This window comes from Canis aureus, chromosome 29 (genome assembly GCF_053574225.1).
Source record: "Canis aureus isolate CA01 chromosome 29, VMU_Caureus_v.1.0, whole genome shotgun sequence".
Classification (NCBI taxonomy): domain Eukaryota; kingdom Metazoa; phylum Chordata; class Mammalia; order Carnivora; family Canidae; genus Canis; species Canis aureus.
The window spans coordinates 28,304,616-28,430,711 of NC_135639.1; the positions used below are offsets into that span (position 1 = coordinate 28,304,616).

General features: G+C 37.9%; 3 protein-coding genes, 1 long non-coding RNA gene, 1 other non-coding gene and 1 pseudogene across 16 annotated transcripts; 5 read left to right on the top strand and 1 right to left on the bottom strand.

Annotated features, from left to right (window-relative positions):
* The first annotated feature begins 4,500 nt into the window (after positions 1-4,500).
* CWF19L1 (CWF19 like cell cycle control factor 1) lies at positions 4,501-33,861 on the top strand. Of its 5 annotated transcripts, none has more exons than XM_077878002.1 (14): positions 4,501-4,656; positions 6,709-6,793; positions 7,620-7,698; positions 8,452-8,553; positions 11,052-11,266; positions 12,690-12,808; positions 19,755-19,839; positions 21,466-21,606; positions 23,079-23,190; positions 23,900-23,979; positions 28,488-28,697; positions 29,511-29,630; positions 30,072-30,169; positions 33,433-33,861. In XM_077878002.1, exons 1-14 carry the CDS (start codon positions 4,634-4,636, stop codon positions 33,575-33,577), a joined length of 1,614 nt encoding a protein of 537 aa, XP_077734128.1. In that variant the 5' UTR covers positions 4,501-4,633; the 3' UTR covers positions 33,578-33,861. The 5 variants fall into 5 exon arrangements, with proteins under 5 accessions (XP_077734128.1, XP_077734130.1, XP_077734131.1 ...); XM_077878005.1 differs by having other exon boundaries at positions 4,594-4,656; positions 7,636-7,698; XM_077878003.1 differs by lacking the exon at positions 4,501-4,656 and adding an exon at positions 5,987-6,525.
* On the top strand, positions 29,160-29,307 carry LOC144301526 (small nucleolar RNA SNORA12). The gene has a single exon (XR_013368336.1). It is a non-coding gene; the product is annotated as a small nucleolar RNA SNORA12 (small nucleolar RNA).
* A 2,394-nt stretch (positions 33,862-36,255) lies between the features above and the next one.
* On the top strand, positions 36,256-73,160 carry CHUK (component of inhibitor of nuclear factor kappa B kinase complex). 6 transcript variants are annotated; one of them, XR_013368070.1, is made up of 22 exons: positions 36,256-36,437; positions 42,917-43,011; positions 45,498-45,612; positions 46,288-46,357; positions 47,634-47,722; positions 48,896-48,985; positions 49,115-49,239; positions 49,426-49,533; positions 50,105-50,240; positions 55,127-55,321; positions 56,506-56,608; positions 57,382-57,505; positions 57,914-58,065; positions 59,941-60,002; positions 60,945-61,054; positions 61,846-61,895; positions 67,822-67,918; positions 68,214-68,361; positions 68,916-69,049; positions 69,662-69,899; positions 71,098-71,197; positions 71,928-71,963. XR_013368070.1 is itself a non-coding variant. In XM_077877999.1 (21 exons), the coding sequence occupies exons 1-20, from the start codon at positions 36,333-36,335 to the stop codon at positions 71,164-71,166; spliced, it is 2,160 nt and encodes a 719-aa protein (XP_077734125.1). In that variant the 5' UTR covers positions 36,256-36,332; the 3' UTR covers positions 71,167-71,197; positions 71,928-73,160. The 6 variants fall into 6 exon arrangements, 4 of the variants coding, with proteins under 4 accessions (XP_077734125.1, XP_077734124.1, XP_077734123.1 ...); XR_013368071.1 differs by having other exon boundaries at positions 68,916-69,032; XM_077877999.1 differs by lacking the exon at positions 69,662-69,899 and having other exon boundaries at positions 68,916-69,032; positions 71,928-73,160.
* LOC144301261 (uncharacterized) lies at positions 69,666-75,852 on the bottom strand. 2 transcript variants are annotated; one of them, XR_013368074.1, is made up of 2 exons: positions 75,741-75,852; positions 69,666-73,517 (listed from the first exon to the last, which is right to left on the bottom strand). It is a non-coding gene; the product is annotated as an uncharacterized LOC144301261 (long non-coding RNA). The 2 variants fall into 2 exon arrangements; XR_013368073.1 differs by having other exon boundaries at positions 75,672-75,852.
* ERLIN1 (ER lipid raft associated 1) lies at positions 75,835-113,118 on the top strand. Of its 2 annotated transcripts, XM_077878010.1 has the most exons (12): positions 75,835-75,992; positions 76,275-76,398; positions 78,285-78,366; positions 82,246-82,292; positions 84,427-84,488; positions 88,302-88,427; positions 90,866-90,939; positions 97,878-97,936; positions 99,752-99,843; positions 107,246-107,335; positions 108,369-108,448; positions 110,820-113,118. In XM_077878010.1, exons 2-12 carry the CDS (start codon positions 76,286-76,288, stop codon positions 111,039-111,041), a joined length of 1,047 nt encoding a protein of 348 aa, XP_077734136.1. In that variant the 5' UTR covers positions 75,835-75,992; positions 76,275-76,285; the 3' UTR covers positions 111,042-113,118. The 2 variants fall into 2 exon arrangements, with proteins under 2 accessions (XP_077734136.1, XP_077734137.1); XM_077878011.1 differs by lacking the exons at positions 75,835-75,992; positions 78,285-78,366.
* Positions 113,119-119,146: 6,028 nt separating this feature from the next.
* LOC144301256 (histone deacetylase 2 pseudogene) lies at positions 119,147-120,772 on the top strand (annotated as a pseudogene).
* Positions 120,773-126,096: the final 5,324 nt, after the last annotated feature.

Sequence of the window (126,096 nt, forward strand, 5' to 3'; positions counted from 1 at the left end):
TTTTTGTTTGATGTAGTCCCACTTTTTAATGCTTGTTTTTGTTTCTTGTGCTTTTGGTGTCATACCCAAAAAATTTTTGCCAAGACCAATGTCAAAATGCTTCTTGTTTCTTTTAGGAGTTTTACAGTCTCAGGTCTTATATTTAAAACTTTAACCCATTTTGAATTAATGCTTATGAGTGGTGTAAGATAGGGGTCCAGTTTCATTCTTTTACATGTGAATATCCAGTTTCCCAATACCATTTATTGAAGAGACTATCCTTTCCCCATTAAGTATTCTTGGCTCCTTTGTCAAATATTAGCTGACTGTATATGCTAGGTTCATTTCTGTGCTCTTGATTCTGCTCCATTGGTCTATGTAACTGTTTTTAGGTCAGTACTATACTGTTTTGATTACTATCACTTTGTAACATAGTTTAAAATCAGGAAGTGTGATACTTCAAGCTTTGTTCTACTTTCTCAAGACTGCTTTCGCTATTCAGGGTCTTTTGTGGTTCTGTACAAATTTTAGGATTTTTTTTTCTATTTCCGTGAAAAATGCCGTTGGATTTTGATGGGGATTCCATTGAATCTATATATGGCTTTGGGTAGTATGGACATTTTAACTATTAATTCTTCTCATCCGCAAGCACAAAATATCTTTCCACTTATTTGTATCTTCTTCAATTTCTTTCATCAGTATCTTATGGTTTTCAGTATACGGATCTTTCACCTTTTTGGTTAAATGTGTTCCTAAGTATATTACTGTTTTTGATCCTATTACAAATGAGGTTGTTTTCTTTATTTCTTTTTCAGATAGCTTGTTATTAGTGTATACAAACACAACTGATTTTTGTATGTTGATTTTGTATCCTGCAACGTTACTGAATTCATTGATTAGTTCTGTTTTTTTTTCTGAGTATTTAGGATTGTTTATATATAAGATGATGTTATCTGCAAACAGAGACAGTTTTACTTCTTCCTTTCCAATTTGGATGCCTTTTATTTCTTTGTCCTGCCTAATTGTTCTGGCTAGAACTTCTGGTACTATGTTGAATAGAAGTGGTAAGAGTGGGCACCCTTGTCTTGTTCCTGATCTTAGAGGAAAAGCCTTCACCCTTTCACTATTGAGTATGTTGTTAGCTGTGGGCTTGTCATATTATTGCCTTTTTATTTTGAGGTACATGCCTTCTGTGCATAATTTTGCTGGGAGTTTGTTTTTTGTTTTTGTTTTTTTTTAAATCCTGAGAGGATGTTGAATTTTGTCACCTGCTTCTACATCTTTTGAGATGATCATATGATTTTTATTTTTCATTCTATAAATGAGGTTTACTGAATTTATTGATTTCAATATGTTGAACCATCCTTACATCCCAGGGACAAGTCCCACTTGGTCACGGTGTATGATCCCTTTAAGATGCTGTGGAATTCATTTTGCCAGTATTTTGTTGAGAATTATATATCTATATTCATCAGGGATATTGGCATGTAGTTTTCTTACAGTATCCTTATCTGGCTGACTTTGGTATGGGCTAACGCTGACCTCGTATAATGAGTCTGGGAGTGTTCCTTTCTCTTTAATTTTTTGGAAGAGTTTGAGAAAGACTGGCATTAATTCTTTAAATGTTTGGTAGAATTCATGAAATAATCTGGTCCTGGATTTTCTTTGCTGGGAGTTTTTTATTACTGATTCAGACTCCTTACTCATTGGTCTGTTCAGATTTTCTATTTCTTGATTCCGTCTTTTAAGTTTTACATTTGTAGAAATCTATCCATTTCTTGGTTGTCCAATTTATTGGTATATAATTGTTCATAGTGGTCTGTTGTAATCTTTATATTTCTGTGGTATCAGTTGAAATGTCTCCTTTTTCACTGATAATTTTATTTACTTGAGTCCCTTTTTCTTGATTAGTTTATTTTTATTTATTTTTTAAAAGATTTGATTTATTTATTCATGAGAGACACAGAGAGAGGCAGAGACATAGGCAGAGGGATAAAGAAGCAGGCTCTCTGCAGGAGCCTGACATGGAACTCGATCCCAGGACCCCGGGATCATAACCTGAGCCAAAGGCAGACGCTCAACCACTGAGCCACCCAGGTGCCCCTTTTTGATTAGTTTAGCTAAAAGTTTGTCAATTTTATCTTTTTCAAAAACTAACTCTTAGTTTCATTGAAATTTTCTATTGTTTTCCTATTCTCTGTATCATTTATTTATGCTGTAATCTTTGTAATTTCCTGCCTCCTGCTTACTTTGGGCTCAGTTTATTTTCCTTTTTCTAGTTCTTTGATGTGTAATGTTAACTTGTTTATCAGAGACACTTCTTTTTTCTTAATATAGATATTAACAGTTATCAACTTTCCTCTTAGAACTTTTTGTTGCAGTCCATAAGTTTTGGTCTGTTGTGTTTCCATTTTCATTTGTCTCAAGATATATATTTTTTTTCTTTTAAAGATTTTATTAATTTATTCATGAGAGACAGAGAGACAGAGACACAGGCAGAGGGAGAAGCAGGCTCCATGCAAGGAGCCTGATGTGGGACTCGATCCTGGATCTCAGGATCATGCCCTGAGCCAAAGGACGCTCAACCACTGAGCCGCCCAGGCATCCCTATTTTTTATTTTTCTTTGTGATTTCTTCTTTGGTCTATTAGTTGTTTAGGAGTGTGTTGTTTAATTTCTATGTATTTTTTAGCTTTCTAATTTTGTTCCTTATTTCTTACTGAACTCTAGTTTCATATTGTGGTTGAAAAGATGTTTGATGTAATTTCTACGTACTTGAATTTGTTGAGGCTTTTTTAATGGCCTAACATATCTATCCTGGAGGAATTTTCCATGCACTTGAGAAGAATGTGTATTCTAAAGCCAGACTTCTTAGCATGCATCAAAACCCCTGTTTCTTTCATTTGTTTTCAATTTCATTTACTCTGACACACTGTATTCAGCTGTCTTGAGCTAGCTTAACTTCCTGTGGATGAGCTTCCTATCCATAAACTTTATATTTCAGAGTAGATTTAAATTTGCAAGAGGTGGGGGCACCTGGGTGGCTTAGTGCTTGAGCCTCTGCCTTTGGCTCAGGTGGTGATCCTGGGTTCCTGGGATGGAGTCCACATCAGGCTCCCAATAGAGAACCTGGTTTTCCCTCTGCCTAGGTCTCTGCTTCTCTATGTCTCTCATGAGTAAATAAACCTTAAAAAAAATTTTTTTTTTTTGCAAGAGGTATAAAGGTAATATAGAATTCCCCTGATGAGTTTTCATATCTTACTGTTGTTTCTTCTGCCTGAAGTTATTACTCTGTGCATGTTTGGCACATTCCTACTCTTCTAGATTCAGTCTTGATTTCTACTCCTGGGCTATGCTGGATTGCCCCCAAAGTAGTAAAGACACATGCTTAGTGTGCCATCAAAGTAGGGGCATCAATAGTTAATGAGACAGGGAATTTAGTATTTCCCTCCAAAGTAAGGAAAACCAGAGCTTTGTGGTTCTTCCTTAAACTTATTATCTATGTTTTAATTTTTTAATTACTTAGCTGACCTTAGTGAATTTCTCCTGCCCCTCTGTTGTCAGAAACCCATTTGTTTCCATTTCCTTATATACTGTTGTCTCCTACAACAAACTGGACAGAACTCCCACAAAAGGTCAGTGTCGGGATCCCTGGGTGGCTCAGCGGTTGAGCGCTTGCCTTCGGCCCAGGGTGTGATCCTGGAGTCCCGGGATCGATTTCTGCATCCGGCTCCCTGCATGGAGCTTGCTTTTCCTTTTGCCTAGGTCTCTGCGCCTCTCTCTTTCTGTGTGTCTCTCATGAATAAATAAAAAATCTTTAAAAAGCCAATGTCATGGAGGCAAAACCAAAAAGGTCCGTGGGCCATTGATTTAAGCAGACTAGAGAGGGAACTGAATACAAGATAGAAACTTAATTGTATTCTGAATTAAAACAAGTCCCAGATATTAAAGAGATTGGGGGAGGGACACACAAATGGGGTACTTTAAATACGGATGTATTAATCATATGGATGATATTATTGAATTACTTCTCTTGGGTGTGTTAATGGTATTTTGGTGATGGAGGGGATGTCCTTTTCTTAGGAAATGCATGCTGAGGTAATCTTGATGTCTGCAATTTACTTTCAAATGATAAAGCGAGAAGTGCTGTGCACCTTGAAGGAAAGGGAAAGGGAGGAAGAAAATGTGGCAACCTGTTGACACTTTCTGTGTCAAGGTGATCACCATTATTCTTTTAACTTTAGTATGGGTTAAAAACTGACCAAATAAACGTGTGCACAGGGAGTCTGACTGTCTTGCCCGCTGGACTGATACGATTAGCTTCGGTTAGGGCCCAACGTTGTATCGAAAACTTTCTCGTGGCTCGATAACTTCAATTGCTCTGTAATAATCATAACTGGAATCCTTTTTTTATCATCGCCCCTCCCTCTCGCCCTCCCTCTCCCTCTCCCGCTCGCGCTCCCCTTCCTGGGTTGGTCTTGAGCGCCAAGCCACCGCAGAGAGGCTTCTGTCCCTCGGCGCTCTCCGTAGGTCAGCGAACCCTCATTGGCTGGGTGCCCTCGCGACGTCAGCGCAGTGCTGCCGCGTTTTTCAGAGGAGTGTGGTTTCAGCGTCTCAATTTTTGGTGGTCGTGCTGGTCCAGGCTGTTGGAACAAATGGCTCAGAAACCGCTGCGCCTGTGAGTGACCGGAGCCCAGCGGCGCGCGCCCGTGTGCGAGTGCGAGTGCGAGTGCGCGCGCGCGCGGACCTGCTGGCCGGGGGCTTTCTCGCGCCTGGATGGGAGGAGGGCAAGGCGGGGGTGGGAGCGTGGGAGCGGCTGGTGAGCCCAGGCCGGGTCTTTGCCTGGCCGGAGCAGGTCTGTCTTCGCTTCCCAGAGGGGGCCCTCTGCGACACACGCTGGAAGAGGCGGAAGCTCCCAACGTCAGGCCTCCTCCGTCTCAGGCCTCTGACACATTTCCCCTTCCCGTCTCCGCACCCCCCGTTTATTTATTGACGACAATTCCTAGCCGTGGGCTCCGCTGGTGGGCCCTGGTCAGTTGTGAACAGACTTGATAGATAGGGCTCCTGCCCAGGCGCACTTTTTTGGGGAGGAGGAGGCGCTGGAGTGAAGAGACTCCATCCACCTATTGAATATTTATTAAACAATCGCAGTGTGCCAGGCACTGTGCTAGACATTGCACAGATGGAGTTCCTGCCTTCACGGAGCTTAGAGTCTTGAGCAGATACCAATCAAAGAATCCAGATGAATGCAAAATTATGGTGGTGATAAACGTCAGGAAGAAAAGCTTCAGGGTTCTGGGAGGGGATAAAATAGGGGTATTGAGCTTATTGTGAGAAACAGGAGAGGGAGGATTGAGCCCTGGTTAATATTTTTGTCTTTATTCTAAAGTCCTTGAAATGCCAAAGAACTCCGTGGCAGGATCAAATTTTTTTTTTTTGTTTTGGAAAGCGATTCTGGCTGCGGTGTGAGCACAAATCAGAGCCAAAGAAGAGGGCAGCTAGGATTAGGTAGAGTGATGGTAGAAGAAAAGTGCAGGGATTCAAGGCTTATAGTAAGGAGTTGAAATTAACAAGGCTTGGAGATGGTTTAGTTTGAGAAGGAGTTGGCACTGTGGGATCCTAGATTTCTGCCCTTCAGTGGGATAGGAAACACTGGGAAAGGTCCTAGTTGGGGAGGTGAACTTTGAGATGGATATACTGGGTGCTGGCTCTCCGAGAAACAATTTTAATTCCATGTGACAACTACTACGAGAGAGGAAGTGCAGGCTCCTGTGGGAGCACCGGTAATTAGTGACTGGTAGGGACTCGAGGGCGTCCTAGAAGAGGTGGTGCTCAGAAGGTAAATAAAAACACGTAGTAGTTTGTTACAGAGCTTGCTCTGAGATGCTGTATGGGTTTCTGAAGTTTGAGAAGAAAGTGACTTTCTGAGCCAGTCAAGAAGGCTTTAGAGATGTGTTGGGCCTTGAAGGGTGGGAAAAATTTAGATTCAGAGTGGGTAGGGTGGGGCTTTTAGGAAAGGTAACTTAGGGAATGGCAGAGACAGAGTGATCAAACTGACCATAGGGGAGATTTCTGCTATGGAAACTCGAAGGATCAAAGACTTGTAGAAGCTCTTACTACTTTTTATGTCTCTGCCCCTTAACACTTAACACTTTACACATACCTCTTATTGTAGCCTTCTTCATATAAGTTTGTATCAGAGTGTCTCCCCTTCCCTGATTGTCAGCTTTTTGAGGTTTGAACTAAATCTTTCTCCTTTTTACTCCTAATGTGTTCTTCGCATAGTACCAGGCATAGTGCCTTAGCATATTGTAGGTGTCCATACATGGTTGTCAAATGGATGACTGATAGTGGCATTGGAAAGGAAAAGGGTGGAATGAATGTGAAAGATGTTTGGAAAATGGGATTGATGAGACTTGATGACTGGATGGGGGATTTTTGACTCTTGAAGACCAACTTGGCAAAACAGCCATCCACAAACCTTGGGAAGTGAGGAGAAGAAGTTGGTTCCATTTTGGAGGAAATGATAAACTAACTTTTAGATGTGGTGAGTTGAAAGTTTTGGTGACCTTTAGGTGGAGCTGCCCCAAGATCACATGTGCTGAACCTCTCCAGTACCTCAGAGGAACTGAGTCCCATACCTACCTTATCCCGGAAGACTAATATGTACCAAGCCCGGCAGGCCATTCATGTTTCCTGGACTCCCTTAACATTTATCTCTTGTTTGCAGCTTGGCATGTGGAGATGTTGAAGGAAAATTTGATGTTTTATTCAATAGAGTTCGAGCAATTCAGAAGAAAAGTGGAAACTTTGATGTAAGACATTTCCTGTTACTGAATCTAATTTTACTGTTATACTCAAACATGCTGAAATAAAGCTTGGACTTTATTCCTTTCTCAGTTGAACGCATACTTTCCCTTTTTGTTAGACTGAGTTCCTTTTGTGATCGTAGGAACTTAGTAGCTGTGGAATGGTAGGGAAAGGGAGACCTCTGTACTTTTTTATACTTTTTGAATTTGAATGTTACTTTCTTACTGTGCACAAAACTGAAAACAGTTGAGCAAAACCTCCCCAGGTGATTCTAGCCCCTGGGTTTGGGAACCTCATGTGTATTTCATGAGTGTGTGGTATGGATTAAGTCTGATAACATGTGCAAATGCTTCACAAACTGAAGAGCCTTATATAAATGTTATGTAGGGTTGCCAACTAGAATGTAAGCCCCCAGGAAACAGAAGAGTATTCTAGGTATGGGGACAAGCTGTTCATGGGTTAAAAAATGGAGTAAAGACAACAGTCAGGAATGTGGTTTTTTTCCCTGTGTCTCTCAGGGTATTTAGTACTTAAAGTTTTGTGTTTCAAGACAGATTCTTGGAAGTAGATTTCTCCATCTTTCCCTGACTCCCTCCTCCCCATCCCAGCTTGAGTTTAATAGCCAGCGAGCCAAAATTTAGTAATTTATAGAATCAGATCAACTACTGTAGTTGCTGCTGAAGAATTATATATTAAGATTCTGTAAATGATTAAGGAAAAAAAACCTACTTTGAGGCTGTTAAGTAGGCTATTTAGCTGGATTATGTTAATATCAATTATGTACTATTTAATTTAAAAAAATCTCATATCTGTTTAAAAAACTCATTTTAGCTGCTGTTGTGTGTAGGAAATTTCTTTGGCTCCACTCCAGATGCTGAATGGGAGAAGTATAAAACTGGCATCAAGAAAGGTATAGAAATTATTTTTATTTAACAAATGGTTTCTAACAAGGTTTTAAGGTTACATAATTCTTGCTGGGTTGTTTTTCATACATATTAATTATTTAAGAATTTCCCTTTGAGCTCCACCTGGAGCTGGGAAGGATGCTTATATGCATCTAAATGTTCATGTTTTGATTTGGTTGGATTTGGTTTAGAAAAATAATTCTCAGGATGCCTGGATGGCTCAGTAGGTTGAGTGTCCAACTCTTGATTTTAACTCAGGTCATGATCTCAGGGTTGTGGGATTGAGCTCCACTTTAAGCTCTGTGCTCAGTGGGGAGTTTGCTTGAGATTCTCTCTCTCCCTCTGCCCCTTCCCTCGTTCATGCTCGTGCATGCTCTGTCTCTTTCAAATAAATAAATAAATCTTAAAAAAAAAAAAAGAAAAATCATTCTCTTCTAAGTAGGCAGGAATTGAAGAAATGCAACCATATGTGTCCTTTCCTTTTTCCAGTTTGAGTGGCTTTTTTATGAAGCTCTTTAGGGTCTATGTTTCTCTTATTATACAGTAACCATCTTCTTTAAGATGTCACTTCATCAGCCAACGATAACTATTAGTCAGGCCACAGGTTGGATAGGATATCCCAAGTGCTCAGCATGTTCCACAAATAGGATTGCAGGTTCATTGCTTTTACGATGATTATTTTTCCTATGGGGAAATATTTCTCAAATTCCAAAGCAGATCTGGTAACTGTATGGTGTCATGTCTGTTTCTTTCACTAGCTCCCATTCAGACATATGTGCTGGGTGCTAATAACCAGGAAACAGTAAAATACTTCCAAGATGCTGATGGGTGTGAGTTAGCTGAAAACATTACTTATCTGGGTAAGTTGATATTTTTTTGTGTTTGTAACCAACATAATAAAATGTCTTCAGGAATTAGTCTCCTGGGAAATTTGTGGCTGGATTCTTCTGCCATTACTGCCCAGAGAATGGGGTTCTTTCCCAAAGTCTGTGTCTCTACCCTTGAGACTCTAGCATTTTTTCCTCTGTATTCTCTCCCTCCTTTTCCCAATCTCCTTGTACTCCCACAACCCAATATATACTCCTGCAGCCAACCACGGAATAAACTATTTGTGGTATACGGAGTACTTAAGGTATAAATTATGTTGAAAAAAATTCCATGTTTGTGGTCTCACCATGTAACATTGCTAGATATATACATCTTTTTAGATTCCTAACTAGCTATATAGCTCTATGTCTCACTAAGCTTTTGGAAATTCAAGTGGTTAGTCCTGATTCTCACATTTTTCACTCCCTTTGTCCTTCTTAGGTTCTGGTCCACTTTTTAATTTCAGGTTAAAGTTGTTCCCTTTTTACACCCAAATCTCTTTTAGTGGTTCTTTTTAGTATCTGGCCATTTAAAAAAGCACTGTCAGATTTTGTTTTTGTTTTTGCCTTATCTGCCGCCTGGCTATGGCTTCTTGGATTATTCGACTCATTTTTTTCTACAATGACTCCACTGTTCTTCACATTTCCTCTTTCTTGGTCTCTGACTTCTCTGGAAAGCTTCTACAATTTCTTTACTGGCCTTTATTCTCTACATCTGGCTGTGGCCCTTATGTAAGCAATCTTATCTCGCTTCAATCATATGGGGCTCCTTCAGGCAAAAAATTGAGGGACAGATTTTTGTTTGTTGTTTTTAACCATTGCTGTGAGATAGACATATTGAAATCCTTTTGTTGTAGATGTTAACATAGGCCTGACTTACGCCAGTTCTTGCAGTAGTTATTAGATTGGATTAAGATTGCCACTGTAGGGATCCCTGGGTGGCGCAGCGGTTTGGCGCCTGCCTTTGGCCCAGGGCGCGATCCTGGAGACCCGGGATCAAATCCCACGTCGGGCTCCCGGTGCATGGAGCCTGCTTCTCCCTCTGCCTATGTCTCTGCCTCTCTCTCTCTCTCTCTCTCTCTCTCTCTGTGACTATCATAAATAATAAATAAAAATTAAAAAAAAAAAAAGATTGCCACTGTAGATATTTATGGTGGCCATTTTACCATATGACTTTAGTGCCAGTAGTGGAAAGAGCAAAGAGGTATTTGGATTATTTCTGTGAAAGAGATTTTTTGAGATCCAGTAGGAGGAGCAAACAATGAACTTGATAGTGAACATGTGATAGTGAGCTTGAAGTGTTGGGAGATCATCCAACATATAGTTGGAAGCGATCTTTCTAGAGTATATAAGCAAGGTCAGTGTGGAGGAATAGGCTTTGGGGAGTTGGTCCCAAAAAGATGAAAAACAAAGTGAGAAGGATCATATGGTTTCAGAGGAAATATAATGAGAAGGAAAGCACAGCTCTGTGGTGGGGGTGTATATCTTCATCCAGGCGTAGGCAAAGAGTGATTAGAGCAGTATTGGGGGGAGGTAAAGATCTTATCAAATTCATAGACTCTAAATGAAGAGAGAGTGGTTTCAGAAACCAGGAGAGACTTGTCAGTTATAGGGCGATTCACGACCTTTATGAGAATTGTAGGAGAGGGAAACCACAGTGCAGTGGGTTCAGGAGATAAGAAGTGAAGCCCTTAATGCATGGACTGCATTTTTGAGAAATTGGAAACAGAAGAAAAGGCGGTTTCTCTTTCAGTTAGTGTATGTGTTCCCTTTATCAGTTGATCTGTGTGTTAATTGGCATGGTTCTTTATTGCTTAGTATGCCCATTAGTATGTTTAGTACTCTGTTCTTCTCTGAGTGGAAAGAGCTCACTGAGAAGAGTCTCTGTAGGTGAAAGGAAGGTAAAAGTTGATGGAGCTAGGTCTTAAAGGCAACAGGAAGAAGTAGGTTTAATGGCTCAAGCCAGGAATATATTTAAAAGAGGGTAGAGTCTCTAGTTTTGCCCAGTTGCTCTTTCCACATGTTTGCCGTCTGTCATAGACTGCTGCCTGCTTGAAGAGCATATGCATTCTAAACTGTATTTTTCTCAGAACTGCTGCTCGTTTTTCCTCACTGCCTCTCCCTGAGTCCGGGTGTCTGGGTTTCTTTTAACCCGTGTAGAGTCTTCTCTAGAAGGCAGGAAGGCTTTTTCTAATCAGTGTTTCCCAACTTTTTTCATTTGTAAGGTACCTGGGGTAAACAGACCAGCCTGTGGGTTCCAGCATCCTTCACATAAGGGCTATTCTCCCTGAATGGGAACACAGTTGTAGCCATCCACCACTGAGTCCCTGCAGGCAGAAGAGAGGCTCTAGAAGAGTCTGTGCTCATTTAGACATGCTGAATGGCAGGGAGGTGGGGGCTTACGGCATGGGGAGAGAGATTTATCACTATAATACTCTGTTCTGCAATTTTGACTAAAACTTGTCCTTTTTTTTTTTTTTTTTTGAACCCAGGTCGTAAAGGTATCTTCACTGGAAGCTCGGGGCTGCAGATTGTGTACCTCAGTGGGACAGAGTCCTTAAATGAGCCGGTCCCCGGTTACAGTTTTAGTCCCAAGGATGTATCTTCCCTGAGGACAATGCTGTGTTCAACATCCCAGTTTAAGGGGGTTGATATCTTGCTCACATCCCCATGGCCCAAGTATGTGGGGAACTTTGGGAATTCTTCTGTGAGTAGTGCTTGTTCAGTTGGAATTTCTATAAGCAAATTGTACTAACTTAATTTGGGACTTTTTTTTCTTTTAATTTAAGATCTTATTTACTTATTTGAGAGAGACAGCACAGAGTGAGAGAGAGAGAGCACAAGCAGGGGAAGGGGCAGGGGGAGGAACAGATTTCCTGCTGAGCAGGGGGCCCAACGCAACTGGGGGCTTGATCCCAGATGCTGGAATCATGACCTGAGCCAAAGGCAAATGCTTACCTGATAGAGCCACCCAGGTGCCCCTTTTTGCTCTTTATATTGAGTATTTCAGCTCTTAGTACCTTTCAGTAGAAATTTTATGTAAATTACTTCAGGATACTTAAAACTATATCAATTGACCAAAGCAAAAACTTTAAAACTGGTTGATCTTATGAAAGCACAATTCACAGATGGGCTTGCTGAAATCTTAATTATAAATGAATGATTCTTTAAATTATTTTCCCTGCTTCAAATGTCTTCTTTCAGGCTTCCTCATAATATGTTTTGAGGGTTCACTAATTTTTAGTGAAAAGATTTACAGCTAGTGGCAGCTTTACAGTTATATTTCTCTTACCTTCCATTCCACATTGTAGCATTTTTGGCTTTCAAAATACATTTTTTTAATGGAATTATTATGGGATAAGGGATAGTGATATAAAGATCTAACCTTGAGGCCAATTCCCTGCACTTCGGCAGAAACCTAAAGGAAGCAAGCATAGGACATAAGAAATTCTTGCTTTATTTGGTATAAAACTAATTTTGCTAACTTCTTTTTTTTTGCTAACTTCTTTATCTCCAGCTAATACCTTCTCTTAAGTTCTTAATATAATATTATGGGTGAGAGGTCACATAATTTGTTGTTAATAAAAGCTAGGGGTGGATGAGGAATAAACCTAGTATTTTTGACAAATTTTATGTTACAAACTTTAACAAGGGCATGGTTGCATCCTTCTACAAACTACACCTTTCAAACTACACCTTTCTTGGCTGAGGCAAAATGAAGGATTGCAGGCTTATGTCATGAAGTCTGTGAATGTCCCATTCCAAATAATCTCTGGATCCTAGGGGCCCTGAAAGCTAGCTCTTAATTTTTATTGTTTGCATTGACTAGGACTGTCTGTATTGTCAGAACTATAGGTACACAACAAAGCAAATTATAGAAGCATAGTCTGTGGGCTTCAGAGAGACATATCACTTCCCAAAAAAGATCATAGTAAATCCTATTTTGGATATTAGTGTGGAGGGCTTACCTTACCTTTTAACCCCTGGCTGTCCAGCAGTGGTTCCCATCTCTGCATTTATAATAGCCTAGTTCCTCTTCTGTGTTTGAGATTTCTGATTGCCACAAGCATGGAAAAAAGTAGAAAAAAAACTTTTAGGTTCGTTATGATGACTGAATTTCTATTTACTAGGGAGAAGTGGATACCAAAAAATGTGGCTCTGCTTTGGTCTCCAGTCTGGCCACAGACTTGAAACCAAGATACCATTTTGCTGCTTTGGAAAAGACCTATTATGAGAGGCTGCCCTATCGGTGAGTAGCATTGCATTATTTTGGCTTTTTGGAGAATTTGCCTTGGATCTTCTTTTTTTTTTTTTTTTAAGATTCTATTTATTTATTCATGAGAGAAAGAGAAAGACAGGCAGCCAGAGACATAGGCAGAGGGAGAAGCAGGTTCCATGCAGGGAGCCTGATGTGGGACTCCATCTGGGGACTCCAGGATCATGCCCTGAGCTGAAGGCAGATGTTCAACCGCTGAGCCACCCAGGTGTCCCTTGACTTGGATCTTCTTTGTGAACTTCTCTTCATCTTAGCCATGTAACATCTTCATTCCTTTCGTTTACTCAGGCACAGAAGTGAGTGGCTCTCAAATTATTTAACTCTTCTCAGTTTGTTTCCTAATTTGAAATTTAGGGGATTGGACTGTATACAGTCCCTGAAAGATTTGCAGATCTGAAGGAACTATACTGTTTCATCCTCACAGCTTCCTGTAACATAGTATGTCCTGTTGCCTGTTTAATCAGGTCAAACCAGTACTCTTGGTATAGTCATGAAAACTCTTGTCTCAGCCTAATCAATTCAGAAGTATTTCAACTTGATAATTAAGAACTTATATCATCTTTTTTTTTTTTTTTTACTTTTTTCTTAGTTTGAGTTTGGAGGTGGAGTTATTAAAGCACGTCTTGCAGAGACAATAAAACCAGTGTTTCATAAGTGATAAAATTAAGTTAACTCTGAATTATCTTCACGGGTAAAGAGCATGGATAATTTCTAAAATAATCTATAAAAACTTTTTTAGCTTTTAAGGATCAGAATACACATTTCCCTAAAGAACACATACCAGTGGCCAATAGGCACATGAAAAGATGCTTATGTCATTAGCGATTAGGGTAATCCAAGTCCAGCCCACAATGAGACACAACTTGATACCCACTAAGAGGCTACAATCAGAAAGTATAAGTGTATAAGTGTTGGTGAGGATGTGGAGGAATCAGAACCCTCATACATTGCTGGCGGCAGTGTAAAATGGTGCAGATGCTTTACAAAACTGTTGGCAGTTCCTCAAAAGATTAAATATAGAGTTACTATCTGACCCAGCAATTCCACTCTGTTCCAAGTGAAGTAAAAACATGACCCATGCAAAAACTTGTACACAAATGATCATAACAGCATTATTTACAGTAGAAAAAAGTGGGAAACAACCCAAATGTCTGTCATCTGATGAATGGGTAAAGAAAAAGGGATATATCTGTACTTTGGAATGTTATTCAAGAAAAAGGAAAGGAGAACTGATAAATGCTACAAGGGTGAATATTGAAAACATTATGCCAGGGGATCCCTGGGTGGCGCAGCGGTTTGGCGCCTGCTTTTGGCCCAGGGCGCGATCCTGGAGACCCGGGATCGAATCCCACATTGGGCTCCCGGTGCATGGAGCCTGCTTCTCCCTCTGCCTATGTCTCTGCCTCTCTCTCTGTGTGTGACTATCATAAATAAATAAAAAAAAAAAAAATTAAAAAAAAAAAAAAAGCAAAACAAAAAAAAAAAACAACATTATGCCAAATCAAAGAAGCTAAGCACAAGAGACCATATATTGTATGGTTGGATTTATACAAAATATCAAGAACATTAAAAAAGTCAAGAATAGGCAAATTCATAGAGATAGAAAGTAGAGCCGTGGTTGCCAAGCCTAGTTGGAGGGGAAATGTGGAGTGACTGCAAATAATGTGAATATGCTAAAAACTATCAAGTATTTTACTTTAGATGGGTGAATTGTTTAATATTTGAATTGGAGCTTTCATTTTTGGAGGCTCTGAGGGAGAATCTGTTTTCTTGCCTTTGAAAGTTTCTAGAGGGCAGCCCTGGTGGCTCAGCGGTTTAGCGCCACCTTCAGTCCAGGGCCTGATCCCTGCAGACCCAGGATTGAGTCCCACATTGGGCTCCCTGCATGGAGCCTGCTTCTCCCTCTGCCTGTGTCTCTGCCTCTCTCTCTCTTTCTCTCTCATGAATAAATAAAATCTTTTTTTTTTTAAAAAAAAAGAAAGTTTCTAGAGGTCAGCTAACGTTCCATGGTTCATGGCCCTCTTGCCCCATCTCAAAGCCAGTAATTCTGGTTGAATCTTGCCACTTTTACTTTCTTCTGTACTCACTTTTCCCTCTGGCACTTCAACTTCCCCCTTCCACTTTTTTTTTTTTTAATTCCAGTAAAATTAACATACAGTGTTATATTAGTTTTAGGTGTATCATATAGTGATACAGCAGTTCTATACATCACTCAGTGCTCATTGCAGTACGTATAAGCTTAAGCCCCATCACTGCTTTTACCCATCCCCCACCCACCTCCCCTCTGGCAATCACCAGTTTGTTCTTTATAGTTTTGAGTCTCTCTCTTTTTTTTGTGTTTGTTTTGTTCCCTAAATTCCAACATATGGGTGAAATCATTTGGTATTTGTTTTCTCTGACTGACTTATTCCATTTAGCATTATATCCTTTAGCTCCATCCATATTGTTGCAAATGGCAAGACTTCATTCTTTTTAATGGTTAGGTGCTATTCCATTGTATACATATATCACACCTTCTTTGTGCATTCATTTATCAGTGGATTCTTGGATTGCTTTCATATTTTGGCTATTGTAAATAATGCTGCAGTAAACATAGAAGTGCATATATCTTTTCAAATTAATATTTTCATATTCTTTGGGTAAATACCTATTAGTGGAATTACTGGAACATATGGTAATTCTATTTTAAGTTTTTTGAGGAACGTTCATACTAGTTTTCCACACTTCCACATTTGTCCCAGCTTCCAATGCCACCAACATTGCACAAGGGTTCTTTTCTCTCTGCATCCTTACCAACACTTCTTGTTTCTTGTGTTTTTGATTTTAGCCCTTCTGACAAGTGTGAGGTAGGCATGAATGATAATGAGTGATGTTGAGCATCTTTTCATGTGTCTTTTGGTCATCTGTATGTCTTTGGAGAAATGTCTGTTCATATATTCTGCCCTTTTTAAAATTGGATTATGTTTTTGGTGTTGAGTTGTATAAGTTCTTTATATATTTTGGATATACATCATTTACAAATATCTTCTCCTACTTGGTAGGTTGTCTTTTTGTTGACTGTTTCCTTTGCTGTGCAGGAACTTTTTATTTTGATGTATTCCCAATAGTTTATTTTGTTTTTTGTTTCCTTTGCCTTAGGAGACATATCTAGAAAAATGAGTATGACACTGCTACAGCCAGTGTCAGAGAAAGTACTGCCTGTGTTCTCTTCTAGGATTTTTATGATTTCAGGTCTCACATTTATGTCTTTAATCCATTTTAAATTTATTTTTGTGTATGGTATAGGAAAGTGGTCCAGTTTCATTCTTTTGCATGTAACTGTCCAGTTTTCCCAATACCCTTTGTTAAACAGTCTTTTTCCCATTGCATATTCTTGCCTCCATTGTCAAAGATTGATTGAACATACAATCGTGCATTTATTTCTAGGCTCTCTCTTCTGGTCTATTGATCTGTCTCTATTTTTGTGCCAGTAGCATATTGTTTTGATTAATATAGCTTTGTAGTGTGTCTTGAAATCTGGGATTGTGGTACCTCCAGTTTTTTCTTTTTTAAGATTCCTTTGGCTATTTGAGGTCTTTTGTGGTTTCATACCAATTTTAGGATTGTTTGTTGTAGTTCTGTGAAAAATGCTATCGGTATTTGATAGGGATTGCATTAAATCTGTAGATTACATTAAATCTGTAGTATGGACATTTTAACAATATTTGTCCTCCCAATCCATGAGCATGGCATATGTTTCCATTTGTTTGCATCATCTTCAGTTTCTTTAATCAGTGTTTTATAGTTTTTAGGGTACAGGTCTTTCACCTCCTTGGTTATTTTTATTCCTAGGTATTTTATTATCTTTGGTGCAATTGTAAATGAGATTGTTTTCTTAATTTTTCTTTCTTAACTTGTACTTCATTACTAGTGTATAGAAATGCAACAGATCTCTTGCAACTTTCCTGAATTCATTTATTAGTTCTGGTAGTTTTTTCATGGGGTCTTTAGGGTTTTCTTTGTATGGTGTCATGTCATCTGCAAATAGTGAAAGTTTTACTTTCTCCTTACCAATTTGTATGCCTTTTATTTCTTTTTGTGGTCTGATTACTGTGGCTAGGACTTCCAGTGCTATGTTGAATAAAAGTGGTGAAATTGGACATCCTTGTCTTGTTCCTGACCTTAGGGGAAAAGCTCTCAGTTTTTCCCCATTGAATATGATGTTTGCCATGGGTTTTTTATATATGACCTTTATTATGTTGAAGTATGTTCCCTTTAAACCTACTTTATTGAGGGTATTTATCATAAATGGGTATTAAACTTTGTTGAATGCTTTTTCTGTATTCATTGAAATGATCCAGTGGCTTTGTCTTTTCTCTTGTTGATGTGATGTGTCACATTGATTGATTTGTGAATATTGAACCACTCCCTGCATCACAGGAATAAATTCTTCTTGATCGTGGTGAGTGGTTTTTTTTTAATTGTATTGTTGGTTTGATTTGGTAATATTCTGTTGAGAAATTTTGCATCTATGTCCATCAGAGTTATTGGCCTGTAGTTTTCTTTTTTGTAGTGTCTTTACCTGGTTATGGTATCAGAGTAATGCTGGCCTCATATAATGAATTGAAGCTTTCTTTCATCTTCTGTTTTTTGGAATAGTTTGAGAAGAATAGGTATTAATTCTTGTAGAATTTACCTGTGAAGCCTTGGTCCTAGACTTTTGTTTGTTGGGAGTTTTTTTGATCACTGATTTAATTTCATTGCTGGTAATCAGTCTATTCAGATTTTGTATTTCTTCTTGACTCAGTTTCAGGAGGCTTTGTGTTTCTAGGAATTTATCGATTTCTCCTACATTGTCTAATTTTTTGGTAGATAGTTTCTCTTTTATTTTAAAAGATTTTATTTATTTATCTATTTATTTGAGAAAGAGAGTGAGCAAATGAGCAGGTGCACATGTGAGGCAGGGCGAGGGGCAGAGAGAAAGGAGAGAGAAAATCTCAAGCAGACTCCAGCAGATCAGGAAGCCTGATGCGGGGCTCGATTTCATGACCCTGAGATTATGACCTAAACTGAAATGAAGAATCGGATGCTTAACTGACTGAACCATCCAAGTGCTCTGGCAGATAGTTTTTCATGATATTCTCTTTTAATCCTTTGTATTTCTGTAATGTTGGTTATTTCTCTTCTTTCATTTCTGATTTTGCTTGTTTGAGTCTTTTTTTTTGGATGAATCTGGCTAAAGGTTTATCAGTTTTTTTGATCTTTTCAAAGAATCAGCTTCTGGTTTCATTGATTTGTCCTTAGGTTCTCCTCGTTAGTATAGTGGTGTGTATACCCACTTGTCATTGATCTGTTCTTGTTCCCTTTTTTTTTTTTTTTTTTTTTTTAGTGTCTATTTTGTTTATTTCTGCTCTAATCTTTATTATTTCCTTCCTGTTACTGGTTTGGGGTTTTGTTTGTTCTACTTTTTCTAGCTCGTTCAGGTATAAGGGTGGGTTATTTATTTGTGATTTTTCTTCTTGAGGTAGGCTTGTGTTTCCCTTTTCCACTTTTAAGGACCCTTGTGATTATGTCGAATCTACCCAGATAATCCAAGATCATCTCCCTATCTTAAAGTCAGTTGATTAGCAACTGATTAATTCCATTTGTCACCTTATTCCCCTTTGCTGTGTAAGCTAACATTCACAGGTTATGGGGATCAGGACGTGGACATTTTTGGGGAGCTATTTTGCCTACCACACCTGGGTAGCCTAACAGTGGGAAATATTAGCAGTTCTTGAGGCCACCGCTCTAGTCACTACTTAAACTAAAGAAAGACATTTCTGTCAGGTATTCGGCTGTTTTTCCTTAATGTATTCATGTACTGTTAGATCTTCTATTTAATAATGAGTAAACTTGTTTCAATCATTTTAAAAGTTGCATATGAAAGAACATGACTTTTACCTTGTACTGACATTTACCATTTACCAACATGTCCCATTTACCAACTATAAATGTACTTCCTCTCTTTTAAGAAACAGGTTATAACAGATAAACTGAATTTTGGCTTATTTCCTTTCAGTAATGTGAATATAAAACAAGTATTTGTGTATTTGTTTATATAAAATGGTATTATGCTAGATTTTAAAAATAAAATTATATTTTGTGACAGATTCAGGAAATTTTTGTATCTTAAGGAAAGAGCTCCAAGGGTTGGTATCTGTATTAACAGTCAGCTCACTAAAAATAAAAATAATATATATAATTCCATAACTTTTTTCTTTTAATTATAAATAAGTTGCTCAATGTAGAATACTTGTAAAACATAGAAAAGCTCAAAAAAGTGTTTTGGCATATTCATTTATCATATTTTTTATTTTTCCTAGAAAAATGAATTCATGCTATAAATTACTATTTGAGGCATATTTTTTCCTCTTAAGATTTATTTCTATTTGGTTTGCATTATTATAGCTTTTTTTTTTTTTTTTTTTTTTTAGAAAGAACATTCAAGGAGCAGGGGGCAGAGGAAAAGAGAGAGAGAATCTTAAGCAGGCTCCATGCCCATCACTGAAATTAAGAGTTAGATACTTGCTGAGCCACCCTATTGTAGCCCCTATTACAGCTTTTTATTACACACACAAAAAAAGAGCATAGTATAATGAACCCTCCTGTACCCACCCCCGACTACATTCAACAATAATCGTCATTTTGCCAATTTTGCAACTCTTTTAACACCAAATGTTGGGGTTTTTGTGCTTTTCAGATATATGATCTCATTTTTTCCTAACAATATCCCTGTGAAGTAGGGATGATTATCCTACTGGATTTATAGGTGACACCTGAGATTATATTACTGATGGTGATGGGCTTAGCTCTCTCATGGTCCCATGGAGTCCACATATTTCATAATTGTAAATAAAGATTAAAGTTTTTTGGTGACCTGTTGTCAAATATTTTATAGAAACCACATCGTTCTACAGGAAAATGCACAGCATGCCACCAGGTTCATAGCTCTGGCGAATGTTGGAAATCCAGAAAAGAAAAAGGTAAAGATTTGAGTGTTTGGTGGTAGGTTAATATTCACTGTCTGCCTGATAAATGTTTCTTTTGCCAATTTAGCATTCAGATATTTTCTCCAAGGTCCTAACTCTTCAGTGACTCCTTTGTGAAGATATGGTAATGAAAGGTTAGGTTTCCTTGATTCCTTTGTAGGAGATTTTAAAGAGGGGTTTGAAAACAATAGGCCCAGTGGAACCAAGGCAAAATTTCAAATGAGTGATGTTCCTTTCTTCCCATACCTGTGTGGCTGTCTTTGTAGGTATTCATGAGTTTGCCCTCAGATGGTACTTTTGCTTTGCTTCTTTTAGCACCTTCGTTTAGTGGAAATAATAGCCTTTATAGGATTCATGTAACCCCTCCTTGGCTTTGAGAAATCTTAGTGATACCTGGAATCTATCTTTGTACAGGAAAACCGTACAGATGAATGAAAGAGAATATACCAGAAAAGTATGTTATTTTTCTCATATCCCTGTGAGCATTTCTGATTCTCCAGGACCAAAAGCAGGATGCTATAGATTGAGACAGCCACAGACAGAACAATCAAGCCAGGGAAGAATAGAGAGATAAATTATGTGAAGATTATTCTGTAACATGTCATAAACAATGTGCAGAGAAAAGATAACAAATACATACTTTGTTTTTTCCATTATATCTTAAGTTTTGAAGCCCAATGTGTTCTTAGCAAGTTTAGATTTGCGAGTTTTTTACTGCCCTTTCAAGACCCTGTAGTACTCACAATATTTTCACTATAGAAATATTTTATTATTGCTTTACTCTCAGGGGCATGTTAGCTTCAGCCCTATGCAATTCATACTACAGTAAAAAAATATGGACATTTTAAATTTTGGCAAGCATTATTAAATTCATCTCAGAGTTTTGTTCTGTATTACATCCCTTCCAACAGTGTAAGTTTGTTTGTTTGTTTGTTTTTTAATTTCTGTCTGTATTCTCATGGGGTAGTGTCAAATTTTTATTAAAGTTTTTTGCCAGTGATATGGATGAAAGATTGTGTATCACTATTAATTGTTGCATTTCTCTGATCAGCACTGAGATTAAATATCTATTTATATCTCTTCTAAAGTTTTCATTATCTGTTCCATTAGTGTGAGAATCTAGATAATCTATATGAATATTTACTTCTTTGCTACTAGTCCCTAAGAAAACTCATCAGCATATGCAGAAGAAATTGCATAATATCAGAGGGAAACATTAAGGTGTCCAATTTAGTTTTCATTACAGAAAAAGAATGGCAGTGCCACAGTTCTGTTGACAAAATACACAAAGATAAAGGACTGGAGATAGAAGCATTTTGTCTTCAAGGGTTATGGAACAAGTCTCTCCTGGGGCTTGTAATGACAGTTGTTTTGTGTAAAAGCTGATTTTTGTAAGGGCTAGGGTTTTGATTCATTGCTTGTGACTTTATCAGCCCTTGGTTAGCCTCTGCAGAGATCACTAAATTGATATTTGGTTTACTGTGTGTTCTCTGAGTCACAAACAGGCCAGTTGCTATTCTTTAACTCAGTTTCTGAAGCTTCTGTGAATAAAATATGTGATTACATTTGGATAAACAGGATTTCTCCTAATGTTATGTTTGGGGTTTTTATTCTTCACAGTATCTTTATGCATTCAGTATTGTTCCCATGAAACTAATGGAGACAGCAGAGCTGGTAAAACAGCCTCCAGATGTTACTGAAAACCCTTACAGAAAATCTGGGAAGGAAGCATCCATGGGAAAGCAAATTTCTGCTCCTGAGGTGTGTTCTGTTTCAGAGGTGGCATTTTCTGGGCAGGATTGCCCATTAAATGTACACTTTTCCTGGTTATAGTTTGGCTCATAAGACCAATTTAATCCCTAGAATCTAAATCTTTTTCTCCTTGGGAAATCATGATGGTGTTTAGAAAGCCTTAGTAGATTTCAAGTAAGCTCAGCATTTTTTTATTTCAATTTAGTTTTCAGTTTCATATTTTGTCTTTCTTTGTCTACACTTCGCTTATGTGATGGAGTTATACATGTTAAAAGTCTTTATCTAAAGTTGAGTATTTTTAACTTTTTTTTTTTCTTTTAAGATTTATTTATTGGGATGCCTGGGTGGCTCAGTGATTGAGCGTCTGCCTTTGGCTTAGGGCATGATCCCGGAGTCCCAGGATCGGGTCTCCAATTGGGCTTCCTGCATGGAGCCTGCTTCTCCCCCTGCCTATGTCTCTGCCCTCTCTCTGTGTGTCTCTCTTGAATAAATAAATAAAATCTTTAAAAAAAAAGATTTATTTATTTTAGAGAGGGAAAGTGGGAGAGAGAAAAAGAGAATGAGTGGGGAAGGGACAGAGGGAGAGGGAGAGAGAGAATCTCAAGCAGATTTCCTGCTGAGCTCAGAGCCTGATGTGGGACTCAGTCCCAGGACCTGAGCCTAAATCAAGAGTTAAACACTTAACCAACTGAGCCCCCAGGTACCCCTGTTTTTAACTTTCCAGGCAAGGATCCAACTGCTTTGTAGCAATGTAATTTGTGATTTTATAATGAGTGCTAGCAAGTAAATAGGACTCACTGTGAAGAAATTTCTTTTTTTTTTTTCTTTTTTTTTTTTTAATTTTTATTTATTTATGATAGTCACACACAGAGAGAGAGAGGCAGAGACATAGACAGAGGGAGAAGCAGACTCCATGCACCGGGAGCCTGACGTGGGATTCGACCCCGGATCTCCAGGATCGCGCCCTGGGCCAAAGGCAGGCGCCAAACCGCTGCGCCACCCAAGGATCCCCAAGAAATTTCTTAATAGCAAACTTTTCTGAAACTAATTTTTCCCTCACTAAAACGAGTGTCAAGTTCCCTTACTGGTATGCATGGTTTGCTTTCTTAGAGTTTTTTCTTGTTGAACAATCTCCTCATCTTTTTAATTAAGTTAGACTTATGTGACCTGGGAAATTGTAGGACTACACTAAGACCCTATTGAGAGAGAAAGGAAAAGGCAAGAATTACTCTATAACTTGAATTTTAACTCGCTTTTATAAAAAGATAGATTTGGTAGTATTTTAGGTAAGTATTGAGAAGTATGACTGAGTGCAGGCATCAGGATTAGAAAGATATTTTGCTTATCTAGAATAGGTAGAAAGGACTGGGAGGAAAGATAGATAATGACATGGCAGGAATGTTCCCTTGTATGTGAATGGTTGGCTTCTTGTCTAAAGATTAGTTTAATAACATTTGCTCTTTTGCCTTTGGCCATTCCAGGAAGAATCAGCCTGTCAATTTTTCTTTGATTTAAATGAAAAGCAGGGAAGGAAGCGTTCGTCTACAGGCAGAGATAACAAGTCTCCTCATCCAAAGCAGCCTCGCAAACCTCGTAAGTACCTCGGTTCCTGAGGTCTCCTATGTGAGTAATAACTTATTTCAGATGTTGTGTGGGACATGACATTGCTAAGGGAGCCTCTTCTGGAAAAGGAAAACAGTACAATGGTCATTAAAACCAAAAATAAAATACTACTGAGATTGCTTGATTTTGAGGATATCTGAGGCTATTCCTGAAAGAACTATGAAGAAAGCCCGTGTCTATAAAACATATGAGGTAAAGAGCCTACAAAACCAGTAAGGTTCATGAAGTAATAGTGTAATCAAACTGGTAAAAACAAATTTAAAGTTATTTCATTGATATCTCCTTTTTCTTCCCCTTGTTTCAAAGTTGAAGAAGCTGACCTTGGTGGCATAAACTTATTATCCGGAGCCATATGGCTGGCTAGTGGCATAGTTGGGGCTAGAATTGGGACTCCTGACATCTAGCTCATTGTTGCCATTTAGATGCTACTTTAATCAGTATGTGGTCATCGCTTGTGGTTATCCACCCGTGAATTGGTTGCAAATTCAGAGGTCAGTTTCATTAATAGTAGTCATGCGGGTGGGGGGCCATGGTAGAAGCACAACAGAGCCAGCCCTTTGTGGCAGTGCTGTATACCAATCTTTGCAAGGTATGAAGATCAGATAAGACTGAGTTCTGTAGGGTGATTATATGCTGGAGTGCTTGGACCACAGTAACATCTGCTTTCTTCCATATGAAGCTCAGCCTCCAGGACCCTGTTGGTTTTGCCTTGCGAGCCCTGAAGTGGAAAAGCATTTGGTGGTCAACATCGGCACACATGTGAGTTACTTCTGTGGACCTTTTACAGAGAATGACACCCTTATTTATTTGTTTTTCATTAACTTAATAAAGTTAGAATTTACATTTCATAAAATTTATCCACTTTAAGTGTACAATTTGTCAGTTTTCAGTAAGGTTACCAAGTTGTGCAGCCATCACATAGCACGGTTTTAGAACGTGTCCTTCATTCATGCCCATTTACTGTGAATCCCTGTCCCCATCCTGAGCCCCAAGGGACTACTAGTCCACTTTCAGTCCCCATAGGTTTGCTTTTTCTGCACATTTCATACAAATGGAGTCATAAAACATGTGGTCTTTGTGTTTGGCTCTTTGTATTCAGCATAATATTTTTTTTTTTAAAGATTTTATTTATTTATTCATGAGAGACACAGAGAGAGAGAGGCAGAGACACAGGCAGAGGGAGAAGCAGGTTCCTGACGCGGGACTCGATCCTGAGACTCCAGGATCACATCCTAGGCCGAAGGTGGCACTAAACCACCAAGCCACCCAGGCTGCCCTCAGCATAATATTTTAGAGGCTCATTCACGTAGCATGCATCAACACCTCATTCCTTTTTATATATTCTACATATTTATCAGTTGATGAGCTTTGGAGTTGTTCCCACTTTATGGTTATTAGGAATAATGCAGCTATGTGAACATTGGCACGCATGTCTTTGTGTAGATACGTGTTTTCATTTCTTGTGGATAGATACCTACCAATGGAATTGCTAGAAAATTTATGCTTAATATTTTAAGAAGCTGCCAAACTATTTTCCAAAATGGTTGTACCATCTTATATCCCCACTAGCAATGTAGGAGTGTTTTCCTATATTTCCAACATTTGTTATTGTCTGTGTTTTTTATTATTGTAATTCTCCTAAGGTTTCATTGTGCCAGTTTCACAAGAGTGCCCCTTCCTTTCCTACCTCTCTAACAAATAGGTGTATCTCCTAGGGTGATGCCTTCATATACTTCTTGACCTTTTTTAGTTCATACAAATTAGAGGTGATGAGTTGCTTTCATTAATTACTCACTATTTAAAAAAGGATTTTCTTTGTACTAAAAAGGGAGTCCTCTGTTGCCTATATACTCACATTGGGTGAAAACTGATGATATTCTTTTTTTCTGTATTCAGATTCAGAAACCTGAGTTTATTAATTTTTATCTATAATGTTGAGGACTAATTCATATTAAATAATTATATGAAAGACTAAAGTGATAAATTCTCAATTTTGCCTAGTAATAGAGGATATAGCATCCCAAGACAAGAATATCCATATCTACATTCTTAGTGTGGGTAACTGGGAACTCAGGATAATAATTGAAAGGTTGCTTGGTAAGCACTGAATCAAAGAACTGGATGATCCTGAGGATGATTTTATTCAGGCTGTGGAAAACTGATGAATTATATGTGTCTCACAGTAAAGTCCCATTTCAGAGTTCTCTGGATGCTTTTCCTTGGGCAGGACTTGTTTAGGTATTGAATAACACTGATCTTTGACTCTCATTTTCCTGGGATCTAGATAGATCATTATCCTTTTCATTCACTTGGAAATGAAGAAAGCTTAATTTTCAGGGATACAGTTGCCCTGTAGTCACCTGTGAATTGGCTGTTTCCCATGGCTCTTGATGGAAATATTTATAGACCGGTTTCTCAGTGTATAGTGCTTCTGCAAATAGATACTTTAATCTCTTTTTCATTGATTTATTCTAATTTTGGTTTCTGAGGGTGAGCATTTCCTCAACTTATCCTCACAATCATAGAGCCCCTTATTGTGGCCTCCCATAGACCGACCAGAGCCTGAGTTTCATCATTGTACCCTTTTTAAGTCACATCCCTTTCTGCCTTTATAGTTTCAGACTGAAGAGTCCCAGATTTCTACATTTAAATTTTTATGTCTTGATTATTGGCACACCCCTGTCCCTCGGGGGAGCAGTAATGGGGGTCAAGGCCTGTGACCTAATTGGGCCATGGAGTCTATGGATGAACTCTTCAGTAGGAAGAAGAGCAAACTTGAAAAGTTTTTGGTTTTATAAGAATGTCCTTCTTAGATTATCTCTCTTGGACCTTGTTTTCCTCTTTAGATTAGTTTATGCCATTCTTTTCTCCCACACAGCATGTATGATAGGCAGGCTTTGGATTGCCTTCTGTTGGGGAAGCTTCAGTAGTTCAAAATGGCACACAGGGGAAGACAGGTTTGGAATAGGTGACTTAGCTCAGGGCTGCTCGAGGCCTCAGGGAGAAATAACCTTTACTTGCCATTCACCTTTTAATTGCCTGGGGTTATCTAGCCCAGGGTATGAGACTAGAGGATGATAAAGGAAACCTATTTCCTTCTCTTCTAGACCTGAAGCTACAGGGGCAAAAAATATCTTAGGTCTGGTCTGTAGCCCAGCCCAACACCCCAAGTAGGAGGCCACATGAAAATTTTAGCGTAGGGGCCTACCTAGTATTCAAGTCTACACTTACCTACATTATCCTTTGTCTGGTAGAAACCTCTTAGAAACCCCTGGGACCTTTGGGTATCTGGTAGAGGGTTTATTTATTTATTTATTTTTAAAGATTTTATTTATTTATTCATAGAGACAGAGAGAGAGAGAGGCAGGCAGAGGCACAGGCAGAGGGAGAAGCAGGCTCCATGTAGGGAGCCTGACATGGGACTCGATCCAGGGTCCCCAGGATCAAACACCGGGCAGCGCTAAACTGCTGCGCCACCAGGGCTGCCCTGGTAGAGAGTTTAGAATCCCATCCCTGCAACCATTCCTTTTCATCTGCTTTCACTACTTTTTTGTCTTGGCTTTCTCTGTCTTGGCACTGCCTTCCTCAAGGGATATACAAGGAACTATGCTAATGGCCCATGGCCACAAACTGGTAAAAGGAGAGAAAGGCTGCTAAGAATCCAAAATAATTGTTGCAAAATTCATACATTTTACTTACGGAAGAAACATTCATTTGGGTCTTTTATTTCTACATTTTTAGAGGTAATTCAAATATAAAACCCTAGAAGATGAGAAATTGAAAGGGAAGGAGGATATTGGGCAAGTGTGAAACTGTTCCCAAGAACTGGGAACAGGTACTGCATTGGGTACTGCTTTGGGGTTGAGGGGAGGTACTGCATTGGGGTTGAGGGGTGCTCTTTAGTGTGCACTAGAAACCTTCAATAACCTCACTGAACATTATAATATAAAAACTGATATTTATGGCAGTGACCCTTTGACATAAAGAAAAGGTTAAAAGACTGAGGCTTCAAGAGTAACATTTTAAAAACATACAATCAAAAATAGTTATTGTAGGGGATCCCTGGGTGGCTCAGTGGTTTAGCGCCTGCCTTCGGCCCAGGGCGTGATCCTGGAGACCCGGGATTGAGTCCCACATCAGCCTCCCGGCATGGAGCCTGCTTCTCCCTCTGCCTATGTCTTTGCCTCTCTCTCTTTCTCTCTGTGTCTCTCATGAATAAATAAATAAAATCTTAAAAAAAAATAGTTATTGTAAAAATTAAGAAAATGTTTTAGTGTTTATGAGGTTTTGATGAACTTCAGTCATCTGGCAGATTAAGTTGGTAGATGTGCTCTGTCCTTTATGTCAAGTAAATCAAGGCTGATCATGCTTTAGATTGTTTTAGATACCTCTTCTGTCGTTCTGTTGGATGGTTTTAGTGTTGATGATAAATGACTCCTTCCTTCAGTCTTGACTTTGAACTCACAACACTAAAAGGAAATGTTGGATTTTTTCCAAAGCTCTAGTATCTTCATTTGCCTGCGTTGATATTCACTGTCCATTTCTCTACTCATAGTGTTTTCCCTTCAAAGAGTGTCTGAGTGTAGAGCCATCTTGCATGTGTTGGTTTTGACAGAAATATTTTTAGTTCCTTTTAGCTGCTGACCTTGACCATTGAGAGCCATAGTTTTCTACTTCTTTGGGTATGTCTGAGTTTGAGGTTTTTCCTTCTTCTTTGATCCCATTAGGTGATATGTTTGCTTTCATTTTGTATGGGTTAGGGAGCAGCTTAAGGCTGCAGGGATGCTGAATGCTAATTATGACATATTTGCCTTTTTTGTGAGTCCAGAGTGTGTATTCAGGGGTGGGGTGTGGGATTCGATGTTATCATAGGGAAAGTGGTCATTTTGAAATCAAGTGGGATCTTACTGTGGCTGAAGGAAATAGTAACTGAAAAATTGTTTCCAAGTTTGGAGCCTGGGAGGGAAAAACCAACTATTTGTTTTTCCTGTCTTCTTCAGCTTTGGCGTGTCTGAAGCCAAGAGCCTTATGGCGTGCCATTCATTTGCTCCCAGTTCATTTAATAGAAATTTGTTGCATCTAATTTTATTCTTCATCGGGTTCTTATTATAACCTCTAAAACCAGGTTTTTTAAGGTCCGAGAATTTCTGTTGATAGCCTCTCGAGCACTTTTTCACACCTTCATGCTCACTCTTTGTATAGACTTTTCTCCCTCAAGAATCATACATGTGGCATTGATGTCTGGATTCTGTGTGCTTCTTCTCTAGTGCTACCTTGCCCTGGCCAAAGGAGGCTTATCTGATGACCATGTCCTCATCCTACCAATTGGGCACTACCAGTCAGTGGTGGAGCTTTCAACAGAGGTGGTAGAAGAGGTGGAGAAGTACAAGGTGACACTGAGGCGGTTCTTTAAGAGTCGAGGAAAACGGTGTGTTCTATTTGAGAGAAATTATAAGAGTCATCACCTCCAGCTACAGGTAGGTGGTCTTTACCCAGGAACTTGGAAGGACCCTGTGGGGACCTAGATATTGACAAGTATTTAAATAATATCAATAATATTTAAATATATAATTCCAATCTAAAATTAAATATTTGAATTTTAAATATTTAAAGTACTCAATACCAATTTTCCCATTAATGTTTGAATAATGTTTACTCTAAAGGTTTAAGAGTCCCTGGTGATAAATCCAGAGATTGCACAGGGAAGTACATGGTCGGTATGAATGGGCTAGCACAGATAGTAAGGAATTGGGTACTTGAGGGTTTCAAGAAGGATTTGGGCCTTGATAGATGGAGGTGGAAGAGAGTGGGTATTTATGTGATGAGTGGGTATTATTTCACCAGCACGAGTGAAGTCTTAGAGATGAGAAATTGTCCCAGAGCCTTGATGGAGCTATCTGCTCAGAAATTTGGAGATTGTTTATGGATAATTGGTTTGTAGTTGTGGTGGTTTTCTTTCTGGCACATTTGTTAAATTTTCAAATGGGCCTGACTCTGCCACATATATTACATAGGAGCTGGCAAAGGCTTGATGACACAGATATCTCTCTCTAGCCTTTCCTGCATTAGGCATTGGCTCTCACATGTGGCAAGCGATCTCATAAGTTTAAGTCCTTACAGACAGGCTAACAAACCTGGCTGGCCTGAGGAGAATCTTTGCTGAGGGGTATTTCTCCACCCCTGTGATGAATTTGCTGCTTCTCAGGGACCATGCAGGAGGCATGACCTCCTAAGGACCTGTACAAAGAAAGACTTTCTCCTATCTGCCCACCTCTCCTCCCACCCCTCAGGTCATTCCTGTGCCACTCAGCTGCTGCACTACAGATGACATTAAAGATGCCTTCGTTACCCAGGCAGAGCAGCAACAGATTGAGCTGTTGGAAATCCCAGAGCACTCTGACATCAAGCAGGTGAAATAGGAGGAGAAGGATGTTCAGGGAAAAGTAAAAATGGTTTCTGACATATTGAGCCTGAGGTACTAGCAAAGCATCCCAAAAATGTTAAATAGGCAGGTGGACCTTTTGGACCCAGAGCATGGAGTACTGATTAGACTGGAGATGGGGATGATACTACAGCAATGCCTCAGTGCATTCCTGGGAAGAGCAAAAAAATGAGAAATTTCCCAAGGCAGGAACTTTGAAGGATGGGTGCCACTGGGAGGATCTTTGTGCTATCTGGTAGTTTGGCTTTTTAACTGTATTCCATTAAGTGGCTTGGGATCTGTACTGCTCACATCCTTTTTCTTGTGCTTCTAGACTGAATTCTTTGCCAAATAAAAGCCTATAAGAGATGAACTAGGTTTTAGATTTTTAAAGCATTATGATATGTCCTCATACAACTCTTTACTTTAGATTGCACAGCCAGGAGCAGCATATTTTTATGTTGAACTTGACACGGGAGAGAAACTTTTCCATAGAATTAAGAAGAATTTTCCTTTGCAGTTTGGAAGGTTTGTATATTTTTCTTATTTTGTGTACTTTCACTAGGCCTAGTATGAACAGATTAATGGGCTGCATAGACCATTGACAATTGAATAAAAAGACAAGTAGGAAGCAGTCTTTGCCCCAAGGAACCTATGGTTTTAGGGCAAGTCGGATATTTGCATATGTGATAGTATGCAATGCAGAATGTGAAAAGTACCATAAAAAAGTTTTGAGGAAGAGTGGACTTTAGAAATTCAGAAAAGGGGGCACCTTGGTGGCTCAGTGGTTGAGTGTCTGCCTTTGGCTCAGGTCATGATTCTGGGGTCCTGGGATCAAATGCCGCATCAGGTTCTCCACAGAAGCCTGCTTCTCCCTCTGCCTGTGTTTCTGCTTCTTTCTCTGTGTCTCTCATGAATAAATAAATAAAAATCTTAAAAAAAAAAAAAATTCAGGAAAGGGATAGCTTATTTCTACTTTGTTGTAAAAGGCTTCAAGGAAAGGTTGACATTGAGCCAGAGAGAGATTTAGAGGGCAAATGTTAGGGTGTGGGCCTTCTAGGCCAAAGGAGTGAAGTGCTACCATTAATTGAGCATATGCTCTATGCCTGCCACTGTGCCAAAAGCTTTACATGCATGCTTCATTTAATCTTCCCAATTATGTAAGATATCTGTATTGTCATCTCAGTTTACCCTAGTGGAAAGTGAGGCTTCAGAGCTGTGCCCAGTAGAACTTGCCAGGATGGAAATGCTCTATAAATCTACACTGTCCTATACAGTAATCACTAGCCACATGTGGCTCCTGAGTACTTGACATGTGGTTAATGTGACGGAGGAACTAAATTTCTAATTTAATTAAATTAGGATTAAAATTTAAATAACTAGATCTGGCTAGTGGCTCCTATAAGTGTGTATAGCATGGCTCTAGGAGGGTTAGATAGCTTGTTCATGGCACACATGGTAGGTTCCAATCCAGATATGTTGAACTCTAAAATATGAGGTTTTGGGCAGCCCGGGTGGCTCAGCAGTTTAGCACCACCTTCAGCCCAGGGTCTGGTCCTGGAGGCCTGGGATCGAGTCCCACGTCAGGCTTCCTGTGTGGAGCCTGCTTCTCCCTTTGCCTGTGTCTCTGCCTCTCTCTCTCTCTCTCTCATGAATAAATAAAAATCTTTTTTAAAAGATTTTAAAAGGTTTTAAAACCCCTGGGTGGCGCAGCGGTTTGGCGCCTGCCTTTGGCCCAGGGCGCGATCCTGGAGACCCAGGATCGAATCCCACATCGGGCTCCCGGTGCATGGAGCCTGCTTCTCCCTCTGCCTGTGTCTCTGCCTCTCTCTCTCTCTGTAACTATCATAAATAAATAAAAATTAAAAAAAAATATTAAAAAAAAAATGAGGTTTTAATCTCATTATTGAATAGTGTCCTATGGCCTAGATGAGGCTTCATTTATGCTCCTCATATTAGACAGAACATGATTGTAAAATTGTATAGGGAGTGTTTTTAACTAGGCAGACTGAAAATAGGAAGTTGCTGGCAAGAAATAGAGTATGGAGGGAGGGCAGTAGAAGATGTATGAAACAGATTATCCAACGCTGGTGTCTGATTTGCAGTTGTTTTTTCCCCTGGTTAGAACTGAGCTTTGAGTCAACTTTGAACCCTTCTTGGACTTACTTGGGAAACCTCCAAGAGATTGCTACTATTGGATAAGTTCCGGAAATATGGTTGTTCACTTTTTCAAAAAGATAATTGATAAGTGAGAATAGATATGATTAGGGACTTTAAACATCTGACATTATTTTTTGTTGTTGCCGTAGCAACAGATGCAGATGCAGACATTGATGACGTATGCACATAATTGCAGATACACACAGGCACATAAGCCCACAAGACAGATTTTCTGAATGATTTTGTGGTCATGATAGTCTGTTATATTTTCAACATTGACTGTTTTTCAAAATACTAATAGTTACATAGCATTTTATAATTAACAAAATACTTGAAAAGATATTTTTCCCCACTGTACAAGAAAGGTGGTTCTGTCTTCATTTTATAAATGAAGAAGTAGGCTTACAAGGCTTGCCTGAGGAGCTAGAACTTGAGCTCAGATCCTATGACTTAGAAAACTCATGTGATTCGTTTTTAATTCTTCTACTTATTATAGCTCAAAGTGGAAAATGAACCATAAAGATGCACAAAATAGAATTCTTTTTTTTTTTTTTAAGATTTTATTTATGTTATCTCTACACTCAGTGTGTGGTTTAAACTCACAACCCCAAGATTAAGAGTCGCATGCTCTACTCTATGAACCAGCCAGGTGTCCAAAGTAGAATTACTTCTAATGTATCAAAATGAGTATAAAAATAAGTAAAAATGTAAAACAGTGACAATTAGAAGGTAGCCTGTATGTGAGTGTGTCAGTAGGTATTTTTTAGTTCTGGGAGCCAAGATAAATTATTTTGTTAACATTTTCCTGTGCTGTTGTGCCTATGTAGGCCTGAGTCCTCTATGAGAGGCAGAAAGTTAGTGGTGTATGATACTAGGCCTGATCTGTACCAGGCCCTCAGCAAATTCATGATCTAATTGGGATGACAAAACCAGACTTTAAGACAAGATGTATTCACTGGTTTGGTGCTTGGATTGTGTTATCTCCATATCTCACAAAACCCTTATTGCATTTTATAGGTGAGGAAATCAAGACTCAGCAATGAAGTAGTATTGAAGTCAGAGACAGCAGTAGTTAAACTAGGAATGGAATTGAGCCTCTGACCTTTCTTTTTTTAAAGACTTTTCATTTTGGAGGTAGAGAGCGCAGGCAGGGGGAGAGGAAGAGGAAGAGGAAGAGAAAAGCAGACTCCCCGCTGAGCCCTGAGCACACAGCCCCATGTCATGTCCCTGAGATCATGACCTGAGCCAAAACCAAGAGTTGGACACTTAACCAACTGAGCCACCAGGCGCCCCAAGCCTGTGATCTTTCTAATACTAGGGCCCACCGTCTCTTTAGTGTGTCAGTATTGCTTCTCTATGTACCAGTAATGTTGTTCCAGCTTGTTCAAGAGAGAAATAACTGGGTGTGAAGGTTTAGGAAAGAGGTAGGACCTCAGCCAGTCACTTAACACGAATGTGATTTTGATAGAATGGCAGAGATGGTACTCTGGGCAAGAGAAAATGATATGAACAGTCAGAGGAATTTGCATACCTTCTTTGGGTGATGCTGAGGAGAGCTCTATAGCTGGAGAAGAATAGAGAGAGGAGAGGGCTTCAGACTGATACTGTCCATTTTTACTTTTTTCCCGCAGGGAGGTACTGGCCAGTGAAGCCATCCTTAATATTCCTGACAAGTCTGACTGGAGGCAATGTCAGCTCAGCAAGGAAGAGGAAGAGATGCTGGCTCGCCGCTTCCGGAAAGACTTTGAGCCCTTTGACTTCACTCTGGATGACTAAGTAAAGGGAAAGGCACTTTATGAACTTGACAGGAAGTATTAGTAGCTTGTTTTTTTTAAGAAACTACAGTCTCCCATGGGGACTGTTACTCTGCCTCTTTTTTGTGCATTCCTATGGAACCTGCCTGCAGCAAGAGGCTTGAAATTATTTTTTGGAAAATAATTGTAGGATGAAAATCCTGTTAAAATTAGCATGTCTGTCATCCAGCTCCAAGTACAGCTTATGTTAATCAAAATTTTCAGAAACATTAAACTCTCAAATAAAATCCAAATGCTTTTCCATGATTGGGAAGTATCTTATGTACATGTTACTTATACCATTAAATGAAGCAGTGCGTGTGTGTGTGTGTGTGTGTGTGTGTGTGTAATAGGGTCCAGGGCTTTAGGCCTAGCTGTTATTCTAGGATCTCACAGCTGGCTTCTTCCTGAACAATCTAGGGTAAAGAAGAGACCTAAAGCCTTCACCATTTTTCTCTTACAGCACTCATCTGATTCATATAAAAGAGCTCTTACAGCCCTTTAGCAAATACTTAATCCTATGTGCCAGGCATTTTTCTGGACTCCAGGAGTATGGCCATGTCCCAACATGGTCCCTGTTATCCCAGATTTTATAGTCTAATTGGAAAGAGAAGGGGCAGATTTTAAAAGAAATCTTAAACTTTAAAAGAAAGTTCAGTTCTGCTCTGGATATGTTGAGTTGTAGTATGCTGTTGGGTAGTTCTAAACTCATGGACACCTGGGTTGGTAATAGCGCTTTGGGGATCAAGGTATAGACCATAGCTGAAATTATGAGAATGGATGAAAATAAGATAGGATGAATATAGTCCTAAACTGCAGATGAATATCTAAGAAGCATCAATCTTTAAGGAGTCCTTGGAAATAGAGTGGTCCACAAGTACATGAAAAAGAGAGGGAAAGATCACAGAATGCTATATCTTGGAAGCCAAGAGAAAAATAATTGTTCCTTTATATTGGGCATTTATGGCCCAGTTTCACTTAATCCTTACAGAACCTCTGAGGTAAGCATTATTGCTTCCATTTTATATGTGAAAAAACAGACTCTCAAACTTGAAGATTGTGAAACCTAAGGTTGACTGTTCCAGGATTTAAAAACAAGCTATGCAGCATCCCTGAGAATGGGGATGTGAAGAGTCAACTATGGCAAACAACCTGGTTCCTGCAACTATGACCACTTCAGGGTCAGCGCACTCATCAGTATCCCTCCCTAGCTCTTCCAAGTGAGCGTTACAAGAATATGGCTCCAACTGTGGAGATCAAACATACTCTAGTGCTAGCTATGCAGTACACCTAGCAGACAAAGGGCTTTATATGTTAGGGGCAATTGGTACCACAATCATCTGTGCAGTCTGCCCAACTCTAGCAGATGTGTTTGGGAAGTACCATTTGCCATCACCTCCAAGTCTGATACTCCAGCTCCATAGCAACCAAGCACATGTAGGAATCCATCATCTGCTACCACACATTACTGAGGCCTAACACGGCTTGTACATGCCATGCTCAACATTTTGGTTGTACCATTCAGGGATTCTGAATCAATAGATGCATGTTCTCTGCCAGAAGCCAATTCAATGCTTTCAAAGCAGCCAGCAACACTGCTGTGATGCACATGCTGTATTCATCTTTAGGCTTCTCAACATGTTAATCTGTGGGTCACAAAGTGTTGGTTGGAATTTAAGTACTGAGATCACAGGTGGGACTGTGCAAACGATGGCCCAAGTGCACATGATGTCAAGGGGTGTTCAAATGACTACTTTATGGAAGCAGTAACTGATATATTTCTTCAGAGAACTGGATGCCATAGTAATTTTTATACCCAGTTCTGGATATACTGACTGGATCCCCAAGTTCTGTGAGGCTGAGGCATATGACCAACTTAAAGTGAAAATGGGAGGTTGGTTCTTCCATGCTAAGGCTATCTGCCAATGGCAAATGCTTCTAGTTGCACCAACAGCATTCCTGAAGCTTGCCTCTGCAGCGCTGCATCACGAATCAGACACAGTTCCCTCAGTGAGGAACCACTGCACTGGCAAACCCATTAATGGAAGACCGACCACTGGACTGCAACCTCCATGAGGCACTTCGGGGAAAATTCCCCAAATCAGGAGGAACATTCTTTACTCCACAACAGTGTCACATCCTTGAGTCCTTTGTGATTACAGGCGAGATCCTGGTACAGGTGTACAGGAAGTCAAGCAAAAGATCTGAGCCTGATTTTATGGAAGATGATTAATCATTAAAAAAAAAAAAAAACTATAAAGTGTAATGCATCGGTAGACGTGTTAGCGCAGGATTCTTTATAGTTTTTCGGATTCCGCAATATTTGAATCACTGGTGGCTTCTGCCAGTGCCACTTCAGCGAGCGGCGGAGTTGGAGGATAGATGGTAGAGGTCTGAAGAAAAGGTGAAATGCAGACAGGGTGGAGACGATGTGTACTTTAGAACATGGCTTGAATGGAGAGCTTATAGTTTGGAAGCCTGGGAAATCCTATGTGGGTTCTCTCAGCCAGGAGAATGCCCAGGAGACTTAGCGGACTGGAAGCGAGGTGCCCTCATCCCGACCCTTTCTCTGGCCAGGTTCCTGTGTGCCCCCGGGAGCAGCTAGGGAAGGGCTTTTCCTGTGGCGGTTACCGGAAGTGACGCACACATCTCGCGAGAAGAAAGACGCGCGAGTCTCGGCGGCCCGGAACCGGCCTGGGAAGAGTAGCTGAACTTCAGGCCGCCAGCCCTCCCGCCCCATGGAGCGGCCCCCGGGGCTGCGGCCGGGCGCGGGCGGGCCTTGGGAGATGCGGGAGCGGCTGGGCACTGGCGGCTTTGGGAACGTCTGTCTGTACCAGCATCGGGTGAGGTGGGGCGCGAGAGGGAGCGGCGGTGGGTGTTTGTCAGAGCGTTTATGGAACACAGCGACTGTCAGTACGTGAGACATTGTCGGTGAGACTTGGGGCAGCACCGTGGGCCGGTGAGCCTGTGTGAGTGAGTGTGTGTTACTGTGCTTGTCGGTCTGGTGACTGAGTCCGAAGCTGTATCTGAGGTCCTGGGTCAGTGTGTGAAATAGAGCTCTTGTGGGGGAACTTTTGGTACGAACGTCAAGAAGTGACAAACTGTTTACCGAGTGTGACACTGCGATTGTGTCTCCGAGTGTAGAGGGTGTCGGGATGTGGGAGGCAGAGCCACATTAGAGTGTGTATTGTGAGCATGAATGGGTGAGAAAACGGGACTGAAGAAGGGGGTTGTCTGTTGGAATGTGTGTTCAAGTGTGTGCTTGGAGGCTCTGTGATATTTGTAGGGGCTGGAAGAGACAAGGAAGGTTTCGGAAGCATCCAGTAGGCTTCAGATCTTGGAATGCGTTCTGAGTAGGGAACAGTGTGAGGATCAGCTTGGTGAAATGATCATGGCTTCCTAAGGGAAGGAAGTAGATTGGGCGTGAGGTGGAAGACAGCTAACATCGGAGTCAGGAATTTTGCTTCAATTTAATTGAAAATGTTTAAGCATTTAGCAGCAGTTAATAATCATGTTTGAGCCATGCATCTTTCAGTATACCAATAAAAGCTATGAAACCTTTCCCCAGCAAAATGCACAGTTGCACATCCCCACCACCTTAGGTGCTGCCATTTGAGGGGGCTCATGCTCTCCTGAAGGATGTTCACAAACCTTTTAGAGGTATTAACCCTTGACTGATAATCTTTGCAGTGTTGCCTTTGTTTTTGTCATCTGTATTTTGTGTAAGATAGTTATATACATCATAGGTCTGTTTGAAAGTTAAAGAAGTTAATATGGGTAAAGCTAAGTACAATACCTGGCCTAAGTTAAGCCCTCAAGTGTTAGTTCCTGCTGCTGTTGTGTTGTTGCTATTGTCATCTTCTTTACCATTATTTTGTTTTCTTCTTTACCATTATTAATTAAACTTAAAAAAGGATACGTCAAGATAAAAGTGGCGCCCTTGGAGGACTGTTTTGTAAAAGATAAATCTGAGTGAAAAACACGGGACAAGATGAACAATTACAATATTATTCAAATACATGCAATTGGCTTGTAAAGGGAATAAATGAATTCAAGATTTGCTTGAATCTTAAGGAATAGGGGTATGGGTAGAGAGCCCATAATATAGGATGGGAGGTAGGGGCATGGGAGTATACCTGGGAAAAATAGGTATGTTTGTGTGGCAGTCACAATGACAAATGTCAGTGATGGAGCTGAAGAAATGTTGTGAAGCAGCTTTCTAGATAGAGCATGGGAGGACATCTTGAAGAGAGGGAGAATGGGAGGTGAAGGACTAAGGCATTAAGTACTCTGACAGCTAAACAAGTAGTAAATTTAATAATTCTCACCATCAGAGAGTACATAAGGCACTTAAAGAGAAAAGAAGGAGCCAAGTACTTCCAGTGAAATGTTGCCTTTGGTGTTGTTATCTAAGCCTGTTCATTAGCCTGGTCATAAAAAAATATATGCTTGGTAGCTTGCTTTGTGACTGCTTTTCTTGGTCACTGGTTGGAAATAGATCAACACATCATTTTTTAAAAAAATTGTGATAAGGTATATATAATGTGAAATTTACAATCTTAACCATTTTTAAGTGTACAGTTCAGTGGCATTAAGTACATTGACATTGATATGCAACCATTACTACCATCTATTTCTAGAACTTTTTCACTTTACCAGTCTGAAACTGTATTCATTAAACAATAACTCCCCATTTCCTCCTCCCCCTGCCCCCTGGCAACCACCTTTCTACTTTCTGTCTCCATGGAATTAATTACTTATTAAATGGAAGAGATTTGGGTTCCTCTAGAATCCTAGAAATCTCTCAGGAACTTTCCAGGTATCTAGACTGGTTCTTTCCTCAAATTGGAACATTTGACAACGGGGCTTGTAGTGGAAAGAGAAGAAATACTCTGTTCTAAGACTTGGAAATAGTTTCATTACTTTTCCAAGCCTGACTTTGGATTTGCCCTTAACAGTTTTCAAGATCTTTGTGTTTTGGTGGAAGCCACGTCCCCAGTATTTTATCTATATCTCTTAAATCACAATGAGGAAGAGAAAAGGATGTGAGATGGTTTATTTATCAGATTATTATGCTGGGATGGGTGCTGATGGTATCCCAGTCAACAAAAATCGTATTTTCTGCCCTCAAGGAGATTTCAAGTCTAGTGGGAGAGGTAGACACAAAAACACTTTAAGTACAGCGTGGTAACCTATATAACAAATATATTTATAAATTTTTTTTTTAATTTTTATTTATTTATGATAGTCTCACAGAGAGAGAGAGAGAGAGAGAGAGGCAGAGACACAGGCAGAGGGAGAAGCAGGCTCCATGCACCGGGAGCCCGATGTGGGATTCGATCCTGGGTCTCCAGGATCGCGCCCTGGGCCAAAGGCAGGCGCCAAACCGCTGCTATGATAGAGTGGCAAAAATAACCAAAGAATTCTTCCTAGGGAATAATGTAGCACTTCTCAAAGTGTGTTTGGGAAAATTAGTCCTGTGAAATGCTTTGAAAAAAGGATACTGTAGTCAAATACATTGGGTAAATTCTGTATGTAATATTGTTTCACTTGGAGAGTGATATTAGCATATTAGAAGTGATATTAGCATATTAAAAGCTCTGAGAAGTTCTTTAGTAAAGAAACTAATTTAACTTTGTATTTTCCAGTTTTTTTATTTTGGTAAAATAGATAGTATTTACCATTTTTAAGTGTAGGGTTCTGTGGTTATTAAGTACATTCACATTGTTGACAACAATCACCACCATCTGTCTCTGGAATATTCCCATTTTTTAGAGCTTATTGTTTGTGGTTGTACCACATTGTCTCCATGGTGGTAAAAGCTTACATGGGACCTAACTACAGCCAGGTACCTGCTCAAAACGGAAGAAAGGTTGAAGGGAGTTAGGACTATATTTAAGCTAGATTGTAGTGTGTTCTAATTCCTTTCTTCTTTCTTTGTATATGGACTGTCTTATTATCTCTTTTTCCCCTTCATCATCCTTCTGTTCTCATTTAGAATTTCCTACACAAATTAATGTCTTGCTTCTTCATCTATATACTATATTGTTTTTTCTTCCTCTTTGGGCCTAACTGCTCTTCCTGGGCTGCATTATTACTGTTGCCAGAATGTGATGAATCTGGCTATTTCTGTAATGTGCATCAGGTTGGATTTAATTTCGGTCAGAATTGGCTAAATTACCAGAGCTATTAAGTTCATTTTATAGATATGGAAATAGAAATATGGCCATTGTTAGGATTTTTTAAATGTCATTTGAAACGTAAAGATTAGGAACACATTTTGGAGTTTTTTGTTGTTGTTGGTTTGGTTATATTGAAGCTATTTCTTGCTAGTGAGGCCAGGTAGCCCTGAATTATCATCTTCATTCTAGTTACACTGAAGGCTGGGGTCCTTGTTAGCTGTCTTCATTAAGCTTAAAAAGGGGTTTGTTGGGGAGACTGGTCTTTGTATTTTTCTAGCTCTGTGTGGGAGACAGTTTTCTGAAGAGACCTGTAATGGGATCAGGCTCAGTTACTTTCTGCTTGTGTGCTTTGATATGTTTGAACTTTGATTGATTGTTTCTTCTCAAGCCAACCTGGAACCTGAGAGTCTCACTTTTCATAACTTACAGCTTTTCTTAGTATTTCTAAACAAAAATTGTTAGTTACCTATGAACCAGGGTGACAGTGATTTAGTGATTTCTTTAAATCACTAAAAAAAGTAAAAGGGATTTGGTTCATTCTATAAAGAAGTGTTCATTTAAGTATTACTAAAAATCCTCAGCTCTAAATATATTAATACAAGAGGTCTTTTATTTTATTTCCTCTGAGAGAAAAAAATGTGTCTGTCTGATCTTGGGCATTTGACTGTCAAGATTTTTTCCCTCTCTTTCTTTTTTCTTTTTTGTTATTGCTTTTTATTTTAATTCCGGTAAACATACAGTGTTATATTAGCTTCAGGTGTACAATATAGTGATTCAAAAATTTTGTATATTTTGTATTATACTTATATTGTATATTACTCAATATTTTATTGTATAAAATTTTGTATATTACTCATTATTATAAGTGTACACTTTAATACCCATCATCTATTTCACCCATCTCCCCACCTACCTCCCTTTCTGGTAACCATTGGTTTGTTCACTGTAGTTAAGAGTCTGTTTCTTGCTTTGTCTGTCTGTCTGTCTCTTTCTTTGCTTGTTTGTTTTGTTTTTTAAATTCCACATACAAGTGAGATCTTGGTATTTGTTTTTCTCTGGCTGACTTATTTAGCATTATACTCTAGCTCCATCTGTGTTGTAGCAAACGGCAAGGTTTCATTCCTTTTTATGGCTGAATAACATTCCATTTTATACTACATCTTTATCCATTCATCTATTGATGGACACTTGGGGTTGCTTCCATAATTTTGCTATTGTAAATAATGCTGCAGTAAACGTAGAGATTTCTGTGTCCCTTTGAATTAGTGTTTTTGTAGTTTTGGGGTAAATACCCAGTAGTGTGATTACTTCACCATAGGGTAGTTCTGTTTTTTAACTTTTCACAGTACCTCTATACTGTTTCCCACAGTGGCTGCACCAGTTGCATTCCTACCAACAGTGCACAAGGTTTTTCTCCACATCCTCATCAAACTTGTTGTTTATTGCGTTTATTTTAGCCATTCTGACGAGTGTGAGATGATATTTCATTGTAGTTTTGATTTGCATTTCCCTGATGATGAATGATGTTGAGCAACTTTTCATGTTATCTGTTGGCCATCTATGTATCTTCTTTGGGAAACTGTCTATTCATGTCTTCTTTCCATTTTTTAGTTGGATTACTTGTTTTTTGGATTTTGAATTATATCAGTTTTTACACTAACCTTTTACCAGATACGTCATTTCCAAATATCTTCTTCCATTCAGTGGTTGCCTTTTAGTTTGCTGATTGTTTCCTTTGCTGTGCAGAAGCTTTTTTTTTTTTTAAAGATTTTATTTATTTATTCATGAGAGACACAGAGAAAGAGATGCAGAGACATAGGCAAAAGGAGAAGCCGGCTCCCTGCAGGGAGCCCAGTGCGGGACTAGATTCCAGGACCCCAGGATCACGCCCTGAGCCAAAGGCAGACTCTCAACCACTGAGCCACCCCGCTGCCCCTGTGCAGAAGCTTTTAATTTTGATGTAGTCCCAATGGTGTATTTCTGCTTTTATTTCCCTTTCCTCAGAAGACATATCTAGAAAAATGTTGCTATGGCTAATATCAGAGAAATTACTGCCTGTGTTCTTTTCTGGATTTTTATGGTTTCAGATCTCATATTGATGTCTTGAATCTATCTATCTATCTATCTATCTATCTATCTATCTATCTATCATACATGCATGAGCAGGGGAAGGGGGTGGATGGGAAGGTCAGAGGAAGAGAGAGAATTTTAAGCAGGCTTCATGCCCAACATGGAGCCCAAAAAAGAGCTTGATCTCACAACCCTTGAGATCATGACCTGAGGCAAAATCAAAGAATCAGATGCTCAGTTGACTGGTGGGCGCTGACCTCCCTGTATTTAACCCCTTTTGAGTTAATTTTTGTGTATAGTGTAGGAAAGTGATCCAGTTTTATTCTTTGCATGTAGCTGTCCAGTTTTCCCAACATCATTTGTTGAAGAGACTATCTGTTTCCCATTGCATATTCTTGCCTCCTTTGTCATAGATTAGTTGAACATATAATTGTGTTTTTTTTTTTTTTTTCTGGGCTCTCTCTTCTGTTCTATTGATCTATTTGTCTACTTTTGTGCCACCATACTGTTCTGATTACTACAGCTTTGATGTAACTTGAAGTCTGGAATTGTGATATCTCCAGTTTTATTTTTCTTTTTCAAGATTGCTTCAGATATTCGAGGTCTTTTTTTGTGGAATCTTTAGGATTTTCTACGTATAGTATCATGTCATCTATAAATATTGAAAAGTTTAACTTCTTCCTTACTAATTTGGATTCCTTTTATTTCTTTTTGTGGTTTGATTGCTGTGGCTAGGGCTTCCAGTACTATGTTGAATAAAAGTGAGAGTGGACATCTTTGTTTTATTCCTGATCTTGGGGTAAAACTCTCAAGTTTTTCCCCATTGAGTATGATATTTGCTGTGGATTTTTCGTATTATGGAAGCTGGGGTGAAGATCACTTTTGAAGCATTACTTTAATAGTCTTAATGATTTACCCAGCAAAAGCACGTCTCAGGAGAGTGGTGGATACATTTGTTTAGTTAGTAAAGTTAAGAGTTTTGCTTCCTCAGGTTGACATTTCTTTTATAGCAAGTAAATCTGCACAAGAACCTCATTAATATATTTTTCTCTGTTTTTCTATTTTGGCAGGAACTTGATGTTAAAATAGCAATTAAATCATGTCGCCTAGAACTAAGTACCAAAAACAGAGAACGGTGGTGTCATGAAATCCAGATCATGAAGAAGTAAGTGTATTTGATGACTTATATTTCCCCAGTTCTGCAGCCCAGGCAGATGTCATCATAAGAAAGGAGGGGAGGAATCTGTTCTTCTCAGGATATTTGGGGAACATGTTTTTTTCTTTCTTATCAAATATATATATGTTCTATTTTAAATAATAACATCACATTATGATTAGGTTTAATTTTAAAAGTCAGTTAAGGGGACATCTGGGTGGCTCAGCAGTTGAGCATCTGCCTTTGGCTCAGGGCATGATCCCAGAGTTCTGGGATCAAGTCCCACATGGGGCTCCCTGCGGGAAGCCTGCTTCTCACTCTACCTATGTCTCTGCCTGTCTCTGTGTGTTTCTTGTGAATCAATAAATAAAATCTTTAAAAAAAAAAAAAAAACAGCTAAGGGGGCACTTGGGTGGCTCAGTCAGTTAAGCAGCTGCCTTCAGCTTAGGTCATGATCTCAGGGTCCTGGGATTGAGCCCTGCATCAAGCTCCCTGCTCAGTGGGGAGTCTGCTTCTCCCTCTGGACCTCCCCCAACTCATGCTCACTCTTTCTCTCAAATAAATAAACTCTTTTTTTAAAAAAAGCCGGCTAGATATTCTCAAACTCAGCTCTCTGTGGACAGAATCTTTTTCTTATGGATATTGGGCAATGTTCATCAGTTATACTTTCTTTTTTTTTTTTTTAAAGATTTTATTTATTTATTCATGAGACACACACACACACACACACACACACACACACACACAGAGGCAGAGGCAGAGGCAGAGGGAGAAGTAGGCTCCATGCAGGGAGTCTGATGTGGGACTCGATCCCTGGACTCCAGGATCACACCTTGGGCTGAAGGCAGCGCTAAACCGCTGAGCCACCCAGACTGCCCTCCATTATACTTTCTAGTTAAATATAACCACTATTCTCATTTCTTTACTCCTACCTACTTTTGTTGAATAGTGTATGTGTTGCTTCATACAAAATTACCCCAAAACTTAGTGGCTTAAAACAACTACCATTTAGGGGCACCTGGCTGGCTCATTCAGAACAGCATGTGACTCTTGATCTTGGAGTTGTGAATTCAAGCCCCATGTTAGGTGTAAAGATAACTTAAATAAATTTAAAAACAACAACAACAAACATTTAGTATCTCACAATTTCTGTGGCTTAGGAATTTGGGAGTGACCTAGCTTAGTGATTCTGATGCAGGAGATCTGTCTTGAAATACCCCAAAATGTTGAGTGGAGCTGCAGTCATCCAAAGACTTGAATGGGGCTGGAGTATCTATTTCCAAGCTCATTTATATGGCTGTTGGCTAGAGGTATCAGTTGCTAATCATATGGGCCTCTGTGTAGGGAAGCTTGGATATTTTCATGACGTGGCAGCTAGCTTTCCCCAAAGTGAATGATCTGAGAGAGAGAGAGCAAAGTGAAAATAGAGTCATACAACTGCTAGCTAATAGAGTCTGGATTTGAAATAAGTACTTTCTGACTCTACGGTCTTTTTTCAATTCACTATTAAAGTACTCAAACTTGGCTATGTGACAGAATCACCAGGAAGCCTTGCTAACTGTATAAATACTCAGGCCCTACACATGGAGAGTCTGTTTCCTTAGGTCCCTTAGGACTGGGTAATCTATTCCAGTTTTGAGATCCATTGCATTGATGATGATGATGGTGAGATGATGATATGATGATGATGATAGTGGCTGGGATGATGTATCATTAAGTTAAAAAAAAGATGTTAGAAAATGTAGTTAGTATGTAGTTAGATATAACATTTATTTAAAAATGTGTTTAAGTACAGATTAAAGCTAGAAGGAAATACGCCCAAATTTTAATACATTATCTCTGGGTGACATTGTAAGTGATTGTGGGAGAACCAGTATGATATAGACTTTGGAGCCACACTGTCAGATTTGAATCCTTACTTGACCACCTCCTTGCTGTGTGATCCTATATTACTTAACCAATTTGTGCTTCAGTTTTCTGAAGTGTGTTGAGACTATTAATGAATTTACCTATAGTAGGATTATTGTGACTAGTAAATGAGTTAAAGTATGTAAAGTAGGTACTGCTTGGCACATAGAAACGTAATAGTAGTGATAGTGATAGTGTTTTTATCTATATTTATCTATATTTTTATCTATTTTATTTATTTTTAAAGATTTCTTTATTTTAGAGGGAGTGGGCAGAGGCTAGAGAGAGAATCCCAAGCAGATTCCCCGCTAAGCCTGATGCGGGACTTGATCCTCTAACCCCAAGATCATAACCTGAGCCAAAACCAAGAAGCAGACGCTTAACTGACCAAGCCACTCAGGTGCCCTTATCTATATTTTATTTTTGAAAATTATTAATTCTTAATTATAAATGAGAATGAGAAATTAGAATATTATAAATAATGCCAGCCGTTCTCCGCACTCTGCCCCCCAATTAACTACCATTTCAAACCCAGGATCTTTTCATTAGAAAAAAAATGTTTGATTATGATGTTCCCCTTCTTTTAGGTTGAACCACGCCAATGTTGTAAAGGCCTGTGATGTACCTGAGGAATTGAATTTTTTAATTAATGATGTACCTCTTCTAGCAATGGAATACTGTTCTGGAGGAGATCTCCGGAAGGTAGTGTGGATGCGTTGAGATGATGAGATAGTAAATCATGAACCTTAGCAATGCTTGAATCATATTTAATATGATGATCTAGAATAAAATTCAGTAAACTGTGGCCTGTAACCTGTTCTTACGACTGTTTTTTTACTACAACATCAGAGTTGAGTAATTATGACAGAGACTTGTGTCCTGCAAAGCCTAAAGTATTTACTGTATGGCCCTTTACTGGGAACATTTGCTACCCCTGATTTAGAATATGCATTTTTTGGTAGGTGATAGTGTTTGCAGGATGGGAGTGGATTGATGGTGTTAGACCAAAATATCCATGTCTAAGATGTTGATAAAGAAGTTGTGTTTTTTAAAAAAAACAATTTTTTTTTTCTAGCACAAATCTTTCTCATGTCATTTTAAATCTGCTGTAGGGCTGTTTTTAAATATGTGAGGTTTTCAACCTTTTTCACTTTCACATACTTTCCCCTTTTATCTCTACCTGTGTAAGTCTTGTCATGAAATTAATTTATTCTCAGTATGGTTTTGGTGATTTTTCCCTTCTTACATTTTCTTAATTGTGACTTATTTCTTATTTGAATATTCTCTTAGTGTATATAGTGATTAATGTGTTGCTACTGCTGCCCAGCAGTATTAGCAGTATACATTTTTAGATTTCTTTGTTTTTTTTTTCTTCAGCTACTCAATAAACCAGAAAATTGCTGTGGACTTAAAGAAAGCCAGATACTTTCTTTACTGAGTGATATAGGTATGTAATCAGTTTGAAAATACCATCATAATTTAGTGCCCCTTTGGTTTATAAAAGGATCTATATACTACTTGGGAATTAAGAATTTTTGATGTACTATACAAAGCATACACTTTTACCATCTATAAGAAATTATCAGAAAAATTTAACTCTTGTTGATGCTAAAACTAGGATATTTTATTTTTTTGTTTTTCGCCAGGAGACCATTTTTTGACTAATGGATGCTCTAAGTGCTAAGAAAGAATGGTGTGAAATGACCTTATTCAATTTTGCTCCCCCTTCTTCTCTGCCTAGCATAGTAATTTTATTTACCAGTGACGTTGCATCTTTTGGTTATAGGTTCTCAAGTCAACTTGTAGGATAAAATTCCTTTTTTTTTTTTTTTTTTTAAATTCCTTTTTAATAAGAATTAATCTGGGACACCTGGGTGGCTCAGTAGTTAAATGTCTACCCTTGGTTCAGGTTGTGATCCCAGGGTCCTGGGATCAAGTCCTTCATCGGGCTCCCTATAGGGAGCCTGCTTCTCCCTCTGCTTATGTCTCTGCCTCTCTCCATGTGTCTCTCATGAATAAATAAATAAAATCTTTTAAGAAAAAAAAAATTACTCCTGAAAAATCCTTAATTAGGCCCTTGGAAGTTCAGAAGCCAAGAATATGTTTCCCTATATATTTTTTCTTTTTTTTTTTTTAAAGATTTTATTTATTTATTCGTGAGAGACACAGAGAGAGAGAAGCAGAGACACAGGCAGAGGGAGAAGCAAGCTCCATGCAGACAGCCTGATGTGGGACTTGATCCCAGGACCCCAGGATCACACCCTGAGCTAAATAAAGGCAGACACTAACCACTAGCCACCCAGGCCTTCCTCCCTATATATTTTTATTTTGTTTCTTTTTCTAGGTCATGGAGGTCAAGTCTAATTGAAGAGGATGATTTAGGTGGGAGGGAAAACTAGGGGGACTTATGTAATTCTACAGTATTTGTTTAATATTAACTGGATTTTCTGTGGAGAGACTATTAACTGGTATAATACCATTAATCATATAATTATGATGGTCTGTGTAAATAGGAGCATCAGAGGGGTGCCTGGCTGGCTCAGTTGGAGGAGCATGCAACGCTTGGTTTTGGGGTTGTGAATTCAAGCCCTACATTGGGTGTAGAGATTACTTAAATAAAAAAAGAGTTTGAACATCAGAGAAGATCTGTACAAAATGTGAGATGAATTTATTTTTAATTCAGTGTTTCTGTTACCTCAAAATACATTTTAAACTTTATTCAGGGTCTGGGATCCGATATTTGCATGAAAACAAAATAATACATCGTGATCTAAAACCTGAAAACATAGTTCTTCAGGATGTTGGTGGAAAGGTAGGTAAAACCTGAAGAACTGTTACATGCCAATTGAATATAGATTCCCTGGTATAATTAGTCTTTGAAATCTGGTGCCTTTCCATAGCATTTTATACTTTTTCTTCCCCAGCCTTCATTTCACTGAACTGTGGTTTTGTGTTTAGATGTTTGTCTCCTCTTCTAACACAGTGTTTCCATTAGAGAAGGAACTGTCCCTATCTTGGGCACTTCTGGTTTTGAATACAGTATCTAGTAGAGATAATAGACAATGAATAAAAATAATTTGTTAATCCCTTACAAAGCACATCCAACACACACACACACACACACACACACACACACACTGGATTTGGTTAAGTATATTTACTTAACTATGTTTCTTATTTAAGAAAGAACAACCTCATTCTCTTCCCTCAAATTCTAAGTGCTATATATAAGTAAAATTCAAAACCTTGGTTTCTCAGATTCTTAAATGAGTCATCTTGAGAAGAACCAGAAATTATGCATTGACTCCTGGAATACTTGTATTTATCAGAATAATTTGAGCAGTTTTCTTGTGACTAGCACCCAAGTTCCATTCCAATAAAGATGTAAAGCCAAGAGTCTGAACCTTGAATTGGATTGTGTGGTCTTTAGTTAGTGATGATGGTGGTCAGTTGAGGTGATAAAACTGATGGTGCTTCTTAAGAGCCTTTCATGTATGCTTGGCACCAACTATTTCTGCTTCGTTTGTATCCAAAGTCTTCAGGATATTCCTGAAGTTAGATAGGTCTTTACTCACTTAGTGGTATGATTCTTTCTCAACTTTGGAAGTCATCCTTACCTTTCCCTTTTGGTTTAATGGATCAGTCTTATTCTGAATATGCCAAAATAAAAATTAATAGTCTATACTTAATTTTGTTAACATTTTTTACCATGCATCAAAGGAACTATGTTATTCTTTTCTTTCATTATTTCATTGAATCCTAATAATAATTTTGTGAAGTAAAGATCATTAGTAATATCATTATGTAGGAAACTGAGAGAAGTTAAGTAACTTGATCAAGATCATATAAGTGGGCAGCTCAGGCTTGAAGTATGTTTGTGATATTCCAGAGCTCAAGCTCTTCCCCACCACCTTCTCCAGAGCCTTTTAAGGATATTGTTGCCTTTCCTTTTCAAATTTCTCATTTAATACTTCTTGTTTTGCAGATTATGCATAAAATAATTGATCTAGGATATGCCAAAGATGTTGATCAAGGAAGTCTGTGTACATCTTTTGTGGGAACACTGCAGTATCTGGTGAGACATTAATTGTTTCTTTGAATTCATGTTCTTACTTCTGAAGGTCATGAATATAGTAGTCCAAAAATAAAGTAGCTCTTCTCTTCTAGTGTTGATGTTTGAAGCTTTTTTTTTTTTCTTTTTAAGGCCCCAGAGCTCTTTGAGAATAAGCCTTATACAGCCACTGTTGATTATTGGAGCTTTGGGACCATGGTGTTTGAATGTATTGCTGGATATAGGCCTTTTTTGCATCATCTGCAGCCATTTACTTGGTAAGAAATGGAAGAGAACTTTGGTGTGCTTAATGGTAATGTAAATTTTCAGTTACCTGCTTTTTTTTTCTTCCCGCTTCGTATGTGTAATTGCCTTTTAAACGCATAGTTGAATAAAATTAAATGGCAAAAAAAAATCTTAAGAGTATGAGAATGAGTTGTCAACTGAGGTAACTTGTTTTATAGGCATGAGAAGATTAAGAAGAAGGATCCAAAGTGTATATTTGCATGTGAAGAAATGACAGGAGAAGTTCGGTTTAGTAGCCATTTACCTCAACCAAATAGCCTTTGTAGGTAAGTATATTTTAGTTGAGAAAGTTCACCTCAGTTTCTTTAGGATTATAAAAGAACAGTGGAATTGTCTGTTTCAAGTAGTATTGTGTAGTAAAACTTCCTGTGATGATGAAAAGTTTTATGTCTGTGATGGCCACATTGAGCACTTGAAAAATTGTAGTATAAGAGAAGAACTCAATTTTAACTTTTATTTAATTTTAATTAATTTTAATTTAATAAATGCAAATAGCTGCTTGTGACTGGGGGCTATATTGGACAGCACAGGTCTAGTGGAAACAAGAACTCCTGCTACAAGAAGATTCCTGGGATACTGAAGTAAATGAGTTCCTTGGACAGTAGAACTGGACTCACCTATTGAAGTTGCCAGTACTTACATATGTAGGTTTTGGGTTGTTTTTTCTGGAAAAAAGTTTGTCCCCTTTCATTTCATGAATTACTTGAAAGTAAGATACAAAATGATACAGATGAGTAATGAGAAAGGACATGGACAACCTATAAAATTACCCTTTTCACAATAATGAAAGAAAACTAGAATATAGTGATTTTCACTCTATTTTTGTATGCTTTCTAGTTTAATAGTAGAACCCATGGAAAACTGGCTTCAGTTGATGCTGAATTGGGATCCTCAGCAAAGAGGAGGACCTGTTGATCTTACTTTGAAGCAACCAAGATGTTTTGTATTAATGGATCACATTCTCAATTTGAAGGTTAGTTTGAATGTGTTCTGCTTCATAAAACTTGCATTGAAGTTAACACATTTATTTGGAAAATAAACATAAACATATTTTAATGATCTTTTCTGATGCTTATTTGAAAAGAAAATTATATTTTTAGAGCTGATACGTTTTTGCTTCTTTAGTAAGTCTCAGTTTTACTTTTAAGTGGTCTTTGTTGATTGTTTTTATGAAACATCTTTTAGATTTTCCCCTTCTTTGTATTGGTGCCATTAGACCTCATTCATTTAAGGTATAATCATACCAGATTTGGTTTGCTGAGGAAGTTTCCTGCCTGGCTTTCATGCCTCTTTCATGCAGCATGAACTACCCATCTCATCTTCTGAAAATGCTTTTTTATTCTTCTGTCCAAAAAACCAACATAGTTCTTCTTGCCTCCCAAGTCAAATCTAAACTGATCTGCCTACCTTTTGGAGCTTTTCTCATGCAGATCCACCCCAACCAAGTACTTGCCCCAGACCTGCTTCTCTTACCTCTTACTTCTCTAGGACCAACTTGTCACTGCTCCTCACACCATCAAGCACATTATCCATTTTTGTGCTTTGACGCCGCTGTCCTTCTGCCCAGAATGATCTCTGTATTTGTGTATCTCCTCAACTACACTGGCACATATTCAACTCTCCTTTTCTCTGAACAATTTCTGCGACATAATTTGTCATTTAATCATATTTACTATATCTTCTAAATGTTTCTCATCTTCCACTCATGCCTCTCCGTATAGGTTGTCTTCTTTAATATTGGGATTGTTCTTGGGGATCCCTGGGTGGCTCAGCGGTTTAGCGCCTCCCTTTGGCCCAGGGTGTGATTCTGGAGTCCAGGGATCGAGTCCCGCATTGGGTGCCCTGCATGGAGCCTGCTTCTCTCTCCGCCTGTGTCTCTGCGTCTCTCTCTCTCTCTCTCTCTCTCTCTCTCTCTCTGTGTCTCTCATGAATAAATAAATAAAATGTTAAAAAATATATTGGGATTGTTCTTACTACTTTTATTAACAATTGTTCACCCTCACCCTACCATCATGCTATCCCTACCCCACTGTTCTGCTGTACAAAGCAGGCCATGTATCAGGTTCTCAGTAAATATTCACTGGTATGAATGAGAGGCTCCTTTATGCTGTATACCCAGAAACAACTCTCATCTGCAATCTTTTCATAGTTATTGATTGGTTAGAGTAGATAGGGTTCCTAAAATTGGAAGAATCTGTGGTGAGGGCTCAGTGGTGAGCATCCAAGGCCATCCTGGAGGCAGGAGGAGGCTAGTTGAGGGTGGGGCTGAATTTTATTTTCTGAAAAAAAAAAAAAAAATTGAAATGAGAAATTATAATCATGTAAGGTTTTACTGTAACCTTGGTATACTTTAGTAAATAGGAACTTGGGGCCATGTTGATGTTATTCTTCGCTAACTCAGAAAAGTTATCTGGTTTCTTGATTTGGGTTTCTTCTATTGTGCCAAGGAATAAATCATTCCTTAGTGTATAAGCCCAGCGGATTTGGTGATCCATTTTAGGTCTTTGTGTCCCCTGAAAATTTTTGTCTTTTATGCCAGATTTTTTTCAGACTTGTCATGGTGATCTTAACATCATTTCCACTTTGTGGGGTTTGTGGAGATGTGCTCGTTAGAGAGCATAGAGAAAGAGCCCTCCCTATATGTTTTGTGGTCTGTAGACTTCAGTTTGCAGAACCACTCTTTACCTGTCTGTGAATCTGGGGCAAATATATATTTATCTATTTTTAGCTCAGGTACGGTAGGTAATATATTCTTTAAAGGCTCAATATTGTTGTGAGGCTGTGCAGGATAAGGAATGTATAGGGTACTATTCATAGTAACTTGGGGATGCTTCTGAGATAATGATAATAGAGCTAAATTTTGAAAGATAAGTAAGACTTAATCAGGGGAATAGGCAAGGAGAGAGACTTACAAATGGGAATATCATGAACACAGAAACATGAACTGTAAAACAATTTGTATTATAGGACATTTTCTAAGGTGTTTATTATGTTGTTCAAAAAGGGAATGGTGTCTGATTTTCATTTAAAAAAGAAATTTTAAAAAGTTACTAGAATACCCCTTTCTTTTTAAAAAATTTAGAGTCTGATTACATGATTTTCCAACTGTGTATTATAAAAAACTTTAAATATATAGGAAAGTTGAAAAATGTATACTGAACTTGCCACTGAAGATAATGGTGATATAGAAGTATTTAATTATTCTTTCTTTGCCTGATCTTTCATGTTCCTAAGTATAACTATACCCTAAGTGGCTCTCCTTGGTTTTCTCTTTTTCCATATTACTTTTTTCTTCCTTTCCTTTGTAATCTCTTCAGTTGAACTTTACCTATAAGCTGAATATAGATAACTTCCAAATTTATTTCCTCAGTTGTGACTTTTCTGCAGAGTTCTTGTAGCTACTATATAACTATACTCGGGGGTTTCACTGGCACCCAAGACTTAATTTAAAAACTGAACACATTTGCTCTATTAAATCTCTCCTACAGCATTTCCTCTGCCTCTTGCACTGTCATCTTTCCAGTGATCTAGGTGGGATGGCTTGTCTGACTATTCCTTCTTTTTCAACTGTGTATCCAATTATTTTCTTAGGTTTATCTTTTGAATGTTCCAACAATTCTGAGCTTCTCAGGTTCTCAATTTAGAAGGCCTTACATAGTTCCTCTTTGCATATTGAATAAAGTCCAAACCCTTACATTTAGTATTCAGTATTTCTCTTGGTCTCCTTTCATCCTATACTTGCAGCCTTATCTTTTATTATACTCTAAGGGGGCATCATTCTAGGTACATTTGAACCAGATTATTTATATTCCTTTTTTTTTTTAAGATTTATTTATTTGAGAGAGAGAGCAGGGGGAAGGGCACAGAGAGAGAGAGAGAGAGAATCTCTAGCAGACTGCCTGCTGAGGGTGGAGCCCAATGCAGGGCTCAATCTCATGACCCTGAGATCATGACCTGAGCAGAAATCAAGACTCAGGTGCTCAACTGACTGAGCCACCCAGGTACCCCTGGATTATTTATATTCTTTGGTTATGCTCATCCCTTTCTACCTCTGTGCCTCTGCCTACTTTATTTTCTACCTAGAAGAACCTTTCTTCTTTCAATTTTTCCTTATTCTAATCTTCCTTCCTTTCCAAAGTTCAGCTCATAGTGCCTCTTCTATAAAGCGTCCCTTTTCCTTCCACCATGTAAACTCCTTTGGAAACTGCATGATAGGGACGCCTGGGTGGCTCAGCGGTTGGGCGCCTGCCTTTGGCTCAGGTCGTGATCCCCGGATCCGGGATCAAGTCCTGCATTGGGCTCCCTGTGAGGAGCCTGCTTCTCCCTCTGCCTATATCTCTGCCTCTCTTCTCAATCTGTGTCTCTCATGAATAAATAAATCTTAAAAAAAGAAAAAGAAAAGGAAACTGCATGATACTTTTCATTATAATAGTACATTTAGCATTTTGCCTTGTATTTAGTTCCCTTAATATTTCTTTGTATCTTCTATTTGGCCATTATCCTGTGGAGGGCAAGGATCATAAGTTATTTAATTTGTATACTCACCACCACCATAACACATTGAATATTTACCATAGTAGTCACTCATTAAATAATTGAGTGAACAAAAGGATAAATGTAAGTTGTATTTCCTCTCTATTTCTTTGGCTCTCTTATGGCTCAGCTTTGGTTGTGGGATTCCATGATTACTTACCTAGTTTCACATAAACCCTGTGTAAAAGTGTATATCTCTGTGTGTGTCTCTCATAAATAAAATAAAATCTTTAAAAAAAAAAAATAAAAATGCAACACTTAAGGGCACCTGGGTGGCTCAGTCAGTTAAGCATCCAACTCTTGATTTCAGCTCAGTTCACCAGCTCAAGGCTATAAGAGCCTGGGCATGGAGCCTGCCTGGGATTCTTTCTCCCTCTCCCTCTCTAAAAAAATTAACTAATTAATTTTTAAAAATAGAAAATAAATAAAAATTATAATAAAAATTAAAAGGCAACACTTATTTACTCTCAAAAACTTATCATAGGCCTGGAAGGAAATATTCCCACTTATGAAGTCCCTAATAGATGCTAACTACAAAGTGCTTTCACATAACATACTGTTAATTAGATCTAATCTCCATTTTGGCAAAGAGAGAAACCAGAGTCCTAAGAAGTCTCTTGAAGACTATATGATTTTAAATCCTCTTCCTTCTACTGTCCTTAGATAAACCATATAAAGTTAATACCTATGTTTCTCCAGTACATTATATTAACTAGCATATGCAAATGATTAAAATTACATTTTTCTTTAAATTCAATTAAACAATAATTAAATATAGTATATTGTTAGATTAAAATTATTTCTGCTAGAAATGCTTATTACAGAGGTAAAGCATTAACTTTCCTTCTGTATTAACCTTTATGCTTGAAAAAGGTGAGAGGAAGAGAAGGGAATTATCGAAGTTGTCATGGGTTTATAATACCAGTATTTCAACTGAGACCGTCCATTTCTTCCCATCCTAGACATATTTTATACTATGACAGCTGCCCCTACTAGCGATCGCAGAAACTGAGGATCAATATCCTGAAGGCAGCGCTAAACCGCTGAGCCACCCGGGCTGCCCAGTGTTGCGTTTTTAAATTGGGATTTTTATTTCTAGATTGTACATCCCTGTAATTTTGAAACTTTATTCTTTGGAGCTAACATCTTTTGTAGAAAAGTAAACTCTACTGTTCAGTTTTCAAAATGTTATTTTGTAATTATGGAAGGAGATCTCACTTTGAAAAATGATTGAACCTTGTGTAGAGATATTCCCTTTAGTATCTAGCACTGAATCTTTTATGTGGTAAATGAGCAATAATCATTTCTTTTTTCTTATTTATACAGATAGTACACATCCTAAATATGACTTCTGCAAAGATAATTTCTTTTTTGTTACCACCTGATGAAAGTCTTCATTCACTACAGTCTCGTATTGAGCGTGAAACTGGAATAAATACCGGTTCTCAAGAGCTTCTTTCAGAGACAGGAATTTCTCTGGATCCTCGGAAACCGGCCTCTCAATGTGTTCTAGATGGAGTAGTAAGAGAATTTTAATATACTTATAGTATAAGAACTCTGTTAGGGGATCCCTGGGTGGCGCAGCGGTTTGGCGCCTGCCTTTGGCCCAGAGCGCGATCCTGGAGACCCGGGATCGAGTCCCACATCGGGCTCCCGGTGCATGGAGCCTGCTTCTCCTTCTGCCTGTGTCTCTGCCTCTCTCTCTCTCTCTGTATGACTATCATAAATAAAAAAAAAAAAAAAAAAAAAAAAAAAAGAACTCTGTTAGCTTGGAGGATTGCATGCTGTGCATTTTTTTTTTTTTTTTTTTTGGATGCATAGTTGGAATCCCCTTGGTGGGGGGTGGTTCACATCTTACAATTCTTATTTTAATTTTATCCTACTCATTATTTTTATCATTGCTTCACAAGGTGAACAAGATATGTTTTAAACTTTGTATGACTTTCTCTTTGGTGACAGTTCCCCCCACCCCTTTTTCCCGCTTTTATACTTAAAGCCTAAAACCTTGAAATTAGACCAGCAGTCTCATAGATTCTGCAAGAGGATAGATGGATGGTAAAATATTGTGCTCATGACTCTTGTTGTTGTTGTTGTTTTACTTTATTGAGGCAAATTTTATATATCATGTAATTTACCCATTTCGTGCATGCAACTCAGTGATTTTTTTTGGCTTATACTATAAACCAGTCATTACTATAAGCCAGCTTAAAGAAATTTCCATGTCAGTACGATCCTTCATGTCTGCTAACTCTTAATCTCCATTCTGTTCCATTTCAGGGAATCACTGTTTTGCTTTCAGTCTCTATAATTTGCCTTTTCTAAACACTTCATATAAATGGAATCATACAGTCTATAGTCTCTTGTGTCTGACTTCTTTCATTTAACATCATGTTTTGGAGGTTCATTCATGTCCTAGCATGTATCAGAATTTTATTCCTTTTGATTACTGAATAGTATTCCCATTGTATGGATATATGTTGCTGTGACTTTGTACTTTTGTCCTTTTGGGGTCTGGTGATTGTTTTTCACATTAATCCATCCTATAGTTATTTATTTCTCCCAAATAGTAATCTAGACCTTGAATCTGTAAGATGTATGCGAATAAACATTGACCTTATTCATTTACATTTCACATTAGGAAATGTGTTCAAGTACTTAGAGAACCTAGTATTTTCAAGGATTTTTAAAAATTGTTTCTTTTTCAGAGAGGCTGTGATAGCTATATGGTGTATTTGTTTGATAAAAGTAAGACTGTATATGAAGGACCATTTGCTTCCAGAAGTTTATCTGACTGTGTAAATTATATTGGTAAGTATAGCTCATTTACTGACTGAGGTTTAAAACTGAAATAATACAATTTTGACTTAATATGGTTGGTAGAAATGGTCTTTTGGTGTTTCTGTTCTGTATCTCATACTTCTGGTTTTTAATTATGATGAGAAATGAATTTATACAGATTGGAAGGTGAAATAGTAGATTTCAAGTCATCTCTAGATCCCTCATTTGGAAGAAGACTTACTTTCTGCAGGATAAGGCTCTCACAGAAGAATGAATCTCCACTATTAATTAAGCCTGCTTTCTAGTTGCTTTATGTAAGCGTGTTCAGATACTTCATTTTATATGAATACTGCTTAACGTTCAAATGTTTTCATTTATCCTGTGAGAATTACTCTTTTCTTTGGAAGAAGTGATTAGTTTCTGTATACCCAAAACTAAAATTAAAGCATAATATTGTAAAATCAAGAACAAAACTGGGCAAAGGGCTAAAATCATGTAATCTTTCCTTTTTGTTAGTTTTTTTTAAACAACAGCTTTAAATTTACAGAAAAATTGAGACACCTGGGTGGCTCAGCGGTTAAGGTTCTATTTGCCTTTGACTTAGGGCATGATTCTGGAGTCCCGGGGTCGAGTCCAACATCGGGCTTCCTGCATGGAACCTGCTTCTCCCTCTGCCTATGTCTCTGCCTGTCTCTTCTGTGTCTCTCATGAATAAATAAATAAAATCTTTAAAATAAATAAATGAATAAGTAAATAAATAAAAAGTAACTTCCCACCTCTTTTCCCCATCTTTTTACATATAGTACGGGACAGCAAAATTCAGCTTCCAATTATACAGCTGCGTAAAGTATGGGCTGAAGCAGTGCACTATGTGTCTGGGCTGAAAGAAGACTATAGCAGGCTCTTTCAGGGACAAAGAGCAGCAATGTAAGTGGATTCTGTTGTTTACAGGTGCAATGTCATGTGCATTAATGTTCAAGAATTAATCTTGCTGTTTTCACTAATCAGTATTCCACGCAATACTGAAATATTGGACTAATCTGAAATATAATATTCTCACCAGACTTAAAGAATTCTTACTAATGGTCTGAAACCATCCAATTGCAACAGCTTGAGAGTAGTTCCTGAGCAGTCCTAGTATAAGAAGATTGTTTTATCTTAGAATATCACAGGTAGGGAGTCTTCAGAGACTAGATTCTAGTCTAAACTATTTCTCACAGATTGATAATAGAAGCTTAGGCTTTGGGTTTATGGCAGTTTAAGCTATTAAATTTTTGTTCACTGTTTCTGAAATACTAATTTTTTTTTTTTTTTTTTTTTTTTGCTATGGTTTAGGTTAAGTCTTCTTAGATATAACGCTAACCTGACAAAAATGAAGAACACTTTGATCTCAGCATCTCAGCAACTGAAAGCTAAATTGGAGTTTTTCCACAAAAGCATTCAGCTTGACTTGGAAAGATACAGTGAGCAGATGACTTATGGGATATGTGAGTGTTTGGGTAACATGTTTGAAAGAAGTGTTGAATCTCTTGAAGCCATCTTCTGTTTTGCCTTCTTGCCTCAGCCCATTGTTTCATTTATATTAACATTAGAGCAAGAGATAGGTTGCCTCAAGACCTCATAAACAGTGCTTGTACTGAATAGTAGCTGCTTTTAACCTTTATATTAGCAACTTTACTTCCCCACAATTGAACTATAATTGGACTAGGATGGTTTAGCTTCAGAAAAATTCAAAAGCAATTTAAGAACTTTTGATTTTCAAGTCTCATTTTTGAAATAGAGGCGCCTGGGTAGCACAGTTTCTGTTTGACTCGTGGTTTCAGCTCAGGTCATAATCTCAGGGTCCTGAGATCAAGCCCCACATGGGGCTCTGTGCTCAGCATAGAGTCTGCTTAAGACTCTCTCCCTCTCTCTCTCATACCTCCCCTCTGTACACAGTGTCTCTCACTCTCTCTCAAATAAGTAAATCAATCTTTTAAAAAATAGATACAAAGTCTGTATTGGGATGTCTCCTTAACCAGGGAAGTCTTAAACTACTTATCTTACTGTAAATAATAATACAAATAATTCCAGAGTTTTTTCTTCCAAACCACCTACTGTGGAGTCCCCCCCCCCCTTTTTTAGTATGGTACACAGCCTCCAGTTTTCAATATTTGACTCTAAGCTCTCTCCTTTCAGATGTATTAAGGAAATGTAAGATGCAGATTTAAAATTCAAATAATAAGCTGAAGGGGTCACCACCAATATTTCTGTTTTCTGTCATAAAACAAATTATTTTTTGGGAAACAAATCCTATTCGTATAACTTGTCTTAAGCAAAGTGTATGTGTAACAGAATAAATGATCAGCAGTATCCAATTGGGTAAGTTTACCCATTAGGACTGGTTCTATGATTGATGTTTTATTTCTATTTTTGTATAATAAGCATTCTAATGAATGGCAGAACACTGTAATTATTTCACCAAATTATCTTTGACTAATCAGCTGTTAAAAAGGAATGACACAGACCTGTGTACTCATATTAAAAGATCACTTGGGTCTTTAATGGCAGTGATGTATTAAAAAAAAACAGAGAGAAAAGTATATAGAGATAGTCTCACTTATGAGGGAAAAGGGTATGTGTCTATGTAACAAGTGATTAACAGTAAGATCCTTAGAGTGGAGGGGACAAAGAGAGAGTCTTTTCTTTTTATATCCTTTTATAGTATTTGATTTTTAAAAAATCATGTTCATGTATTACTTTTCCTTTTTTTTTTTTTTCATTTTTTAAGAGAAAACTATTTATATTGGTTTCTTAGGGGTGCTGTAGCAAGTTACTATAAACTAGGTGGCTTAAAGCCACAGAAATTTAAATAAATAAATAAATAAATAAATAAATAAAACCATAGAACTGTGTCACAGTTCCAAAGGCTGAAAATCCAAATCAAGGTGTTGGCAGGGTCCATGAACCCCCTAAAAGCTGTGGGGAAGAATACTTCCTAGCTTCTTCCTAGGTTCTCGTGGTTTGCCAACAGTCTTTAGCTCCTTGGCTTGCAGCTGTAGCACTTTAATCTATACCTCTGTCGTCAAAATAGAGCTCTCTCTTCATGTGTTTGGGTTTCTCATAAGAAAACTAGTCATACTGGATTAATCCACCCTACTCCAGGATGATCTCATCTTAATTAGCTAACTGCAACTGGCAGTGACCCTATTTCCAAATAAGGTCACATTCTGAGGTACTGAATTAGGACTTCAACAAAGCTTTTTGGGGGGACAGTTCAATCTATAACACCATTTTTGATGATGATATGGCAAGGAAGTGGATAGGTCAGTAATTAAGGCTATAGCTATTTCTGAGATAACCAATTAAGACTTTTTTTTTAGCCTCAGAAAAAATGTTAAAAGCATGGAAGGAAATGGAAGAAAAGGCTATCCACTATGCCGAGGTAAAATCACTAGCTCACTCTATATGCTTATTAATTCCTGAGGTCTCTCATAGAAGTTGTCTTTGGTTTCAATATATAGAATGTTTTTCATGTTACTCCTGAATATCAGACAAAAATCTAGTAGATGCTTTGTATGTGTAGAGTTGATAAAAACAGGGGCTTTGAGCAAAAGAGATTAAACTAAAACCTTGCTAAACTTGTTTCCATATTACGTGGACTTACACTTTTTAGTAGGGTTATGCAGATTAAATGGGAATAAATAATGAATGGTAGTTATTGCTGTTATTTTTATGATTGGTTTAGATAGGACAGCTGTATGTCCTGGTTATCTGAAATGGTCCCAGTTTATATCTGCCTTGCCATAATTATCAATGATACTCCCTTTCACTCTCAAAATTATGCCTGTTTGGACAATAAATTATACATATGGTCATGCTAGTTATAGGTCATTCTCTAGGAGGAATATTCCTTTCTTACCTGTTACATCTGTCCATGGTCCTACTAAATTGTTACTCTCCTGGATGTGGGTAAGGCAGTTAATATGCTTAGGTAGGAAATCCAGTGTCTTTTTCTTTCTGCATTCTTATTCAAGACAGTTGGGAACAAGAGGCAATGAAAATCCTATAACTGAGATGCAGTGGTTTTGGTGGCCACTTTTCCTGTCTTGTTAATAATACTTCTTTTTGCTTCTCAGGAGGAGAAAGCAAATGCTAGTAGTTCACTGTTGTCAGAAGAGAAAAGAGAGAAGCATGGGTATTAAGTCTGTCCTTGTATGAAAGATTAACTGTCAGAATCTGAAAGATAAAAAAGCTTAAACAAAATCAGTGTTTCATATTAAAAAATTTAGTCCTACCATTGCAGCAAATCGTTCTCTGTCTCAGTTCTTTTCTGTTTTGTGTGGTGGTGAGCCTGTTATTTCTTTTGCATTTCATCATATTTTAGGTGGGTGTCATCGGTTACCTGGAGGATCAGATCATGTCTCTGCACACTGAAATCATGGAGCTGCAGAAGAGCCCTTATGGAAGACGTCAGGGAGACTTGATGGAATCTCTGTAAGGAAGTCTTGTGTTATTGGTATTGATGTCTATAATTTTTTTGTCACAGATGGTTCTGTCTGTGTACATCTAGCTGATTAAGGCTCTATTTGTTCTTTTCTATAGTTTTCTTTCTCCAAATATATTGCCATCATATTTTAGGAGGAAGTTTTTCTTAGTCACAAGAAATTTTGGTCATGACTTAAGGGTTGACCTTTGCTGTTTTAATCAAAGCATCTTTTCATGTGGGTGTAACAAATTTTTCAAATGTTCTAAGTTACAGACTGTTGCCCTGCTTCCCATACTTCTGGCCCAACTTATTGTCCATTAAATGCCCTAAATGAGGTTAACTTCCTAGGTATCTGAATAGAAATTTCAGATTGTTTTTCCCTAATCACGGAGCTTCATTTTTGCCCGTTTAAGTGTTTCTGATGCAAGGATGTTGTATATGTGGTGGTAGATTAGAGCAGATATGAAATATATTAAAGTTTGCATTTTTATTTACTTTAAAAATTTTTTAAATAGATTTTATTTCTAAGTAATCTCTACACCCATTTTGGGGTTTGAACTCACAACCCTGAGATCAAGAGTTGCATGCTTTACTGACTGAGCCAGCCAGGTGCCCCTAAATTTTGCATTTTTAGATCTTGCTTATTACTCTGTAAAATGCTCTGTAAAATGTTCATTGGCAATATGTACTTGCTTTAAAATAGATTATACTCTATTCAAATAGTATTGTTCATTTCAAGTTGTTGATTATTAGTCATTGAATTATCTTCACATTTGGAAGCATGTTTTCTCTTTCATAGGGAACAGCGTGCTATTGATCTGTATAAGCAGTTAAAGCACAGACCTTCAGGTAAGACACTTATCACTGTACACAAGGCATTTTAAGAAACCATCACAGGGACACCTGGGTAGCTCAACGGTTGTGTCTGCCTTCAGCTCTGGGTGTGATCCTGGATCCGGGGATTGAGTCCCACATCAGGCTCCTTGCAGGGAGCCTGCTTCTCCCTCCGCCTATGTTTCTGCCTTTCTTTCTGTGTCTCTCTTGAATAAATAAATAAAATCTTAAATTAAAAAAAAAAAAAAGGAAACCATCACAAACTTAACGAATACAGGGATTGGATTTTTTAAAACAAGCTGCAGAATAAATTCCAGTTTTGGTATTGCCACAGAGCTGTTTATGGTACAATTTTAAGTTGATGAGAATTTAAGAGATTAGGAAAGCAAAGTAACAAGAGAATTGAGATAGAAAACTTTTTAAAGCGAAATGAAAGGAAAGAATGAAAGAGAAAAAAGGAACTCAGAAGGGGAAGAGGAAGCAAGAAAATGTGTGGAAAGATGGAAAAAATAAGTGCTGCTTAAGGTTAGAGAGGTTGGACAGAATTTGATACAGTGCTTTCATGTGTGGAGTGATCGGGGGGAGGCCCATTTGCTGTGCCAAAGCAGTGTACCTTAAAAATGATGCCTTCATCTGCATCTGGTTACTACTTATTTCATTGGCAAAACAATTCCTATCAAACATCTGATGAATACAGAACATGGTCTATTGACAGGAGTATCGGAGTGGTATTTGGAAGGCATGGGTTCTAGATTGGGCAGCTTACTGACCAAGTACCTAATTTTCTTATATCTCATTTTCCTCTTCTGCAAAATGGGGCTGAAACCTAGCTTTCCTAAGTCAGTGAGTACGTATAACAATGTATTTAAGAGGCTGTTTGTGAAAATGCCTCAGGAAGTATAAAATATATGTATCTGCAAGATATTATCCTTCTGTTAAAAATTGATTTGTTTTGATGGGTTATAGAAGAAATAAAAAGTGAAGCCTGTGCCCTAATTTGCTATATATACCTAAATTACCAATAAATAAGTAAAATAAAAGATATAAGTTTTATACTTTAAAATTTACAAACAGGGCATCTGGGTAGCTTAGTGGTTGAGCATCTACCTTTGGCTCAGGCTGTGATGCTGGGGTGCTGGGATCAAGGCCCTCATCAGGCTCCTTGCGTTTCCCTCTGCCTGTGTCTGCCTCTCTCTGTGTCTCATGAATAAATGAAATCTTTAGAAAAAAATTTACAACATATGCAAATTAATATTCATCCATATGAAATTCTGTCTTAACAAATAACATCTCCTCTAAATTGATTTTTATTGGAATAGAATTTGTTCAGTTTATTCCTACAGACATTTATGAGGTACATATAAGATAGGCACCTGACCCTGCCTGGGGCTTAGGAGTGGTTAGAAAAGGTTTCCTGCAGGAGATGACATCTGAGATAAGCCTTAAAGGATAAGTAGCAGTAGCCAGGTGAAAGGAGGTGCGCTCTTGTGTGTACAAGTATAGTCAGTAAAGACACGTAACACTTAGCACATTTGGGGAAATGTAATGGCTGGATTATAGAGTTTGGGAGAGAGGCTGGATCAGATGTGGCTGGATCATGAAGGATCTGAAATGTTATGGTAATGAGTTTGGATTTCATCATGATGGTAAAGAAAAACCTTAAAAGTTTTAAGCAGGGGAATGGCATGACCAGATTAGCATTTCAGAAATACTGCATTGGTAGCATTGCACATAATGGATTAAAGTGTAGCTAGACTGAAGACAGGCATTGGCTATGAGGCTGTTGAAATAATCATAGCTCCATATAGGGTGGGCCATGAGCTAAGGCAGAGAGCCTCAACTGGGGAGGCTGGTGAGAGGAGGGTAAGGGCTAGAGACATTTACAAGGTAGAACTGATAGTGTTGGGTGATGGATTAAATATAGATGGCTGGACCTGGAGTATGGAGTCATGATGCCTCTCAAGATTTTGGCTATGGCAGCTGGGTGCGTGGTCAGAAGGACTACTCACCATAATGGGAAGAAAGGATGGCACATGATGGGAAAAGAAGATGAATTAATTTCTGTACATGTTGATGTTTGGATGTCAGTGGGATATTCAAGTAGAGAGGTCTAATAAATAGTATTAAATATATATATGTATGCATGTATGTATGTATAAACACACACACACACACACATATATATATATATATGGATTTAGTAGAGAAGTTGATATTTAGCTATTTGAGAGTAGTCAGCTGTAAGAGTAAAGTGATCATTTTGAAAAAGTAGATTGAGTATGGAAGCCAAGGATGGAATCCCAGAGAATACCAACATTCAAGAAAGGCTAGAAGCAGAAGAGCCAGCAGAGGAGATTGAAAATGACCAGGATAGGGCAGCCCCGGTGGCTCAGTGGTTAAGCGCCACCTTCAGCCCGGGGCGTGATGCTGGAGACCCAGGATCAAGTCACATGTCAGGCTCCCTGCATGGAGCCTGCTTCTCCCTCTGCCTCTGTTTCTGCCTCTCTCTCTGTGTGTCTCTCATGAATAAATAAATAAAATCTTTAAAAAAAAAAAAAGAAAATGACAGGATATAGAAGGAATTATATGATAGGATCAGGACAGAGAGTTTCAAGAAGAAAGTGATCAGTGGGGTGAAATGCTATGAATGTGTGGGTAATAAAGATGATGATAAAAAGAATCAACTTAGCAGTTTGGATACCATTGTTGGTCTTGACAAAATAAGGCCTTTTGGGAACAGAAATTGGAAGCCAAGGAAGGAATGAACCAGGAAGAAATAGAGAAGTGGGTCTAGACCAGCAGTTCCCGAAGTGTGATTCATGAAGATCAGTGAGGTCAAACTATTTTCATAACACTAAGACAATATTTGCCTTTCTCACTATGTTGACATTTTCACTGATGCTATGAAAACACTGGTGGGTAAACAGCTTATACCCTACTTAGCAGGTATGGATGATGGCACTAGTACCAAATTATGTAAGTAGCTATTATTTTCACCACTATGCATTCACAGTTTAAAAAAAAATCATTTAAGCATGTCCTTGATTAAGTAATAAGAATTCTATTTAAATCTCAACCCTTGGGTACATGTCTTTACAAGACATCCATCCTTGGCTTCCATACTCAATCTACTTTTTCAAAATGATCACTTTACTCTTACGGCTGTGCAATGAAACGGGAAGTGCCCCAAGAGCACTTCTTCTGCTGGTTGTTTTGTTTTGTTTTGTTTTGTTTTGTTTTTTTTGAGAAAGCCACAGTGGCAGGTGTCTTCTCAAAAGTTAATGAAACATGACTATTGCTTTAAGGAAAAAAACCAACAATGTTAGTTGGCAATGATAAAACTCCATGTTTCAGACAAAAAATTAGATTTAGGAAATCTTGTATCCATCAACTGAAAATTGTCAGCTTCTCAGTACTTAAACTTTTTTAACAAGATCAGTAGTTATATTAAAAAGACTTGCAAAAATGTAAGATAAGGCCAATTTTCTCACTAACATTTTTTGGAAAATAGTTATTTTTAATAAAAATATGTTAATAGGTAGTGAGTTTATTGTTATTTTTAAGTGAATAAGTAAATATTTATTTTATTTTTTTTTTTTTTGAATAAGTAAATATTTTTAAACTTCTCAGTTTAATTCCCGAAAAACACCTTGGGGTTCTTAAGAATTTTTGAATGTACTGAGACCACTAAGTTTGAGAACTGCTTATCTAGGCAGTTCTTTTCAGAAGCTTTCCTGTTAAGGAAAGAAGAGAGGTGAGCAGCTAAGAGATGAAGAATCAAGGGAGGTCAGTCTTCAGAAGGTAGACTTGAGCATATTTATTATGTGCTTGGGGGCCCAAAGCCTATGAAGAAGGGAGTCCCTAAACAAGCTTGAGAGGCTAACTCAATTAGCCTTGCTGTCTCTGGTATTAGAGGGATTGTGGGTGTGGATACTGACACTTTGTGGTTGTAGGGGTTAGAAGATGGGGGTCTCCCTTATAGCCTCCCATCCTGAAGTAAGAAGTGGGGTTAACTGTTAACAGAAGGCATGGGTGATAAGGTTAATGGAAGAGATGATGACTGCATAGATTTAAGGAGTATGCTAAAGATTTTTAAAAGCTGGTATGTACACGGGCTCAGTGGTTGAGCATCTGCCTTGAGATCTTTTATAGATCACTCCTGTAGCGACAGTATGGATAGATAGCTCAGGTTGTGGTCCTGGGGTCCTGGGATTGAGTCCTCCATTGGGCTCCCCACAGGGAGCCTGCTTCTCCCTCTGCTTATGTCTCTGCCTCTCTGTCTCTCATGAATAAATGAACAAAATCTTAAAAAACAAAACAAAACTGGTGTGTACAGTGGAAGATGTTGCTGACCCAGAAGATTTATTAAGAATCCAGAGCAGAAATGAAAACTTGTGAATTAGCAGTGACAGCAGAGAATGGTAGTATTTTTTTTGGTGTTTAGTGGCTTGGCTGCAGGAACTGACAAAGCAGAAGGTTAGACTGATTCAGACTTAAGATTTTGCTCATAGAAGACAAAAAAAATCAAGATATTGACAGAAAGTGATATAAGTGATATGAAGCTGTGGTTAGAATAATTGAAATTTAAAATTTCAATAGAGCAAGTCTAATTCTTTTTTTCTAGTGTCTTTCTAGCTTAGAGTTGACTTGAGACTCTTGTTAAGCTAAAAATGGTGAAAAACTTTCTTCATTTTGTATGCTGGAGAAGATTAATGTTCTGAGGTCTCTGAGAGGAGCTTATTTGCAACTCTTTATCTAGTTGTGAGGGAGAGACAGAGGGACATGTGTAGGGAATAAACTTGAGCTGTGGGGGAGAGGTCTTTGCAGTGATAACAAAGGACACTGAACTTTTTAAAAACGTTTTTTGATACCTTTTTATAGTAAAATATGGGTAATAGTTGTAGCCATCTCCCAGGACTCCTATGAGGGTTAAATGAGAAAAGTGTTAAGTAGGTGATAGCAAATATTTTTGCAGCTGAGACTAAAAATTGTTCGAGGAAATACCAGCATTATCTATGAGCAGTCTTCCAGTTTAAAAAACTTTAAATGCCATTTTTTGAAATGTAACAGTGCTTTTTTTTTTTTTTTGAGAGGGGAAGAGTATAAGCAGAGCAGAGGGAGAGGGAGGGAGAGAATCTTAAGCAGGCTCCACAGTCAGTGCAAAGCCTGATGTGGAGCTCCATCTCATGACCCTGAGATCATGACCTGAGCCAAAATCAAGTCAGACATTTAGTTAACTGAGCCACCCAGGCACCCTGTTTTTGCTGTTTTTTTAATTGAGTTACATCTCCTATAGACTGTAGAACTCACTCATCACTCACTGTGTCCACACAGCCATCCTATTTGAGGACATTTGGCAGTTTCCAGTTTAAGATGTTCTACTACCCTCAGACTGAACTTTCAGGGTGTGTATAGGTCCTTTTATTAGTGCATCAGGTTTGGCTTAAGTTAGTCAGCTTTTTTCAAAGTTTCATGGGCTGCAAACAGATGGATAAACATGAAATCCCAAGTATCCTAGATAGGTCAAGGGCCTCCTGCTTTTAAACCAGTGAAAGTTTGATAAATTGTCCTACTGTTTCTAAATAAATGATGTTAATCATCCAAGAAAAATTGATCTTTTGGCCAGAAAGCTGCATATGGATTTAGGATTTGGGTTAATATGGGTTAAAGATAGCTAAACATATCCTTCTCAAAACAGGCAACTAAGTTCTGTGAAGATAACAGTGATAAATTTATATATGCATTAAACACACACACACTTTGTTTTTAGATATATATTTGTTTATACATTATATAATCTTAAAATTTTAATCCAGTTTTAAATTTAAATGGAGATGCTTATTAATTAAAACTAGTTTCAGATTTTTAGGAATTTTTTGTTTGGAGGCTGATATGTTCATGCAGAAAAGAGGTTATACCCACTGACTGAGATCTTTTATAGATCACTCCTATAGCGACAGCACGGAAATGGTGAAGATCATTGTGCATACTGTTCAGAGTCAGGACCGGGTTCTCAAGGAGCTGTTTGGTCATCTGAGGTAGAAAAATTGTTTTATTTCCTACTGAAAAGCCAGGGTACTTTTATCATGTTCCTTTCAAAGTGTAATATCCTTTTTTTGTAAATATACTAGACCCAGGAAGATATCTGGCAATACCTTGGGTAACTTGGCCACAGTTGTGTGCGTTTAGGTGTCCTATTTTGTGTGCATCACTTTGGAAATCAGTCACTAAATCTGGTGCTGATTGTGGTTCATTTTCCCAGTTGGGTGTGGGAGTATGGTATATAGTCTTAGGGTTATGTCTAATTGTGTGACACTGATTTCATCTCTCCAGCAAGTTATTGGGCTGTAAGCAGAAGATTATTGATCTACTGCCCAAGGTGGAAATGGCCCTCAGTAACATCAAAGAAGCTGACAATACTGTCATGTTTATGCAGGGAAAGAGACAGAAAGAAATATGGCATCTCCTTAAAATTGCCTGTGTAAGTAACTTTTAATAAATTATTTAATGTGACATTGATTTGCTAGTATTCTTTGCAAAAGGGATTCTTTTATCGGCATGAGCTGAATCCTTTTTAAAGATGTCTGTATTTTGTGTTAAGGTTGATGCTCATGTTCTTTTCTTGGTGTTTGACTTCAGATGCAGGACATCATGATCATCCTCCATTATTTCTTTCCTCTCTGGTCTCATGTTTATCTATTCCTTCCAGCCGTAGACCACTGTGGCATCCTATCCCAATTTGGGAATAGATGTGTGTGATCAGTTAATAAAACTCTAGCCCCTTGTTCAACTAGTTTGTTTTTTTTTTTCTCCAACAAAAGTGGAATGAGAAGGGCAAATACATTTGGTTTTAGTTAAGAAAGGTGGTCAAGGACAGGATAGTTTTGTACAGAAATACTTATAAAAAGGTGAGGATAGTTTTGTGGTTGTGCATCTAAGCACTGGTAGAAGTGTAAATCTTAGGAACATTGTAGGAAATTGTATGCATCAATTGTGGTGCTTGCCTGTAATCTTATTTACTTTTTCCCCCTTCAGACACAGAGTTCTGCCCGGTCCCTCGTAGGATCCAGTCTAGAAGGTGCAGTAACCCCTCAGGCATCAGCATGGCTTCCTCCAAATTCAGCAGAACGTGAACATCCTCTGTCATGCGTGGTAACTCCTCAAGATGGGTGGGTTCACTTTGCAACAATAGATAGTTGTTTTCAAGAGCAGTGGTAGGAATGAGGTAGAGTAGAGCATAGTGGTTAAGAAAAAGTCTTCAGTACTTTATACACCAGGGTTAAATCCTGACTGTCCCTTTTATAATAATGTCCCTTTGTAATAGCCTTGGGCAAATTAACTTGATTCTTTAAATGTTCCCATTTCCTCACCTGTAAAATGGGAACTGTTCTGAAAATTCAATTAGATGTTGTATGTGAAGTGTATGGAAAGTAAATATCAGCAAATGTTACTTATGTAGCTCAATCTAAGTTTTAAGTTCTTTCTCTGTTACTGGCTTAGCAATTCTTTTACCCAAGCGATTTCTTCCATAACCATTTATCTCAAAAGTTATGCTGTCTTTTGGATTTATCATTTTGGGGTCCTTGATCACCTTTCTAATGAATTATTGAGTGTAATCTACTTGATTTTATAACTTGGTATTTCTAAAATCAGGCTTTTTTAAATGCCTTAAATCAGTTTTGCAAATAAGAACTCAAGTGTGAAGCCTTATATTTTCTTTTATTAATTCCTACTCTCCTGCTAAAAGCTGAATGACTATCCATTTCTGTTATTTTTCTCAGCATAAGATGTGCCGTATCCAGAGCCAGTGGCTCTTTGCTAGCTTGTGTATTGTCGCTTTTCTCACAACTCATGGAGACCTCTACAGCAGCACCAGCATTACCTGGAAGCTCTGCCCATAATTAGTTTTGCAGAAGTGCAGCCATGTTACATCACTGCTCAGGAGGTCATGCAGTTGCACATTCTGTACTCTACTTTTATGAGAGAAAAGCACATGGCAGGAAGGAAAGCTGATATCAGGTATTTTATTTTTTTAAAGAAAGCAAGTTGTAGGGTGTATCTTGGGATCGTTAGAGATTTGGCCCAATGTAATACATCCACAGCTACAGCACAGGCTATATAATTGACTTTAGAAAATATTCCATTACTCAGAGTTGAAACGAATAAAATTTAGTACATTACTAACCTTTTTACTTTTGTTAAAGGCATTTAGGTTAGGGGATGCTAATGGTTGCAAATGTCACCTCTATACAGTCCATTTCTAATTTGAGGTTGGGTTGTTAGCAAAAGCATGTCGGACAGGAATTTTAAATGTTTTCCAGTAGGAATACATTATAAAGTAAAATTGATTTCAATTACAATGTGCACATAATACTTAACCACCAAGGTGGGATCTGTTGGATTCAATTTTTCATCTTTTGAATACGTGCTTTAGAATTAGAATTTAGTTTTGACCTTATAGTGGCTATCATTTATGGCCTAGAACTAATTCTAGTAAGGTAGAGACTGAGGGCTGGTAAAAGGTAAAGGATAGAGGCCAAATGGCAGAGGAAAGTGGGGAAGGTGGAAACCAAAATAAGGATTTTCTTCAAATATAAACTTCCAGAGATTCTTGTTGGTTCTGGGCAGCTACCTTATGATGCTATTTTCTTCTGCTGTCCTCAGAAATCAGCTTGCTTGTTTTCTTTTTCATCGCTGTCATCTGTAGTTTCCAACCAGTTTTCACCTTCCCTTATCTTTGCAGACCAGATTGTACTTCTTTATCTTCACCCTTATATTTGTGTCTCTGGAGTAATAAGCACACTGATATTTTTACTACTTATAAGGAAAGGAAAATATTCCAGAAACAAAAAGATTTTTCATCTGTCTGCACTACAATTTTGTCCCACTCCACCCCCCATTAGCATTTTTCAAGAGTGGGGAGGGTAGTTGTATTTAAGTGCTGCTTATATTTCAGAGGAAAATGAGATTGCATTTATAATGGATTTCTTCTCATTCAAGCTGGGCAGAAGCAACAGCTTGCATTAACAAGCAAGACTCTGCCTCTGGGTGGGAGGGATAAGGAAACTGAAGACTATAGGAATCAGCTGCATTGGGGTGCTGGGTTGCAGGGCTGCAGGAGGGGCAGTGATTATCCTGACCCTGAAGACCAGAAGGTAGAGGAAATTTGTATGTCTCTTTGCTGCATTTGAAAAGGCTTTGTTTTTTCATCATACAGGGAGACTGTAGTACAAATGATAGAAGAAAATTTGAACTGTCTTGGCCATTTAAGCACTATTATTCATGAAGCAAATGAGGAACAGGGCAGTAGAATGATGGTAAGTTTTATATGGATATGGGTATGTTTTGACTTTCCATGCTAGCCACCTCTGGCATTTGGGATGCATATGGGGAAAAGGAGAACTCAGAAGAAAGAGAAAAGACATTTAAGTTATATCTTTGACCTCAGATCCCAATCTTCTCTTATTCATGGATATACTAGGATTATGTCATTAGTAAATCTTCAGCAGTAGCATTTTGGTCAAATTAAATGAAGGGTGAACGTTTTTTGCAATGTGACCCCTGAAATTGAATGGTTTGTACCTTTTTGCTTCAGTAATCAATTTTCTTCAATAAGATGGGGCAGGATTTGTACTGTAACTCAAATATAATAACAGCTGTACGTAAAACAAATAATGTTAACACAGTCAAAATTAATAGAAATATTAAGATTTGGTTACTGTGAATTACTGATTTGTTAAAACTCAGAGAAACCACAAAAAATGTTTATTGAGTTAATTTTACTACAGTTAGTCTCAAGGTCAATTGCTTGTATTTCCTTTCATTATTTACTTCAAATATTTATGAAAACTGAAATATTTTTTCTGAAATATTTTTTTTAATCGGCAGGACAGAAGGTAAAATTAAACTAACTGTAACTTATACTTTGATTTTTCAACTTTTGATTATAAAATGTCCAAACACACAGAAAACTTGCAAAAAGTAACACCCATAAACCTACTGTTTAAAGTCAACATCTAATTATAATTTTTTCCATGCTGGTTTTAGAATCTTGATTGGAGTTGGTTAACAGAATGACTTGCTACTTATTCAGTGTGCCCAAACTGACGGAGATTGTTGCTGCACATGCAGGAAATTTGTTTTTCTCCCATGAAAATACTCTTCAGACACCAACAAATGGAAGAAATGGCTATGATCAGAAAAAATGCAAGATTTTACAAGCACGGTATTTCGACTTTGGGAAATTTTAACCCCTAAACAGAATTTTAACCCGTGAACAGAGAATTTTAAACAAGTCAGTGGACTTGTTTAAATATGATAGCTACTTAAGCATATCATGGCAATCCATTTGTCTTCAAACATGATAAAACACTTAACTGACTAAAAACCATCTTTTACCACTAAATTTTGGGCATAAGGCCAAAAGTATCATCGATATGCAGAAAACAAAACCTCAACTAATGTATGTGTTGTAAGTAAAAGTTGTTTGCCTGTTTTTGTGGGAGAGATTGGTCTCAAGTAAAACTGTACTTCATGAAGAATAAACTCTACCTCCTTTTGTTGCATTCAGAAATGCTCTTCCTGGCAACATAAGGAGTTGACTTAATTTTAATTTTACTGCACATTTGATAATATCCCTTTCCTATAGAAGGAATTGTGCATCTGTGCCTTTAATAAGTTGATTCTCATCTTGTTAAATGTGCTGTGTGTATATGTATTTAAGATGTACATTTAATAATATCAAGAAGATGCCTGTTAATTTATAATGTGTTTGAAAACTGTTGTTTTTTCATTTGTAAAAATGGGTCATTTGTTTAACGAATTTTTCATGTCTTGTCCTACAAATTTTTAAAGATCTGCACTCCCTTATCTGTAATTCCAAAATCAAAACTCTGAAAACAAGGTTTTTCATAAGCTTGGTAACAAAACTCATTTGCTTGAAAATCTAACCTGAACTGACATTGAATCTATTTATCCCATTTAGTGTGAATATTCATTTATTTTGCTGTGGAAATATTAACATATTTGATTATTGGGAGTGGGATGGGGCTGCCACAGACCCTGCTGGGTGTTTATGTAGTATGGTATATGCACTGAATTACCTTTCTAAAATCCAAAAATTTCATAATTCTGAAACATCTTGTCCTAAGGGTTTCAGATAAAGGATTGTGGATCTATCACCTCATTAAATAATTTAGAAGGTATTATGTGTTTTTAAAAAATGTGAAATGCTTTTATATTATAGTTTTCCACTTTGTGTATTAAATGATTTTTAAATTACTTTTAGAATCTTTATTCATTTTAATCAGATTATGATAGGTTTGAATATGGTTTAGGAAAATGTGAAGATTCCATGAAGTGGAACTGAAGCACAGAATATAACATCATAGGCCCTCAGTGTACTTTCCTTAGGAATTAAACAGGACTTACAGTAAAAACAGCATTGGGTAACTTCTTTTAATATAGTCTTTTCTTCTGAGATGTCCTGTCACCACTGTGTCTAAAAACCATGCTCATATCTTGGTCTATAAACCGAGGTCTTAGTCACACCATCCTCATTTTGCTAGTAGTGCCGCTTTACACCATGGATCTTGGGGCTGTCTTCTAAATTTTTACTCATCTGATACTACGGTTTCTCTAAAAATGGAAATTCTGTCAGCTATTTTGACAGGCAGTCTATCTCTTACTTCTCCAGTTCTAGAGAGTTTTAATAAAACATGTATGGGTACCTGCTGCTTGGAAGATGATGAGCTAGATGGCAAGATCAGAAACAGTTAACTAAAGGCAGTATAAGAAGAATGCTTATCTGGGAATCTGAACATTGCAAGCCATCCAAGCATTGAAATGATTGTTGAAAGAATTTATTTAGATGATTGTGTATTTTCTAAATATCACTGTGGTAACTGATAAAAGAGCTATTATAGGGTGTGGCTATTATATGGTGTGGCTGGGGTGATATGGGCAGGTGCTATGAGTCAGAACAGGTTATAGTGAGAGATCACCTAAGACTTATTTCTGATGTGTGATTGACTATTTTTTTATTGGGGCACATCTTTTCAGAGTTGAATGGCATTTGTGAATGTCTACATTTCATTCTTTAATTCCAGCAGTATTATGAAAAATGAAGAGAATCCATCTAGAAAACTGGAACAAGTTGTTTTTCCTTCTTTTTGCTTTCTGGAAATTAAAATAGCTAAGTTTTGCTGATATCATTTATCTGGAACAGACAAGGTCCCAGATATTTGTAGGTAATTAAAGTCTTAGGAACAATACAGGTAAGTGCATTTATTGAAGGGAGACGGCAGAGTGGCCTGGGAGGGCTTGCTACTTAAAATCCTATTTAGGACTTCCCATTTTCACAATTACTGTCTTTGTAACCTTGTGATGAAGTTTTGGAATATAGGGGAGGTCCGGAGCTGACAACCAAGAAAGAATTGAGAGGTCTGTGGTGCAAAGTGGTGGTTTTATTAAAGCACGGGGACAGGACAGAACACGGGGACAGGACAGAACCCGTGGGCAGGAAGAGCTGCTGCCCTGGGCTTGTGAGGAGTAGCTGATTATATACCTGGGAGTTGGGAAGGGTTTGGGGATAGCATACTCTCTAAGGAGTTTGGAAGCAAGGTTTACAGGACCTATTGTTGGGAAAAGATCATTTATTACCGTCTAATAAAACCTTAGCCATGAGACCCTTCAGAAGTGTATCCGTGGGCCATGTGCTTGGGGGATGATTGCCAACATGATTCTTGGAGGGGTTTAGAGATAAAGTTTCTAAAGGAATTTTTACATGTTAAGGTAGACTTACAGGATCCGGGGGGTCGGGCTAAGATTGCCTTTTGCCCTTAGCAAAGTACTAACATCGAGGCGGTTGAGTCTGTTAAGGAATGTCCCTCTGACTGTTCCAAGGACTTCTAAGTGCTGCCCTGGGCTTGTGCTTTGTCCTCAGCTAGTCCTCTATTCCCCCATCACTTGGGCCTGCAGTTTCTTAACCACTTGGCTTCTCCGCCTGCAATCTGTCTCCACTCTTAGCCATTCTGCAGACTCACTGGGCATAAAGTACTGTTTTCTCATACATCCCCGCCCAAAGTTACACAGCCCTGCCACGATAATCTCCCTTGCCCAATTGTCCCACTAGCCTTTCTGGGTTTACAGGATTACTGCCCAACCTACTTTAAATATGCCGCCTTTTATTTCCCTTGCATTCATCCATCTCATTCCCATCTCTACTCTTTAATTTTGTCCTTTTCGTTTTTAGTAATGTATGTATACAATCCATAACAGAAGACTGCGGTTAGGGAAAAATGAAGTTTTTCTGTTCTCTAGTCATGCACCTCCCTCTCCCTGCGGAAAAAAAATGCATGCAAACCTTTCGAAATCTGGGCTTGGCCTAGCCTATCCCATCCTCCTCCCCGCCCCCCCGCCCCCCCCCCCCATCACACTCTCTGTGTGCTCAGCGCATTCTGTTCCTATTTGGAATGACCTTCATGAAGCCCTCACTGGATCAGTATTCTGGCACGTTAATCATTACTCAGAAATACACCTGATGACGAAAGATATGCTCAGACTGAAGATCCTTCTCTTCTGAGTTTCCACACTACTTTTCCTGCAACAGGTCTACTGCTCCTGAATTCGCACAGGATCTGTGCCTGAAACACGTGCTTGTCATACGGTTTAAACCACAAAAAGACAAAACAGCCACCACACTGAGAGTGCGGGAGTCGGTTTCTGCCCAAGAACTAACTGACCAGTCCCTCATCCCAGGCGCCACCTCCTTTCCTCTACACCGCAGCTTACTCCCGACGGCCGACGTCCCTTCTCTTCCAGAGCAGGAAACCAGCATTGCGCAGACAGGAGCACACGTACCTCCGACCGCGGGAGGCCGCGAGAATTTTGTCCCGCCCGCTCTCCGTCTCTCTAGTGGCGCGACGAGCGCTGCGTCGGCGTGCGTGGCTGCGCAGCCGCAGTGCCGGCCGAGTGGGCGGGGCCGACTGTTGGCGGCGGTTGGCGCGGCCCGGGAGGCGGCTGCACGTGCGGGCGGGGGCGATGCGTCACTGATCCGTGAGGCGCGGCCTTAGGGTCGGCCTCCCTCCGGAGTCTGCGGCTGGCCCCTTCTCAGTTAGTGCCTTCCGCCGAATTCGGGGGGTGGGGGGGGAAGAGGCTCTTGAGAGAGGGGGTGTCAGGACGCTCAGCGAATAGGGGCGGCGCACGGCCCGCTTCGGGCCGAGGGGTTAGCCAGGGGGAAGTAGGCTGGGTGAGGAGAGAAGAATGCGGGACAAGGGGCGCGGGACTCCCCGGCTCGCCCTGCGGAAGGACGCCAGCTCTCCGGAGGGAGGGTGCAAACTGGAGGGGGTGGGCCTGTCACTCACGGGGCTGGGGATCCTTTCCTGCCTCATGTAGGAGGAACAAGGATGAATATGACCCAAGCCCGGGTTCTGGTGGCCGCAGCGGTGAGTCTGGTGGTTGTCCTTCTCTACGCCTCCATCCACAAGATCGAGGAAGGACACCTGGCCGTGTACTACAGGTGAGCGGCTTGTGCAGGCTTCTGGGCTTCTGAAGTAGGTGGAAAGTGGGTCTATGAAGTCGTACCCTCTTGCGGTATCGGGGAGCTCTCCAGGCTTAGGAAGCGATTTTCGCCCCAGCCCTGTGGAAGTATGGGGGCCGAACACCCTCTAGGTACTGGACGGTTCCGGTGCTCTGTGCATTTTGTGCGGACGTTAGGACTTCTCACAATTACTCCTGGTAGACGGCAAATTCAATTATCTGTTGGGGGAAAACGAAGAAGAAAGAAAGGCAGTGGTCACCGCACTGTGACTGAAGAGGTGGATAAGTCATCGTTATATTCCATACAGCTGTACAGGCTTTGAGTTTGTAGAGATGTCACTTAGAAACTCTGGTCCTGTTTGTGGTTCTTAGATTTTTTTTCCTCTAATAGCCCCTAGTTAAGGGTTTTGGCTTAGGAGGCCATGACCATGACAATTGTTCTATCCCTGGACCTGGAGAGCCGTAAATAGGGGATTGAGGGGCTGTCCTTCTCCCACCTTACCCTTTCTTTTCACGTTGAGGGAAGGAATAGTGTGGGATGTGTTGCTCTCTAGGTGAGGCGGTATAGCTTTTCCTTCAGCGTAGTTACAACCAGTTCCTTTTGATGTAGACAGGGTACATTTTGGAGAAATTGGAATTATGTATTTGAAAGAGCTTCAACTTTCTGCTTGTTTTCATTATCCCCCAAAGCTCGTATTTCCACTTTAACATCCTGAATCTTAGAAACGGTCTTCCCTGTTTGAAACTAGTGCTAGTTTCACATACAGTTTTAGTGATAGGTCTTAGCAGTGGAGATCTAGCATAGCAAATGACAGAGTAGTCCATATTCCTATCTAGTTTGGCTTTGTCTTTCTGACAGTTAAACCAAAGAAAACATTTCAGGATATGGCTCTCAATTAGGGATGGACCTCAGCTCATCTTTTCTTAGTTATGTGTTGTGAATTCTTTGCAAACCTATTTATGTTTTCAAGATAAGAAACTAAGTTCTATGAATTTACTATTCACTCTGTAAAATAGGACTTCTTTTTTATAGTTGCCCCCCAAAATGCCTCCTTTGTAGAATTTCTAAGATGTATGTTCATATTACTCACATTGCAAAATTTGCTGAATAAGTCCACACTTGTGAACCATTTATTTATAGTCTTATGCCCTTATCCTTCATCTTCCCATGCTAAGTTTTGTTTTTGTTTTAAGATTTTATTTATTCACGAGAGAGGCAAAGACATAGGCAGAGACATAGGCAGAGGGAGAAGCAGGCTCCATGCAGGGGGCCTGAAGTGGGACTCATCGCAGGACCCCAGAATCACACCCTGAGCCAAAGACAGATGCTCAGCCACTGAGGCACCCAGGCGTCCCGGTTTTTGTTATTTTTTATAAAGACTTTATTCCTCCAGTAATGTAATATAGGTAGGTAGAGTAAAAGAGTCTTAAGCCTCAGAAATTTTCTTATTCTCTTAAAGTTTTTGTTACCTTCTTTTTTCAGTCTGGTGACTATATTATGTTTTGATCTGACTCATGTTATGTACAGTTAAACTACAGCAATTAGAGGCATTAGAGTTTTTTTCCCCAATTATTTCTCAGAACCTTAAAGACCAAGGAGAATCCTTTGTACCTGAGAGCAGTGCCAGAGACCCAGAGGTATCGTTGTTGGAGCTTATGAAACAAGATGTAACATTGGCAGTTTAATTTGATCTTTCCCACCTTTGGCAGATATTTTAGGGGCCAGTAGTTGTTCATCATGAGTAAATCATATTAGTGGGGCTTTAGTAGGTCAGTAGCATGACTAAGAATTTATCACACCATTTTAGAATTGGAAGGGGAATTTCTCTCTTTATAATCTTGTTGAATTGAAACATCTTTTCGCAGGGGAGGAGCTTTACTAAATAGCCCCAGTGGACCAGGCTATCATATCATGTTGCCTTTCATTACTACCTTCAGATCTGTGCAGGTGAGTGATTCCTAGGGAAGCCCCCACACTGGATAGACAGGTGTGACAGGAACAGTTACATTTGTGGGTGGAGATGGATTTCCTTATTGCTTAAGCAAATGGTGATACTTAAACACAGGAGTTACAAAGTTCAGAGTACAGTTGTCATAGCACAAGTTACAATTTTGAATCCCCTCACTCTCTTGAAGTATATTAGAAGTATGAGCCAGGCAGCTTGGAAGGATTTAGGACTTCCTAAATTCCACACCTATATAGTGCTGTGCAGCAGGGTTTTTTTGTTCCTGCTGTCAAAATAAAAGCAGGACTTTGAAACACGACTAGAAATACAAACCATTGATTACTTCATTTAGAACGGTGTTTGGTTTCCATAGAGGCCAGCTCCTGGACTACTGTTAACATGGAGGATGTGAATTTTTTATGCACAACCTTTCTGCTGCACATTTTTGCCTGGGACATTAAACACAATTTTGTGTGGAACCCTAGTGAATGTTCTATTTTGACAGCATTCCAGAATATATGAAATAAGCATCTGTTCACTGAAAACAGTATCTTGCCATGGGAGACACTTAGTAAATATCTTTTGATACAACAAGATGACAAAAAAGGTTTAGATCATGACTACTCTTACAAGTGCAGTGTGATCATAAATCTTTGGATTCCGAAGTTTGTGTATTATCCGCTATTAATTTTTCCGGGACTCAGGAAGATTCAGTGTATTTAATCTTATAATTTAAATCTAGGCTTCCTACTAGTGAGAGTTTCATTATGAATACTTAAATCCCCCAGATTTCCTTCCAGTTCCCTTTTAGATGGCTTTGGGTAAGAATTGTGTCTGTTGAAGTGAAATGTAGTGTTCTTTCCCTAGTCAGACTGATTTCCATATTGTTTTCCTATGTTTATTTTTTTCATTCTTGCCTTGGTTCATGTTGTCACCTCTTTTCTCACTATCTCTCCCTTCATTACTGCTCTCCTATCTCAATCTTGCCAGCCTTTTGAGGTTTCATTGCAAATCCGTCTTCTTCTAATCTATAGCTCGTAAAGTCTGTATAGTAAATTTTGGTTCTTGGTCACATTTCCTTTAATAATGTTGTTTGTATTCTCTAAGTTTCTTTGTATGTTTTCTTTCCAGAAAGTCTCCAAACTTCCCAAAGCAGGAGTTGTAAGAAAATTGTATTTCTGACCTTTCTTGCTTGTGGTGAAAGTTTTTCAATTGAGCTAACTTCTTAGGAAGCAATATGGTGTAGTGAACAGGAGGCCAGGAACCTGGAGACTTAGGTTTTGGCTCTGCCACTAACTGGTTATATGACTTTGCAGAAATGATTTAACCATTAAAGACTTCAGTTACTCCTCCTTTAAAGGGTTTTAGTTACATGAATTTACCAACAGCCCAAACAATGATGATGTTATCGGTGGCATCCTCAGACTTTTTTAAAATCTTGTTCAAAGCCAGCCCAATCTGTTTCTGTCTTTTTGGAGCTTATTATTTTGAATCCTACTGATGCAGAGACATATCAAAGAGATAGAGTCAATAAACATTAAAACAGATTTAGAGGTTAACTACATATGACAGTTTTATGGTGTATATGTACATAAATAGTAATAAGTTGTTATAATTACACAAAAATAGTAAAAAGATTTTAGTGTAAACTAATATACTTTGCATCTACAAAATATTAAAGGCCAAAGCCAGTGTGGCTGAATAGGAATGTTCTTTATAAATGACGCAGTAACATTCTAGGAAAGAAATACATTAATAAAACTCTTTTAAGAAATTGTTCTTGTAAGAATGAGACATAAATTTATTTTTAGGAATTTTTGGAACACATGAGAAGACAGCCTATATAAACAAATGGCTTAACAAACTTGGCATTTGAAAGGAATATATTAGTAGCATCTTGAGAAATGTGAGATCTTGCATATGATACTAAAAATAAAAAAAACCTGTGCTTAGAGAAATATGAAAACTTTCACCCTTTATAGCATATATAACATAACCAAAGACTTAACTTTTAAAATAAATGTTCCTCCTGGGAAGATAATTTTGGGGATGATCTAAAAGAACTCAGTATGTGAATATAGGATATTAAGTAGAGGATTTAGCATTTCAACTCTTTCCTAGTTCTTGGCTAGGTGATATCCTCTAGGTTAAATAGGGATGTATATTAAAAGCTGATGTGGGATATGGAAATTGAATTTGGTTGATGTTTGGAAGGAAATAAATTGAACTCATCTCTTCATAAACTTCCCTCACTCTGCCCAGAACCTGTGGCTTGTATTTACTGTTCCCCTAATCTCTCAATCCTAGAGTTATAATCTTTTCCCTCTAGGAATGTTATGTGCAGATGCTTACTACATCCTTCCTGTTATGTCTCCTGAATTGACAGCTTTCAGTTTCCGTGGCCTTTACTAAATTAATTAATACTTTAGCTCCCTAGATGGTTTTCTTGACTCCAGACAAGATGGATGAGTATCACATGTAAGTACATCACATATAAGCACAGGAATTAAAGGAAAAAAAATTTTGAAAGGTCCATTTTGTGGCTATGTGTAAAATGGACTATGGAGAGCATAAGCCCCCAGTGGACATTCAGAGCCCTCTGTCTAATATCACATTCTCTTATCAAAATTTGCACTCCTCTATATTGCCTCTTTTGCTCCAGGCAAGCCAGCTTGCTTCCTATCATCTCCTATGCATGCAGTTTGTTTTCAACTTTGTATATTTGATAAGATAGCTCCTTTTTTTTTTTTTTTAAGTTTATAAAGTTTTAGTAAACATTTCAAACAGCTGTGTAACAAACACACCAGAAATAAAAGCTCTAGAATAGCAGTCCAGATGTTCTACAAGTGTGGCCTCATGGGCTCATTTCCTAGATGGACGGTCTTCAGTTCTGTCCTTTGCCTGGACTTCCTCCCTTCCCACTCAGGCAAAAGAAAGATGGATGATTTAGACTGAAAGGACAGCCATGTTGGTCCCCAGTAGGTAGGGGCCAGGAGAAAGTCTCATTTGCCAGCACTTGTTAACCAAAGCACAGAAAAAGCAAAAAGCAAGTGACAGTCACAAAGTCTTCCTATATATTCTTCATAACATATAGTCTATATTCATGAGACTGAAGGAACACCTGGCATGAGAAGCTATTAAATCTAAGATGTGGTCTCTGCTTCATCTTTCTCATTTTTTCTCCTCTAGACTTGGCTTATAAATACTTTACCAGAGAGAGCTTTCCAAACTATTATTTCACTCTTTATCATTTAACTTAAACAATTCAGTTTATGCTCTGTTAATTTTATACTTGTTATAGATTGCTTTATGAGAATTGTATCTCCTGTGTTGGATTGTGAGCTTTTTAGAAACAAGGACCGTGTTTCCTTTTTGTTTATATTCCATAAAGTAATATTTTGCTGTCTCCTTAAATAAGGTTTGGTGTGTCCAGAATATGCAGTGGAATTAAAGTTTAGAGCACTAGTCCTAATGATAGTATCTTTGTGTAAGCCATGCAATTTCCAATCCCAGGCCAGCTCTAGGCAAATAAGAGACTTAGAGAATGAACATTGAAACTTTCAGATTGAACATTGAAACTTTCCAAGTGCATGCCTATATACTTCTTTCCCTTTCTGAATTTCTTTCCTTTCTTTTCTTTTTTCTTTTCTTTTCCCAATGCATCTTGATTGGGACATTAGTTATAAAATATTTTGTCTTGTTTTTTCACGTCTACTAGGATATGAAAAGAAATTACTCTGATAGCTAATCTTTGGGGACTAAAATTGTAATGGAGCTCTTCTGTAACTTATCTCTTAGCAGTTCTCTGGAGGTTTTCCTCTGGGACCAAAGTTCTTTGACTATGTGTGTCCTGAGTATTCACGAAATATTTTTCCCCCCAGACAACACTACAAACCGATGAAGTTAAAAACGTGCCTTGTGGAACAAGGTAAGCTTTCCCCTCGCTTATCAACCTGCCTTTAGTTTAGATGGAATTTTTGTTCATAAACTCTGGTTATTTAAACGTCTTTCAGATAGACATGATAGTAATCCATGTCTCCTGAGTTTTCCATCTTAGAAGACTGTGTATTGGAAAAAAGTAGTTTTGGAGCTTGGCAGACCTTAGCTTCATGTTATCAGTACTGCCACATCTGCTTTATTGACTTTTTCTTTGGGCGGGGGGGATAGACTTTATATTTTAGGGCACTTACAGGTTCATAGCTAAGAAAAGGACAGAGGAAAAAAAAAAAGAAAAGAAAAGGACAGAGAGTTCCCATATAATCCTTGTCCTCATACATGCCTGTATTGACTTTGTTAAGCTTAGTTTCCTTGTTTGTAAAAATCAGATAATAAGACCTATCTTGCAGAGTTGTTTTTTTTTTTTTTAAGATTTTATTTATTTATTCATGAGAGACACACAGAGAGAGGCAGAGACATAGGCAGAGGGAGAAGCAGATTCCCTGTGGGGAGCCCAATGCAGGACTCGATCCCAGGACCCTGGTATCATACCCTGAACCAAAGGCAGACACTAACCATTGAGCCACCCAGGTATCCTTATCTTGCGGAGTTATTGTTAGGATTAGGATTAGTGTATGTAAAGTGCCTAACTCAACACTTAACTCAGAGTAGGAACTCAGTAACAAATAGTTTGAATGAAATCTCACCTTGTCATCTGTACTACTAAATGCCATCTAACAAAGATTTTTTTTTTTTAAAGATTTTATTTATTTACTTAGCAAGTGAGTCAGGGGAAGAGCAGAGGGAGAGAGAATCTCAGACAGACTCCACGTTGAGTGCAGAGCCTGACACAGGTCACAATCTCATGACCTGAGCTGAAACCAAGAGTCAGATGTTTAACCTACTAAGCCTCCCAGGCGCCCCCTAAATGCCATCTAATTAGAAGTTCTGGTTCATTAGGTCTGGAATTAGGTTCAATAATTTGCATTTCTAGGAGAAGATTCTAGGTGATGCTCCTGCTGCGGGTATGTGGACCTTACTTTGAAAGTCTCTGCCCTAAAGAGTTTTAGGGGGAGAATAGCAGGCAAAACCCAAATTATTTCTAGAGTATAATCAGTATATTGAATTGTATCAAAACAAGAATGTAATAATCAAGGTTTTTTTTTTTTTTTTAATGTTCTATTTTTTGAATGACTAACTTATCAGTATTACAAACCTGTAAAAGAGACATGAACAGCTATGGAAGGACAGAAATGCTTGTAAAAAGGGAGAATTTCCCTCTTTTTTAAGTTTACGTATTTGATACTAAGTTCTTCGTAGGTCTTTCTGTAACACTCTTGTGGATTCCCTTTAGAGAGGACTCAAAATTGGCAACTCCTGAAATTTGGGGTAAATTTTATTTTCACACTTCCCATATACTCTCAGATTTTTTTTCTTTGAACAGGTGTTACCCTTTTTTTAATCAGGAAAAAATGTCCTAAGTTGTTAGGAAGACTTAGTTGTTTGGTTTCAAAATCTCTAACTTCATGAGGCTCATGTGTGCATTAGGGTCTGTTCTGATAGGCCAAGAAGTTAGGAAGCCATTAATTAACAAGACGTATCTTTCTGAAGTGTCAATTTTACTTAAGAATTTGGAGGAAAATTCTTTTTTTCATATTAGAATAAATACAGATTAAAAAGTAGATTGTAACTCTTTATGATTATAAAGTAAGGCAGAAAACCAAAAAAATGTCAGCCCATGGATGACCTTCATACCTCTTGGGAAACTGTTTTACTTGGTTCTTTGATGGAAAAGTTTGAGAAGTGCACTGCTTTAGCTGTTGGCTTCAGTTCATAAGGGCAAAGTGCTAAGTAGCCTTAGGTTACAGGTTTAGTCTTCACGTGAGCAGTTTGATTATGGCAATTGCAGAGGTGAGCCTTAGTTGGGAGAAGAGCCAAATTAAGTGTGTGGAGGGGACATTTGAGTGATGATTGAGTGGTGGTTAGTAGTCATTTTAATCAACAAGTAGTTGTGTGTCTTTAGATTTTCCTCCCAAATTTCTAACATGTGGGATATGTTTGACGATGTGGAAATCTGGGATTGTAACTTTACTTGGCTCACACTTTTTCCATTTCTTTGTTTTTAGTGGTGGGGTCATGATCTATATTGACCGAATAGAAGTGGTTAATATGTTGGCCCCTTGTGCAGGTATGGTACCCGTATATTTCTGTTTTGGTTTTGTTTTTTTGTTTTTTAAGTAGGCTCTACGCCCAGAGTGGAGCCCAATACGGAGCTTGAACTCATGACCCTGAGATCAAGGCCTGAGCTGAGATCAAGAGTCAGATGCTTAACCAATTAAGCCAGAATAACTATTCTGTTGTTTTTATAGTTATAATTAGAATATTTAGAGAAACAAAAGCAAAGAGGAACTAGTGGGACTTCATCAAGATAAAAAGATTCTGGACAGCAAAAGAAACAAATCAAAAGAACTAAAAGGCAAAAAAAAAAAAAAAAAAAAAAGAACTAAAAGGCAGCCTAGAGAATGGGAGAAGATATTTGCAAATGGCATATCTGATATAAAGGGTTATTATCCAAAATCTATAAGGAACTTACCAAACCCAACACCCAAAAAACAAATAATCCATTTAAGAAATGGGCAGGAGATATGAATAGATAACTTTTCCAAAGAAGTCATCCAGATGGCTAACAGATAGATGAAAAGATACTCAATGTCCTTCATCACCAGGAAAATACAAATCAAAACCAAGATGAGGTAACACCTCACCTTACACATGTCAGAATGGCTAAAATTAACAACACAAGAAACAACAGGTGTTGGCAGGGAGTGAACTGTTGGAGCCACGTTGGTGGGCATGTGAACTGTTGGGGCCACTCTGAAGAACAGTTTGGAGGTTCTTCAAAAAATTAAAAATAGAGCCACCTTGTGACCCAGCAATTGCACTACTAGGTATTTACTCAAAGGATACAAAATAGAGATTCAAAGGGGTACATGCACCCCAATGTTGATAGCGTATTAACAACAGCCAAACTATGGAGAGAGCCCAAATGTCCATTGACTGGTGAATAAAGAAGAGATGGTATATATATATATATATACAATAGAATATCACTCAGCCATCCGAAAAGATGAAATCTTGCTGTTTGCAACAATGTGGATAGAGCTCTAGAGTGTCTTATGCTAGATGAGATAAGTCAGTCAGAGAAAGACAAATACTATATAATCTCACTGAGATGTGGAATTTAAGACAAAAGAGATGAACATAGGGGAAGGGGGAAAAGAATAAAAGGAGAGGAAACAAGCCATAAGAGACTCTAAATAATCGAGAACAAACTGAGAGGGTTGATGGAGGGAGGAGGGTGGGGAATGGGCTAGATGGGTGATGGGTATTAGGGAAGACACTTGTGATGAACACTGGATATTATATGTAAGTGATGAATCACTGAATTCTACTCCAGAAACCAATATTGCATTGTACGTTCATGGACTAAAATTTAAATTAAAAAAAAAAAAAAAAGAGTTGGACGCTTAACTGTGACTGAGCCATCCAGGAGCCCCTATTCTGTTGTTTTTATAATTACAATTAGAATATAACTGAAGAAATTCCTTAAGGAATTAAAAGGTACTTTTAAAGTTTTATGACCTTACTTATTTCTGATATATATGAAAAAATGATAACTGAAATCTTTTACATTTCTGGGGAATGGTGGCAGGAATAGATCACAAGTCCTGAACAGAGTTGACTTTCTGCAACTGTATATATTATTCTTCTCCTACCAATAGTTTTTCTTGTCTTTTTTACTTAAACAATAGAGTTTTTCTAAAAGCACGACAATCATTGATTAATTCTAGAGTTTGTAGAAAGTAGTGTTTTATCCATTCAGGATGAGAGAGAATTTCCTTGCATGCTAAAAAATCTAACTGATTAATTCCTGGGCCACATTGATTGATGACTGTAGAAAACTTTTTTTCTAGTTGAGATTTGCTATCTTGCAAATTTGCAAATTTGCAACTTGCAAAGTGATCTGAAAATTCTCAGTGTGGGGAAAACATTTCTTTGGTAAAAGATGAAAACCCACAGAGATGGAGTGGTTCAAATAAAAAAAAAATTAGAAGTTCTAAAGAAATATTTGCCCATTTTTGTTTTTGTCCCAACTTTTTTTTTTTATTGTGGTAAAATACACATAACTTAAAATTTACTACCTTTAAGTATTTGTAAGTGTAAGTTTCAGTGGTACTAATTAAATTCACAGAGGTGCCTAGCTGGCTCAGTTGGTAGAACATGTGACTCTTGATCCAGAGGTTGTAAATTCGAGCCCCATATTAGGGGTAGAAATTACTTAAAATCTTAAAAAAAATATCACATTGTTTTGTAACCATTACCACCATCCATCTCCATAACTTTTTTTATCCTGCAAAAGTGAAACTATACCCATTAAATATTAATTCCCCACTTCCCTCTCTCCCCAGCCCATAGCAGCTACCATTCCATTTTCTGTCTGTGATTTTGTCTACTCTTATGTACTTTATGTAAGTGGAATCGTAATATTTGTCTTTTTGTGATTGGCTTATTTCACTTAGCATAATGTCCTCAAGGTTCATCCATGTTGTAGCATGTGTCAGAATTTCCTTTTTTCTAAGGCTGAGTAATACTCCATTGTGTGTGTGTGTACACACACACACACACACACACACCACATTTTGTTTGGCCATTTATTCATTGGTGGAAACTTGGATTGCTTCCACATTTTAGCTATTATGAATAATGCTATTAACACAGATGTAGGTGAGTCTGTTTAAGACCCTTCATTCATTTGAAAGAGCTGCCATTTTATCCTGCTTATTAAAATTGGAATGTTTAATATGTATAAGATACTGTGTTTGGCAGAAACAATTTAAAAAGGCAGTTAAAAACTTCCCTTGGGAGTTTTTTATTTTGCTTCAGAGGATGTGATACCAACCTTAAAAAAAAATATTTGTAATGGAATATAGGTTCATACTTAATGTCATGGCACTGGTACAGGCTCAAAATGCAAAAGGATTTCAAAATAGAGAGCAGGCTGTATTACTCTCAAGTCGATTTGGATTATATTTTTCCATTATTATTTTGTCCTTTTCTCATCTACTTTCCCTGCTTACACAGTGGAGTGGATTATGATTAGAAAAATAGACAAAGGGCAGATATTACTGGTTCAAAACTGTTGGATCACCAATTTATTTGGAAATGACCAAGTGAGTTAGCAAGTATTTATTGATGGCCTATTATTTGTGATCTGAAATCCAGTTACATAGGAAATCCTCCATGGGAAAGCCAGTAGAACAAGTAATTGAGTCTGAAGGAGGAAAGAAACATGTTTTAATAGGTAGAGCACAGACTCTGTTGTGGCCTAGTATGTGCCCTTAGGAACATTTCTGAAATGCTCTGTTTCTCTTTCCTCTTATGCATAATTAGGAATTTTTTTTGTGAAAATTAAGTGGTAATATATGTAAATTGCCTGATATAAAGCCTGTCTTAGTAAATGTTCATTTCTTTTCCTTCTAGCTTGATGTCTATTTTACAGCCTTTAAAAACTACTTATTTGAAAATGGTCTTTGGCAGCTACTTCCTTCTTTTATTTCCAGTATTCTTCAATTAATTCAGGCTCTCTTTACCTCCTTGCTAAACTTTTGCTTTGCAGTGATTGCCTTACACTTTCCCTGCCTCACAATTCATCTTAACACTGCTGCCACAGTACAAATGCAATTGTATCATGCCCTTATTTGAACATTTTGACATCCTTTTTATCTCCAAGATAGTATATACTCTCTTTAGTGTGGAATTCGAAATTTGCCTGCTAGAATTGCAAATGCAGTAATATTTGGAAAATTGAGCACAAGGAACACATCAAGGTTTGTGAACTGTGTTTCACTTTTCCACTACTTTGTTGTCACTTTTCCTCATTCATAACTTTTACCATATGTACATTTTACAAAAAAAAAATGTATTTTTACTTCTTTTTCAGTGTTTGATATCGTGAGGAACTACACTGCAGATTATGACAAGACCTTAATCTTCAATAAAATCCACCATGAGCTAAACCAGTTTTGTAGTGCCCACACACTTCAAGAAGTTTACATTGAATTATTTGGTGAGTGCCTTACTCTTTTTTTTTTTTTTTTTAAGATTATTTATTTATTTATTCATGACAGAGAGAGATGGGGAGAGAGGCAGAGACACAGGCAGAGGGAGAAGCAGGCTCCACGCAGGGAATCCAGTGTGGGACTCGATCCTGGGTCTCCAGGATCATACCCTGGGCTGAATGTGGTGCTAAACCTCTGAGCCACCAGGGATGCCCATCTTACTCGTTTTAAATATGTGAATAACCAATTAGAAATCTTAGTCAACTCTATAGATGCTACAATATTATTAAACATTATGCTGTTTGAGCATTTCTTCTGAATTTATAGTAGAGCATTTGTCTTTAAAATATTCATAAGTTTAAATTTTTTATGATTAAACAAATACTCAAAAGATATTCTAAGAATGATAATTTTCTGAAATCTGTTATGTGTTACTTAATAGAGATTGGAAAAGATTATTTACAGGCTATATTCTGTTTTTGCTGTGATAACTTAGTGAAAATTAACTTTGTTGCTATTCTCATAGATAATTTGGGGAAATTTAGAAGTCTTAGAGTTTCACACTCCCATATTTGATGATTTGCTAGGAACACTGACAGGGCTCAGTGTATGTTCTACTCACAGCTAAGGTACAAAAGGATACAAAGTAAAATCTGGAGGAATCCAGGCACAAGTTTCCAAGAGTTTTCTCCCAGTGGAGTCATACAGGATATACTTCCTTTTGTATAAAGTGTGACAGTACATGTGAAATGTGATCTGCTAGGGATGGTCATTAGACTTACTGCCCAAATTTTTTTTTTTTAGGGGCCAGGGGAGAAGTAGAGCAATAGAGAATCTCTAGCAGGCTCCATGCCCAGCACAGAGCCTGACACAGAACTTGATCTTACAGCCCTGAGATCATGACCTGAACCAAAATAAAGAGCTGGACACTTAACCACCTGAACCACCCAGATACCCCACTGCCCAGAACTTTTATTGAAGGCATCCTCAGCCTATAGCACATACCAAAATTCCACACTCAGAAGGAAGGCACATATTCAGCATAAACCGCGTTGTTTGTATAAACAGTGTAGGCAGAGTGAGTCATTCTTACCAGTTCTGGGAATGGTGGGAATCCTTTCCAAATCCATGTCCAGGTGACAGCCAAAGGCCAATTTGCTAACAGGCCCTTCTAAGGATTACAGCTTCAGGCCTGCTGTGTTAACTCTTCGCTGCATAAGTTACTTTTTCATTTGTGATAGTGAATGCTATGACCCATGATTGGATTGTTGCTGTTGGTTGCTCACTTCTCCCTCCTGGAATTCTTAGTGAATTGCTTAGAGGTAGGCATAGGGTGAATTATTTTAGAGATCTACGAATTGATTACTCATTGATGATTAACAACTACTAGTTGTATGAAAACACTGTTGTTATTTGTCACATCACCAGTCATTTTAATAAGGGTGAAAGTACTATTGAGGTGGATAGAAAATTCATGAGTTAAAAGGCCAAGTGAAATGACAGCTTCATTTTCCATTCTTGTGTACCTTCCTGTGAGCCTTTTCCCTCCCCCCTCTTTTTAAGAGAGAGTGAGAATATGTGTGAGTGAGAGGTAGGAGGAGCAGAGAGGGGTGGGTGGGGGGGGGGAGTAGAGAGAGAGAGAGAGAGAGAATGAATCCCAAGCAGGCTCCATGTTCAGGGCTGAGCCTGATATAGGGCCGATCTCAACCCTGAGATCATGACCTGAGTTAAAATCAACAGTCACTCAACCAACTGAGCCACTGAGGTGCCCCCCGCACCTTTAAGTTCAATACACTAGGCAGAGATCCATGGAAATGAAATTTAGTCATTTGGAAATTTGGGTTAAAGACTGACTGAAGGGGCAGCTGGGTATCTCAGTTGGTTAAGTGGCCAACTCGTGATCTCGGCTCAGGTCATGATCTCAGGGTCCTGGGATTAAGCCTTGTATTGGATTCCATACTCAGTAGGGAGTCTGCTTGAGGATTCTCTCTTCCCCCATTTGTGTGCATGCATGTGCACGCTCTCTCTCTTTCTCAAATAAATAAATCTTAAAAAAAAACTCAAAATGGGAATTGGGTTTTTATGAGAATCAGGACACATATTCAGTAACCACACTGAATTAAGTTATTAATCTCCATTTATTGGATAAACACCTGTTTGTCGTCTTTCTTCCTTAATTTCTTTGTTTGACAGTTCTTCATACTTTGTCCCATACAAAAGGAAAACTAAATATGTATTTAAGTGTATATGTAATAATTTATATATTTGAAATACATAATTAGGGTTCTTTTTTTTTCATAAAAATGTGAAGTGGTTTAAGCTCTATAAAAGAATACTGACATGGAAATTTTAGGTCTAATAATGATTGGAGGTTTTCAATATTAATACAATGGAAAAAAATTTTTCTGAGTATCATGAGAGTTATTGTTCTTGGCCTCAAAAACAGATCAAATAGATGAAAACCTGAAGCAAGCTCTCCAGAAAGATTTAAACGTCATGGCTCCAGGCCTCACCATACAGGTAAGCCCTTTTCCTAGGGAAATTCTCTAGGGGAAAAAAAAAAATCCTCCAGGAATTTTGAGAACTTTGAATTTAATTGTTCTTTCATGGGACATTGTTTATTCAGCAATTATTTAATTGAAGTGCTATGGGATTTTATAGAATGGCTTTCTCAGTTTGACTTTAGGTCTCTGCCAAAACAAAATACTCTTGGAGCTTGCCCTGGGTGGCATTTTTTTCTGATAAAGCTGATAAGTTGAGGCTCTTACAAGGAAATGAAATCCACGCACTGCTAATTGTGAGGCATTATAAAGATACAGTAATGGTTGTAAATTAGCATAAGAGTAAGGCCTTAGTCTTATAAGATTATAAACAGGATTATAAACAGGAACAATAATTCTAGCAAAATAGATGTTACGTATTATTAATTGACAGATGAACTTACTGGATGATTATTGCTGTAAGACTTTAGAGTTCAAGAACATTTCAAGAGAGTCTGCCTGAAAACTATAATTGAGTTGGGATTTTAGGTGGGTCTGGAAGAATTAGCAGGATTTATATGGGGGAAGGAGTAAGGAATATATTTCAAGTGGGTGGAATGGCCTGAATAAAAGTAAGGTAGCAGACGGATTTGATGGTAGTGGTGATGATGTGGCAGCAGCAGAAGCAGCATTGGGAGATAGAATAGTAAGAGGTTGTATGCTGGCTTTTTTGGGGTCAGTGTTTTTTCAGATTGGGTTGAAATCCATGAGTGATTCTAAAATCAATTTAAGTGGATCATGACAGCATTTTAAATAAAATTGAGTAAGAAAGAAAATTAGAGCACGTGGCATGTACTAAGTTCAAGTATCATTTTGTGAAACTTTTGTTTTCTGTGTGTGGTTTAGATGTTTATATTGGGTATTACTATAAAATGCATGTCTTAGAGTGGTCATGGTTAGTAACATTTAAAAGCTGTGGCTGTAGGTCTGGATTACCTGAGAAGTGGTAATATGGCTTCTCTAGTGTCCTTTCTTAGAGTTTCTAGGAGATCAATTAAGATAACAAATGTTTCTCAGCTAAAGAGAAAACTTGGTTTGGTGTCATGTGTCTCAAGTGTTGGACTGTTGAGAGTGTTCATTCACTATGAGGGACCACATGTGATCTCATAAATAAGATTGGGAAGTTGGTGAGGGTTTTCCCTGTCCTCATTCATGTCGTGGCATTATCTCTGACTGGTGCCTGACGGGGAGTCACCAAAGTTAAAGGGTCATTTGAAAAGTCCAGAGCTAACTTCATAGTAATCCTTCTGGTTGTTTATACAGTGTGGCTAGAGTTGCTTTTCTTTTTTTTTTTTTTTTTTTTTTTTTTTTAATTTTTGACAGTCACACACAGAGAGAGAGAGAGGCAGAGATACAGGCAGAGGGAGAAGCAGGCTCCATGCACCGGGAGCCTGACGTGGGACTCGATCCCGGGTCTCCAGGATCGCGCCCTGGGCCAAAGGCAGGCGCCAAACCGCTGCGCCACCCAGGGATCCCTAGAGTTGCTTTTCAATTGTAAAGGTAATAAATGTGAATGTCACAGATTCTTAGATTCTGCTCAGGTTGTTACTTGGGAGATGTAGCTCATTGTTAACAGCTGCCTAGAATTCTTTGCCTTTTATTACATAATCATTTCTGTTTCCAGTTTTTTGCTATTAATAAACAATAGGTTAGTGAATATTCTTGGCACATCTTTTATTACAAGTTAATCTTGGAAAAAACCTGCACAAATCTATATTTGTGTCAGCAGTATATGTGAAAACTTCTTTCTCCATAAACCTCACCAGCATTTGAAGCAGTCAGACATGCTGATATTTGCTATATGGAATGATGTTATATCTCTCTTTGATTTGCATTTCTTTAGTTATTAATGAAGTTGAACATCATCTGATTTTTTTTTTTTTTGGCCATTTTGTACTTTTGTCAACTGCCTATTTATATCCTTTGCTTACTTTTGTGTTGTTTTACTTTTTCTTACAGATTGTAGTAGTATTTTGTATATTCTGAATATTTTTATACACATATGTGTTCTATATGTTGTAAAAAAAATTAGGTATTGGGCAAAACATGAATAACAAAATGAAATTCGCCAGTAATTTTACATGTGGAGATAAGAGTTTATTGTATATTTCTAGACTCTTCTTAATCTAGAGAAACATATATTTATTCATGGGTATAAATAATGTTAAACCAAAGTGAAATTGTACCATGGCTGCTTTTTTTTTTTTTTTAACCGACAGTATATATAAGCATCTTTTCAAGTCAAAAATAGAGATTCACTGCATCATCGTTTTTATTGGTCTTATTAACCTATGGCTTCCTCCAGTCTTCACTGTTACACACATGCTGCAGTGACAAGCTTATACATACATCTTTTTAAATCCTTCCCTTAAGTTCGTAAATATGGGGATCCCTGGGTGGCTCGGCAGTTTAGCACCTGCCTTCCGCCCAGGGTGTAATCCTGGAGTCCTGGGATCAGGTCCCGCATCGGGCTCCCTGCATGGAGCTTGCTTCTCCCTCTGCCTGTGTCTCTCCCTCTCTCTCTCTATGTGTCCCTCATGAATAAATAAATAAGATCTTTTTTAAAAAAAATTCTTAATTTTGATGAGTCAAAGCGTATGCCCCATTTGGAACCTTTTTTAATACATATTGCCAAATGGACTTTCAGAAAAATTATAGCATCTTACATTCTCTCATCAGCATTGTTGGTGAGCTATAGTTTCTTACACATTTTATTGTGTGATTGTACCCAGATAATTAACAGATGCATGCTGACTTTCTTAATCTTTTTAGAGAAATTAATCTGATATTTTAATTATTGAGATTGAATGCCTTAGGATATTTAATGACCGTTTGTATTTCATTTGTGAATTGTTGTGTTTGCTCATTTTTAATTTCTCTTTTTCTCATCTAAATAAGCTATTTTTAAAATAAATAAGCTGTTTTTAATATGTTAATTATTACAGCTTTCAAATGCATGGGAAACATTTTCTCCTAGTTTTTTTCTTTACCATTTAATGTCTTTTTCCCTCTGCAATTCTGAAGTTTTATTTTTTCCTTATTTTTTATTTTTTTAATTCTGAAGTTTTAAACTTAGGTAGTAATTTTAGTATCTTTATGGTGTTTTGCAGTATTGATATGCCTTAAGCTACTTTCACCCCTTTAAAATACAGAAATTTAAGTAAAATTGGAAATTACAACATTTTTCTCTGCTTTTATGTTTGTGTGTGTTGTGTAAGATTTATATATTTATGTTAGAGAGCAAGAAAGACCACATGGGCTGGGGTGGGAGGGACAGAGGGGAAGGGAGAGAGAAACTTAAGTAGAGTGTGTGTGCTGAGCGTGGAGCCCAACCTGGGCTTGATCTCATGACCTGAGCTGAAACCAAAAGTCAGATGCTTAACTGACTAAGTCACCCAGGCACCCCTTTACAGTTGTGTTTTAGATTTAAATGAATAATTCATCTGAAATCCATTTTGAGCAACAAGAATTAAGGAATGATATATACCCCTATCTCCCTTGTTTGAAATGCCATTTGTATTGTATGCTAAATCCCAGTATATAGTACGGTGTTTCTTGGACTTGGGTCCATTGATCTTTGTTTCCTATTTCTTCATTAGTTATTGAGCCCTTAGTTTTTTTCCCCATCAGATCTACTTCTGTCTTATTTTTTTCTGTTAGTAAATTACACCTCCTTCCCTTCAGACAAATCTAGATGTGTGGAGGCATCTATAACAACTTCTCACCCTTAACATATAATCAGACCTCATATCCTGCTGATTTTATCACCAAAATCCATGTAAAACTTCATCTTCACTGCTACCTCCCTAAGCCAAGCCACCATATCTTGCCTGGACTTCCAACAGTAGTCTCCTATCATGTTGCCCACTTTTGACTTTTCTCTTTATCCACAGCATTTTCAGCATAGCAGTGAGAAGGATCTTTTAAATTTAGTTTTATTTATTTGTTGTTTTATAAAAACAATTACTGAACGAAAAAATATCACTTCATTATATGTTTTTAAACTGGTAGATCAAGATCTCCATTGTTTTGGTTGCTTTAGTCTTGCCTTAAAAGTTTCTTATGAGAGCTGGAGTGCATTTTTTGAACTTCCGGTCTATTTGTCAACCTTCTCTCCTTAACACATTATTATTATATGTTTATGATAATCAACTTTTTATTCACTTTTAAAATCTCGTAAGATACATATTTCCAAAAATAGTGGCCTTTGATATTTCTGCCAGCTTATTCCTCCAGATGAGTTTTTATTATTGATATTTTTAAGCTATATCCAGGTACTTACATTGGCATATAATTTTAAAATTGGAAACATGGTTTATGGCTTTATTTAATCATATCATTTTTGTTTCTTTTAGAATTTCTGACCAGATGAGAAACTCATACCTCAAATTAATACTCAAGGATTTATTGAGTTTTAATGCTATTAAATATGTCATCTTTTTTTGTATAAGCATTGAGGAATGCAAATGATTCTTGGGGAATTTATTGTGCAGCTACTAGTTTGCTGAAATCACTGTTTCTAATAAATTTTTGGGGTTAATTTCTTTGGATTTTTTTGTTGTTTATGTGATATAAACATTTAACATGAACTCTATCCTCTTAAAATTTTAAGTACACAATACATTATTGTTGACTGTAGGTACTGTGTTATGTAACAGAGCTAATTTATTTTGCTTGACTGAAACTTTATGAATTTCCTTAGTTTTTTTTATTTATATTATTATGTGAAAATAAAAACTTTGATTTTCCCCTCTACAGCCTAGTATTTTCCAGTCTCCAAATCATCAGTCTATTTTAATTCTTCATGTAATATTCATAACTATCTGAACGTTTCTTATTCATTTATTTGCTTTTTGATATCTATTGTGGTTTCTCCCTTTAAAATATTCAGTTCCGTGAAAACAGCCTTGCCTTGTTCATTGCTATATTCATAGTGCCTAGAACCAACGGCACTTGGCACAAACTAAACACCAATTAATATTTGTTGAATAAACATTCTCTGTAACAATCAGTATTTTTTCTCTTCTCGTTGTTTATACTCCATTTTTCTTCTTGAACAACTGTGGCAAATTGGAGTAGTGAAAATAGGCATCCTTGATATTTTTTGCCTAGGTTGTTAAAGAGAGTGACTATTTTAGGCTGGCTTTTCATTTAAAATATATGCCTATATGCCTATAACCCGGTGGTCAGTTTCAGGTACATTCATTTCATCAGCTTTTTTTTTTTTTTTTTCCTGCTTTCTCCATTCACTGTGTGTGTTTATTTTGGCCATTATTTTTGGGTATTTTGTCATTTTATTTTTTTTAAGTCTGTTACAGTGCAACTTATCTGTTACAGTAGGTGCTTATTTTACACATATTTGAGAATTATGAGGTTGCCAAGATTGGCAATCATGTAGTGTGTTTGTCAGTCTCATACTGCAAGATAGAAGTCTTCAAAAGGCAGTCAAGTTTTACGCTTTTTAAAAGCCTAAAAAGATACATGGCCAGTCTCTTAATTAAACGCAAAATGACAGTGCTTCCTTCTGGGTCATATTAAAACATACTGGAAGTTATCTTTATTTCTGGTAATCTGGATACCTCCTGGAGTTGTTCCTTAAGTCCTCACATGCCTCACCTTCAGCATATAATGAGTTTTTTCATTATAGTCCCCAACTTCTTGCTCCATTTCACTATTTCTTGTATTTGGTTAGATCTCAAATTCTTTACAGATTTGACCTCTTTCATGTAGGGGAGTCATTGTTGCTTAAAAGTCTTCTTTCAAAAGCGTTAAAAGAAGGTTGAAAATGTGCTTGAAAAAGAGCAGGAGCTCGGAGGGAAAAATAAAGCAAGATGAAATCAGAGAGGGAGACAAACCATAAGAGACTCCTAATCATAGGAAGGAAACTGAGGGTTACTGGAGGGGAGGGTTTAGGGGATAGGGTAACTGGGTGGTGGACGTTAAGGAGGGCACATGATGTAATTAGCACTGGGTGTTATATAAGACTGATGAATCACTAATTCTACCTGAAACTAATAATACATTGTATGTTAATTAATTGAATTTAAATTTTAAATAAAGGTTATATGCTTAAAGACTTTTGTTACTTAAAAAGTTTAGCTAATTTTTGGAGGGAAATTTCTTCAGATTAGTGTTTTGTGTATGTCTACAGTATAGGTAGGGGATGAGTGATGTTTAACTAGTTAAGTCAAAAGCTTTTGAGAGATCAGTTGCCTATTGTAGAAAAATCAGCCTTCAAAAGGCTTCACTTCCCAAGTAGATAATCTTAATTGATGTCAAAGTGCACTGTGGTTAGGGAAACAAAGTGTCTAGTAAACAGTGTCCACAAAGACAAGTAAACTTTGTTCTAAGTAAAATTCTAGGAAGAAAGAATGTAAGCTGTTAACTGGTATTTGTTTTCCTTTAGCTTTGGGCTGTTTATGTGTAGCCATTACTTGCGTAATTGCAGGTTAGGAAGTGGTAAATATATTTATTGACCACTATATTAAGTTGCATATACTGACCTGGACTTTGCTGGCTTTTATTTTTGTTTTTACTGTTTCCTACTTTACAATCTAAATCTTGGAATTTTTCCTTCCTTCTGTTTCTTTGATTTGCAGGCTTGAAAATGAGACAAAAGTATCCAACTGAAGAGCTTTGTAGGTCTTTTAAGGGAGAACCTTTTCCCTAAAGGAAAGGGATAGAGTGATTTTTTTTCCCTCCATAGCCAAGCATTTTTTAAGGAAACAAGAAGCAGTGTATCTTTGATTCTTGGAGTGATGGCATGAAAAATAGATTTTCTGGCAGAATCTCCACACGTTAGTAGGCAGCTATGTCATAGTTGTTTTATTCGTTTCATTTGAGGAGTTTTTCTATTGAAGATTTAGTTTGAAGATTTATTTTTCAAATATACTTTGGCTTTTTACTTTTATTTTTTAGGCTGTGCGTGTTACAAAACCCAAAATCCCAGAAGCCATAAGAAGAAATTTTGAGTTAATGTGAGTAATATGCTTGGGATCCCAATATTTTTATTTAGGGCTGTCTACATATTAATATACCAGAGTAGAAAAACTTATATGTGAGATGTTACACTCTGGGGTGGGGTGTATATCTATCTTCCATGCTTTAATTTTTATTATATTCTCTATTCTTGTGTCTCAGTTCATAGACGTTTCTTAGTTTTTTCTTTATATATGAACATTTCAGGAGCAGCTTTAGTGGCTAAGGATGCAGTTAGCTGTAGACCTATTGTTGGAAGGCTAAGGTATAATTTGGACATGAATATCTTGAATTAAAATACTAATGGAGGAGGGAGTCCTAGTGGTTAAGGTTGAAGAGAGTGCCTATATTGTGTACTGTGTTACAATGCTAAGAATAGATACGTTATTGGTATAAAGTTTGGTTTTCCATTGTATGTGATTGTGTTATCTAAAGTTATACCTAGATCTTTATAATTTGCTTTTGGGAAGCTTTGCCTGAATTGACTCCTGGTAGTCTTCTCTTTGGGTCCAGGGCTGACTGGGAATAAGATACTTGCTTGACATGAAATTAATTTCTTAGTGTTCTGAAGATCCGTGTTAAGGGAATACCTATTGTAGTTGAAATGGCTGTATTCTTCTTGTTTGACAGGTATTGAAAAGAAGAAACAAAAGTCTTTATGAAACTTGGGTAGTATTTTAGGAGGAAAAATATGAAACGCTGGAAAAATAACTTTGCAAAAGTCAGGAATGCAACAGATTGTATAAGTATTAGGGGTCTAAGGAATACTACTACTACTACTTGGGATAATCTACTGCTGACTCCTTACTGTTGCCAAGTCTGTATCTTCTGTTACGCAGAATTTTATTTATCCTTTTCATTTGTAGAATTGGAACTCCTCTTTTAAAATTATAAAGGATAGAGTGCCAGGCTGGGTAGAACATAGTCTGAATATCTTAGGCTTTCAATATGATAGCTTCTAGTGATGGAGACATGAAGACTATATGTTTTCTGCCCTCAAATAACTCGTAGTATCCAGAATGCCATTTTATGTCTTTATCAGTTTTGAGAGGAAAGGAAAGATATTTTGGGGGAACTGTTGGGAGTTATTTTTTGGATAAATCTGGATCTTTCCTAATTTTGTAGACTATTGCAATTCCAGATTTAAAAGCCACCTTAAATCTAACCTCCCACCTAATGGTAATTTTTTTATACTTTTTCTGCCATGTGGTCACCCAGTCATCATTTGTACATGCTTCGTGATAGGCCACCTGTTTCCATTTTTAGAAAGCTCAGAATCTTAGAAAAATTTTCCTTACATTGAGCCCCAGTTTGTCACCTAATAACTGCTACCTAATTATATCTTCCATACAACAAATAGGGTCAGTGCACAGTGTCTGCCTGAGGAAGGGCTGAAATCCAGCTCTGTTCTGCTTGCCAAACCATGCACCTGAGGGACTGCATCTGCTCAGAGGTTGTTGCATTTTGCTAATTGGCCCAGAGGTGCTATATGGGCTAGTTGGAGGCCTAACAACAAAGGAAACATTTATACACTCTGGGTACTTTGAGATCACAGGCCTTCCCATGATACAATTAGAGGAAAAGGTCAGACTAAAATACAAATGTATAAATTGATTCTTATATCTGGGTGACTTTGGGCAAATCATTAAACCTTTCAGCCTCAGATTCATTGTAAGTAAAATAGAGTAACACCTGTCTTGGCACCTTAATGGATCAGAAGTTCATGTTGCAAATAGTTCTCTGACCCACTGTAGTCAAAATTACTGCCTGTGACTGCACATCATTTCTAATTTTTATAATATTTTGCTTCACAGGGAGGCTGAAAAGACAAAACTTCTTATAGCTGCACAGAAACAAAAGGTTGTGGAGAAGGAAGCTGAGACAGAGAGGAAAAAGGCTATTATAGGTACCTGGATTTTTTTCTGAAATGGATGTCTCTAAGTACATGTGTTACGAGTTTGTCCTGTTTTTTGTCAGTCTGACACTGGATATTAATGGGATCAAATAAGATTGCACCATACATAGTGGAGAATTCTAGAAACTTTTGTCATTCAGATGTTTTACAGCCTTTAAAATTAGATGGTGCCAGTACTTCGTGAAGTGCTTTGGCGTTCTACCATGTCTTTGGCTGCTACTGCTTTTTCAAGGACAGGAAAATGGATAGGATTTTTGGGCAACTCTAGCATCTGTGGAGTAAGTTTTGTTCATATGGTTTAAGAATAGAGTTTTTTGGCCAGAGCTCAGGATTATAATATGCTTCCTTGCTGTTGACATACAACGAGTTTTATTGGGATGGATAGATGTTGTCATCTTCGACAGTATGGCAGGATTGCTTACAGCTTATTTTGAATCACAGTGACTTCCCTAACACTCCAGGATACTCTATATTGGACTGCCCTCTTAGGCTCTCAGTCATTTGTTCCTTGAGATGCTGAAAGTTTAAGAAGTGTTTCATTAACTATTTCAAATAGGCAGGAATGTACAGAGAATAATCGAATGAAGGCGCAATATTGGCCACATTCCTTCAGATCACATTTTCTTTTAAGAATAAATTTATATATCCATTTGAAGCCTCCTGTGTACACTTACCTGGTCCTATATCTTGACCTCCCTTCTCTGAGTAGCTTTTCTTTTAAAGTTTTTAGGTAGATGATTCTGTCCATATTTTTATACTGTAACTGAAAGTATGTTACAATAAACAGTTCATAGAGTTGTTTTAAAAGATAAAAATGGTATCAAACTCCATCTTTTATTTCACAACTTGCCTTTATTTTACCAGCACTGTTTGAGTTTTATTCATATTGATATGTGTAGATTTAGTTAATTTTTAACTGCTCTGCACTCATTCTGTGAGTGAACCTCCGTTCATGCTGATGGATTAGTGTTGAAGAGTTAGGTAGTTTTTAGTTTTTCCTTATGAACAGTGCTGCAGTAATGCCAATACCCATGTCTCTTCATGCACACATTCGGAGTTTTCCTGTGGTAGTGTAGTGTCAGTTAGTGCCCTATTTCACCAGCTTTTTGTTTCTAATCCCTAATGAGATGACTGCAGAAATTGAGAATGAGTGTTTTAGAAGTTCTTAAAGCATTACACAGTAATTTTATGTCTGTTGAGTCTAATAATAATGAGCCTGTGGTTATTTTTAAAATATTTTTCCTAGTAATTAATTTTAGTTATACTTTATAAAATATTGCTTCCTAACAGATTGAAATACAAAAAAAAGGAGGGAGGTTGCTCTCCCATAGATAGTTTGAGAAGCATTGCTCTGGAATACATACCTCAAAGTAGAATTGCTGGGTCATAGGGTACATACATCTTCATATTTATAACATTCAGTATTGCCAAATTGCTCTGCAAAGTGATCCTACCATTTTACCTTCTCTTCAGCAAGGTTTGAGTTCCCATTCCTTTGCTTCTTTATTGAATTCCCATTTCTGCACATCCTCCTCAACTCTTGGATTCATTAGACCTTTTAAAATTTATGTCAGTGTGATCAGTGTGATGGTGCACACGTATCACATAATTTCAGTTTGTATTTCTCTGATTACTAGTAAAGTTGAATATTGTTTACTGGTCATTCAGGTTTCTTTTTTTTTGGATGTGAATTGCCTGTTAATATACTGTTAGCCCATTGCTTGATTACTTTTTTTGAGCTGATTTGTAGAAGTTCTTTATATCTTCTGGATATTAATCCTTTCCCAGACTTATGCTTTGCAAATATCTTCTCTCACTTTGTGGCCTGTCTCTGAGCTTTATAATGTCTTTTGACATTCATATATATTTAATTTTCATGTAATCATATTCATCAGTCTTTTCCATTCTAATTTGTGCTTTTTCTATTCCATTTAAGAATTATTTCCCAACCTTAAAGTAATAATTTTATTTTAAAGGTTTTAAAGTTTTGCTTTTCATATTTAGATATTAAATCCATCTGGAATTTATTTTAGGGCTTGGTGTGACATTAGAATTCAGTTTATTTTTTCCAAGTAGCAAGCCAATTCTTTCAGGCTATTTATTGAAAATTTCATTATTTCCTCTATTTATTTCTAAAACCGTGTCATGCCTTCTCCAGAATTACCTTGTTTTAATTACTGTCACTTTTTATGTTGAGTTTTGCTATGGGAAAGCAAGTTTTTCCTTAGTTGTTTCTCTTAACTAGTCTAACTATTCCTAAAATTGTCTTACACTGTCCTAGGCCCTTTATTCCTCCTCTAAATTTTAGAACCAGCTTAAGTTCTATAAAATGCTGTATTGAGGTTTTGGAGAGAATTACAATATTTATGATACTGAATCTTATAAATCTGTTACGTTCCTGTTTATGAGAAATGTCTTTCAAAAAAATTGTTACAATTTTCTTATTAAAATTCTAGCACTTTCTTAGAGTTTCATTCCTATATATTCCTCAAATTTTTTACTATTATCATAGGCTTTTTTTTTTTTTTTAAGATTTTGAGAGAGAGCGCGCACACAAGTGTAAGAACGAGTGTGGGGGAAGTCCAGGGTGGGGAATAAGGATGAGCAGACTCTGCGGATGAGCACAGTCTGATGCAGGGCTCCATCCCAGGATCCTGAGATCACGACCTGAGCTGAAACTAAGTGTCAGACACTGAACTGACTGAGCTACCCAGGTGCACCAAATAGGCTCTTTTTTGAAGGTGCATTTTCTAACTGGTCTTTGCTTTTGTTAGAGGTATGCTGTTAATTTTGTTTATTTAGCAGTCTTGCTGAACATGCTGTTTCTGAGTCTTTTGGATTTCCCATAAGAGCAAATTGTCTTCAGATCAGGATAGTTCTGGTTTTCTCTTTGTAGTCCTACATGTTTTAATTTTTCTTATCTTACTGGTTTAAGCTATGATTTACATACAATGCAGTATTGAAAAGAAAGATGGCAACAGATATTTTTCTCTTGTTCCTAACTTTATTTAAAATAGTCCCAGGGATGCTTGTTGTGCTGAACTTTTATTGGGTTAATGAAGTTTCTTTCTGTTTCTTGCTTGCTGAGAGTTTTTATCATGAATGACTGTTAAAACTTTGAGAAACTTTTCCGTATCTGTTGAGGATGACCATATAATTTTTCTTTTTGAAGCTATTAATGCGAATTATATTAATAGATTCTCTATTACTGAACTGTTTTGCCTTCCTGGGATAAACCCACTTGATCATGATGTAGGAGATTCACCCCAATACATTTTTCTTTATGTCTTGCTGATAATTTCTTTAAAATTTTTACTTTTATTGCCTAATTTTTACTTTTATTTCATAAATTTCAACTTATATTTTTTTCTTGCACTCTTATTGTCAGTTTTTTTCACGAATTCACTAAGCCTCAAAAATGAGTTAGAGAGCATTTTTTTTTTTTTTCTGTATTCTGGAACATTTTGTATAAAATATGTTGTCTCTTCATTGTAGGTTTGGTGGAACTCACTTGTAAAAACTATCTTGGTCTAGTGGGGTTTGTGCTTCTTTTGTATGATTGCTTGTTTTTTGTGGTAACATTTAGCCAGCTGATTTAATTTCTATACTAACAATAGGTCTATTGGGTAGTTACATTTTTCTAGAAAATTGTCATCTGAAATTTCAGATTTATGGGCATAAACTTGAAGAATTTTATTCTGATTTTGAAAACCCTCTATCAAATATGCATGTCCCTCTTCATTGCTAGTATTGTTTATCTGTGCCTTCTGTTTTGCTGCATCATTTGTGCCAGAGGTCTGTCATACTTTATTCATCTTTTCACAGAACTGTATTTTGATTCGGTTGATTCTATTGTCACTTACTTTTCACTTTTATTATTTACACTTATTATTTCTCTCCTTTTTTTGAGTTTTCTCATTGGTTCTCTTCTAACTTCTTGAGTTACTTAATTCTTTAGTTTTCAGTCTTTTCTAACGGAAGCATGTAAGATTATAAATTTTCTTCTAAGTTCTGCTTTAGGTATATCTCACAAGTTTTAAAATGTAGTTTATTGATGTTCATTTTAATTTTTTAAAAACATTTCTATTATGATTTCTCCTTTCACTTAGGAAGTATTAAAAGTATTTCTTTCAATTTCTGATTAAATGGATTTTTAGGGGGCTACCTCTTGCATGACAGTCAGAAAATATCTGTTATATGGTCTTAAGTATTTGTTGAAATTTGTTTTGTAGCCTATCAATACATGGTACTTTTTTGGTAAATGTTTTGTGTATGCTGGAAAAGACTGAATGTGTTTTCTTATTTGTTGGATGTGGTTTTCCCTATATATCCATTAGGTCAGGGTTATGAATTGTGTTGTTTACATCTTCTGTATTCTAATTTTTGCCTTCTTGAGTTCTCAGTTACTGAGAGGTGTGTGTTAAAATTAAAATCTCCTATTGTGACCATGGATTTGTTGACTTGTAATTTTTTTTCTTTATATATTTTAGGGCTATATCATTAAGAGATTCAGTATTGTTACATCTTCCTGGAGAATTGCTCCTATTATGTAATAACCCTCTTTATTCCAGACACACTTTTTGGCTTAAGACCTATTTTGTCTAATGATATTATAGCTATGCCAGATTTCTCTTGGTTAGTTATTTTCTTGATGTATCTTTTCCCATCCTTTTACTTTCAACTTTTCTATGTCATTATGTTTTAGGTGTGTCTCTTGTAAACAGCATATAGCTGGATTTTGTTATCTTATCCAATGTGAGAATCTGTCTTTTAACTGGTGAGTTTAGTCTTTTTATATTTATTGTGGTTACTACTATATTTGGATTTGTTTGTATTATTTAATTTTGTGCTATTTACCATGCATTTTTTTCCTCTGCTGCTTTTTTCTCTCTTATCCAGTTGGTATTGAATTGGATTTTCTTTATTCTTTTCTTCCTTTTACTTGCTTAGAAGATTTATATTCTGTTTCTAGAATGTATAACTAGTTATTACCTGTAAAATGTTGATAAGCATGCCTGACATGACTAAGTCTAAAGCTAGTCATTTTCTCCATCCTACCTTTTTTAAAAAAAGATTTTATTTATTTGACAGAGAACACAAGCAACACAAGCAGGGGGAGTCACAGGCAGAGGTAGAAGGAGGTGGAGAAGGTAGAAGAAGTTGGGAGCCATAGGCAGAGGTTTGAAAGATGTGGCTGAGCAGGGAGCCCAATGTGGGGCTTAATCCCAGGACCCTGGGATTATGACTGAGTTGAAGGCAGACACTTAACCTGCCGAGCCATCTAGGCACTCCTCTTTCTATTCTCTTAAATAAAACCTTAGAATGCTTTAATTCTTATCACTGTCCCCCAATTTTACATATCATTGCCTTGTATTCTGGTTTTATGTTTTTATTCCCCCATTAATTATTACCATTATCATTGATTCTTACAGTAAACATCTATTTTGATTTATAGGTGTTACTTAATTTTTTTCCCTCGCCATTGTTTTTGGCAATTCATTCTTTTTTTCTGCTAGTTTGTTGTTATTATTGTTTTGTTTTTTTCAGTGAAGGCTAAGGAGTCGATATTTACTCAGTTTTCTTTGGTCTGAAATGATTTTATTTCATTCTTGAATGGTAATCTAGCCTACAATTCTAAGCCCAGCGAACCTTACTTTTCTTTGTCATTATGGCAATATTATTTCATTTTTGTTTGGCTTCTCTTCTTTTTACTTTTATGATTTTTCTCTCTGTCTTTGGGTGTTTCAGTTTCATGTGACGTGTCTAAATGGAAAAGAGGTTGCTTCTCACTGGGCTGGTGGGTAGAGCTTTTTAGCCTCCCTGGAGCTGAAGCCGTCTAGTGGTCTCAATTTTATACAGGAGTCTCAGTTCTAACATCTCAAGGCCTCATCTCCTGGCCTTGCATAGGCAATATCCCAACTCCCTCTCCTTCACTTGTCTAATAACCACCACCAGGTCTGCCACTGTACTGGCTCTCAGCTCTCCCTTTGCTTATGTCTCTTGAGGATCTCTCCTACTTTCTTATTATCTTAGCCATACGTTAAAAAAAAAAAAAATGTTATAACACCTTAAGGTGTTGTTAGCTGAAGGTTTTTCTTATTAGCATACTCCACCATTTTTCTAAAACTGGAAGTCTACTCATGCTCTTTATTGGTTTATCCCTGCATGTTAGAGAGCATGTTAAATGGGATGACTGCAACAGTTTTTCTACATTGAGACACCATTCTCTGGGTTTTAAATGTAGGCTCCAGATGCCTTACCTATTATTCAAGTTTTATCTAGAGCTTCTGCGTATAGGTAAGTTTCTAGTCCAGTTGAGCATCATAGTCTATTGGGTGTGTGTATGTGTGTGTGTGTGTGTGACATAGGTTGATTTTATGCTAATGGAGAAATAGGGAAGTATGCGCTGGGGTCTTTGCCACAGGATACTGGATCTTCTGGAAATAGGAAGCCACTTGGAAAATTTTTTTCTACTATGTACTTTCCCCAGGGGCCAGAGAGAAGATGTGTTAATATTTAACCTCTTTGGTGGAAAAGAAGAACTGAGAATGTTCTTCAAGAATTGGAGTGATTGTATTGAAAGTATAATTAGGGTCTTTCTTCCCTGGTCCTGGATCCTTTGGTTAGGTCATGGGTTTACTTGAGGGTGTTTGGTTTCTTCTGCTGCAGCTAACTTGTTCATCCCTAACACTTATTTTCCACAGGGTCATTTGAATTAGCCTGCTTTCTCTTTCTGATACTATTTTCATCTTGTGATCTCCCTGATGGTAACTGAACAGTTGATCCTGAGTATATAAAATTCTTTAGCCTACTACTAAAGATGGGGGTCATCTAGCCTTCTTTCTAGTCTAATTATTTGTGGTCTTGTCAGTTGGCTCTGCAATCACCTTTTCATTGTGACTACTCAATCATTCTTCTTGTCTTTTTGCCTTCTGCCATGTCCTCCTAGGTCATGTACATTATTTTCTCTAGGATTTCTTCCAGAGGGCCTTTCTTGGTTTAACTTACCTTCCTTATTCTTTCTTTCTCCTGCCATTTTATAAGATTGTTCTGTGTTGCCATGCATTTATGTTGCTCTATTTTTGTTCTGAGTACTTTTCATGAAGTATCATTTTCCCGATTAGCTTGTGGACTGTTGCTGTGTAATCCCATGAAGGAATGGAACCTTTTGTACTCCCCTTTCTTACAGAACTAGCACTGTCAACAGAACAGTGAAATAGGAAATAAATTTCCTTTTTTATGTTAAGTAGTTTATAGTCTGGGTGGATAAACTTAATGAAAGTTAGCCCATAAAACATATAATTAAATGTTAAGACTGTGTGCTGCTAATTCTAAATATTTCTGGAACTAGAGAAATGTTTTTGAATGTGTCTTCTTTTGTGTATGATTATAGAAGCGGAGAAGATTGCACAGGTGGCAAAAATTCGGTTTCAGCAGAAGGTGATGGAGAAAGAAACTGAAAAGCGAATTTCTGAAATTGAAGGTACATCAGTGAGAAAAGAGGCTCTGGCTGTCCGAGTTGCCTTTCTGCCTCAGAAATTGGGCTCTTGATTGTGGTGGGCGGGAGGACAATAGACAGAATAATCTGGTCTGGAGGACTTTAGAAAATTGCCAGTACACATTCAGCTCTTGGTTTGGTTTGTGACTGTAGGTAACTCTTCCTTTCATTTTCTGTCCTTTAGTTATGGCTTATTAGCTACCACTCTGTTCTCAGGCAAAGTATGAGAATTACCCATAACCAATTGTAAAGAATGTATAAGATAAGAAAACCCACCACTACCAGTTTCTTTTCTACCCAGCAACAAAAAAATAACAAAAAAATTAGTGGTGGTGGGTGGGGGAGAGAAGCTGCAATTTTTATAGAGGCTTTCAAACTGTTTGATTTCATATAGTGAGATGTTAATGTTCTGAGTTCACAGTCTTGAAGACCAGATATTCAACCTCTGTTGCTTGTATAGTGTTGCTCCTTGTCATTCTCCATTAACTGACTTGATCAAATTTGGAGGAGATGGGGACAGTGCAATAAATAGAGCAGAGCTTTCATCCCTGGACTTCATTATTTTACTTGAAGCATAGAGCCTGGGTAGGGTGTGAGGCTTTTTGAGTGATGAGGGCTAGAGGAAAGAAGAAGCAGCATTAGGTGGAAAATGAAGTGGTCTCTAATGAGCTGAGAGTTCTTTGACATTGACAAAAGTATCCCCCTTTGAGAAGAGTGTTTCTGGGGACTGGGATTTGAAAACTACTAATGTTAAATGCTTTAAGTGATCAAGGAGTACTTGGCTAGCTCAGTCATTATAGCATGTGACTCTTGATCTCGGGGTTGTAAGTTCAAACCCCATTATTGGGTGTACAGATTACTTTAAAAAAATCTTTAAAAAAATAAGTAAGTGATCAAAATATTAGGCAGTGGATAAAGAGACCCCTGTTTAACATAGAATCTTAACTCTTACCCAGCTAAGGAAATAGATTACAACTTTTTTTTGTTTTAAACACCCTGACTGTATTTTGCTTGCTAGATGCTGCGTTCCTGGCCAGAGAGAAGGCGAAGGCAGATGCTGAGTATTATGCTGCACACAAATATGCCACCTCAAACAAGGTGACTGGCTCTTTGTGCCACTGTCCTAATAATATAATGTTAGGGATTTTGCTTTTCCTTGGGGGGTTGGGAGACAGGAGAGGCCTCTAATATGATAGAGGTGATCTCTTCAGTGTCAAGGAAGGGTAGTTACCACCACACTCTAGAAACAGCTAATCACTCATCAAGACATATTGCACACTCATTGGGGAGAATTTTGTAGAGTTCCTTGTAAAAGTGGGGAGCTAGGACAAAGGTCAGATAAACACAGATCAAACACGTATGTAAGTCATCTATCTGTACTGCCGTTATCCGGGCTCAGTAATCAGGAAAGATAACAGTCTTCTCGTGGAATGACAGGAGTAACAGAAAAAGAGTAAAAGTCCATTTAGGGTTGCTTTCCAGTAAGGTAGCTTTTTTGTAAAAATGCTAAGCTTGTTTAGTGTGGTGTTTCTCATCAGAAACTCTTTGCATTTTGAGATGAAATACTCTTTCTTTTTTTTCTTTTTTTTTTTTTTAAAGGTTTATTTATTCATTCAGAGAGAGTGAGAGAGAGGCAGAGACACAGGCAGAGGGAGAAGCAGGCTCCATGCAGGAAGCCCCGATGCGGGACTCGATCCCGGGTCTCCAGGATCACTCCCCGGGCTGCAGGCAGTGCTAAACCGCTGCACCACCAGGGCTGCCCCTACTCTTTCATTTTTGAAGACTGTCTCATGCATTATGGGCTATTTTGCATCCCTGACCCTTGCCTGCTAAGTGTCAGTAGTGTTGATTATTCGAACAATCAACACCTCCTCCCCACAGCACACGTTTCCAAATGCCCCTGAGTATTGTTTGTTTAACTGGATTTAAAAAATATTCTAGTTGTGAGGAATTTCATGTCTGATAATTTGAGAAAGGAGGTTGGGTGATACAAGTGAACAGTTTTTGTTTAGAGACTCAGGATAATTAGGTCTAGAGAATGTAAGCCTACTTAGTAGGTATTAGGAAGAGGCTGTTAGGATGCTTATGGTAGTCTGAGAAGGGGAGGATATGACCAAGGTTTATAAAGCTATTAATTGTAGAGTAGATAGAAACATTGAAAGAGCTGAGAAAGGTTGCCAAAGTGTTTGGTGTGGTTTGAAGGATTAGAGTCAAGATTTAAGGTATAGACAGGTCTTAAATTCTTTCAGTTTAAAAAGGAACAGCATACTAAGGGTTCAGAAGAAATGATCATATATGATAGGTTTATAGAATGAGAGTTGTCAGTACTTTGAAATCCAGTATAAATTTTGAAGTAAATTTAACATATTTGAGGAGACACTGCTCTATAGAAACAATGGGATTTGGTCAAGATGGAGGCAAGGTGAGAAACTTTTGTGTATAAAACTAGCAATTCAGATCTGTCGTGGGAGAAGCTGGCCAGGCACAAGTATCAAGACCTTGTCATTAGGTTAGCCTTATGTTGAAAGGGATAGCAGTTTTATGCCATTTTGAAAAATGCTGTTCAGATATTGACCTATGTTAGTTAGTAAAGCAATAGAAAGTAATTTGGTTATGTACTGTGACCAGGTTTGATGACAGTGTTTCAATAGAGGATATGGATCAACTGGAGAGAGTATAGACTCAGAAAGTAGAAGGTGTTGGGGGCTGTGAGAGGCAAGATGGGCTTTTGCCTAATGGGACAATCCAGAGACTTGAGGTGAGGAAAGGATTCCTAGAGGAAGTATATTCCAGGAAATATTAGAAATAAGTTTTAATCAAACCTAAAGAGATTTTGAGTGTATATATCATGGCAGCATGATTTAAATTAAAAAAACCTATTTGATTGGCAGACATCTGTCCCTCACAGTGTTTAAATACCCAGCTTCTAGATAGAGGCATGAGGCCAGACCAGATGATTTCTTGAGATTTTTTTCCACTTTTAAAATGTGGTCAAGAAAAGCAGAATCACAGATGGTTGATTATAAGGTTATGAACCCAGCTCCTTTGAAGCTCTGCTACTCTCATCCTTTGACCTATTTACCTCTTAAAAGAGAACCTGCCGAGATTCCAGACTGATTTCCAGGTTGAACTCAGCTAGATGAAATAAGAAAGTATATACAAAATTATTTTGCAAGGTCCAAGTCACTATGGAAATCTTAGTTATTATCCTTGTTCCCAGGAACCCACCTCCTCAATCATTTCTTTATTAAAAAATGAAGGACAGGAGCTTGTTTAAGGAACTTCAAGTCTAAAATATAGCTGTTAATGTGATAGCCATGCTTCAAACTGAGAGGAGGTCATTGGCAGTGATTCAGCATTGAGTAGTGATATTCAGAAAAGCAGTAGGAAAAACATTTGTGAGAAAAGAGAGAGATGACTGTTGGACAGAAGCGTCCTGATGCCTTTGCTCTTGTTTGCTCCCACACAGCACAAATTGACCCCGGAATATCTGGAGCTCAAAAGGTACCAGGCCATTGCTTCTAACAGTAAGATCTACTTTGGCAGCAACATCCCTAGCATGTTCATGGATTCCTCTTGTGCTTCGAAATATTCAGATGTTAGGACTGGAAGAAAAAGCTCTCTCCTCTCTAAGGAGGCTCTTGAACCCTCAGGAGAGAGCCCCATCCAAAACAAGGAGAGCACAGGTTGATGCAAGTGGTGGAAATGTACTCCCATATCAAAATGTGGCCCAAGGGGTAAAGTGGGAACAATAGTTATACGACTCTTCAGATTCACAGAGAACCTGTGCTCCGTCTGTTCTGCCTCTCCTGTGGTAGCCCTGGTTTATCAGCTGATTGGAAGATAGAGCCAGGTGTCTGGCACCCAAATGTCTTTTCAGCTACAGTTTTATCAAGTATCCTGTGTGTGTTCCTTTCTGAACTGGTACTCATGAATGAGGAAAAGTCTGATGCTAAGATACTGCCTGCACTGGAATGTTAGACATTAAGAAAATAACAAGCTGTGTTTTTCTAAGCTGAGATCTATTGAATAATGTTTACATTGGTCCCCGGGGAGATGTGTGCTCAGCCATTCAAGACATAGGAGGCCAGAGAAGATGGCCAGGATGTGGTAAGTGTAAAGAAGATCGATTACACCTGGGGCCCAGGCTCTCTCTTTGGGGCCCAGTCCCAGTGTTCATCTGTGTGATTAGCATCTAGTCTGCTGAGGTTCTCCAGGAAATGATCTTCCACTTGAGCAACTATTTACTTGATACTATTTGCACCTTTTTGTTTTCCTATAGTCGAGTTGGTGGCCTGCTGGGATATGTACCTTGCCACCCAACCAGGGATTCCTAATCACTAGTTATTGCATTAGTAGGCTCAGAGATAGAGCTTGGCTTGAAGTTCTGGGTGAGATGAAACCTTTGCTTTGAACCAAAGCTCTGGGGCCCTGCATTCCCCTCCATTGGATGATGACTGCATCACTGCCCCAAGGCCATTCATAACTAAGGTGCCTGGTTTTTAGCTATAGACTCCTTATACGTCACCTCTCAGCTCTGGCTGGCCAAGAGTGGGGCAGGGCTTTAATCAGAACTGCGAGCAGCATACAGTCCCCAGCTGTTCACTGTATAGTATTGTATCATAACTGCAGGAAGTTTTCATTTTTAAAACTGGATTTGGGGTACATTTATTTGCCTCAGTACCTCTGCCTAAAGGCTAGTCCTAGGGCTGCCATGGTTACTGGCACACCGATTCTCCTCAATTTGTCCTTCTGGAGCCTACATAGTGTGGAACAGAGTAACTTAGCATCTTTGGTCATCTTTGTCTCTCTCTCTCTCTCTTTTTTTTTTCCTGGCTCTGAGATACTGAAATCAAAGTTGTTCTCCACCTTTCATCCTCCCTAGGAAATCAGGATTCCACTGACTTCCTGGGCAGCCAGGGGATTTAGTCTCCTGTGAGAGGATGACAGAGTGAGTTATGAGTTGGCCTGTGGCAATGGGAGACCTGTTTCATCTGGGCCTTTATTCCCTTTGGATTACCTTTCCCGAAACAGTGTGCTGCATAGTTAGGCCTGAGTTTGTGCAGCTTGTTAAGACACTTTTCATGTATACGATGTTCAAGCCAGAGAGAAAAGTCATGGGACCACTTCCAGAAACCTTTCCGCTGTCAGTCCTGTCAGCCTCATGACAGTTTGCAGGTTGTGCCAAACACTTTCTGGGGAAGGTATCCCAGACATGAGTGGGTCTTTTCCCTGGGCCTTACACTAGAGAGGCATTTGTAATATGGAGAGAATCCTTTTTTTTATTTTTGCCTATTGTATACACTCTCTTTATGAATGGATCTTACGTTTTCTAGTCCTCCTTTAAAGAACCTTTGAACTATAAGAATAAACTCATCACCTGTCATGGTATCGTTGCTGCAGGTAGATAATGATTGTTGTGGGAAATTTGGGTCAATTGACCTTTGTGCTTTCATTCCTAGAGATGTTTCCTATTCCCATGAGCTAAAAGCTGTTGCCCCAAAATGATGGATGTGGGTTTTCTTACAAGCCCCCTGGTGACAGAGTTGAGGAACAGGGAACTAATGTTGTGAAATTGTAAAGAAACTACTTCCACTTAAACTCTCCATGGAGTGTGCTTCCCAGTGCTCGCTCAGGCTCTAAGTCTATCCCTCCTGCAGGGATGTTCCTTTTGGCAAATATACACTGTAATCTTGAAGTCTAAATTTATATGTGAAATGCTACCTTTTTTTAAAAAAAAGAAACCAAATAAAATTATTTTACTATCAGTGATTTGTATTTTTTTTTCCTATGTCTCCATTCTTTTCTGTTGATTTAACACGTTGCTAAGACTGTCTTGCCCATTTCATCTAGGTAGCCAGTTTATTTACTAGTTTAACTCAACTGCAAAGGCTTTTCTTATACTCTTCTCAGAATACTGCTTCCCGAGTATAAGAATTTTGAAAGCAGGGTTCCCACTCTTCCTAACTCACAGAATTTAACAAGGAATGTTGTGTTTCTTGGTGGGATGTGGCCAGCATCAGAGGAGGAAAGAGGGAGCCTGGAGCATTGTGCCCTTCAGAGTCTAAGAAGTAAAGAAGGGAAATGGTGGTTTTACTGAGGTAGAGGAAGGACAAATTGTACAAATTATAACTGGCAGTGGTATGATGTAACTAACTTCACTAATTCAGATGTTAGTCCAAGAGCCAGGGCTGGACCTGCTCTTCCTAAGCTCTCAACCTTTCCTTCCTGGGGAACAGTTTCACAGTGATGTTGGGTATCAGGGTTTGGTAATTGGGAGTTTTGGGGCAAGCACCCCTTTACTTGGGTTTCTGTGGGCTCCAACCCCATAGTATTGTATATCTGCTTCTGCAGACCAGGGAAATTTAACTAAAACCAGTTATCCTATAGGCTTTGGTGGGTATTAAAATGAAGTAATTTAGAACTTGCTATGGAAAAAGGAATTTTGTGAATTAGAAGTTGTGGCTTCTGGTTGCTTTGGGATTAAGTCCTAGGTGTGTGCATAGAAAGCTGTGATCTGGCCCCCACTGGCCTCTCCAGCCCGGGTTCTTGAATGTGCCTTTTTTGTGTCTCTTTACATACATTGTTCCATCCACATGGCTAGTTTTTTTCCCCTTGTAACTCCAACTTTACTTTGCTAACTCCTGATGAATCTTTACTTCTTCAGACAGGTAATTCTAAACTGCTGGCTCAGGTCAGCACTCCACATTTCTGTCTTTGTAACATTTCACACACCTCACTTTACCTGTTTAATGTCTTTCCTCACAAGTGTTCAGCTCTCCAGGGGCAGGGACTGTGATTCTCCTCTTACTTGGGCTGATATCTATTGCTCATGCCTGTCCCATATGAGTTGGCCAGTTTTGTCACTTGAAAAAACAAAAGGATGAATGTGAAATGCAGGAAAGTAAGTAGTGGGGGGAAAAGATGTAGAAGTTAAGGTAGAGTGTCTGTGTGAGGACTTACTGTGTAAGTAACTGTGGGAAGTTATGTAACATCTCTGAGCTTGTTTATACATCCTCGAGGGGCTCTTCAGTGGGTTCAGCAACATTTTTATGCAACTAGCATAATGCTTTCTGCATGGTAATTGTTGGGGTACATTTCTGCCTTCCTGGAGTGGGGGAGGCTGATCTGGGGTTCCCAGGCCCCATCCCACTCTGATACAGAATATAAAGGGGGCAGTGATATCTAGCAATAAGAATCTCATGGGAACTGAACTCTGATTTTTTATGATGGATTTGAAAAAGGAAGAAGAGATAGAAAATGTGTTTGCAGCTCTAAGGTACCCAAGCCAACTGTCAACCTTCTTTAGCCCAAATTCTCTTCCAGGACATTACAAACCAAGACATTTGGGCTACTGCTGCCTCTAATGGTTAATATTTATGGTTAATATTTACAGAGCACTTTGCATTTGCCAAAACATATGTGCACTGAGGTTGTAGTCAGTCTTCTGTAGTGATTAAGGGGTTGGGTTTTACATTTAAACAGTTCCAAAGAATAGAAGAGGAAGAAAAGGTGCTAAACCTGACCAAAATACTATAAAACAAAAACAGTTACCAATCTTAAAAATAACAGTGCAAAAGTCTACTAACACATAGTCTAGCATCACATTGAAAATAACTACACCACCATCAAGTGAAGATAATCAGGAATACAGGAATGGTCTAAAATCTCGTTTAGTAAAATTAACCATGTAGGGCCATCTGCGTGGCTCAGTCAAGTGTCTGACTCTTTATTTCAGCTCAGGTCATGATCTCAGGGTCATGAAATAAGAGCCGGACATCAGACTCTCTGCTGGGCATGGAGCCTGCTTAAGATTCTCTCCCTATCCCTCTCCCACTACCCCTCCCCGCCCCCACTCCCACACCCTCAAGCTCACTGTCTTTCTCTAAAAAAAACAAAAACAAAATTCACCATGTAAGTAGAATTTAGGGGACAATCACATGATATCTCATTTGTACAGAAAATGCTTTTGATATTAACATCCATTTTTAATTTTTTAAATCCTTAATAAAATGAGACTGAATACTTCTTTAGCCAGAGAAAACATTTCTCAAATAAGGCTAAATGATAAAAAACTAAAAGGATCCCCATTAATACCAGGAATAATACAAATCTATGGGACGCCTGGGTGGATCAGCAGTTAAGCACATCTGCCTTCGACTCAGGGCGTGATCCTGGAGTACCAGGATCAGGTCCCACGTTGAGCTCCCTGTATGGAGTCTGCTTCTCTCTTTCTGTGTCTCTCATGAATAAATAAATAAAATCTTTAAAAAAAAATAAATCTATCTACCATTACTAGAATTAGAAAACAGGAATGAAAAAAAAATTTCAAGGGAGGCAGATTTGTAGATGGTATAATTGTACCTGGAAGATAAAAGAAAATTTTCTGAACACAACTGCAAAAATAGAATTGTTCAGTGGTTAGATATGAATTTATTACTTTAAAGATTTTATTTACTCTAGAAATATCATGAATGGGGGAAGGGGCAGGGGAGAAGGAGAGAATCTCAGGCCAACTCTAAGCTGAGCATGGAGCCCAACATAGGTCTGATCTCATGACGCTGAGATCCAAAATCAAGAGTTGGATGCTTAAACAACTGAGCCACTCAGGTGCCTCACAAATTTATTATTATTTTAAAGATTTTATTCATGAGAGACAGAGGCAGAGATACAGGCAGAGGGAGAAGCAGGCTCCATGCAGGGAGCCCAACATGGGACTCGATCTTGGGTCCCCAGGATCAGGCCCTGGGCTGAAGGTGGCACTAAACCACTGAGCCACCCTGGCTGCCCACAAATTTATTATTTTAAAACAATCAATTGCTACCCTATATAAAATAAAACCTTTAAAAAGACATAATGAAGGCAAGTTTAAAAGGATAAAATGCTTAGGATTTAGGATAAAACATCCCAAATTTGTAGGGAAAATTTTAAAAGAATAGTCACAATAACACTACATAATGTTAAAATATAAAGTCACAGTTACTGGGGCCCCTGGGTGTCTCAGTTGGTGAAGTGTCTGACTCTTGATTTCAGCTCAGGTCATGATCTCAGAGTCGTGGGATCAAGCCTCACATCCACTTCCATGCTCCGTGTGGAGTCTGCTTGTCCCTCTCCCTCCACCACTCCTCCCACTACCTCCCCCCCCTTGATTGCTCTCTCAAATAAAATCTTAAAGTCACAGTTATTGAAGCTGTGTACTACAGCTTCTTTAATAGATCAATTAAAGTATAGGAATAAACTGAAAAATACGGATTATTCAATAGAAGTTAGAAAACTCTGGGGGAATTGGAAACAATATATATCCCTATCTTACATCTTACATGAAAATTTGTTCTTGGTGGCTCAAATATATACACAGAGAATGTTAAACTGTAAACTAAATAAAATACTTATAGAAGCCAATATGGCAGTATTCATCAAAATTTAAAACACACAATTTAAAAAGTACCTTCATTACTTGGAACTTATCCTTAATGAATACTTCCCCCAAACTAAAAATATTCATTGTAGCAATATTTGTGATATTTAAAGACTGGAAGCTTCCTTGAATATTCATTTTTTTAAAGATATTATTTATTTATTCATGAGAGACACACAGAGAGAAGCAGGCTCCTCACAGGGAGCCTGATGTGGGACTTGATCCCCGGACTTGGGATCATGCCCTGAGCCAAAGGCAGATGCTCAACTGCTAGCTACTAGGCGTCCCTAAAAATTCATTTCAAAAGAATTTTTTCAACTCCCTTATTTTAATAAAGTGGAATAATAAGCAAACAACAACCACCATAGGAAGTTACTTTTTGTGTAAAAATAAGGGATGTATATATGTGTCTTTTTTTTTTCTCTCTGTAAATCGCTAAGCGATTTATATCATAAGTGGGTAACAATAATTACATTGAGAAGGAACCAGAAGAGTATAGGGAAAGACAGATTCATTTTCACTTTTCACCCTTTTGTATATTTTCTTATATTTTATACCATGTACAAGTATTACCTACTCCAATCATTGTAAAATAATGTTTAAGGAAATACAAAATAAAGTAAAAATGGAAAAAAGAAGCTTTCACTTAAATAGAGATGCTTTATAATCAGATAGAACCCGGTTCAAGTTCTAGCCATGCCACTTGCTAAATTTAATCTCAAATTATTTCTTCTTTCTGAATGTCAGTTTCCTTGTTTACACCACATGAACAAAGAGAGTCTGCTGGACATGGCTAAAGTGAAAATTAAATGAGATTTCTAAAAAAACTAATAAGTGCAGTGTCAGGTAAATGTGAAGGGACCAATATAAATTGTGAGTATTGGTATTATTTTCTCATTTAATCTTCACAAAAATCTTTGTGAAAAAGGAAGAAAGCCTGTTGTTTTGGTTACCTCACCCCATTTTATAAGCAAAGGAAGTGGGGCTTGATTCAGCAGTTTCATTATCTCATTTTCTTTCATTCACATCTGGATTCAGAAAGGAAAAAATTTTCTGTAAGCTCCTGATTTGGTACAGCAATTCTAGTAGTTCATTGTCTAGATGATATGGATTGCAAATCCTAGTTTTTCAACAACTGACTATTGCACATTGACCATAATACTGCTCTTCCTACTAAGAACCATCTTACTACTCGGGTAAAGGTAATATATGAGAGTGTGTAAAATAGCCATAACTCTAGCCAGCCACTCATTAGGCTAGTTTAAGAGTCCTGTTCAATCCACTATAATTAAGAGTGTTAGATTTGTTTTTATGAACCAAGGGTAAGTGTGATAAAGTACCATTCCACTCTCCATTTCTTGGTTTCAGGGCACTACTGTATTGCATTACTGTCTTTGGTCTTTTTCACTTGCAAGGAGTTTCCCAACCCAGAAAAGTTTGATCCAGGACACTTTTTGGATAAAAATAGTTTCAGGTAAACAGAATACTTTGTGCCTTTTTTCCTTGGTAAATACAAATAAATCCACCCAAGTCATACATGCACATTCTGGAAAATTTTTAGCTTCACTGAATTTATGGCGTAACTAAGTAATCCACTGGTGATAACAAAATCAGTCAAATCAAATTGTTACAACTCTCCAAACCTGGATGAAGCCATTTAAGTCTGTACACCAGTAAGATCAGATAAGTCATCCAGGAACTATTTTGTTGTTTGGCAACTGAATACAATGCAGGTTTTTAAACTAAAGAAAGTCAGTTCAAATCAGGTATGTTACCAGATGACAAATTTGCTTTTGCAAGCTTTTGTTGACCTCCGCTTTGTAATACAGACTTCCAAAACAAAATGTACAGGTTCCTTTCTTTTTTGTGAACTATTAACCATTATTTTCTGATTCTTAGAGCCAGGGGCCATCAAAAAGACCTTGGCCATCTTCCTTCTTCTCCTCTGAAATTCAGAGCCCCATATAACCATTGCCTCTGTGCTGGAGCTGGTTGACTCCCAGTTAATATTTCCTGTAGGTTCATAAAAATAATTTAGGATTGGTCAGCATACATGTTTTTCCTTGTTATCCAATCATTTGATTAGTATTTTCAGAAATAATAGTTGATATGCTTCGTTTCTAATTTCAGTGATAAAAGTGTTCAACATAAGAAATGGAAAATGCAGAAAAGCAAAAAAAAAAAAAAAATTTATCTACAAAGATAATCACTGTCAGTATTTTACTATATGCCCTACGTGCTCTTGAGCCCTCCCATCACCCTTTTCTCTCCACCCTCCAACCTGCCCTTCTCTATCGCACTGCCACCCCCAAGTTCGGTGGCAGCCAAGCAGCAGGAGCAGGAGCTAGAGCGGGAAGCCAGCTGTGGTCTAGGAGTCCATGGCCTAGTGTTAGGGAGGTGGTAAGAAGAAAGTCAGCTACTACTATGATGGTGATACTGGAAATTATTATTATGGACAGAATCAGCCCATGAAACCTCACAGAACCCTCATGACCCATAACTTGTTGCTAAATTATGGCTTATATAGAAAAATGGAAATAATACAGTCCCCATAAAACCACTGCTGAAGGAATGACAAAATACCACAGTGATGAGTACATCAAATGTTTACATTCAATAAAACTGGATAGCATGTCTGAGTATAGTAAGCAGATATAGAAATTTAGTGTTGGAGATGATTTCCAGAGTTTGATGGACTCTGAATTTTGTGAGTTCTCACTTGATGGTTGGAGCTATGAAGTTAAATCAACAGCAAGCCAATGTGGCTATTAACTGGGCAGGAGGGTTACATCATACTAAGAAATCAGAATTAGGATTCTGTTGTGTTAATAATATTGTACTTGCCATCCTTGAATTACTGAAGTGTCATCAGAGAGTCTTATATATTATTATTGATATTCATCATGATGATGGTGCTCAAGAAGCTTTTTATTCACAGATCATATAATGACTGTATCATTCCATAAATATGGGGACTTGAGGAATATTGGTACAGAAAAAGGCAAATACTCTACTGTGAACTTTCCAATGAGAGATGGTATAGATATTGAGTCATGGGAAGATAAGTAAGCCTATTACCCTAAAAGTGATGGAGATGTATCAACCTACTGCTGTGGTGTCAGTGTGGTGCAGACTCACTGTTTGGTGTTAGACTTAGTTGCTTCAATATGACAGTCAAAGATCATGCTAAATGTGTAGAAGTAACAATTTTCAATATGCCATTACTAATGCTTAGGGAAGGTAGATAGATAATCTGTAATGTTGTTCAATATTTGACATATAAGACTAGTTGCCCTCAATTGTTGCAGTTCCCCATAAATTGCCATAAAATGATTACTGAGTATTTTGGGCCAGACTTCAAACTGCATATTAGTCCTTCAAACGTGACAAACTGAAACACTATGGAATATAAGGAAAAGATAAAACATTTATTTGAAAATGTACACGTACTACCTCATGCACTTGGCATCCAGATGCAAGCTATTCCAGAAGATGCTGTTCATGAAGACAGTGGAGATTAAGATGGAGAAGATTCAGACAAGAGAATTTCTATATGAGTATCAGATAAATAGCTTGTGATGAGGGATTCTCAGATTCTGAGGATGAAGGAAAAGGAGGTCAGAAATGTGGCTATCTTGAGGAAAGAGTAAAGAAAGCTAGCATCAAAGAAGACAGAAAGGAAACTACAAAAAAAGTAGTTGTTAAGGAAGAAGATAAGCCAAAGGACAAGAGGGGTGTAAAGATGGGTACCAAAAGAGTCAAATCAGAACAACTCAGCAACCTTTGAATTTGAGAGTCTCGCCAATTTCAGAAACCATAAAAAGAAAATATTGGGAAGAAAGTTTTTTCTTTTTGAAAATGTCTGGCTTCATTTTATACTAGTTTGGCATGGACTGTGTTTATTTTCAAATTGGCTTGTTTTTGTTTTTCTTCGCAAGTTTTATTGACTTTTCTCATTATAAAGCAAAATTTCTTCATCTTGCTTTATGTAATAGTACTTAATGTTACAATGTCAAAAAAATGATCTATTAAAGAAATAAGTAGAATTTCTGATCTGACTTTTTCCATGTTTTGTAATTCTCTTTATTTAAAAATATATATACCTGGGGTTTAAAAAAAAAAAAAAACACTACAAAACCATAGTAATTAAGACTGTGTGACACTGGCATATAGATTGAGATCCAGAAATAAAACCTCACACTTATGGTCAGTTAATCTTCAATAAGGGTGTCAAGACAACTTAATGGGGAAAGAATAATCTTTTCCACAAATGGGGTTGGGACAGCTGGATATCCACATGCAAAAGAAGGAAATTGGACTTCTTCCTTAAACCATACACAAAAATTAAATGTGAGAATTAAAACTATAAAACTCTTAGAAGAAAACATAGGAGTAAATCATCATGAGCTTGAGTTAGACAGTAGTTTCTTGAAATGACACCAAAAGTACAAGTAACAACAAAAACATAAGTTAGACTTCATCAAAATTTTAAGTTTTTGTGTTTCAAAGGACAACCTCAAAAAAAAGTGAAAAGACAGCCCTCTGAATGGGAAAAGATATTTGCAAATCATATATGATACGGGACTTGTATCCAGAATATATAAAGAACTCTGGTAATTCAGTAATAAAATGACAACCCAATTTAAAAATGGATAAAGGGCTTGAATAGACATTTCTTCAGTGAAGATATACAAATGGCCAATAAACAAATGAAAGGATTCTCAAGATTGTTAAGTACCAGAGAAATGCAAATGAAAGCCACAATGAGATGTTACTTCACACCCACTAGGATGGCTAAAATAAAGACAGATAACAGGTACTTAAAAAATAGGGAAAAGTTAGAATTTTCATAAATTTCTACTGGGAATGTAAAATGGTGCAGCCACTTTGGAAAAGAGTTTGGCAATTCCTTAGAATTACCATATGACCAACAATTTCATTCCAAGGTATAGACCCAGGACAAATAAAACACATCCACACAAGAACTTGTACAAGAGTATTTATAGAGGGCACCTGTTGGCTCGGTTGAGTGGCTGCCTTGAGCTCAGGTTATGACCCCAGGTCCTGGGATCGAGTCCCACATTGGGCCCCCAGCTCAGCGGGGAGTCTGCTTCTCCCTCTCTCTCTGTCCTACTCATGTTCTCTCTTTTTCTCTCAAATAAATAAAATCTTTTTTTAAAAAGTATTCATAGTAACATTATTCATAATAACAAAAAAAATGGAAACATCCACACGTCTATCAACTGGTGAGTGGATAAACAAAATGCAAAAGAGCCATGTGTTGGAATACTATCTGGCCATAAAAAGGGAATGAAGGACAGATACACACTACAATGTGGATGAACCTTGAAAACATTATGCTAAATGAAAGAAGCCAGACACAAAAGATCACATACTGTATGATTCCATTTATATGAAATGTCTATAACAGGCAAATCTATGGAGACAGTGGATTCATGGTTGCATAGGGCTGGAAAGCGATGGCAAATGAGCGGTGCTTTCTGGGGGGTGGGGGTGGTAGTGATGAAAATATTCTAAAATTAGATTGCAGTGGTGACTGCACAGCTCTGTTTTCTAAAAACTAGTTAACTGGACATTTAAATGGGGAATTTTATAGTATGTTAATTATATCTTAATAAAACTTTTAAAAGAAGAATATATATATATACACAAACACACAAAATAATAATTAGCACAAATTGTCCTGATAAAATAGAAACATGATGACTAGTAAGTACTTCATGGCTCATAGGTAATCTTCTAAACCCTGTCAGAATGGTCAGTTGTAATTCTGAGTTTTTCATGAAGCTGGACTTAACTTTGTATTTATAGTTGTTTGGGATGAAATGACTCTCATAAATTTCCATTCTCAGGGCCCTTATAAGCCAAATTCAAGAAGCTTGCTCAGGCCTCTCTTTCCTATTTATCTTCTCTGTTAGTTTCTAACATGGAAGGGATATGTTTGATCTTCAGTAATGATCCAGTTGCTCAAACGAAAAAAAAAATTTTTTTCTTCCGGTCTTAGATAACAATTATTTTTATCTTTAGGGTTAGTGCTTGCTTCAGGTGGGAGCATAGAATAGAACCAAGCTAACAGGTTTTAAAATTTGATCATTTGTGGCATTTTCTAGCTGTGTGACTTTGGGCAGGACCAGACTTTCTGGATCTTCATCTATAAAGTAGAATTAATAACACCTACCTTCCAAGGTTAGGCAGTTGAGGATGAGTGAAATGTGTGTATTTTCTCTGACAATTAGAAGGAGCTCAAAAGTGATGGTTTTTTACTCTCAAGCCACTGAAAATTCTCCCATAGCCAGTGCAAAATGAACTTTTTAGATATTATTTGTAAGCCATGCATTGCTTTTTCACCACTCTGTTTCCTGGATTAATGTATGAAATTCCAGGCTTAGGTACTATTCAATCAATATTTGTTATTATATTTCTCAAGTATAATAGTGACATTGGATTTCTCTTATACTTCTCATTATAATACTGTATTTCTCTGAATTTAAGATACATCCCAGTTTTAGAGACACTAAAATGTGAAATATAAGCACCTTATAATCAATAAAATATAGTTGCCCCCTACTACATTTGGACCCATGATGCATTACTGGTCCAGTTTGCAGGCTGCTCAAAGTCATCCCAGATGACCAGATCACTTAGAGTCAGGCTCCTCTTTTTCAGTTAACCTTCTGCCTGATACCTGATATAGTTTCATATCAGTAGACACACGTGGCATTTTTCAAACTCAGGAAATGCCACTTTACTCCAACAAGGAGGATTACACAGGTGCAGGCTATTGACAAATTAGGCAATACTGGTACACAGAACGGATTCAGAGTCCATGCTATGCATGCTTTCCACTGGCTGGAGGGCAATCTGAGTCAACATGTCACTGAACCAATGATTGCCCTATTGGAAGTAGGGTTAGTGAGGGCATGTGAAAGATCCTGGGTTTCTGGAATTCCACTTAGTCATTTCCTGACCTGTTCTAAAGTCAACAAAATGTATATGCAGAGGAGATAGTTCATTATTTGTTATTGCTTTTGAACATTTGTTAAATTCTGTTATTTAAGTATAGATGAGGCACTAGGAATCCAGAAACAATATATTGTCCTTGGACTTAAACAAGCCAACAAACAAGTTTTGTTATAATGCTATGTTTGTAGAGAAGTATTCACAGTTTTATGGAAACACAAGGGAAGGACACTGAAATCAGACCAGAGATAAATGAAAGGAAAGGTTTAGAGAAAATGATGCCTGAACTTAGTTTTGAAACACAAATAGGAGTCAGATAACTTCCAAATGGAGAGAAAGGGATAGCAAACCTATTTTCTGTTGGCGTATTTTACCATAATTTTTAAAGATTGGAGGGAAAACCGCAGAGGATGTTGAAAGATTGTGGGTTGCTTTGTATGGCTAGCAGGAAGGAGAGGTATTGGAGAAGAGAGGCGATCTGATGTGGGACAGGCTGGAAACACCAGGCCAGAGAGGGCCTTGTTACCAGGCAAAGAGGTTTGAACTTAGCAGAGAGTGGAGAACCAGTAAAGGATCTGAACAGTGATAGGAGGGGCAAGCGGGAGATGAGATGTGGTTTACATTGAATAGAAATGACGCTGGCTGCTGTGTGACACGTGCAGCAGGAGGGGTTTAAATCCCAGGCAGGAAGGCAGATGTGGTCCAGGATCGATGAGAACAGAACTGAGGCAGGGGCAGTGGAGGTGAAGAGCAGGGACAGTCATGAGGATCATCAAAGAAGATAATGGAGAGGCCTTAGTGAATGAGTACATTTGTGAAATGGGTGAAAAGGGAGAATTCAGAATGGTCCCCATGGCTCCCATGTTTTCTACTTGGGCAACAGGTGGTGCCATTTCCTAAGAGGAGCTGCTATGAGAGAAGAGATGTTCTGTTTAGATTCAAAGGGGTTGCATTTGAGGTCCCTGAGGAACAGACAAAAGGGGAAAGCATCCTAATCAAGGCAGTAAGAAATTAATAAATACAGCCAATGTATACATAGCACTCTACAGTTTATATAGAACCTTTTACTGAAAAGTGAGATCTGACTGGAGCAGACAGCATGGGAGGTGAGGTCTGAGAGGAGTGTATCTGGGGAAGAGCAGCCTGTCTAGAGAGAGCACTGAAGGTCCAACACTGGAGGCTGTGCGAGATTCAAAATGTAGAGCAAACTCCAGGAGGACTTCACCTTTTACGAAATCCCAGAAGGGCTGCATTTAGAAAAAATATGTATTCAAGCATATTTATCTTGAGAAACTAGAGTTAAAAGTAGTAGGAAAGGGTGTTTGGAATTCATTTCCAACTTTGAAACCAACTGGAAAAAAAAAACCAACTGAAAGCAAAAGAGCAAAAAGTTAAAAACAAATTTCTGCTTTCAATAAACAAGGAAAATATTATAAAACAAAACCATAAAGAATGACTGCCAGATGAAATTAATTTTGATCTAAAATATGTGAGGACACAAAGTCAACACATCCCTGCACAGACTCTGGGAAAGAGATCAAATTTACCTAAAATTAAGTGTCATGTTCCTGGAAAGCACATCCAGTGACGCTCCGTGTGGGTAGGCTTAACAAGGTCTAAGGTCTGGCTACTGTGGGTCAGAGATGATCAGTGTTCTGCAGTCTCTGTCCTCTATTTTTATTGTCCAGAACCTCTGGTTTTTAGCTGGGCAATGGCTCTCTGGGATCAAGACTTCATTTACCAGCTTCCCTTGCATGACCATGTGACGACCTTCTAGCCTCTGATACGCTAAGTGGCAGCCATGTGTAAAACTGGGCAATTTGATTTTGTTTTTATTTTTTCAGCAGCTTTATTGAGATACAATACATACACCACATACAAATGGAATCATGCAATAGGTAGGTTTTCTATAAACAGCTTTTTTCACTTAGCATAATGTTTCCAAGGTTCATCCATGTTACAGCATGTATTAGTGCTTCATTCCTTTTTATTGCCAAATATGTACATACCACATTCCATTTATCTGTTCCCACCAGCAGTGTGTGAGGGTGCAAAGTTTGTTTTGAAAGGATGAAGGTAGGTTCCTTCCTGGTGGTAGGAATATAAACATGATGGGCTGCACTGGACCATCCATCCAGGCATAAGGTACACGTCTGTTAAGTAAGACTGCTAGAGCTACAAACAAGAAGGGGCCTGGGCCACTTGATGATCACCCTGGTCTTGAACTGCTTGCTTCCAAAACTCCATTAGTCTGAGAAAGAAGCAAAACTACAATTGTTTGGAGTTTTCTATCTAATCCTAATGGGTATAGAGAGTTGAAGGGCAGATAACACTCCTGGAAAATCAG

Bases quoted from the DNA above. Each gene is read 5' to 3' on its own strand.
- ERLIN1 (XM_077878010.1), top strand. From the start codon at position 76,286: ATGAATATGACCCAAGCCCGGGTTCTGGTGGCCGCAGCGGTGAGTCTG. The intron at 82,293-84,426 runs GTAAGCTTTCCC...CTTTGTTTTTAG, and splicing joins AACGTGCCTTGTGGAACAAG to TGGTGGGGTCATGATCTATA. The intron at 90,940-97,877 runs GTAAGCCCTTTT...TTTATTTTTTAG, and splicing joins CTCCAGGCCTCACCATACAG to GCTGTGCGTGTTACAAAACC.
- CHUK (XM_077877997.1), top strand. From the start codon at position 36,333: ATGGAGCGGCCCCCGGGGCTGCGGCCGGGCGCGGGCGGGCCTTGGGAG. The intron at 36,438-42,916 runs GTGAGGTGGGGC...CTATTTTGGCAG, and splicing joins TCTGTCTGTACCAGCATCGG to GAACTTGATGTTAAAATAGC. The intron at 49,240-49,425 runs GTAAGAAATGGA...CTTGTTTTATAG, and splicing joins CATCTGCAGCCATTTACTTG to GCATGAGAAGATTAAGAAGA.
- CWF19L1 (XM_077878002.1), top strand. From the start codon at position 4,634: ATGGCTCAGAAACCGCTGCGCCT. The intron at 7,699-8,451 runs GTATAGAAATTA...TTCTTTCACTAG, and splicing joins TAAAACTGGCATCAAGAAAG to CTCCCATTCAGACATATGTG. The intron at 29,631-30,071 runs GTGAAATAGGAG...TCTTTACTTTAG, and splicing joins AGCACTCTGACATCAAGCAG to ATTGCACAGCCAGGAGCAGC.